This window comes from Bacillus rossius, chromosome 2 (genome assembly GCF_032445375.1).
Source record: "Bacillus rossius redtenbacheri isolate Brsri chromosome 2, Brsri_v3, whole genome shotgun sequence".
In the NCBI taxonomy this organism is placed as follows: domain Eukaryota; kingdom Metazoa; phylum Arthropoda; class Insecta; order Phasmatodea; family Bacillidae; genus Bacillus; species Bacillus rossius.
Genome location: NC_086331.1, coordinates 62,942,255 through 63,086,433, shown reverse-complemented (window position 1 = coordinate 63,086,433; position 144,179 = coordinate 62,942,255). Strand labels below are relative to the sequence as shown.

Here is a 144,179-nt window from a genome sequence, read left to right as displayed (position 1 = left end):
GTTAACACGAACTCTCCGCAGGCAAAAAAAAAAAAGTTGGTCACGACGCCATGAAGTCTGTTTCAGCTTCTGTAAACAACAGATTTGCCGTGGGATACAAGGGGGTAAGAGATGCGCGCGCAGGTCTGACTACGATATCGGCTGTTGTACAAACATAAACTATTGCAAGTTCAATTGCTGCTCTATGGAGTAAAGGACCAAATGGTTTTACGTTCGCGCGTATGCCGCCGTGCTGTACCGTTGTCACCTGGCCAAAGACCGGGCCATGAACTTCAGTCTAGCCAGTGGCAGGGAATCCGCTCAAACAAAAGCTGCCCATTCAGCTGCCGGTAACTGTACCTGCTTGATCACTCATAATGCATCGTGTTCAAGTATTTGAGACAAAACTAGAAGTATTACGGCGCGCAGATTGTCATGAAGGCCACACTTATGTTGGTCGCACTTTAGTTTTAAGCAAGTCAACTAACTGTGCGCACAATCGTACGAAATAAGGACTCTTGTCAAAAGTTTATATAAGTCTGATGATATTGGTTGTACTAGCGGGAATATATTAGACATTAGATACCGGAACAGTAATTAACAGATGATTCACATGGAAAAGGTTGTTAAATGAATGTTGCAAAGAAAAAAATAATCATTGGCCTGACAAGATTGGTGTGAACCAGGTGGTGATAATTGAATAAGCACTTTAATTGTTGAAAAAGAAAATGTAATTATCCGGACAGTAATATCGGTTTCACTGCCAGTGAAGGATTGTTTGGAAAGGTACGAGTTAGTGAGGTTTGGTAGGTTTGGTATGTTCTGGGACAGGGACTGGGGGCGCGGGATTCAGGGAATTCGAGCCAAACGATTGCTCTGACATCACGGCGATCATCTTGGATGACCGTGACATTGACCTTTGACCTAGACCTTGAACATTGACCTTCAAAATTTGCCAAAATTTTCCAAAATTTACCCAAAAATCCTCAAAATTCGCCAAAATTTCAATTTTTTATTGGAAAAAATTTCCGCCAAAAAAATCTCAAAAATTTTGAAAATTACAAATTTCTCTTTTTAAGGGAATAATTCCCGTTTCGAGGGAAAATTTACCGTTTTAAGTCCTTGAAAATCCCAGCGGCTAGAAATGTCCATATTGAGGCTTAGGCATCCATGTCTACAGCCTCCGATAAGCCTCTGACGTCATAGATTATGTCATCTTGGATTATGACGTCACCGTTGCAATTTCCGTTACGGACGCCATCTTGAAATTTTTTATTTATTAACCGATTTTAAGGAAAAATATTTTAAAATTTATAAAAAAATTCAATTAATAAAATTTTAACAAAAAATATTTGAAAAACATACCTTTACGTCATGAAGCTCGGAGTCCTCGGTTCGAACCCGGTGAGGGCAAAAAAATGGCTACCGATCCTTCCCTAATGGTGGCTGCTGGCAGACTGACCTCCCACCACTTATGTCAAGGTATATATCATCAGCTAATATGACGTCATGTCCGCCACCTTGTCTTCATTCGCTGGAGGCTGCCATATTGTTTTCGTCTACTAGAGTGTGCTGGCACCATGTTAGTATTATTTTATGTTCACCATACCTTTTACCTCGACTGTAAGCATTGAACTTTGACCTTGACCTTGAAATTTGACCATGGCCTTAAAATTTGACCTTGACCTTGAAAGCCTTTACAAAGCCCTAACCAAGCGGATCCTGGACATGGCTTTTAACTGCCAGGACAAGATATCAAGGGTAACGAGGAGGGGCTGAATTTAAATATTCAGCACGGATCGTGAACACACAAGAAACCTGAGATTCAAAAAAATAAATTATATCAGGATACATTTCATTAATGCACTTCTCAATAACAAATACTTATAGACGTGCAAACAGCCCTAGAGAAAAACAACTCTCTATAAGCTTCAATAAGAATTATAAAAATTGCACGCGTTTGTATGCGAGCGGGACAACAGAATAGGGGCGCAGAAATCCCTAATAACAAGTTCATATTACACTTTCCTACACATTACGGATTAACAAAGATGCTTCACTTAATTATTACCGTACGTTTGCGTACAAGAACAAAGGATTTAATTTAAATAGAGCAACACTGAAATAATAAAACAGTTAAACTAACTGTGAAAGGGTAACATATCCCGTTAAGTTAATGTAGTAATCCCCATAAATATACATTGAATTGCAAGCAGTGCGACAGGAAATCACGCCCTATCACGCTCAATTGAATGGGACTAGGCCCATAACTATGCTGAAAAATAAACGGTAAACGTGAATATTGATACCATACTTAAAAGATAATGAAGGAACGGTTATAAATAAATAATAAGCGTACAATGGCTTATTAATTCCAAAAGAGAATAATACTAATACTAGAACAATTGCAAACGAGTTGACCTCACGTGGCAGAATAGCAAAAATAATGAATTTCCAAAAAGAAACGTTTACATCTCACGCACTAAACATTATATCCAGACGGAATTTTTGAGGTGGTGGCCGAAAGAGAATTTAGAAAAGACAAAATAAATTTAAAGTTCGTAAACTACATTAGGAGTAGGGCCACCGCCTAACTCCCAGAAATAACTTGAACTTACATTATATCTCCTCGGAGATCGCTCCCTCGGCCTATCAACGAAGTGCCCTAAATGAATAACAAAATTTAATAAGACCTTCAAATAGCTGAGCAACCTCTTATAAAGGCTCTGCGTGGACCACCGCGCATGCGCCAACCGTGGGAGGGGAGGCTAGAGCAAAGCACATCACAACAGCGGGTAAGGAAAAAGGAGGGTGGGAGAGGCCGATGACGCTCCGGCGCGCTGTTTGAAAGTAGCGGGACCTGACTGCTGCAACTCCCCTGCCCTAAAACCGTTTGCCGTGAACTGCCGCCACATCTTGGAAAGCAAAGTTCTGTTAAACCTTTCGACAACGGAGGCTTTGACGTTACTAAATGTAGAGTAGTGTTTGATGCCATACTTCTTCATCAAAGCCTTGAATGTTGCATTGTAGAATTCTTTTCCGAGGTCCGTTTGCAGGTGTGACGGTACACGTCCATCCCGCAAAATATTGTTCATGGCCTTGGCTACTTCAGTTGCAGTCTTTGATTTTACAGGTCTAGCCCAAGCGAACTTGCTATAAACATCGATGACTGTCAACATGTACTTGAAACCTTTATTCAAACGGGAATACGGTATCATCTCAACAAGGTCCGCCTGGAATAAATCATCAATTCTGTGAACAATGACTTTGCGACGAAGGTATTTCCGTCTAGCAGGAGCATGAAGTTCGCGAGCGATTCCGGTTCGACTCATTGTATGTAGCCGGCTTCCCTCAGTTCAAGTAGGGAGACTATTTCGTTTATGTGCGAATAGTTTCCTACACTAAGCGAAGCATGTAGAATTCTAAGACGATCAACTAATTCATTGGGGTCGTCCCAATATACATAGTCAAATATGTGATCACTTTCTAGCTTTTTTAAACCTTCTCCATGTATTGTTAGTTCACTGAAGAGATTAGCGAGATTGTCGATTTTTTCATGATCTTCGTCTTTATATACACCACTATCTGGATCGTTATCGTGAAAATGTGCATTGGTTAGCTCTAGCAGCTTTTTGTACTCTTGTAAGTCTTTGTGAGAATATCCTTTAGGCTCCCTGCGAAACAGCATTTCGTACAGACCTGGAGTCCCGCGCGTTTTGAACTCTTCTACGCGCACGATATTTCCTGGTAGAAAGTCTATTTCTTTAGCACCGAGGAACCACTTATTATGTTTTCTGTACACTCCGTAAGTCGTGTCATTATTACGACTTGTAAACGATATCAGGTATGGCCGGACCATTAACTTGATGTCCCTTTTTCGGTATTTTTTTCTTGTGCATGGACTCTGTACTTGTTAAGTCCTCTTCTTCTCGATCTGGTTCTTACTTTCTCTTCTTTACAGTCGGCATTTCATCTTCAACTTCTGTCTTCACAATGATGGCTGGTTCTTCCTTGTTTTTAAGTTCGTCGAGGCGACTAGTGATTGGTTTAAATATCTCCTCATTTTCCATCTCACGTGCAAGTCTGGTTCGTCTAGCAAGTAGATATTTTTCACGAACAGACTGTATGGCTCGATTAAGGTCACTGGCCAGGTCCGACATTGTACTGGCTGAAAACATATTGCATGACCTCATTTTATACTTTTTTATTCGTTCGCAGAAACTTCTTTCCAGTGTTTGGTTAAATCTGAATTTGTTGACAAGTGAGATAGTGATGCTTTCAGATTACTTTGAAAAGTCCTCAAATCGTCACGTCTTTGTGCGTTCGATACTTCGATCATGTCGCGAATGCGAGAATCCGAGGCTTCCACACGCTGGTCGATGGCAACTAGATACTCGAGTAATTCGTTTTTCACACTTTCTACTTTTTGAGCCAGTAGCGAAATGTATTTGCGGATATCGCCGTCATGAGACTTGAGAGCAGTACGTAAGTCTCGACTGCTACGACCGAATTTTGAAATGCTATGACTCATGTTTGACGATAAACTGATCGAAACCTCGTCTGTACCTGCCCTTATATAGAGGCCAATCCTTGACTAGAACTAGGAATCCGTGTTCTTCTTTCCAACACATGGAGCACATGTCTTTGAATTCCTGGAATGTAATGTCGGTGTTTACGTGATCGTCATAAGCGTGACGTAAATTAAGTTTGTCCATGCGAAAAAGAACTATGACATTTGCGTTGTCTCGTAGGAGATGTTTTGGAATACGACTGTACGTCTGACACAGGTAAACGCAGTCCACCTTGGAGTGTCTGCCCATGGAAAAGTACTCTTGTATTATGCCTTGTTTCTCGCACATTACATCGTCGAAAACAAACACGGAATTGGCTTTTGTTTCGCTTGGAGGTACCACATCCGCATTATCATTAAATGGAAAATACTCCAGACCATCAACCGAGCGTATAACAGTAGCTAGGCGCTGGTACTTTGGCTGTTGCAACGATTTGGAATAGAGGTAAACATTTTCGAACCTAAGTCCGTTTGGTTCCTCCAGTAAACTCAGCAGAACGCACGTTTTACGCAGTTGGACGGACCCGCCATTATGCAACGTACGGCAGAAGGCAAAAGTAAGCCATGTCGTGATTCACGCGCACTAATTACATCGTCTTGCGTAATGTGCACGGGCAAACACACTTCTTGCTTGACGAATTGCATTGTACTGGCGAAATTGTATAAAATCAAAAACATTTATACTTTCTGGTCAGTTGTGCGCAATGACACGAAGAGGTAAGAACAAAAAACACATCGGTGCAGGACTCGTGAACTCGCTGATAAACAATCTGCCATTCGAGCTACACATTCCCGGCTACAGATTCTGCAGCCCCGGCACTAAACTAGCGAAAAGGTTAGCTCGCGGTGACGTGGGCATTAATTCTCTCGACGAAAAGTGCAAACAACACGATATCGCATATTCATTAAGCAAGGATCTGGAATCTAGGCACAGAGCAGATCAGATATTGGCACAGGAAGCCGAAGATATAAGTAAATCGTCGAACGCGGGACTAGGAGAGAAAATCGCAGCGTGGGGCGTTTCCAAAATCATGAAGGCATATGCCAAATTAGGACTGGGTGCTCGTCGAGCCAGCTCCATCAAGTCAAAGACTAACTCACGCAAGACCAAACGCAAGACTGGCGCAGGCGTGCGAAAAGCCAAGCAAAAATTATAGACTCTCGACAAGAATATTATAGGAAGATTTCTTCCATTGCTTTTGCCTGCATTGGGTGCTCTCGGCGGTCTCATCGGTGCAACGAGTGGTATAGTGCGGGCAGTCAACACTTCGAAGAATGAGCGCAAGCAGTTAAAAGAAGCACAGCGACACAACGCCAACATGGAAGCCATTGCCATGGGTAAAAAAACGGCGCAGGACTGTACTTACGACCTCACAAGGCAGGCCGAGGCATGAGAAAGAAACGAATGAAAAAATCCTAAGTTCTTTGCCGAAACGTCCGCTCACCAATATAGATTTGATCAGGTACGCTCGAAAACTGAAAATACCAAATTACCGCGGCGTGTTTATGCGAGACACTTTACCCAGCAAGCCAAAGACACGTGAGTACGCCATAATTAATTTAGATACATCGTCAGGTCGTGGCACACACTGGGTGGCCTATGTAAAGACTGGAAAAATGGCCGAGTACTACGATAGTTTCGGTAATTTGAGACCTCCGTCAGGACTTACGTGGTACCTGGGTCGAACCACTACATTGTTCTACAATTACGAAACCGAACAGAAGCCTAATCAAAAAAACTGCGGACACTTGTGTCTTCGCTTTTTAACAAACAAAAATTAGCTGACAGATAAAAATTGCTACTTAAAGGATGTGCAGTGACGATAATTTATTAGTCATGTCGATAACACCTTGACAGGTCACGCATCTGAGCTGCGGGCGGTTCATTTTCCGCCTCTGTATTTAAACGGAAAATGGTGTATCGGACTCGTAGATTTTCAAACGTATAATGCCATACCGAATATCGACGAAGAAAATTGCAAGATCTGCTTCCTGAAAAGCGACGGGACCGCTCATGAATTACAGTTACCTGTTGGCTCTTACGAAATTGACGACATTGCAAATTACATTAGGGATATGTTACCACAAGATGTAGACTTTCAACTGCGTGGAAATCCAAACACTCAAAAAAGCATTCTAACATGCAGTGAAAATGTCGACTTTACAAAACCTGGGACCATAGGTACGATGCTCGGATTCGAATCAAAGGTGTATGATACAGGAAGAACGTACGAATCTACGCGTGCAGTAAACATTTTGCCTGTGAATGTCATAAGAATAAACTGTAATTTGGCAAGTGGAACGTACCTCAACGGAAGACTAAGCAACATGCTGCACGAGTTTTCGCCGATGGTCCCGCCAGGATATAAACTGGTCGAAGTACCGCAAAGTATCATTTACGTTCCAGTCGTCGTGAAGTGTGCACACTAAGTCGTCGTCAGAATCGTTGACCAGCGAGGACGATTGGTGAATTTTCAAGACGAAGAAATTACATTACTTCTGCACTTGAAGCGATGGGCATAAAGTTCGTAACACCGAACAGTTATAAAAGAAATCGTATTTACGTGAATAAGAACAGTTCTCTACCAGACATCGGTGCATTAACACCTGACAGCATAAAGTATCTTCTTAGTATTGGACAAGCGCCGAATAAATATGGAAGACGAAATCCTCAACTTGGAAGATCCGGTCATTTTTGATGACAGCATTACGAAAATGGAATTGCACGAGTACCAGCCTTTCCTGCTCGGACGTACGCACTACCATCGGAAGTACGCATTGCTGTACAGCACCAAGATATCTGTACTTTACCTTCGCAGTCATTTCTGCGTATAATAGGCACGCTGACAAAAACGGATGGTACGCACCCGACAACGACATCAATATCCTGCAATGGTATTCTTCATCTAATCGAGCGCATTACATATGTACTCAATGGTGTCGAGGTAGACCAGACGAGAGATGTAGGCATAACATCTGCTATGAAAAATTACCTTTCGCTCACGCCAAATGAACTGTCTTCTGCAAAGATGGCCGGTTGGGCTCTCGAGGATGAATATTAGCTTCCGGTTTATGCCGAAGGGAAGTTCAAAATTTGTGTTCCTCTGTCCATGCGTCTTGGATTCGCTGAGGACTACAAGCATATATTCATTAATTCGAAACAAGAGCTCGTACTGCTTCTAGCCAACACGCACATTAATGCAATTGTCACCGCCGCAGAAAACCCTCAATATGTCTCGCTAACACTACAGTCTATCGAGGGGATGCTGCCCCACATCAAAGTGAGCACCGTTGAACGAGTCAAGATGTTGAAGAACATAGAAAATGGCAAGATTTTCGATGTGCCATTCCGATCCTGGAGCCTGGAAACTTATCCTGGCTTACCTCATAGTCAGCGTATCAATTGGATAGTAAAGTCCAGCTTCGCTACGGAAAAACCAAGATACATCATCGTTGGGCTTCAGACCGGAAGACAGCTCAATGCAGGAGTATGTCGCTCCGTATTCGATAACTGTCACATACGTAATGTAAAAATATTTTTAAACAGCGAAAGTTATCCGTGCGTTGACATGAACATGGACTTTGAAAGTGGAAGATTTCTTCTCGCATATCAAATGTACGCCAAGTTTAAGCAAGCTTACTATGGGCGGAGACAGTCACCGATACTGAGTCCCGACAGTTTCAAGAACAAGGCTCCGTTAATGGTGTTTGACGTTTTCAAACAGGATGATCGAATAAATTCAAACATCATCGACTGTAGGATCGATATAACGGCTAGCAGAAATATTCCACCAAACACCTATGCTTTTTGTCTGATACTTCACGATCGGCTTGCTTCGTACAATTGTCGAGACAAACTTGTGAAAGTTCTAATATAAATAGTGTTTCGTTTTCTATGATCATTTATTTACGACCGAGCATTGCTAGCGACAAGATGTACTGCAACCTGCAAGGTTTCCAGAGTCAAAATGGATTCGTGCTCAAGGAAATTAGCGTCACCTCCGGAGACAAGACTCGAACACCCACTTTCCGACCTCCGTATCCGTGGAAACTACTAGACGAAAAAAGTAAACGGTCGAATGAATGGCTATGTAAATATTATCACGGACTAGAGTGGGACGAAGGAAAAATTCCGTACCACCAAGTGAAAAGCACTATTGAAGATTTACTAGTTCAAAACGAAATAATCTACGTTGCCGGACCTGAACAGAATAAATGGCTGAGCAAGTTGTGTGATGCGTCATTTGTAATTCTAGACCTACAGACCGACTACGGCTGTCCTTCCCTGCGCAAGCATGTGCAGCCACGTGACAAGTTTGAACGTGTCTGTGCCTGTACAAACTCGCAGTTAATGCAGAAATGGCACACACAGTGTTAGTAGGAGCCTGCATATATATATATATATATATATATATATATATATATATATATATATGGCGTACATACGTACGTGCCTTCAGTTGTCGTTCGACCTGCAAGAAGATGTTTACGTTTCATCCTGCTAATGTGTACGTGAGCGCAAGACCTAGCTTCAGCAGTGTCGAGTACAGCTACTGGGATTCAGGGTATCTACGTACGTATACAGAAACCTGTGATGGAGGCGCTCAGCATTGGCGGTTTTCTCACTTTCCTGTGTCCTACGAACCGACTCAGCAACTGGTAGATTGTTGCGAACCTGGAAACTATGCCGTCTATCACATGAGACCACACACAATCCTTCCTGATAGCATCGCTGAGGTAGTCGCCTCGTCTGCGCGTGCAACATCAAACATGGACGTGTTGCAACCTGTTGCGACCTGTGATGCTTCTACGCAGACGTCCAAACGGTGTGCGTCTCGTCGTCGCAGTTCAGGCAGTGAATCTGTCCCAACTAGCACTGAGCCAAAGCCCAGGCGTAGACGTGGTCACAGACGTAATCGACCATGTCTTGTCGGAGTTGTCGACGTCGCAGAAGATGACCAGCTGGAAACCTGTGTTCCTGATCCTGTGACCTGCGAACCAGTTGGAACCGGAGTCGACGAGTCAGTTGGAACCGGAGTCGACGAACCTGTTAGAACCGGAATCGACGAGGCAGTTCGTGCGGCATTAAAGACTTTACTTGTGAAAATGCTTGATTATTTATCCTAATGTGTATTTGTGTAATTTTTTGTAAATAAATGTGTAAAAAAACTTGAACTGGTGTGTTTTTATTTCTATAATTTTAGGGTACCTAATAAAAAAAATTCATTTTAATTACAGATAATATTTTGACTCATGTAGTATACCAGTAGACCGCGGGTATATAAGCGAGGTTCAGACGACTGAACCCTCAGTTCACCTCTGGCCGCGGTGCAGTACGGACTTGCTCTCTTCAGTAAGTTTCGTGGGATTTCGTTACTGTTTCAACGTCGACCGGGACAAACTGTTTTCCGTCAGCAGCGGGGACCTCGATGACAGCATCGATGATAGAGTCGGAGATCCCGATACCGGCTGCAGAGGAGACCACGACAGCGGAAAGCTCAATGGCTGCGGTGTCTACAGCTGTGGAGATCCCGATACCGACTGCAGAGGAGACATCGATATGTGCTGTTCCACCATCAGCTGAAGTTTCATCATCTGCATTGAATACTTTAATTAATGAAGAACGTTCATTGCGTCAGTGCAAATACTGTGACGCATCATTTACTTTCACTTCAAATGCGCGCAGACACGAAAGAAGCGGTTGTCCGAATAATGCTCAAAGAATACTGTTTCAGTGTATACAATGTAATAAACTAATTTCACGTCTCGATAACCTAAATCGACATTATAAAAAATGCTCCAAGAAAGTTAAGTTCAAGTATAATGAACATGGTTATTGTTTTGGCTCATGTGTTGTACCAGCTAATGAGAATATATAAGTGAGACCCTGTCGATGAGAACTTCAGTCCGCCTCTGACCGCGTTGACGTGCGGATCGGATAGTCAGGATTGTATAATAGACCAGTATCTAGCTATTCTTGAGAACTCGATGACATCATTACCACTACCAACACCAACCTGGATCGAAGGTCTACCATCAACAGTGCAGAGCCCGATGTCAATGTCGACTACAGCTACACCTACTCTCTCAGCACAGCAGGAGATTTCGACGCGTGCAACATCTTCCGCAGAGCAGACCTCAAAGGCTTCAGAAGTTAACATTTCAGCAGTGTTACAATGGTTGTCAACAGTTCCAGTGACATTGGTGAAGGAAGGAGCTTCCAACGATGTTCCATCACCCAACTGTACGTATTGTGAGAAGATCAAAAACTTGAAATTACGGGATTATGTAATACACAATTGTAATAATAACTCTGATCGCATTAAATATCAGTGCAACAGGTGTTTAAGCAAGTTTATACACTATGGAAGATTAAAACGACACCTCAGGAATTGTGATAGACTGGCTGTACATTCATCAGAATCGAGCTGTATATTTTGTAACAAAACATTAGCATATATTCAAAGTGCAAAACAACATTAAATATATCACTGTCCTTTTAATGCAGTCGATAATTCGTCTTTGTGTGAAAAATGTAGTGTACCGATATGTCGACCTGATAAACTGAAAAGACATTTACAGTCCATACAATAAGAAGACTGTTTGAATCGAGGAATCCAAAATACTTAAGTAATTTGTCTGTGTATTTTTTTTGTACTTGTAGTAGTGTTGAATTTATGTAATAAAATTATTTGTTTTTTGAAAGAACTTGCGGTGTTTTTATTTTCTCAAACCTGTCACTTTTGTGGTATTTTTTAAATTAAAGTTGTTTTGTATCACCCTGGGATCAAACCAAGTATCGATTCTATAGGCAGATTAATTATTGATTTTTTTATAAATTTATGGGTTAATGAATACAAATATCCAAGATGACAGTTGTAATGGCTTATAGAATGATGGTAGTAGTTGATTTTAAGCCTCTTTTAGGATTTTGATCATGATTTATTGAAATTATTGTTTTTTATAAAATTGAATGTTTTGCATCATCCTGAGATCGAACCAAGGACCTTAGTCGATCTAATCAATCAGTATATTATATACAAATTTATTTAATGAATTTTTAACATGGTTTATTGAAATTATTATTTTTTTTCATACAATTAAACGTTATTTCATCGATCAGGTATCGAACCTAGAACAGGAATCGATCGAATCAATCAGTATATTTATTGCCAATTTATTTAATGAATTTAGAACTTTTTCCCGCATCTCTAGCATTAAAATTACGGATTTTCATGATGACGTCAAAATTTCAAGATGGCGGGTGTCACAGTAATAATAAATGATTACTGCACTCTAGCAGGTAAGAATTAAACTAACATGGCGTCAGTGCACTCTAGCCGACGATACAATGATGATGGCTTCCAGCAACGAAGACAAGATGGCGGACGTGACGCCAAACTACCTGACGATATGTATATATATATATACTTTGACATAAGTGGTGGGGTCAGTCTGCCTGCAGCCACCACGGGGGAAGGATCGGTCGCCATTTTTAATTTTTTTTTGCCCTCACCGGGTTTGAACCGAGGACTCCGAGCACCGCGTCGAAAAAGTATGCTTTTTAAATAGATTTTATTAAAATTTTATTATTTAATTTTTTAATTAATTTTTAATTTTTTTCATTAAAATCGGACAATAAATAAAGATTTTAAAGATGGCGACCGTAACGGAAATTGCAACGGCGACGTAATAAATCAAAATGGCGGAAAACAAAATGCCGGAATATTCGAGAAAACAAAATGACGTCATCCAAAATGGCGGAACTAAGATGGCGGATCCAAAATGGCCGCCGGGGTCAAGGTCAAAGTCAGGGTATTACTTGTCCCGTTATGCTGTGTCCCGTTACGCTCATCCAAGATGGCGACCGGAACGTGACATTTTTTCGTGCGTGCAGCTCCACAGGCTCCACACCCTGAACCCTGTGCCCGGAGCCCCATTTACATACTACTCACCGGGTTTCCGGAGTCCCCATGGTGCATGAAACAAAGAAAATACACACGTTAATACACAATCCCTAGCAGAGTAGCACAGTTGAAAGCCTTTACAAAGCCCTAACTAAGAGGATCCTGGACATGGCTTTCAACTGCCAGGACAAAATATCAAGGGGTAATGGGGAGGGGCTGAATTAAATATTCAGCACGGATAGTGTATTTTATGTGCATTTAAAGGTGAGCACACAAGAAACCTGTGATTCAAAATAATAAATGATATCAGGATACATTTAATTAATGCACTTCTCAATAACAAATACGTATAGACGTGCAAACAGCCCTAGAGAAAAACAACTCTCTATAAGCTTCAATAAGAATTACAAAACTTGCACGCGTGTGTATGCGCGCGGGACAACAGAATAGGGGCGCAGAAATCCCTAATAACAAGTTCATATTACACTTTCCTACACATTACGGATTAACAAAGATGCTTTACTTAATTATTACCGTACGTTTGCGTACAAGAACAAATGAGTTAATTTAAATAGAGCAACACTGAAATAATAAAACAGTTAAACTAACTGTGAAAGGGTAACATATCCCGTTAAGTTAATGTAGTAATCCCCATAAATATACATTGAAATGCAAGCAGTACGACAGGAAATCACGCCCTATCACGCTCAATTGAATGGGACTAGGCCCATAACTATGCTGACAAATAAACGGTAAACGTGAATATTGATACCATACTTAATAGATAACGAAGGAACGGTTACAAATAATTAATAAGCGTACAATGGCTTATTAATTCCAAAAGAGAATAATACTAATACTAGAACAATTGCAAACGAGTTGACCTCACGTGGCAGAATAGCAAAAATAATGAATTTCCAAAAAGAAACATTTACATCCCACGCACTAAACATTATATCCAGACGTAATTTTTGAGGTGGTGGCCGAAAGAGAATTTAGAAAAGACAAAATAAATTTAAAGTTCGTAAACTACATTAGGAGTAGGGCCACCGCCTAACTCCCAGAAATAACTTGAACTTACATTATATCTCCCCGGAGATCGCTCCCTCGGCCTATCAACAAAGTGCCGTAAATGAAAAACAAAATTTAATAAGACATTCAAAGAGCTGAGCAACCTTTTATAAAGGCTCTGCGGGGACCACCGCGCATGCGCCAACCGCGGGAGGGGAGGCTAGAGCAAAGCACATTACAACATAGGGGAAGGGAAAAGGAGGGTGGGAGAGCCCGTTGACGCCTCAGCGCGCTGTTAGAAAGTAGCGGCACTCGACCTCTGCAAACTTGAAATTTTACCTTGAACTTAAACTTTGACCTTGACCTTGAAATTTGACTTTGACCTTGACGCCCATCATGGATCCGACATTTTATGTTCAGTACATGCTACCAGGAGCTACCACCTGCTATAGGACATTGCCACCATCTTTTTTTCGTCTGCTGGAGGACACCATCTTGTGTGTGTACTCGTCTTATAGAGTACATTATCATCATGCTAGTTTTATTCTAACCCGCTAGAGTTCAGTAATCATTTATTATTACTGAGGTGAGTAGTGTGTAAAAGGGGTTCCGGAAACAGGCGCTGGCGCGTGGCGCTTGAGCCGGTCCGCTATCTTGGATTGTGACGTCACGGTTGCCATCTTGGATGACCTTGAACTTTGACCTTGACCTTGACCTTTGACCTTCAAAATTTGTCCAAAATTCCTCAAAATTCACCAAAATTTCCCTTATTTTTGGGAAAAAATCCCGCCAAAAAATCTCAAAATTTTTTATAAATTAAATTTTTTTTCTTTTCGAGCGAGAAATTCCTGTTTCAAGAGAAAATTACTCGTTTTCTTTCACAAAAATTCAAAAAATGACGAATTAGAAAAACCTCAAAAGTCTTTTGCCTTAGAAAGAACTCAAAATCCTAATAGCGGCTTAAAAGTTTTAAGTGCTAGCCGCTCTAAGCCGCTGACGTCATCTATGATTATGACGTCACCGTTGCAATTTAAGTTACGGCTACCATCTTGAAAATCTTTATTTGTTATCCGATTTTAAAGAAAAGAATTTTAAATTTATAAAAATTCAATTAATAAAATTTTAAAAAAATTTAAAAACATAACTTTGACGACATGTAACTCGGAGTCCTCGGTTCGAACCCAGCGAGGGCAAAAAAAAATGGCGACCGATCCTTCTTCCAAGGAAGCCACCGACAGACTGACCCCCACCACTTTTTTCATAATATATTATATATCGTCACCTAGTATGACGTCATGTCTGCCATGTTTAAAATCCGTTATTTAAATGATAGAGATACGGGAAAAATGCCATAATTCATTAAATAAATTTGTAATCAATATACTGATTCATTAGCTCGATTCCCGTCCTTGGTTCAAAACCGGTAAGAGCAAAAAAATAAAAATAAACAACAGATCATTCCTCCACAGAATCTACCTAGACTGACCTCACACCACCAATACCAAGGTACATATATCGTCAACTGGTATGACGTCATTTCCGCCACCGTGTCTTCATCTGCTGGAGGCCGCCATCTTGTTTTCGTCTGCTAGAGTGTGCTAGCACCATGTTAGTATAATTTTCTGTTCACCATACCTTTGTCCTCAACTGTTGGCATTGAACTTTGACCTTGAACTTGAACTTTAACCTTGACCTTGAAATTTGACCTTAACCTTGAACTTTGACCTTGACCTTTAAATTTGACCTTGCCCTTGAAAATTTGACCTTGACCTTTAAATTTGACCTTGCTCTTGAAATTAGACCTTGACCTTGAAATTTTACTTTGACTTTGACGACCATCTTGGATCCGACATTTTGTGATCAGTACATGCTACCAGGAGCTACCACCTGCTAGAGGTTATTGCCATCATCTTGTTTTCGTCTGCTGGAGGACTCCATCTTGTGTGTGTACTCGTCTTATAGAGTACATTACCATCATACTTGTTTAAGTTTTTCCCGCTAGAGTGCAGTCATCATTTATTATTATTAAGGTGCCCGCCATCTTGGAATTTGGGTGCCATCTTAGGAATTTTGTAATTATTTAGCTAGAAATTCGGGGAAAAATCCAAAATTCATCAAAAAATTCACTCATTAAAGTAATGATTGATTATATCGATTCCCGTTCTTGGTTAGATCCTTGTACGAAGCAATAAAAATTAATTTTATGTAAAAAATAATAATTTCAATAAATCATGTTCAAAATCCTAAAACAGGTTTAAAATCAACTACTACCATCATCCTATAAGCCATTACGACTGCCATATTGGATATTTGTATATATTGACTTATAAATTCGGGAAAAATTCCAAAATTCACCGAAAAAATAACTAATTAATTTACATATTGAATCGTTGGATTCCTGTCGACGGTTTACTTCTTGTCCCGTGACAAGTGTAACTAAATATTAAATATATTTTATATTTTGATTTCCATTACCTTTCGCGGAGTTTATCAATCATTCACTCTACGAAAAACAACTCAAGACAATATACGACTATGTTCGACGAATTAAATACGTTGCCGATAAGCCTAACATGAAAGTCTAGATGTTGATAGTTAGAATAACCTCTAAACCGTTCATATACAAAGCCATCCATACATATAGACCAAACGTCGGACCACGAGGCCGGCTCATACACAATGTCAGACGTATAGACCAGTTATTTCCGAACCTCACGACTTTCTTCATCGTCAGCTAATTAAATTCAATTAAACCATCGTAACATGTTTTTACGCTTACAAGAGGACCAAGAATCCCACCAAAAGGCAGCATATTTTGGAAGCACCATCAACAAAAAGGCAGCACATTTGGAAGCACACAAAAAAAAGGCAGCACATTTGGAAGAACAATCAAAAAAAGAAACACATTTTGGAAGCACCATCAAAAAAAAGGCAGCACATTTGGAAGCACAATCAAAAAAGGAAGCACATTTTGGAAGCACCGTCAACAAAAAGGCAGCACATTTTGGAAGCACCATCATCAAAAAGGCAAAACATTTGAAAGCTCAATCAACAAAAAGGAAGCACATTTTGGACGCACCGTCAATCAAAAGGAAGCACATTTGGAAGCACCATCAACAAAAAGGAAGCACATTTTAGAAGCACAATCAAAAAGGAAGCACATTTTGGAAGCACAATCATAAAGGCAGCACATTTAGAAGTACCATCAACAAAAAGGCAGCACAGTTTGGAAGCACAAACAAAAAGGCAGCACATTTGGAAGCACAATCAAAAAGGCAGCACATTTTAGAAGCACCATCATCAAAAAGGCAGCACATTTTGGAAGCATCATCAACAAAAAGGCAGCACATTTTGGAAGCAACATCAACAAAAAGGCAGCACATTTTGGAAGCACCATCATCAAAAAGGCAGCACATTTGAAAGCTCAATCAACAAAAAAGGAACACATTTTGGACGCACCGTCAATCAAAAGGAAGCACATTCTACAAAACGAAAGCTCATTTAACGAAAAGGAGGTACATTCTCACGTACATTCAACTCGGTAGGATGCGATCGTCAATGTTAAGTTAGGATAAAATGTCTCCATCAGTCTATGAATCCATCAGTTTTTAGTTCCATAAGTCATTGGCTGCAATAGTCATTGGCTCCATCAGTCATTGACTCCAACAATCTTTTGGCTCCAAAAGTCATTGGCTCCAACTGTCTATTGCTTCAACAGCCCCAATGATATTTGGCTACAATGCTACGAGTCTACAAGGCTCTAGCTGGTTACGAGTTATACATGGTTGCGAGACTACATGGCTAAAAGGCTGTTTGGCTACAAAACTACATGTCTATGAAGCTACAAGAATACAAGTCTACTCGGCTCCAGAGTTTCAATTATACGAGTCTACAAGACTCCTCCAACTGCCTTCGACTCCTCCAACTGCCTTCGACTCCTCCAACTGCCTTCGAGTCTACAAAGATCCAACTACTCCAGCAGCATTATGTTATAACTTTACAAGGCTACTTGGTTACGTAGCTACAAGTAAACAAGGCTCCAATTGCCGCATCTGTCTTCGACGGAATTTTCTCTTTTGCTCCAACTGCTCCAACAGCATTATGTTATAAGATTACAAGGCTACTTGGTGAAGTAGCTACAGGTCTACGAGACTCCAAGGCATCATGACTACGTGACTACGAGTCATGTGGTTACGAGACTATGCGATTGCAAGTCTACATGGTTACATGATAGCGAGGCTACAAGATTACGAAGCTTCCAGAACACAAGGTTACGTGATTACGAGTCTACAGGACTACAAATCTTCCCGAACACAAGGTTACGTGATTTCAAAGCTACTTGGTTACGTAGCTACAAGTCTACGAGGTTTCAAGGCATCATGACTACGAAGCTTCCAGAACACACGGTTACGAGACTGTGAGGCTACAGGACTACGAAGCTTCCAGGACATGAGGCTACGTGGCTACGAGTCTACATGACTCTAACTGACTACAATAGCACCATTCAGTGGTCAGAGCTAATTTATCTCATACAAAATAACCTGTTTAAAGTAGTGTCGATTATTGTCAACAGATGACACCACATGATGCTTACAGGTAAATATTATTTAGTTTTTTTTTATGTGGGTTGCAGGATGCTCACTAATGATCGCAAAAGAAGGATGGCTTCGCTAAGCACCAAGGAGAAGGAAGTTCGTCTTGCTTAATAGTGATTCTCAGATGTCTCAGAGTTTATTATTATATATGACTGAGTAATGGTATTTTCGTTTGAATTCCACCTGATTAAAATGTTTCAAGTGATGATTTAATAGCAGAAATTAAATTAATTAAATTTAACTCTGAATAAAATGACATGACTCATTAAGTAAAAAATCCTTCATGCTTAGATCGGTTTCTCAGAAGCAACCAGGAGCACACGGAGAAAACCATCTAAATATTGACAAGAATAATCGGGAATACATGGAGAAAACCATCAAAATATTGACAAGAATAAGCGGGAGTACATGGAAAAAACCATCAAAGTATTGAAAGAATAATCGGGAGTACATGGAGAAAACCATCAAAATGTTGACAAGAATAATCGGGAGCACACGGAGAAATCCGTCACGCATCTTCTTTGATATCATAAAATTACAGAAAAAATTTAAAAATATTAAAAAAAACTAAAAAAATTGATAAAAAATTACGAAAACAGCTTCTGTCAGCTTGCGAATTTCTCGTTTGTAGAAAAAGGATAGAGTTCTAGCACAAGCCAGAAATGTTTTATTTTTTTTTGTTTTATTTTTTATTGCCGAATTCAAGTAGATATTTCCTACTTTGTAAAAATGGTGGACTCCTAAAAAGAAAGCATGAAGACGACGAAGAAGCTTCGACATCAACGATATCGAATTCTTACGGTGATGGCGACAGTGACTCTGAGGCTGATAACAAAGGCAAAGACTGTGTTGAAGCACCTAAAGCTGACAAGATCGAAGACTATGACGATGTCCTGAGACCGAAACGATGGAAACGTCGTAATGAAATAAATTATCCTGATTAAGCTATTGGTGAACACTTGCTCGATCACGAAAGTTACCTTGAGGTTGGTGTTAAAACGGAAGACACCACAGATCATAATATTTATTATAAACATGCAGGGAAGATGAACGTAGCAGAAAAGATTGATTATATGTCATGTGAAGATCCTAACATATTAGTTGATCGTCTGAGACTGTTGGTGGCATCTGTTCGTAGAGGAAACTACTCGCATATCGACGAAGTATCGTCCATACTTAAAGAACTGCGGAAAGCTGGCTACATACAATAATCATTTGTTTAACTGTCATGTGTGTACTATTAAAAATAAATTAATTATTTAGATTTAAAAAAAATGTTTTGTTTCTTGTAAACTGAATTCAAACTAAGGCTGAGATCTCGTAATACTGCTACCTCTTCGTTTATTGTGCTTCCAATTGTGTTTCCTCTTCATCAAATGTGCTTCCGATTGTGCTTCCGATTGCGCGTCCTTTTCTAAATTTGTGCTTCCGATTGTGCGTCCTTTTCTACGAATGTGCTTCCTTTTTCGTTGAATGTGCATCCGATTGTACATCGATTGCGCGTCCTTTTCTATATTTGTGCTTCCGATTGTGCGTCCTTTTCTATGATTGTGTCTTCCGATTGTGGTCCTTTTCTATGAATGTGCTTCCTTTTTCGTAGAATGTGCGTCCGATTGTGCTTCCTTTTGTTGAATGTGCTTCCAAATGTGCTTCCTTTTGTTGATTGTGCTTCCGATTGTGCGTCCTTTTATATGATTGTGCTTCCTTTTTCGTTGAATGTGCTTCCAAATGTGCTTCCTTTTTGTTGATTGTGCTTCCAAATTTGCTTCCTTTTCGATGATTGTGCTTCCAAATGTGCTTTCTTTTTGTGATTGTGCTTCCGATTATGCTTCCTTTTGTTGATTGTACTTCCGATTATGCTTCCTTCTTTATGATTGTGCTTCCGATTGTGCTTCCTTTTTGTTGATTGTGATTCCGATTGTGCTACCATTTTTATGATCGTGCTTCCGAGTGTGCTTCCTTTTTGGAGGATTGTGCTTCCAAATGTGCTTCCTTTTTGTTGATTGTGCTTCCGATTGTGCGTCATTTTCAATGAATGTACTTCCTTTTTCGTTGAATGTGCGTCCGATTGTGCTTTCTTTTTGTTGAATGTGCTCCCTCTATATCGAATGTGCTTCCGATTGTGCGTCCTTTTTGTAAAATATTTTTCAAGGTCTCTTGGTCCTTTAGTATGTATAGAACATTTCACGATGGTCTAATTGACTGTAATTAGCTAACGACGAAGAAGGTCTTGAGGTCCGGAAATGACTAGCATACACATCTGACATTGTTAATGACCCGGTCTCGTGGTTCGGAGATGCTTGACCTGTATGTATGGCTTTTTACATGAATGGTTTAGAGGTTATTCAGAGTATCAAAAAACTAGACTTACATGTTAGGTAATGCAACAACATATTTAATTCGTCGGACAGGTATATTGTCTTAAGTTGTTTTTCGTAGAGTGAATGATTAATAAATTCCACGAAAGGTAATGGAAAACAGAATATTAAATATATTTAATATTTAGTTACACCTGTCACTGGTTAAGAATAGAACCGAGGACAGGAATCCATCGATTCAATATGTAAATTACTGAGTGATTTTTTCTGTGACTTTTGGAATTTTTCCTGAATTTATAGGTCAATAAATACAAACTTCAAAAGTTACCGGTCATAATGGCTTTCTGGAGGCTGGTAGTAGAGGATTTTAACCCTCTTTTATTATTTTGAAAATGATTTTTTGAAATTATTATTTTTTACATAAAATTAAACATTATTGCAACGATCGAGTATCGAACCAAGGACAGGAATACATCGATTCAATATGTGAATTACTGAGTGATTTTTGGAATTTTTCCCGAATTTATAGGTTAATTAGGACAAATTTCCAATATGGCGGTCATAATGGCTTACTGAAAGCTGGTAGTAGAGGATTTTAAGCCTATTTTAGGATTTTGAACAGGGTTTATTGAAATTATTAATTTTTACATGAAAATAAATATTATTGCATCGATCAAGTATCGAACCAAGAACAGGAACTGATCGAATCAATTTTGTAAATTGATTTTAATTTTTTTGGTGAATTTTGGAAGTTTTCCCGAATTTCTAGCTAAATAATTACACAATTCCAAGATGGCACCCAAATGACAAGATGGTGGGTGTCACAATAATAATAATAATAATAATAATAATAATAATAAATGAGTAATGCACTCTAGTGGGTTAGAATTAAACTAACACAATGTCAGCGCACTCTAGCAGACGAAAACAAGATGGTGGCTTCCAGCGGACAAAGACAAGATGGCGGACATGACATCATACCAGCTGATGATATATTCCTTGGTATTGGTGGTGGGAGTTTAGTCTGCCTGCGGCTACCGTGGAGGAAGGATCTGTAGATGATTTTTTTATATTTTTGGTCTTACCAGGTTCAAATCGAGGACTGCAAGGTGTAAGTGCATTTTTAAAATACGATTTTATTAAAATTTGATTAATACATTTTTATTATAATGTTTGAAATTTTTTCCAAATTTCTAGCATAAAAATTGCAGTTTTTCAAAATGGTGACCGTAATAAAAAGTGCAAAATTCTAGAATCCAATATGGCGGACGTATAATAAAGTGAAGCGATGATGTCATAGTCATCCAAGATGGCGGGCATTACAAAACATGCCAAATTTCTAGAATTAAAGATGGTGGTCGTAACGATATGTGCAACGCTGTTTTTAAAGATGTTTATAAAAAATAGTTAATTCAATTTTTTTTTAATTTTTAAATTTTTTTCATTAAAATCGGAAAATAAATTAAGATTTCTAAGATGGCGGACATGACTTCAAACTCGCTGACGATATTTATACCTTGACATAAGTGGTGGGAGGTCAGTCTGCCGATAGCTTCTGTGGAGGAAGGACCTGTCGCCATTTTTTTTATTTTTGACCTCGCCGGGTTTGAACCGAGGACTCCGAGCTCCATGGCGTAAGTGTACATTTTTTTTTAATAATTTCTTATTACATTTTTATTATTAAATTCAACTATTTATTTTTTTTATAAATTTTAAATTTTGTCCCGATTTTCTAACTAAAAATTACGGATTTTCAAGATGGCGACCGTAACGGAAATTGCAACGGTGACGTCATAATACATGATGACGTCAGAGGCTTATCAGAGGCTGTAGACATGGATGCTTAAGGGGCCTCCCTAGTAAATATTTTTAGCGCGTTGGGCCACTGGCCACGTGCTACAGCCCGTGGTTGGGCGGGGCGATATACCTGAGCCTTTCGCCTGCGCCGTGATGGAGTGGGGAGAGGGCGTTTCAGCGAGGGGGGCGGAATAATGGGAGGGTTGTCATTGTGTGGAGTCCATTTACTACTTATACCTGCGTTATCTGCGAACAAGATCGTGGCAAGAAAGGTGACTGCTTTTCCCTTTCGCTACATTCAACCAAAAGATAATGTTCTCATATTGCCTTGCTTGCTTCCTGACAGTGTTTATTAACTTGAAACATTAAATTCCTGTTGCGATCCAGTCCATATCCATGAAATGCAAACAATCGTCAATTCTTTTTAAAACATGTATTTTTATTTTTTAATTAACGTTCTACATAATTAAGAGATTTACATACATTACAAAAAATGCTGTCACCAACAATCGATGTGTTAGCTTGTGTTTTCAGAAGAAAAAAATGCAAAAATTATATCATTAAAAAAATTGCCAACATTATACTTTCGAACTGACATTTGTGTGATGAATGGTTTTGCACGAACATTTATGCTTTCATTCATAAAAGTCTTCCGCACCGCGACGAGAAACACGTCCTTCTAATAGATTGAGTAATAAAACTGGGAATAAAATGATGAAAATAATATTAAATATTTTTACTCTTAGACACAAATCAACTTTATAAGTCGCAATAACGACAAAGAAATTTTTAACTTACTTCCTGAAGAAAAAGTGTATGTCAAACTCACTTTAAAATTCTGTAAAGAAAAAAATGTCAGGAACAAACAAGTGTTCCCACCAACGACACATCGTCAACTTTGTATTCTAGGGTGCACGTCGTATTTAGTTACACTAAATATTACTGCATATTATTATTTTTTGGCACTTATTACATGTTTAGCATTTTATTTTATTTTTTGTATATTTTTTAATGACTTTAACGTTGCATAATATGATGAATAAGTATACACGAATGAACTGGAATCCCGTTCCGAGTTACATACAGACTGTTCACTACGAGCAGTGTAAATTTCTTAGCTGTTGCAACAGCGGCCAACAGGTGGATTCAGACTGCAGGCTTAGTCAGTCACGCTGAATCCACCTGAGTTCAGATTTTATCGAAGACAAGTCCGGGTGGTATGGAAGAACTCAGTGTGCACTGACTGTTGTGCTCAATGTGTCAGTGAAATGTATAGCTGGAATCACGGGCGAAAATCTGAAAGATTCCCATGAGGCCCGCGGGATAACGTGAAGATTTTGCAAATGCAAGTGGGCCCCCTCAGACGGACTTTTTTTTATTTCCGGGAGGTTCGGGCCACCCTGAGATTCTCCCCTGCTCCCGGAATCTACGCATGCAGCTGGAATTAATTTTTAGCCAAGTACGTCATTTGATGCTTATTTAGGCTGTAAAAGAAGATACGAAATATGGCTGCTTTGATAATTGACGATAACTCCTTTTTATTGTGGAATAGTACCCATCTACAAAGAAATCCCTAAATATATCACCACTACTGTTGGGGATTTTCTATACAAACTATCAAAATAATTTTGGTTTCGTCACTGTCACTAGCTGTTATTGTATCATACGAAAACATGTATGTTTTGTGTATTAATTTACGGTATTCATCTCTGTCAAAAAAAATCTTTTTCGACAATAGAGTGTAAGCAAGGTAGAATACAATGGCTAATTTTAAAATAAAAATGGAATAAAGTATTTTTTGCTTGCAGTAGTTCAAATTTTTGAATTAATTTAGTTGTTTGTTTAAAAAAACCTTCTAAAATCAAAGAAACTACCTACTTCCTGAATAGATAAATAGTGCTTTAAGATCACACGCTTTCATAAATATTTAAATGCCAACATTTCAAATGTAGATTTCACATAATGATAAAATCTTATCTATTTTCATGGTCACGCCTAATGGAAATAATACACAACAATTTGTCATATCTGTTTTTTATGCTTTTAATAACTACTCTACACATGAGCAAATTTCAATATACATAAAACTGGGGAACTCTGCATTACATTTTTAATCTGTGTACGACACTAACAGAAATTGAAGCATAAAATAACATTTTTATTTTTTAATTAATAAGTATTTCATCAACGTGAGCTTTGCTTTCATCTCAATGAAGCCACTCTACATAGAGGAAGTGCACATGTATTCAGTCTTAACAACAGACCCTCCGGATCACAGAGTAAACGAATGAATGGAATTCATAACATTACGCAGGGTTTTAAGACATATTTTCCCTTCTACTCAATCGCAACATCTCACTTAGCGCGTATAATGGTTTCAGTAAACATAACATAAAAAAATATTCGTCCCATATAGTTTCTATTTTAACTATTTTAGACAACTTCAACTTGAGATTTGGCCAGCCACAAGTTGACTGCTGCTGTGTCTGTGAGGAGCTTAAAGTGAAGTTGAAGTCCCCGTTTTTGAACGATGCTGCAAAACGTGTTGCGGCTGCTGAGCTAGCTATTCATGTTCGACGAAGCAAAAAATTTTACAATTCCCTGAAGAAAGAAAAAGAGGATGAAAAAAATGGTCACAACAAGAATGTTCTCTCTGTTGCTTGTGATAATATGCAGAACATAGCCATGCCAAAACTTCCTATACAGGAACTTTCTTATTTACGGCAGCTTACTGTAAACGTCTTTTGTATCCACAACATAAAAACAAACAAGGCAGTAATTTTTCTGTACCACGAGGGCCAGGCAACAAAAGGGCCTGAAGAAGTATGCTCTTTTATCCTTCATTACTTGAGTAGCATCCCAGACCAGTACGATGAAATTCACTTGTACTCAGACAATTGTTCGGGCCAGAATAAAAATCATGCATTTTCCAAATTTCTTTTGAGTCTAACAGACTAAGAAATTCAAGAAAATAGAGCATTTCTTCCCAGTCAGAGGTCATAGCTTCCTATATTGTGATAGGGACTTTGCTACTATCAAAAGGTGTTTTTGCAAGCATGATCGAATCTACACAATTCATCAACTCACTGAGTTGATAATAAGTAGCAGTAACACACTTAAATTTACAGTCATAGAAGTTAGTCCAACAAGCCCTGTCATTTACAACTTGAAGAAGTGGTGGCAAGCATTTTACAAGAAAAATCCTGTATCAGTTGAAACTGCAAGTTGTAAAGATCGTGAAAAGAAAGTTTATTTTGCTATAAGCAGTTTTCATCATTTCATCTATGATCAACAGCACCCTGGGACTGTTTCCGCAAGACAGTTCATTAATGGATTGGTTGAATACACATTCATTCTTCGCCATAGTTCCAATACTATTATCCATATCCCCAAGTCAAAGGCTTATTCAGAAGAAAAGATACCACTTAAAGAAGAAAAGGTCAAAGACTTGAAGAAGATTCTGCCATACATTGATGTCAACTACAGACACATGTGTGAAGATATCATAAATTAATATTGTCATGTTTTCACAGGAAAAAAAATGTTTTTGAAGGATACATTTTATGTTATGCCAGTGATTTTGATTTTGTGATCTATAGTGACAATGTGTTTGCATAGATTATCATTTTAGGGAAGAAGCTGATGTTATGTATTATGTATTAACATGTCATTTTTTCTTGAGATATGTAGGCAGAATACCTTTACATTTATTTGTATCTTGTATATTTTACTGACGGAAACAGGGTGCATGGCTATTAATATGTGTACTGACACTCTTATTGAAGAATAAAGACTATGAATTTGAATTCAATATAATGTTGTCCACGTTTTCGAGACAAGTTGCCTGTATAAACATCTACCTATTATATTTGTTATAAGTAAACTTTTTCCGAAACTAAATTTATGTTGATCAGGATACTGTGATTTAATTTGTGTGATGTACTACATGCGCTAATATTGTCAAGAATTTGCTGTAAGTATAAATGTTATTGACTTCTGAAAGAGAAGTAGGAGTGTAGTACCGCCTGTATACAATTCTTAAACGTAACTTGTATTAAATAACGAGATTGGTTGTATTTCTTTGAAATCATTATTTGTTAAAAGGGATGAACTCCCACGTTATTTGTTAAAAGGGCTCATGCCCTAGGTGAAAATGAGGCTATATATAATTCTAAAATTAATAAATATATTTAAATGTTTGGAATATGATGCCCTACACCGAGACAAATTTTTAATACCAATAAAAACAATAACAGTTGAGTTTATTAGCTACCAAAGTGTTTTTTGTCTCTCCTGAAAAATGTATGTTTCTGGACATCCGCCCTTTTAACAAACAGTTATTCATTTGAAGTAGGCAATTTTCAAAAAAAAATTGGAATTTTTTCGGAATTTCTAGCATAAAAATTACGGATTTTCAAGATGGCGACCATAACGATAATTGCAACAGTTACATCTTAATACAAGTTGGTGGTTCCATCTCGAACAGGTGATGATATTATTACTTCAAATTTAAAAAATTACAAGTCCGAATATGCATGCTATTTTTATATATACCTTATTTAATTCTCACTCTGGTAAATGTCCCGATGGCCGTGCGGTTAAAGGCATATGTTTTCCAACCTAGAGATCAAAGCTGTGATGGTTCGAATCACAGCACTTCCAATGTATTTTGCATAAAAAATTAAATTTAATATGCCAATAAGGACCATAATAGCTATGGTAGGTAATGGAACATCGGCCTTAAGTGATGAGACAGAGCGACGCTGGCGCTCTCTAGGAACAAACAGCAGAAACAAAGTCGATGGTATCCAAGATGGCGGCCTCCAGTGGAACAGAAAAAAATCAAGAGCGACCCTGGTGCTCTCTAGAAACAAACAACAGAAACTAAGACTACGGTATCCAAGATGGCGGCCTCAGCGGAACAGAAAAAATCTATATGGTTGCCATGACGAAAATTTCATCATGAGAGAGTGGGGCACTCGATTTAAAGATGGCGGATCCAAAATGGCGGATCCAAAATTGCCGCTGGGATCAAGGTCACAGGTCAAGGTCACTGTCATCCAAGATGGCCGCCGTGATGTCACAATCCAAGATGGTGGTCGGCTACCCTGGCTCCACTCCTTAAATCCTTGGCCCAGAGCCCCTTTTATATACTACTTATACCTATACCAGTGTAGTAAAAATGGACTGATCAATGAAGAAATGTTTTTGGTGTGGTTGGATCATTTTATTTCCTATTCAAAACCAAAAAAAGAGAGTCATGTATTGCTCATAATGGACAAACACACTACCTACACTACTCTTGCTGCTTATAACAAATGCAAAGATCACGTTGTGTTTGTCACAATCCCTCCGCATACTTCACACCGCTTACAACCACTTGATCTAACTTTTTATAGTATTTTAAAGACAAAATTTGGTCGTGTGATTCCTACATGAAAGCCAACCCCTTTGAAAAAATAACACCTTATGACATTGCATTTCTGGTCGACAAAGCCTACATTAGGACTGCCAGCATGGAAAAGGGTATTCTGGTTTTAAAAATACAGGAATTTTCCCTCTAGATACAGAAAAGTTCACAGTAGATGAATTTGCACCGTTACCTAAAGAGTCTGAACTAGTACAGGTCATCGATGAAGAGGCTGCACAGGAACCAAACACTCAAGAGGTGACTAAAGTAGTAGCTGTACAACAAAACAACCCAAGTGTTGAACCCCAGCCGTCTTCTTCTTAGCAGACCATGCCTATAACCAGTTCTTCTTTGCATAGTGCCAGTAAAAATCAAGTAGTAGAGAAGTTAAACCATGTACATTTTTTTTCAAAATTTTCTCCTGTTCCACAACCAAAAAAATAAATAAATCACAGCCAAGAAAGCAACATTCTACCGTTCTTACATGTACACCTAACATAATCGCCTTAGAGTTAGCTGCTCCCGAGAAAAAATAAAAGCAATAAAAAAATGATCTTAAAAAGATAGGAAAATGTGTTGACGTGAAACCAAAAGGACAAAGCAAATTTAGACAAACAAATTCCAAATGCCTTTCTGTATCAAAGTTTATCCTGGGAAGATTAATAAAAAAGGATGCCGTAGAAATATTTACTTCAGTTCGTCTGATGAAGATAATGGAAATGATAATTTGAACTTTTGTGATGACAACAATATGGATGATGTTGAACCCTTCAGCTTTGCTACCTCTACAGCAGTATCGAGAGAGAAGACTGTTGGATCAGCTAATAATATCTGCCTCATCTGTGGCGAGTTTGGACACGACAGAGAGCTATGGTTCAGATGTGTTTCTTGTTCTGGTTGGATCCACGCAGCTTTGAGTGCCTCAGATACAGCTGAGAACTTTGTTTGTGACTTTTGTCAAAGGCAGTGAAATATTTTAGTTTTAGTTCATTGACATCAATGTCAAATATAGTTTGTTTCACTATGTAAAATTATGTACCGTAAGATGGGGTGACTTTGCCCAATCGTTGTAACGGTCAAAGTGTTACATGCATAATTTTATTTAAATGTGCAGTGTTTTTAATGTGGCTAGGTACCTACTGAGGCAATTTTACATTCGTATAACACAATGAAAATACAACATTAGCTAATTTTGAAAATGTCAGAAAAATATTGCGAATACAAAGTTTGAGCCATTTTCACCCAAAATGTGGGGTGGCTTTGGCCCATTCTTGTAATTTCCTAAATAAGTCAAGCAAATAACGATCTGGGCCATATGCACCCCATAGATTATGAAAAAAAAATGTCCAAATATAAAATTATGTATAAAAAATTTTAATTCTGCAATAATTTGGCCATAAAATACCAAAAATTAAAAAATTCTGCAAAAAACATTGGAAATAATATTTAGTTAGTATTTTCATACATGAATAATGGTAACGCTACCTACTTACAGAACTACTTAATACTCCTCACAGTTTCAAAACTATTTATGTACCGTAACAATATTTGTAATCTATTTCATAACAAAAGTTTCGAGTTCAGGGACTCGGAACTACCCTCGTTTGTTAATCTTAATTGGGGGTTCGATTTTCGTTTTAACATTGCTCCACTCATATTTGCATTTGTCTGGTCTTTCAGGCCATTTCCAGGCTTTGCTACTCTTAACCATACAATTTACCTCTATTTCCTCAAATGTTTTTCTTATAACTTCAACCGGATACACTCCACCATTGTACACAACAACAACAAAATCACCACATGCTATACTGTCATTATCAAGTGAAGATTTTTTCAGAGGGACAGAAAATTGTTCTGATACTTCTGCTGATGACAAAGAATCCTCCTCACTATGTCCAGATGAAACACAATAGAATTTGCCTTCATTTGCAGATTCTTCATCACTGGAACCGTCATTACACAATGGTGTCTTTGAGGTTGTTGTCACCTGAACTATCTCCTGTATGGTTTATTAGTTCCGACTAGCTCTGAACGGGTTCCTGGCCATGTGGCGGGAGACAGTGATGACGAAATGAAGAGTTTATGGGTTAACTTTGTTGTGATTTAATTACACCTTCCCCTTAGTACATGGCGCTGTCACAATCCTAGCCCTTTCCGTCTGCGAGTGCATGGGCACGGCTCTAACACACTAGTGGTCGTTTTCTGGTTGATTCCGAACGCACAGATGCTTGCAGTCTGGCCTACACAACATGAGTCACACAGTACATTTCCTGACCAATCGTTGATCTGGTACACGACGATAGTATTCCCGGTGCGGGGCGCCTGGTTTACATGAGCACGAACTTAAAGGTGTTTACTGGCTAGCCTGCACAACACCTATCACACAGTACAATTACTGACCAATCAGTGGTCGACAAAAGTTACGAATAGAGATACACTAAGACCCTGAATATTTGGAGTTTCGCTCCCTCGCACCGATCATGCGGACACGGTGAACTCTTTCACTACTCCGTTACACGGCAGACTTGATATCACCGAAATTCGGGTCGGACTTCAACGACAATGCTAATGAGTTCGAATGGACTGAAAGTTAATGACGTATCCCCAATGGTTGAGGGATGATGGTCTCGTGTTGCGCGGCGCATCCAACCCCGAGAGCCTCGTCTCGAGAACTGCCCTCTCCCCGCCGGAAGTTCGCGCGCGAAAAAAGTGCGGAGCGCGGCAGACGGTCTGGGCTCGAACTGCGGCCTTGTCGCGCAGTGAACAAGAACTAAACAAAATGACTTATCAAACATTACAGGAAGGATGGTTTATAAAATGTATTATAAATATAATATAATTATTGGTTTTATATAATTAATTGGTCCCAGGAGGGGAAGATACACAGATTCCATAACTCCCACAGAATAGCCGCGTGGGCGGCTATTGTACTTCCTGCTCGAGGCCGATCGTCGTGTTGCACCTTGCACTGACACTGCACTTTGTTCGCACTACACTACACGCCTTTGCCACGGGCAGGAGAAGGCGTTGGCACAACATAACGGACTGCGGAAATTAGGGCGACACTTGGGTCGACGTCAAATTCCCCCCCTCCAGCGAGGCCGTTCTGTTCGCCAACGTCTATCAGACTACACACACAGTCGTAACACCTGGGCTGATGTGAGAGTGCCTGTGTAGTGGGATTGGAGGGATTTGTGTTGGTTCTTTTCCCTGTGTGATGCTAAAAACGGGAGTAACCGCATGGCGCTACACTGCGGTGTCATTGCCGGTAATGTGTGGGCGGGTTGCTGCCCGACACGGGTGTTAGCATTGCCCCTGTTAGTCTGTGGGCCTGCCTGGACGAAATCTCGGTAGCGAGCTGGGGCGACTCAGTGACGTCCGGACCGTCAGGGTCCCTGGGTCGGGTTAGCATCTGGTATGCCCGCTTCCGGGCTCAAAACCCGTGGGCCTACATCTATCACTACTGGACGTGCGTAGTACACTTCCGCTTCCCCACTGAGGAGTGATATGGTCACACCTTCGTGGGTCACAGAGAAAGTGTCGTACCGACGCCCGCTGGACCCCTATGAACCTAGCTTCTGTCTCCGCGCCCCTCTTTCCCCCTTCATGGTTGCCTCTGCTCGGGGAGCACCCTGGGGGCTCCTCCGGGGCCGTGACGGTCGGTTTGGAACCACGATGACTTCCCCCTCATCTAGCTGTACGATCTCTGGACCAATTGGGAGTTCGTCCGGGAGTAGGGCCATCAACCTCTCCAGATCCCTCATGGTCACACTGTGTGTTGGTATTGGTGCCCCTGGGGCCCCATTTCCCTGTAGATCGCCTTCCCCACCTCGTGTGTGTTCGCTACACATGTCGGTCAGCTGTACTGGGGTTGTCGGACTACTCCTAACCCGGCTGACGTCTGACACTGAGTCGTCGGCCGACAGGTCTGTCGCACTGGTGGTCTTACCGCCATGGGCGGCAAGGTCTCCTGCTCGGGTTGGCGTTGACGACATCGGCGGATGAAGTGAGGATGGTGGGGTGGGAGAGTCAGGCATCCCTGCGCGACGGGGGGCATGTGACCGAGTTTTCGCCAGCCATACATTATCCCTGTGGACCTTGACTAACTTGCGGTCCTCCTGCCTTACCAGATACATCGACGTGCCTATCTGGGCGACAATCTGGACCACTTGGGGGCCAGACCTGCACAGAACTTGCGGCTGCTGGCGGATAGATGGTGGCACCTCACGTGGACCCACTGACCTGAATGTAGCTGGGGTGGGGGCCTATGTGTTTGTGGCGTATGGTTTGTCAGGTACCTGGCCTGGCTGCGCCGTGCTTCCGCCCGCTGATCTTCGATGGGTACAGTCTCCTGCTCGCCAGCCACCTGCAGCTCTCCCGGCAGGGGCAGGTTTCTCCCCAGGAGGAGCTCAGCGGGTGTACGTCCCGTGACGACATTAGTGCGGCGACATAAGCAGTAAAATAGGGTCGGCAAATGGATGTCCCATTTGGTGTGATCAGCGTCAAGCCGGAGGCGCAACTGTGTTTTAATATCCTGGTTGCGCCTTTCTGTGGGGTTAGCGCGGGGTGGTAGGTAGGGGTGGTGTGGTGCCGCAGTCCCCAGCGGAGGCAAGTGTCCCTCAGTGTCTCCCCGCGGACTGTACTCCGTTGTCGGTGAGCAGCACCTGGGGAAAACCATACCTGGGAAACACCTCCCTGTCCAGGAGGGCGACGAAAGTCCCGGCCTTGACGTTTGCAACTGCGAAGGCCTCTGCCCTCCTGGTGAACACATCTGTCACCACGACCACAAACCTCTGTCCATTGGCCGTGTGGGGGTATGGTCCCATAATGTCCAGAGCCACGGTGTGGAACGGCTGCTCCGGACACCATGGTACCTGCTATTCGACCCCGTCCGGACGGCGAGACTTCCGCTGCTGACAGCGCTGACATGCCCTCACGTGTCTCCGCGTGTCAGCGGCCATGCCCGGCCAATAAAAAATCCTCCGGATACCTCGCAGTGACTGCTCGGCTCCCGGATGGCCCGCCAGCTCGTGGTCGTGAAAGAAGCTGATGACGGCTGGTGGTACATATGTCTTCCAGGGATGTCTGTCACCCGGCTCTCAAGACTGCAAGATTCCCTCCCAGCTGCACAGGTTTGGCACCATGCGATCACCGCAATCGTCCAGCTTGCTTCGGGACATAACATCACATTGCTGGGCGTGGCTGACGTGCACCACCAGGTCGGGTAACGTGTCATGGCATCGGGTTGGTTCAGGATGCTCCCGCGCCCATGCGGCATACAGGACCAGTGTTTGTGTTGTCGCTGATGTGATGGGTTGTGGTGGTGACGGAGGTAAAAGCTCCTCCGAGCTCTAATTGTCCGTGAACGTGTTACTTGGGTCGGGATGATGGGACAACTCGTCGGCCAGCTGGTTCTCGCGCCCCGGAACGTGTTCCACTGTGAATGCAAAGCCCTGGAGCAGCAGTGCCCAGAAAGTGAACTTGGACTTACGTCCCTGCGCTGAGTTCAGCCACTACAGGCACTGACTTTCCGTGCGGAGAGTGAAAGGCCTCCCCTCGAGGTGGTGCCGGTACCTTTTCAGGGCCCACACCACCGCGAGAGACTCATGCTCGTTCATGTGGTATCATCTTTCCACCGGGCCAAACTTGGCACTCGCGTACTCGACGACACGGCGCTGCCCATCCTTCTTCAGCTGATAGAGAAATGCGCCCGTGCCCTCCTGGCTGGCATCTGTTTGGACACACAGGGGCTTGTCTGGTTGCAGGCGCGACAGAGAATGACACTCCCTGAAGCTCCACTTCACCTGAGCTAGCGCTTTGTCCGCGGCCTCTGTCCACCTGAACTTTGATTTGGGGGACAGTAGGTCAGCCATGGGCGCAGTGACGGTAGCAAAATGAGGGACAAAGGATCGCAGCCAGTTCAGCAGACCTAGCAGCCGCTGTAGCTGCTTCCCTGATCGCGGAGCCTGCTTGCCCTCAATGAGCGTCAACTGTTCTGGGAGGGGGCGGCATCCCTCTGAGTTCACCACGTGCCCCAGGAACTGGTTCTCCTGGGCACCCACGTGGCACTTGTGGGTGGCGCAGGTGAGGCCGTATCTGGCAAGCCGTTCGAGGACCAGCGCCAAATGATGGGCATGGTCCTCCCACATCTGAGACCAGATGATCACATCGTCCAGGTAGGCTACAGCGAATTCGCGTATATAGCCATCCAGGACGCGGACCATCATGACCTGAAACGTCGCGGAGGCATCCATCAGCCCGAACGGCATCGCGCAGAACTGGAAGCGCCGCCCGTCAGGGGCAGTGAAAGCTGTCTTGGGACGGTCGGCTGGGCTAACGGGGACCTGCCAGTAACCTGTCTTTAGGTCTAGCGTGGTGAAAATCTTGACGTTCCCCAGCCCGCCAACGCATCGGTGATGTTGATGAGTGGGGGTGGTAATGGGATGGTGAGCTTGTTTATTGGTTTGAAATTTATACAAAACCGAAGGGTCTCATCCTTCTTATTCGCCATCACGATGCGGCAGTTATACAGGGATGTGCTCGGCTCGATAATGCCATTCCGCAGCATCTCCTCTACCTGCCCTAAAATGGCCACCTGCTCATGAGTCCCAAACCCCAGGACCTTCTCGAACGGAGGCCGGTGGGGTTCCATGGGTATGACGTGTTCCATGATGTTGGTTCTCCGCTACATGTCCGTGGCGGCGAACACAGCTGAATGATTGTGCAGTACGCCATCTACCAAGGCCATGTGCTCTGCCGAAACGTGATTGGGCAGGTCCCTCAGGGTCACCACAGATTCTGGTTGGTGGGGTACCGGCTGGTTAAGCCCATATACGATCCAACACCCTCGTGTGCCTACGTGGATGCGTCCCGCCCGGACCTCGATGGTGGCATCGACTTGTCTGAGCCAGGGCACCCCGAGGATCAGGTCATTCCTCAGGCCCTGTACTACTAGGGCTTCGGTGTGGCTGACAAAATCTCTGATGGAGACGCATACCTGGGCACGCTCGGTCGTGGGTGTGCTGGTCTCGCGTGTTGCCAGCTGGACGTCCCTGGACTCCAGCACTAGCTGCTCCGGCCAAATGAGGTCAGCCGCCACGTAAGTATGGCTCGCCGCCGTGTCGACTAGCGCCACCAGACGCTGCCCATCCAGCTCCACCAGGATGTGGAGCAGCTCACTGCTCCCCTGACCCAGCTGTCCCAGATGTGCTGTCTCCTGAGTGGCCGTGGCCATGGCCAAGGTCGCCAGGTCAGCTGGCGGCACGGCGCTTACGGGGGCGCGCACGTGGCGTAGCTCGACCACTGGCAGTGCGGCCAAGGGGGCCGGTGGCAGCATGAAGGCGCCGCACTCCCGGCGGATGGAAGGAGCTTGGGTGTGAGGGGTGGGGCTGCCCTCGGCGCCCGTCGCGGCGTCAGCTGTGTCGGGGTGGTGGTTTCCCGGTCTCGGCAGCAGGGGGTGGTGGCCAGTGGTGTCAACACCCCCTAGCGTCCGTTTCCCGACGTGCCGGATGTCCCCCTCTGTTCTTCCAGCCACGCTGCTCTGGTCGGGAACACGTTGTGCCAGTGGTGCTCGATGGTGGGACAGTACTTGCAGCGTGGTGGTGGCTCCTCGCCGTCGGCATGTCGACTGTCCCGTCTCTCTTCGCGACGATCCTGCGCTCGAGAGCCGGTCTGGGCGGCGCCTACATCCTCAATGGTGCGCTGCCTTCTTGGTGATTCGGGCAGGCCCCGCGTGTCTGCGATGTGTGTCGTGTCTCGGAGGCGACTGAGTGGTGGAGTGGTGGGAAATCGCCGAGCGCTGGCAATCTCCCGCTGCCCCACCCTCCTCAGGATCTCCTCGGTGTCAACCGCTAACCGCACGAACTCCTCCACTGAGGTGGGTCAGCAGCAGCCCATGAATGGCTGTAAGTCGTTTCGAAGTAGCATCGTGACCATCGGTAGTGCAGCTGTCAGCTCCGCGTCTGGGAATATGCGCCGGAACAGTCGCATTTTGTGTGTGATGAACTGTTCTACGGGCTCTCCTTGTTGTGTCTCTCCGTAGAACGTTGAAGTGCACTGTACCACAGCTTGCCCGTGATTGAAACTCTGCATGAACGTCTCACCGAACTCCAACCACGGTAGTGCGAAATGCCCCCACAGGGTCCACCACTGGCGGGCCGCCCCGCGCAGCTGTTCACTCACCTGACCTGCCCACTCATCTCTAGGTAGGCCGGCCCTGGCGAGACGCGCTTCGCATTGGAGTAGGAATGCTCTCGGATACTAGTGCGCGAGTCCGTGGAACTCTGGTAGCACCAGCCGTGGCCTAGCCAGCATCTCCCCCACGCTCCCCCACTTGATTGTCTCAGCTGTTGCAGCTAGGATCCGTGTGTGTTCCGGATGCGTTGCACGCCGTGCGCAGTATACACACAGTTCCGCTGTCAGTTCCACGAGCGTCGCGCCTGCTGTTGTGTCAGCTCTGGGTTGACAGGTCTGTAGTCGAGTTGGTTGCAATGGGTTTGGTAGCCCTGACTCGCACTTCACCATCCGCATGACTTCGCCTGGCTTCTCTTCTGTGTGATTATCCGCTTCCGGTTTGTATGATTTCGGTGGGCAGCGACATGTGTTGCTCCACTGTTGCGCGCCTGTCAAAAGATCCGCATCCCGCAGCAGTGGGCAATATTGAAACGCCCCTGGTATTGGCCGCGGTAACATTGCTCCCGTGTCCTGCTTCGCGGATGCTTCCCCGGCCGCATTATGCAGTAAAGTGCGCTGTTCGGTTGAACTCGGCTTTACTCTGGCTGGCTCGGCTCCTGCGCGGCCGAGCGGTGCGCGAGTTAACGGGTGCGGGTGGAAGGGGCGGGCAGGCGAAGCGCCATTTGTAATTCACACCGTGTCATGCGTTATCTTCCCGTTCACTCTTATTACTTTCCCGACCGTGTCACCTCACATTCCCGGCCGTCGCCCAGTCGACTAACATTACGTGATACCGCCTTATCCCTTACTTCACATCGCCCAGTCGCGGCGTCTGGCACCGCACCTGCCTCTCAGTTGTTCTTGCGTCTCGGCTTAGAAAGTTTTTTGAATATTTAGAATTTGCGAATGCTGCCATACTAGTTGGGCGCCATCTTGTTGTCACCTGAACTAATCTCCTGTACGGTTTATTAGGTCCGACTAGCTCTTAACAGGTTCCTGGCCATGTGGCGGGAGACAGTGATGACGAAATGAAGAGTTTATGGGTTAACTTTGTTGTGATTTAATTACACCTTCCCCTTAGTACATGGTGCTGTCACAATCCTAGCACTTTCCATCTGCGAGTGCATGGGCACGGCTCTAACACACTAGTGGTATTTTCTGGTTGATTCCGAACACACAGATGCTTGCAGTCTGGCCTACACAACATGAGTCACACAGTACATTTCCTGACCAATCGTTGATCTGGTACACGACGATAGTATTCCCGGTGCGGGGCGCTTGGCTTACATGAGCACGAACTTAAAGGTGTTTACAGACTAGCCTGCACAACACGTATCACACAGTACAATTACTGACCAATCAGTGGTCGACACGGGTTACGAATAGAGATACACTAAGACCCTGAATATTTAGAGTTTCGCTCCCTCGCACCGATCACGGACACGGTGAACTCTTTCACTACTCCGTTACACGGCAGACCTGATATCACCAAATTTCGGGGCGGACTTCAACGACAATGCTAACGAGTTCGAATGGACGGAAAGTTAATGACGTATCCCCAATGGTTGAGGGATGATGGTCTCGTGTTGCGCGGCGCGTCCTACCCCGAGAGCCTTGTCTCGAGAACTGCCCTCTCCCCGCTGGAACTTCGCGCGCGAAAAACGTGCGGAGCACGGCAGACGGTCTGGGCTCGAACTGCAGCCTTTTCGCGTGGTGAACAAGAACTAAACAAAATGACTTATCAAACATTACAGGAAGGATGGTTTATAATATGTATTATAAATATAATAAATGGTTTTATGTAATTAATTGGTCCCAGGAGGGGAAGATACACAGATTCCATAACTCCCACAGAATAGCCGCGCGGGCGGCTATTGCACTTCGGGCTCGCGGCCGATCGTCGCGTTGCACCTTGCACTGACACTGCACTTTGTTCGTGCTACCTTACACGCCTCTGCCACGGGCAGGAGAAGGCGTTGGCACAACCTAACGGACTGCGGAAATTAGGGTGACACTTGGGTCAACGTCAAGGTCTTCTTACTAGCACAACTCGATGGTTCAAAGTTTTCTCTCTGTCTGCTGGTAGAACTTGTTCTCTTTGTAATCTTGTTGCAACTTGCACTTGTCTCACAAATTATGAAGTCATTTACAGAAATAATTTGCCATGGAGGAACATTCAATTTCTTCTTACGTCCTTTGCCTTCTTTGGTTGGAACTAAGTCCTTCTTCTTTCGGGTGAGGTGCATTATGAATGACTCACTTATTTGGCCAACATCAATGTGTAAATCTTGAGATGGTAAACGTCTCATAATTTGGTTTTTATCGATAGGCACGATTCCGCACTTCTTAAACCCTGATTTGAGATTTGATGGCGATGTTTTGCTGATTCCACTAACAAGCTTACCTAGAAGAGGAGAAAAATGTTCTTTTTGCAATGTTTCATGTCTTCTTCCTTCATCAGTCTCCTTCCAGTCACTGAGTATCTTCCTCCAAACAGATTTCGTGAGAGAAAACAGAGCAATGTCTAAAGGTTGTGTAATGTGGGTTGTATTTGGTGGGAGACAAACAAAACTTATGTTATTCTGTTCACACATTTTCACAACATATTGGTTTATGTGAGATGACAAGTTATCCCCCAATATAACTTTCTTTCCATTTTGCTTTTTAAGAATTGGCAAGCAATGAAACTCAAACCAGTCCTGGAATATCGCTGCATCAAACCACCCATGTCGGGTACGGTTGAACCGCACTCCATTCGGACCCCCTTCAAACCATGTGTTCCACAAATGTCCTGCCCTAAATACCACATATGGTGGCAACAACCATTGACCAGCAGCATTGACACAAAACATTACACTTGTGGAGCTTTTGCTGAAGTTTGCAATGCGCTCTGGGTATTTCATGCCTCTTCTGCAGATATTTTTCTTGTTACCCAGGTCATCGGTGAGATTTGTCTCATCAAAATTCCACACATTGTATGGTGGCACACCTTTAACAACCTCGCCCAAGTTTTCGATAAACTCACTTAATCCTTCAAAAGTAATTGCTGCTCTCGCCCTCTTTATATTTGCTGCAAACCTGGATGTAAGGATTTTGTGATGCCTAAGAAAACCTTTAACCGAATCGTATCCTGGAATATTGTTCTTAAACTTGGAGACCTTCCTTCCTTGTTCATTTAGATAACCAGCAACAATAAACCATAGTTCTAGCTCATTGATTGGAAATCCTAATTCAGAAAGTTTCAAAATGTGGGTGACGAAACTTTCCTCTTCGTCAGCCAAAAAAATTGTTTCCCCTCCTACACTAGTAGTAGTACCAGTACATGGATACGACTGACCTTTCAGTTTATTTTTAAGAGTGCTCCTCGGTATCCCAAATGTTTTACTGGCCAAACTTTGAGGCATTCCACTTTTGATTGCATCCAAACATCTTGCCAGGTTTTCTGGTGAATAATTGATGTATTGCCTACTTCCTAGTCTCCTTTTGTATGTTCTAGGCATTGCTGAAGTAGTCTCTAACATAAAACAATTTTTTAGTGAGAATAATTTGATATTTTAGTATACTAATTTATTTACATAACTAAAACACATAGGTACCAGTAATTTATTTTCATTACTAAAACACATAACCTCAAAGGTTGGGGTGACATTGCCCCGGGACAAGTCACCCCTAAAAAGTACAATTTTGACAAGTCATAAAAAAATGTTATAAAATAATTCTAGTTGGTAGTTTTTGTAGCTTAGCCATATTGAATTATTACTTAGTTATAGGAGACATAATAGAAAAAACTTACCTTAAATTTTGAAGAAGCTACTATACATTGTAGGCAAAAGTATCAGCACTCCAATATGGCCGCAAAAATCAGCTGTTCATATAACAAATGGCTACCAACATGTAAACATACAAAAATTACAAACGGCAATGGGAAATGTTAGCACATATATATCTGGACAATGTCAGATAGAAACATTGTGAATCCATCTTGAATTTTTTCAAAATAATAAAATTAATCTTTTTAATAATATTGGGCCAAAGTCACCCCAATGGGCCAATGTCACCCCATCTGACGGTACATCATTGCCCCGAAATGTGTACGGAATTGCCCCGAACATCGGGGAAATTCCATACTTTACATGGTTCCACTTAACCTTTACTAAAACCTAAAATTATGAAGAAAATAATTTGAAAATAATATTAATCAACAAAATAATGATATACAAATAATTGGTAACAGTTTCAAGAAAAACAAACGAAAAGTGAGTAAGTGGTATTATTATTCCCTTAAGTGTACGGCATTGCCTCAATTTCCCCTACACTTTAGCTAGAAATAAAAAGTACTATCATAACTTCATAAAAGTTTTCGAGTAATATTACGAAATATTAATGACTAGCTGATGTACTTGTGCTTTGCTATGGAAGTCTGCAGGCAGAACCTCTCGTACAGCTTCTTGTAAATCACGGGCGTGAATAACTTTTCCTAGTGCTGCTCTATGACCTAAAATGATCCTTTGTACCTATGTTAGCTACTTAACTCTGATACGGGGCTGTGGCCTCTGATATTTAATAATCGGGGTTTTCGGTGAATGCTCGGATTTTAAGGGCGCCACCGTGCAACGGGCACGGATCTATGAGAGACTCTTTACCAGGGTCATGACGTCGCCCATGTGAGACGTGATTTTAATTTCCCCCTGAAGCCAACCTAGTACTAATACCTGCCCACTCACAGCGTCGGGCACGCTATCACCTACGCAGTGGGCTCTTAGGCGTCCCACACGCCGTCAAACTCAACATATTCACACATATTTAAAAATAAAAGAATTCATTTAAATTTACATGCCCTTATTTATATGGCCAACTTCGATTACACACGCACACAATTTAAACTGTAACAAACGCCCGGTGCATGAATCGGTTTAAATGCAGTTACCAACCACGTGGTCACACCTCGACTTACATATGAAGCTTGAGAAAAGATCGATTATGGTCACAAGGTAATTATTAAAAGAGTCCCCCGACCGAGAGAAGCTCCGAGGACTAAACGAAAAAAGATTTGAAAAGAATTAAAGATGAACAGAATTACTAAGCAGTGATGAACAAGCGGTGAGGTCCCCGGAGTGCTGAAGCATCTGCTCTCGGTCATTGATGGCGGAAGACTGGGTTGAGCTCATGGCTCTGCTAGCCTAACATGGCATCCTCCCGCCGAAACAATTGCAGTTAATGGTATTTTTGATTCCGTACCACAGGGAACTAAAGAAACATCAAAAAGGTTCTTAAAAATTTACGTGACATTTACTGAATATTAAAAAAGGATAATAAAAATTACAAGTATTAAGGAATATATTTAAATATTGTCTGGCTTCGGTTTCCTTCGGTGTACTTCGTGAATGTCCGGAAACATCCTTATATTTAAATACATCAATTCTAAATCACAGTACATAAAACCCTCCCGGCCGATCTGCCGTCACGTCACACTCTGGAAACAATAAAAACAATTTACGAGGGTTATTTTTTTTAACCTCCGATCGGCTGTAATAAAAAAACGGGAATGAATTGGGAAATTATTTTAATGTCAAAAGAAACTTACATATTTACTCTATTTTTCCACATAATCACCGTGCAGATTGAGGCATTTGTCGTACCGATGCACCAGCTTTCCAATACCCTCGGCATAAAATGATGCCTCCTGCCTATTCAGCCACGTTTTAACAGTGCCCTGCAGTGTGATTACAGTTTCATTTCTCCATGGCATGCCCATTAATCGATACCCTAATCGCTCGTACACGAATCGACACGTCTTGTAGTGTTAACCCCCTTCCACCAACCATGTGGAGCGGCCAACTTATACCTCAGTTGAAGCTTGGTTATGGGAATGTCAACATGGCTGCAACGATAAACTGTACGGCGAAATGCGAGCTGCGTGTAGTCATCCGTTTCTTACAGGCAGAAGGGCACACTGCAGCAGAAATCCATCTCCGAATGAGTGTTGTGTACGGTGAAAACTTTATGAGCGATGGCGTTGTGCGCGAGTGGTGTCGGAAATTCCGCGAAGGCAGTATTGATGTTGATGAAGGTGGCCAAGGAAGGAAGTCGGTAGCAACAGATGAAACAGTTCAGAGAGTTGATGCAGTTGTTCGTGAGAGACGTCGATTCACGATTTCAGAACTGTCTGAACAATTTCCGCTCATTTCAAGGTCAGCCCTATACGCCATTGTTACAGACAATCTCGGATACAGGAAAATCTGTGCCCGATGGGTACCCAAGATGTTGACTGACATCAACAAGGAGCGGCGAATGGTATCAGCCTTGTCATTTTTGCTGCGTTACGCAGACGATGGTGAACACTTTTTGACTCAAATTGCGACAGGTGATGAAACATGGATTCATTTCGATAATGAAGAAACAAAACTTCAATCACAACAGTGGATGCACACATATTCTCCAAACAAGCCGAAAAAGTTCAAACGGACATTCAGCACCAAGAAACAGATGGCTACAGTGTTCTGGGATCACCAAGGTGTGCTACTGGTTGATTTCATGGAGCCAGGGACAACAACCAATGCTGCTGCATACTGCGCGACAGTACGACGGCTAAGACAGTCGATATGCAACACGCGGAGAGGAATGCTGACATCTGGTGTTGTCTTGCTTCATGACAACCCCCGACCGCATAGTACCGCCGTAACACAACAATTCCTTGCAAGATTTCGATGGGAAGTGTTTGATCACCCTCCTTACAGTCCGGATTTGGCACCGAGTGACTATCACCTTTTCCCCACATTGAAAAAGTGGCTTGGAGGACGACGCTTCAACACCAATGATGAACTGCAGGGCACTGTTAAAACGTGGCTGAATAGGCAGGAGGCATCATTTTATGCAGAGGGCATTGGAAAGCTGGTGTATCGGTACGACAAATGCCTTAATCTGCACGGTGATTATGAGGAAAAGTAGAGTAAAGATGTACATTTCTTTTGACATTAAAATAATTTCCCAATTCATTCCCGTTTTTTTATTACAGCTGATCGGAGGTTGAAAAAAAAATAACCCTCGTACAATGATGCATTTAATTATATTTAGGGGTGCGGCGCACTGGCTCTACAGCGCCCTCTTGCCGGGCGACCAACACACACACACACGCGTAAGCGGGAGGTTTGAATGGAGGGTGGTGGTGTTTGGGCTGTGGCATATCGGACTCAAAAGGGGCCGCAGGCCCGGACGATGTCAACTCTTTTAGTATTTAGACATACAGTGATCAATCAGTGTGTTAGCGTGTTTTGGAATTCATAGCCTGACTGTAAAACTATAAATAGTTCTTATTTTCAACATTAGGTATCTCAAACTATACTTTAATGTCAGTTTCCTTCTACATCATTGTATCACAAAAAAAATTGAAAGTCAGAGAAATTTTGGCCCTACCCCAATCAAAACATACAGACCTGAAATTAAAAATATATATATTTTTGTACTGCAACTTTGAAATATGAGATAAACTTATTTACAAAATGTCAACATTTTAAATCTTTTGGATATTCAAATAAGAAAATAATTTTTTCTTAACCTTTCGCTGTAAAAAAGCAAACCGAATGTACTTACACTGCGTGAACATAACTTCGTTTTGTATTCAATAATTTATAGAAAAAATTTGTCGTGTCCTGCATTTGGCCTCGGCCCCCTTGTGCGAGTGCTACATGCATCTCCCTGAAACCAACATGGCCGCCTCCCAAAGAAAGCAGTATCCCACAGGCTTCTCTACGCCAGCCTTGTGGTATAGGCGACGATTGGTACCACAACCCAAACCTAGATGGGTCCAATTATTATTGGCATTTATTACAGTGTGTATATATTTTATAATTGATGTACGATATAAGATGCTTGTCAGTGCTATGTGGTCTGAATAACTAAATAGATTCCTTGATTGTGGGTTACTGGGGGGACAAATGATGACCTGTTTTATAGTGTATCTCTTCTATCAGTAACCATTGTATGGAGGAGTTGTATATAACATAGGTATAAATTTACCTTGCTAGAGATCCTCACCAAGTAAAATTGGCTAATGAACTTGGTAAAATGAGAATATATTGCAGAGAAAAGTATATTATGCTCTCCTTCCTTTCTCTTTCTCTCCTCTTGCTCCCTCTGGAGCGACCTTCGGGAGCTCGCTCTAGATTACCCTCCCCAAGAGCAGCCCTTGGGAGCTCGCTCTAGGATCACCACTTTCTCCCCCTCCCCTTGGAGCGGCCTTCGGGAGCTCGCTCTAGAGCTCCAGCTAACTCCCCTTCCTCGCACTTTACCTGACCCCTCTCCACCTCTTCCCCATGCCCAGCAAAAGGGCAGGCAAGAGGCACCCCAAGGGAGACAAGGAGCAGGGCAAGGAGCAGTTGTTCGGCAGTAGCGATTGAGGACATCAAGCCCCGGGGGTTTTTCACCCCCCACTTCAAGCCCCTTCAGCACCGGACACTGTGCCGGGACACGTCAATTTGGCGCCCAACGTGGGGCCTGTGTCAGTCTAGATAGGCTGAGGACCACGACCTACCACCGCTAGAGCTTCTCATCACAGCCAGAGCAATATCCACTTCCAGGAGTGCAGTAAAAACCTGGTGGCGTACACCCACTACTATGATGGCATCATCACAGGTCACCGCATCAGATGGCAGCACCCAAGAAAGAGCCAACATCAGCTGCGTGTGTTGCGGAGCCGCTCTGCACCAACCCTGCTTAAGGGAGGCCGAATTCGACAACTACTCCCAAGACTTTATCTACATTTGCCGCTCCTGTCAAGAGCAATTACGAGATCAGAAGCCAACACCAGTAGTACCCCGGCGATGCTACGCCCCTGGGTGTCCACAGACCGCTATCCTCTTGACATGCCAGAGCTGTTTTCGGGAGTACCATCTCTCCTGTCTAGGTTGGGAAGGAGTTCCACTAAACCTGGTAGAACTATCATTCAAGTGTGGAGAGTGCAGGAACTCTCAGAGTCCCGGAGTGCCGAAGGGAACAGAGACCAAGGTTACCCTCAGACCTTTTAGGGGACAGACCACGAAGATCCGAATCATCAAATCAGGCAATGGGAAAAGGCACTACAATCACAAGGAATTCCCCACACCAAATGGATTGACCATATAGGGGATTTACTACTGGGGGAAGCAGCCCGGTGGTGGAAGAACCACGAAGGATTATACGACGACTGGGAAGACTTCACCTCCAGCTTCATAGACAATTTCGGCAGTCAGACCCGGATAGCTGAACTCACGTCACAATTGTTTGGTAACAAACAGAGGGAAGGTGTAGATGTGGAGAGCTTCATCACGCAGAAGAAGAGGCTCTTCAAGCGATTGTACCCCAACCGAGATGCCAAGGAGTTCCTCCCAACTGTCAAAAAACTCATGAGGCCCAATCTACGGCCCCTAAGACACCCACTACTACAAGACTGGTCAGAACTATGCCGCCGAGCCGTGGCGGTACGAGACTATCAGGATACTCGAAACACGAGTGCCAACAAGACCAATGTCCCACCTGCCCGGGAGAAGGAGAAGACTGTCGCTCAAAAGGAGAGTCCGAAGTGCTGGTTCTGCCCTGGGAGGCACCTGAATGCAGACTGCCCGGTCCGAGGCCAAGGACCAAAACCCCTGAACCCGAGGAACAACCAGGAAAACCTTTAAGGGAAAGGCATGCAGCCTCCATTACATTTCCCAATAGGAATAAAATGCCTCAGGGCAGTCACAGGGCAACCAGGAAGCTGGACAAGTAACCAGCATCCTCCAAGATCTACCTCAGACTCTTACCCGCCTCTTGGTACAGCTTGCACACGAACAAATCTATTCCCTGTTAGACTCAGCTGCTACAAACAGCTATGTAAAAGCCAGCTTGGTCAGATGCACTGGTGCATCCATAACCCCCATATACAACATTCCCAATTGGCACAGCAAGGTGCCCGACTGACACTACAAGGTCGGACTGCCTTACAATGTCAAATCGGGGACAGGGAGGTGACAATATGCTGTCTAGTAGCCAAGGATCTACATGAGGATCTAATCCTGGGACAAGATTGGCTGATCGAACAACAAGCTATCATGGACTTCGAGGCCCAGAGAATATGCTTTGGGAAAGCACCTCGCCAGTCCCTCTACTGGGTTACCAAGTGGGGTAGCGAAGAGGAGGTCCCCGCATAGACACTGGAAGACCTCCAACAGGGATTCCCCGAACCACTGCAGCAACAACTCCTGCAGACCCTGCAACCTTTTCGGGCAGTGTTTAAGCCCAATGGAAACCTACCGAGAACCTCCAGCGCCTGCCACCAGGTGACCCTGAAGGACGACCGACCCATCTACATTCAACCCCGTGCTCCATCTCACATCAAGCGGAAACTGATCATGGATCAAGTGGCAGAGATGAGGGCAGCTGACATAATAGAACCCAGTCGGTCAGCATACAGTTTCCAAATTGTAATAGTAGAGAAGAAAGACAAGACACCACGCTTCTGCATAAATTTTCAACCTCTGAATCATGCAACCATCAGTGCTGCACCACCCGCCGTGAACATTCATGAGACACTGAAGGACATCGGAACGGGGTGTATCTTCTCAAACTTGGACCTCAAGTCCGGCTATTGGCAAATCCCCATGCACCCAGACTCGAAACCTCTTACCGCGTTCACCACGCCCACCGGAGAGCACTACCAGTTTAAGGTTATGCCCTTTGGGCTAAAGAATGCACCTAGTACCTTTCAGCAAAAGATGACTCAAGATGTGCTACCTGACCTCATCGGCCAGTGCTGCTTCGCATATCTAGATGATATAATAGTGTTCTCAAACTCCTGGGAAGAACATCTCCAACACTTGGCCCAGCTGCTGGAGCAGTGCATCACCTGGAGCGGCCTTCAGGAGCTCGCTCTAGAATCTCTTCCATCCTCCCTCTGGAGCGGCCTTTGGGAGCTCACTCTAGATTCCCCTCCCCTGAAGCGGGACTCGGGAGCTCGCTCTAGGGCTCCAGCTAACTCCCCTTCCTTGCATTTTACCTGACCCCTCCCCTCCTCTTCCCCATGCCCAGCAAAAGGGCAGGCAAGAGGCACCCCAAGGGAGACAAGGAGCAGGGCAAGGAGCAGCTGTTCGACAGTAGCGACTGAGGACATCAAGCCCCGGGGAGTTTTTACCCCCCACCTCAAGCCCCTCCAGCACCGAACACTGTGCCGGGACACGTCAAATTGTCTAATCATCATTTTTAGACTATACTAGTTTTAAGTGAAAGCCAGATATCACTTCCTATTCCGTTTCAAGAAGTTCGGATTGTAATATTTTCAGATGTTCTTTAGTAGAAAAGAAAACGGTAAGGAAGGGGAAGTTAAAAAAAAATTGTTTAAAAAATTAATCTAAAACTGGTGAATTAATTAAGAAATTCATAATGCACTTCATTTTACTCAAGATGTCAAATTGTATATAATGGTGCAAAGAACATTATTTGAACATAATTAGAAGCAAAAATAATCTGGGGAATATGGTTCCGTTCACTGCCCCTCGTAGTGGGTCCACCACTGCCCCTCCTTGTGTCTGTCACCAGAGAACTGTGAATTAAGTTAGAATATCAGAAGGGAAGACTTCGTTTTGCTAATGCTTTTGAGGTCTAATTAAGGGCATAGAGACTGTCATTTAATGATGATTAGAAGCAGAGATAATTAATAAAATGTCAGAAATCCCTAAAACATTAAATAAAAAAACTATATCCAATTTTCAAAATCATTTTGAGATGCTCACAGACAAGAAGATTAGCCAGATCTACAATCTTATTGCATTCTAAAGTCTAATGGTCCGAAAATTAGAATTTGTTGTCCAATATATCCCTGAGTTTTTAGTCGGACAACTTAATTGAATTGCTTATGTAACGTACGCTGGGCTTCAGATAAACACTCAAAAAATGAATGAGTAAAATAATGCCTTGGAAGCATCAGCCCACAAACAAAAAACAACAATTATTATCACGGAGGTGCCCAAGAAGTCGTACAAAGGATTTACTTATAACCTACTAGAACTTCTAGGAGGCTATGTGGATCGAGGATGAGTAATAATGAAATGACAAGACTGCTGGTTTGATTAATATAACTGCCCTTTTACGAAAATTATTTACTTAGCTTTTTCTTTTCTTTTATCTTAATCTTTAAGTACACATATATTAAAATACATTAATTACAAACAGAAGGGCCCCGGGGCAACAAAAACATATAAAAGTAAAACAACCATATCTCTTAAACTTGACCCATGTTTTACGTGAGCTCGCAGGCTCAAAAGAAAGACAATTACATTTTGTTTTTAGTTTGCTTTTGAAATGAATCTAACCAAATCCTAGGTCCTGAAAACTGGCGGTCCTGGCACCGGAGGTTTCTGTAGATTAAAGTCCAGAAGAATTCTATTTACTAAGAAACTGGAATGTCGACCGGTGTGGGGAGAAAACTTGTGACAGCATGAGTCCAACCACGGACTGCTAATTTTGGCAGAGAAGTTCCATTCTAATTCTTGTATCCAATTCTTGAACCCTGCCTGTAACCAAAGTCCCAATGTGCTTAGACTGGTTAACAGGCGGCTAAGGCTGGGCAAGACTACGCCCAGGAAAAGCCAAAAAAGAGGAGGGGGGGAAGATATGACAACCACTTACCCAAAACAGCGGGGTGAAGTCATACTGTTACAGGGAGAAAACGTGATGCAAACAGCGGCCGAGATGCTGCGATAACCAATTGTCAGCAAAAGTATCTTATTGGGCCTGCGAACAAGCGCAGGTGCACTGGGTTGCACAAGATCAAGTCGGAGAGTACAGTAATGGAAACAAAATTAAATGAAATTAAAAATGCAACTTTATTTTTTGGTTTCCTTCTTTAAAAATGAAAAATTAAACTTAAAATTCAAAACTTGTGCCCAAAAATTATGATAAACAGCACACTTAGAAAAATTTTCAAGATAATTACATAAATTTGAGTTCTCTTTGTGAACATAACCACCAAAAATGTTTGCTGTGGCCCACCATTATTCACTGCTGCATCTTGTTTCAATTAAATATACGTAAATGTGATTTTCAGATATTGTATTTTGTATATTACGTATGAATATGAAGTATATAGAGCTAAGCAACTTTCGGAAGATGTCGTCGTCGTCGTTGTCGTCGTGCCTTGGTCTTCGTCTTTCCGTCACCTATCTTCCCTCCCCTTCCTCATTTTTCCCTCTGCCACCACTCCGGATTACCTTGTTTCCTCTCTATTCCTTCCCCTACTGACATACCTTGTTTTTGACACATACTTGCACTCCTCGGATTTTAGGGTATATAAGGGAAGGGCATAAGAGCCTCAGCCTACAACTGGTCATCTTCTATAAGGGCTTATCATGTCGGCGAGTGTTAGAAGCCACACCCTAAGTACTGTATGTAGTTTGGAGTTAGTTTTTTTCTTTATTTTTGTTTTGGCAACCACTATTACTATTACGTTTGGGTTAACTTGTGTGTTTTTTTGCTGCTCGCCATTGTCTTGCTTGCCATGGCTCAACACAAGGTCTCTCTAGGAGGCATTTGTTAAACTTTGAAATTTTAAGAATGATATTCCTTTTTTCATTCGTCTTCCACCTTAATGTATGGCTTACATAGTGGTTGACACATGTTTAAAATAAACGACATAAACACTGCCCAGTTTTTGAATCACCTCCATGAGTGTTTGAGTATACTGTACAATCGATCATGAGCATTGCCCATTGTTGGTCTTTAAATCATAAATGTTTATGCTTGTGCCACATAAATATTTGATCATATTTAACCTTTGCTTGTCATCTTTGAATTTGAATTTAATATGTATTTTTTTCTAATTTGTTCTTTAATATTGCACTGTTTAGACTTATTCCCATGGATACTTGCCTGTATTGTATTTTGAACATGCTTCTGTTTGATAGCAGCTTCTAGTTTGTAGCTGAGGATGTCTTACATAGTTGGTTTTTCTACACTCGTTCATGTCAGTCGTTTGACCCATAAATGTTTATGTTTGGAGTGCCAGAAATAATTTAGTAACTTTAACTTTTTTTTCCTCTGTTAACATATGTTCATATTGTTACATTAAAGTTTGACATCTTTTAACTTATTGTTCTTGCTCTCTGTTTATTGTTTTTGCCACTATGCTATCTTATAAATTTTTTGAACAATTTATGAATAAAACCCAATTTGTTACCTTAGGAATTTCACCTGTTTTTTTTTAAATTTCATTACTTTTCAGCAATTTTATGCTCATTCACTGCTTGCTAGTAATTTAATAGCTTTCACTATCTTTGTTTTGTGCTTTACTTGCTAGCGAGAATTGAACTATATTGGGATATATGACTCTTTAACTCGTCATTGGTCGCGCTATGAGCATTTTGCTCACCCTCAGAAATATTGTTTTACTGTTATTGTTTTTATTGCTGCTTGGGGGTGTCCTTTTTTCTAGCTGAGTTTTGAACCTTCCTTATTAAGTCACTATGTGGCTGACAGGATGTAACTGATACTTGGCCTTGATATAAGATATCGCTTACAGGCATGCACGTTGCATGAGCAGTTTGCTCACAGTGCGACCAGTCGCGTTGCTACACTTGTGACTGTTCGGTTTGCAAAGTGCTGTGGTTAGTCGTGGAATATATTCTCATGAGACTAAATCAAATGTTTCGTGGTATTACTTATTGAAATGAATCGGGGGAAGAAAATTGTGGCTTTGGCTCTTCAACAAATCGCTGAATGATCCATAACAGGTAAGTTGTGTTATAATTATCAATATTTTTTTGAAAATACAAAAAAAAACATATATTACATAAAACATCAATTAACATAAATTATAGTAAATATTAACATTTTGTCACAAAATTGTTGATTTTCGTATAAAATAAGAAATTAATTTGGAATACGGAAGCTGAAAAGCTGAATTTGGATAGAAGTGAGAAAAGATTTTATAATTTTGGAAAAGCACTTAGGAATTCCAGAGGAAGATATGTAATTGTAGTCTTTCCATAGTTTTATGTTTCTATTTTATTTTTCACTAGAATTTTCAGTAATGTAATATATTTTCTGTGCTTTGTATTTACAGTGGTTCCACCATGGTTGCCGGAGAGCCCACCTGAAAACCAAGCAGCCGCCAATGATCAAAATATTGACCAAGATAATGTTGAAAAATCCTACTAAAGTTAGGTGTTAGAAAATGTAAATTTCCATGAAAGCAGTTAATTTTGTTGTAGAAATTCTCTATTGCAATATGTGTGTTCTATTAGTCATAGTCTCAAATGTATAACATAAATTAGTGTGCCCTCAAAAGACTCAGTAGATTTAATAATTTTGGTGCTAGAAAATTTTGAAATTGTGAAAAAAATGTGTGATTTTCTGTTGCTTCCAACACATCTGCATTTATTGTTGATGTATTCGTAGGCCGGAATAAGGAAACTCACTATACAGCCAAGTAGTTTATTGTGATAATTATTGTAAAACTTTTTTTTTTAAATTATGTGATAATAAGATAAAATATCATTTAAACAAGCAGAGTTGTTTCATTTGCAATAAGAAAAATAGTTGGCCTTTTAAAAGTGGTTAAGCACGAATCTAATCGTAAAATTAAGTCTGTGAGCAAAATGCTCATGCGCGACCACTGGTGTAACATTTTACAATGCGACCAATGACGGGTTAAGAATTCAGGGATGCAGTAAATGACCATTACAAAATTTATGCTTAAAATTAAATTTCTTAAAGTAACTTAGGTTTTATATTTCAAAACATGTATATGTTGTGTATGAAAATACAAAGCATAATATTTCGTAATAAATTTTAAATAAATTGCGTAATCTTATACAATAGTACTTTGTCAAGATTAACTTTATGACTACATTTCAAGGAACACAATGGTGTCATAGTGCACGTAACTACTTTAGTTTGTTCATCTTGTAGGAAACTATCAACTTAAATCACTCTTAAAACTTTTCTCTCCTTTCTTGGAATTTACCTCATACAACCCTGCCTTGTAAAAGAGCTGTTTTTTTTATAATTTATAACCAGTGCTTTGTCATCACATGACTTCAATTTACCATAACTCAAATTTACCTAGCCATGTGGACACATTCCAAATTTAAATTACCAATGTTAAAATTTTATTTTAATGAACTTGAGGTGCACATCACATTAATTTAGTGTTATTTTTGTATATTGACTATGACATAAAAAAGGAATTGTATTTGGAGGCTTCATATTTAATACCACATTGTATTTTCATAAAAGCAGTGTAGTATACAGTGCAGTCATGTTGCTGTGTGTTTAAGTCTCTAACGTTAGTGTTATATCTTTGCTTCAGACTGAGTATAAGGTATAAAGTTTATTTGTACAATTGGGAAAACCTAAGATTCACTTCATCTTTATTGTTATCAATCTTAATAGCATGTTTGTATGATTTCATGAAAAATGTACCAAGCCAAAATAATTCTCCCATTTAACCAAAATTAATGGTTGGTCAGGTCCATTCAACCATACTGCAGATATGTTAGAAATGTTGTTGTGGTTGTAAGTGTTGTTCTGTAGAAGCACATTTTTTCAAAGTTGTACAAATGTTATATCAAGATCATTTAGGCATGTGCAGCAAATGAATTGGTCTTAAGCATCCAGTTTGTTTAGAATGCACACGTGGTATGCAGTTAGCATTGGAAGGTGTATGTCCATTTGAATCTTTATCTATGTATGAATCTGTAAAAAAATGTACTACCATACAACAACTACAAGACATTTCTTGTAGAGCAGAAATATAGTAGTATTGATGGCACCACACTTATAGTTCAGTGTTTACTTTGCTCACCACAAATAAAAATGTTATATACAAACATTTTCAAGAGGTTTGTTGTTTGAAAATAGGAACTTCTCCAACACTGCATATCACATGCCTCATCCCTTAAGAAAAGACAATTTCATGAAATTAGGTAGGTACGACATTCAACATAGTTGGTTGAAAAAATGTAATGGATATAAATCACATACGCAAATTAAGCTGTTAAGTCATACAGCATGAATTCGGCTCTATTAGCAAGTAACTCCCAGCCAAGACATCTCCAGAGCTTATATCATGGTGGTACCAGTATTGGGTCTCTGACAAGACAACTCCTTTACCATCTATGTGAGCGACATCATGACCTACAGATTTTCTTGCATGTGGTTCTCCATGGTCATGATTCACATCCTGGCGTTCATGGATGTATATCTGTGAGAAGGGGGGGCGGGGGGCAAAATCATAACTGTGAAATGAGAAATGATAAACGTTATCCTACGGAGCCCCCCCCCCCACCCCCTGGGAATCCTTCAAATTTTTCGCCCATGCTGGTTGGTGTTCATAAAATTGATATGGTAGAAATAAACGTATAAAAAATACAAACCCCCAGCATTGTGCCATTTCACAACATGATGCACAAAGTCTCATACAAACTACAAAATTTACGAATAAAACTAATAAATATTTATATTGCATTTAACAAATAACTATTTATTATTAAGATAAATAAACAAATTCACATTTTAAAAAAAATCATCATAAATAAAACACAAAGTGTTTACATTGAATTGCAGTGCTTTTAACAGAATTAAACTGATACATTTATTTACAAGAAAGACCTGCTTTAAGGTTTTGACTATGGAATGTAGAGAGTATTAACACTATTAAAAAGTACTGCATGAATTAAAAACATATTAAACTTCAGATCATTCTCTTAATAAAATACATAAGTTTATAAAGAAATTTTCTTTTCAACAAGTTAATGAAATAACTTAAATAATAGCTGAATAACAACATCTTAAGTATTTATAGATATTTCACCATAACCAATGTTACAGCTGTTATCAGCAATAACGATATTTTGTGTCATAGGTATAGTTGTAGCTACCTAGTTGGTAGCACTGCTTAAGTTTAGAGAGTTAGAAAATGGAGGAAAAGGTGTGTGGGAGAATGACTGTTATTATGTGAATAAAAGGATATCGTTAACAGCATCACGACGTGTTGTTTTTTTTTTTGTGAAAGACTGACAACAGGTTATGGGCCCAGGATGCTTATAACAGTCATGAGTGATCTTCGCAACAGCGATGTTTAAATTGTGTAGGCCGGCAACGTGTTTCTCTGCAGAGTGGTAATGGCTGTGTGGCAAGCTTCTGTGGAGTAGCGGTACTAGGGTGTGGTACGCATTCAGTCACTTTTGTCGTCAACAATTTATCATCGGTGCTTGTTGACTCCGGAAAAATGGAGCAGCTAGGGATGAATACCATGGGAGCGATAAAGTATGAGGGGCAGAAGAATTGGAACGTGTGGAAGTTCCAGGTGTCGGTGTTGTTGCGGGAAATGAATCTTTTTTCAGTTGTGGATGGAACAGACATTAAACCTGAAACAGATCAAAATGAGTGGCAAAAAAGAGATGCAAAGGCTCAGAGAATTATGTAATGCGTTTGAGTGAGGCTGCAATGATGCACATACTTACTTGCACCACTGCAAGCGAGATGTGGATGGAGCTTCTTAGTGAGTATGAGCTGCAGTCGAGTACAAGAGTACACTTACTGCAACAATGTTTTTTTTTTTTCAGTTTAAGTACGAGCAGGGTTCTGACATGTCTACATATTGGTCAAAAATACAAGAATTGTGTCACTTGCTTAAACAGGCAGGAGAAGAAGTGTCGGAACAGTTCACGATTACAAAAAAATTGGTTGTCTGTAAAGTCGGTTTACGGACGATAGTTTAACGTGACAACGTCATAACAAAACATTGATGAAATAATTAATCTAGAAGAAAAGGAAATATCATATTCGGCCTGAGACTGAGCCGTAATAGGTAGAGACCGGAAAAATTCGCGAATTCATTTGGCGATAAGCTAGAATTCAAATATATATAACTTTTAGATGATTTGGCTACTGGCTTACTGTTCATCTGGACGAATCTCAACCAATTATAAACTTTTAAACAAAGAAGGATCGAATCACAGACAAGCCAGAAGAGGCGACTTACAAGTCAGCAGCCAATGAACTTGCGTTGTTTGCCCGAGTGTACAGGGGAATGTGCAGTCTATCCTGAAGGCCATCGAAACCACGGATTTTTCCGGTCCCTAATAAAAGGTTTTTGCAACCAAACCATTTAGGCATTAAAAATATTATATTCTTTAAGGAAGAATTTTTTTTTAATTTTTCTATCTTTTGTATGATAAAATCTACCTCTGTATACTTTTATGAATAAAATTGAATCATTTTTATTGAATTATCACTATTTTGTATGGATACAAAGAAGGAGTGAAATTAAATGTACAATTTAATTAATAAATTTACTTTTATTTGCATTTATTAATTCAAATATATTTATTACTTTTGAAGTGTCGGGCACGTCATATTTATGTTTACAAGTACAAAAAAAATTTCGCTTCGGGCGGGATTCTAACCGTCATCCTGTGGATTGGCAGACAGCAATACTAACCGCACAGCCACGAGGCCATATTGGAAACTATAGTTTCAGATGTTATAAATTAATAATATTCCACGCACGATAGTTGTTTGAATTTCTTTTAACTAGCATATTCTCTGTTGGACTCGAAATATTTACACGCTCGTGGGCTGCATAACTATAATATGGTGTGTGATTTAGTTGATCAAATAATAACTCATGACAAATAATTACCAATGTCAAACTAAAGCGTGAAAAGTATCATACCAGCAATAAATATTTAGTTACACAGCTAAAACAATACTCATACAACACTGTTTAAATATATTGATTTACACTAGTAATTAAAATAATATGTACTTGTAAGAACGCCATTTCCTTGCGAATATACTCCCGTGGCACGGTGCACAATAACCTCGAACCCTGCTATGTTGTCATCTGCCCTACGCCATGTGTGGCGACATGCGCAGGCATGATCCAACCGGCGCGACCCGCCTATCTCTGCAGCATGGCGGGGTGAAACCTGAGCAGTACGCCACCACGTGCCGGCCGAGTTCTCTGTACCGTACGCAACATACCAGAGAGATGCCACGCATGCGTAAACAGGACACATCCGTAGTGGGACATCTGTAGTGGGACAATTTTTCGTGCGTGCAGCCAGCGTTCATTGATTTATTAGACGTTGTCACGTCAAAATATTAATGTCACTGCCAGAGAGATTTGGTCACTTTGTGACAGCATGGGAATCTGTAGAAACTAGTAAACAAAAACTTGATGACCTGGTGGCACGACTACTAGTGGAAGAAGAGAGGTTAAGATCTAAAATCAAGGATGAGGATGTGGCTATGGTGGCAGGATCATATAAAGGGAACACAGTCAAGAAGACAGGGGGATTTAAGTGTTTCAAGTGTGGATTCCTGGGACATGTGGCAAACCAATGCAGAGAGGACAAAGACTTACGAAAGTGTTTTGAATGTGGCAAGAAAGGACATCTGAAGTTTCAGTGCAAGCAAAGAAAGGTATAGGCCTATACATGAAAATGCCTTTGTAATGTCAGAAAGTGTATTGCGTAGTGTAAGAGATTTGGAGGACCATAAAAGATCCACCTCTTGGATCATGGATAGTGGAGCAAGTGAACATATGACATTCGAACGTGGCCTCCTCATGAACTTTACACCAGTATCGAATAAATGTGTTCTCGTTGGTGATGGACGTAGTCTTCAGGTGCAAGGTATCAGATAAGTAAATGTGAAAGTCTACAATGACAGAATTATGTGAAAAGTACCTTGAACCATGTATTGTGGGTCCCTCAGCTGAAAATGAATCTATTCTCAGTATCAAGTGCAATTGAAAAGGGTCATACTGTTAAAATGGCTGGCGATCATTGCTATGCATATAAAGACAGCCAGATTCGTGCGATGGCAAATAAGGAGGGAAATTTGTATATTCTGGATGTAATCATGGAACAAGACTGCTTAGTGGCGGTACGCTCGTTGATAGAGTGGCATGAAAGCTTATGTCATCAGAACCTGGACTATGTGAAAAGTGTCTTGAATCAAAACAATATTAAGTACTCAGACAAAGTGAGTCATGTGAAGCATGTCTGGAGGGAAAAATTAAGAAATTACCATTTGGTGAAAGCAAACAACACACTGATGCTCCATTGCAATTGGTACATGCTGATGCGTGTGGACCAATGGAGGTAGAGTCTGTGGGAGGGTCTCGATACTTTCTGCTACTGAAAGATGACTACTTAAATTACCGGCAAGTGTACTTTCTCAAGAGTAAATCTGAGGTGTCCCAGAAGCTGAAATACTACATACATTTTTCTGAAAAAGCTACAGGTCTGCCTGTGAAAGTGCTTAGAAAAGATAATGAAGGAGAATTTGTGAATCAGGAAGTGAAAGCGCTGCTTGAGGACCACGGAATACAACACCAGACAACAATACCGTATACACCAGAGCAAAATGGAAGAGCAGAACGGGACATTCGCACCTTAGTGGAAGCTGCTAGGTCCATGCTCAGTGGGAAAGGGCTTAACAAACAGCTATGGGCAGAGGCAGTAAATACAGCTGTGAATGTGTTAAATAGGACCTCAAAGGCTAGAGAAAATAATGACACCATATCAAGTCTGGGAAAGGAAAAATGTTGATTTGACAAAACTAATTCATGTGTTTGGAACAGAGGTATTTGTCCATATACCGAAAGAAAAGAGATTGAAGTGGGACCCAAAAGGAGAGAAAGGTGTTTTTGTTGGTTACAAAGATTCCAAAGGGTATCAAATTTACTTCAAAGACAAGAAGAAAATTGAAATAAAAAGGGATGTGGTGTTTGTAAGACTAAAGGGATGTAAAACAAGGACTGAAACTGAAGTAGAAGAGATTGAAATGATTGGCCTAGACCTGACTCAAGAAGATGAACAAATAAAATCAAATTCCAGTACTGATGAGGAAGAAGTACAAAGTGAAGGAATGTCTTCTCCCTTTAAAGGGTTTGAGGATGCAGTGACTGAAGGAGACCAAAGAAAGGGGAGACCAATTGAAGTGTCAAGCAGAGAAACCTCCAAAAATAAGTCACCTAAAACATCAAGTGGACGGAGTGTAAGAAAGCCAGCGTGGTGCTCAGAGTACGATCTAGGACTCGTAGCAACTGATGCGGTACCGAAGAGTTACAAAAAGGCAATGAATAGGGAAGACTCACAATGTTGGGTGGAGGCAATTAAGGCCGAGCTTCAGCAGTTACATGAAAACAACACTTGGACGGCCTTACCACAGGTGCCAGAAGCAAAAGAAGTAGTTAGTTCAAAATGGGTGTTCACAAAAAAGGGAACTGAAACTGGGGAAACTAAATACAAGGCAAGACTAGTGACAAGAGGTTTCGAGCAAGAATGTGATGTTTATAACTTGTATGCTTCTGCGGCAAAACTTAAAACTTTCAGAGTGTTTATGAGTGTGGCCACCAAACTGAACTTACCAGTACAACAAATGGATGTATGCAGTGCATTCCTTAACAGTGAAATTGATGAGGAACTCTATTTTAAATTACCAGAGGGTGTAAATTCAGAGTATCCTGTTGGTAAACTAAATAAGTATATTTATGGCCTTAAAAATGCTCCCAAATTGTGGAACTCTAAATTTGATAAAGTAATGTCATCACTGGGTTTTGTACGTTCTGACAAAAATGCCTGTGTTTATTCTAAATGTAAAGGCAACACCAAAATGTTTTTGTTGGTGTATGTTGATGATATTTTATATTTTGGAAATTGTAAAAATGAGCTCAGTCATCTTAGAGATGCACTATGTAACACCTTCAAAATGAAAGAGCTGGGTTGTGTAAAAAGGTTTCTAGGTATTGATGTCGAGCAGGATTTAGCTAGTAATCGTACAACCATAAGTCAGAAACAGTATCTGCAGAACTTACTTGTGTTGTATGGTATGTCAGAATGCAAACCTTTGTCCTTGCCCATCGACAGAAACTTCAAGTTTGAGTTATTCAAAAAGGAATAATCAGAAAATGAGGAAATAGAGTCAAAGTGTAGAAAATTAGTTGGATCCTTAATGTATGCTGCAATGGGATCAAGACCTGATTTGCGTGCTGTTGTTACAATCTTAAGTAGATATCAGAACTGTGCAAGCACTTTACTTTACAAACTTCTGCAAAATGTTCTTAGGTATATCAAGGGTACGTTAAATATGTGTTTAAATTACTATGGGAACAGGAATGATGATCTAGTAGGCTATGTGGACAGTGACTGGGGAGGCAGTGATGACTAAGTCTACAACTGGTTGTTGCTTTAAGGTTTTTGGCTGTACTGTTATCTGGTTTTCAAAAAAACAACAATCAGTGGCTCTGTCATCCACTGAAGCAGAATTTGTTGCTCTTAGTCAAGCTGCCAGTGAGGCTTGTTGGTTGAAAGACTTGTTGCATGATTTTAAAATAAAAGTTGGTCCCATCACTCTGTTAGAGGATAATCAGTCTACTATAAATCTGGCACATATGGCCACTGACAACTCTAGAGTCAAACATCTAAAGATTAAGAAGTGTTTTGTAAAAGAGAAACTGTTTGAAAACATCATTAGGTTGGACTATGTTAATACCAGTGACCAACTAGGTGATATTTTTACTAAGCCTCTTGGTGGTGTACTGTTTGACAAATTTAGGAAAAGATTGTTTGTTTCTTAAAAATATTTTGTTGAGGGGAGGTGTTATCGGCAATAAAGATATTTTGTGTCATAGGTGTAGTTGTAGCTACCGAGTTGGTAGCACTGCTTTAGTTTAGAGAGTTAGAAAATGGAGGAAAAGGTGTGTGGGAGAATGACTGTTATTATGTGAATAAAAGGATATGGTTAACAGCATCACAGCATGTAGTTTTTTTTGTGAAAGACTGACAACAACAGCAACCTACAAAAACATATAATTGCTCGTTGTGAACTATTAAGTAACTTATATAATCATGTTAGTACAAAAGCTTTAACAATAGTATAAACACTACAAAAATACAAAACAATATTTAATCACAAATGTCTATCACTGATACATCAACTCAATGATTGAGTATTATTTAAAAAATCAGAAAAAGAGAGACATACTCAAAATTTATTCAAAGTATAGCCAAACAACTTGAAATCAAGTAAGTAAATATTATACAATTTATTTATAGTGTTTTCTGATAATGAATTGAAATATTTATATAACTTATTTGACGTACTAGAAGTCTTGGTTAGTCGTGGAAATTTTGTGTGCACGCCAGCACTCCTCAAAACAAAATCAGAATCTTCATACAAAGTTTCATATTTTCCAATAATATCATAGTTTATGAGACATGGATGGCACAAATTATAAATGGGTATCCAGTGTTCATTAAAACTCATTTTGGGGTCAACTAAATAAGCTGCAAATTCGTTAAATGTTACATCATCTCCTTTTATCAAAGATTCATTGGAAGGATTTATTCTGTAGTTTTTAATAATGAAACGACCAAACCTTGTTTGAAAATACTTCGAGCTATGATAACGCTGTTCTAATTTGTTGTGGTATGCTGAAAGCAACCTCTCAAAAGGATGCCTCACAAATAAAAACTTTGAAAATGTTTTTAAAAATAAATTAATGTCTGCAACAGAATAGTTGCTCAGTTTTGACAAAAGCCCCTTTTCATGAGCAACACTTGCTGGAATAGCCAGAACATCAGTTGTGTTGGCTTGTCCAGTTAAAACCAGAAAAATTCTTTTCCAGTTTGTACAAGCAACCTAGAACAAAAAAAAAAAAAAAACCCTGTATATTGATTATCTAACATGAAATTGTACCTAAATAACTATAACTCGAATGCTTTTTGCTCTCGGAACAAAAACACATATTGATACTCAAGCTGCAAAATTTGGGTTCTATTTGAAATCCAAGATAAGATTAAAACACAAAACTATTTCACCATCTGAGATCACAGCATGAGCTGAGATTGACTCTTATTGCACTTGGAACCAAAATTTTATGATGGTTCCAAGACTTGATTTGTTTCGATGGCAAAGAAAATTTTTTAAACCAAACAAAATTCCTAGGCCAAAGATTTTTAAATGTACGGAAATTACTTTGAACAATTTGGATAATCAAGAGATATATTGCAGTTTATTTTATTTTAGAATACAAAAGTCTTGCTCAGTAAAGCATAAATGCACATGAAAACAAAATACCTTACAAAATGACACACTGTTTATAATGACAGTGTTTATAATTCTTTTGACATCATATTTACTCTCAAATTAAATATTGGAACCAGGATCGATAAATCCAGGCTCAAGAATTGGGAAGTTCTGTTTTGCAACTCATTTCCAGTGGAACCCCAATCAAATCAAAGGATGAGTTGGAAATAATATTGTTCAATCTTCGATAAAGTAAGATAGCAGTGAAAACTTAAATCATGCAAACAAAATTGACACTGATTTCTGGTGTAATTTGCGTGTTGTGAATTTGTTGTTTTGTAAAAGAATGGCCTGCTGGGCGTTCAGTTATATTGTGGTGTTGAAACAATAAAGTTATGGAAACGTCTATTGTCTTATTTCATTACAGTCACAACATATTTGGCGATGAGGATGGGATGTCTTATGTTTGGTAATAAAGTGGTTATACCTGATCAATTGAAGGGTAAAATATTATCATTACTCCATGCAGATCATGTTGGTATCACGAGATGCAAGTTGTTAGCACGGTCTTATTTGTGGTGGTTTGGAATGTGTAACGATATTGAACGGAAAGTGAGAACATGAAAAGTGTGTCAGTCAGTCCAAAATTCTAGTCGTAGAATAACTAAATCATGGCCCAATTCTAAATGTCCTTGGTATAGAATTCACGTGGATTTGTTAGACACTCACAAGGCAAAGTTTTTGATTGTTATTGATGATTACACGAAATGGATAGAATGTTTTGTCATGAGTAATACAAAGTTGGATGATGTTATTTTTAAGTTAAGTGAATGTTTTTCTAGATTTTCTGTACCTAGTGTTATAGTGTCTGATAACGGTCCACCATTTAATGCTGAAGGATTTGATAGTTACTGTCGTAACAGAGGAATTAAGTTAATTAAAATTCCACCATATAATCCTCGCTCTAATGGCTTAACCGAAAGAGAGGTGCAATCTTTTAAAAGGTCCTTGTTAAGATCCGTACTGGCAAATAGTACTGTTTCATTACAGACCAGTGTTAATCAATGTTTGTTTTCACTAAGGTCTACTCCTTCAAGCGTTACTGGTGTGTCTCCGATGAGTCTCACGTAAAATTATGAACCCAAATGTCCTCTTTCTCTGTCGAATCCAGTCAGTTGTCTTAAAAATAAAACGAATTGTTCGCAAACATCCAGGAGGGGAGAAGTAAGGTTCACTCCTCCTCAAGAATGTACTTATAAAATTTATCCAGTTAACGACAAAGTTCTTGTAAACTTGCATTATTTGAAAGGTCAAGTAAAATGGTTACCTGGTGTTGTCATCAAGAGAATCGGTAATGTTGTATATTTGGTTAAGCTTAATTCTGGTGAAGTCAAGAAAGTGCATGTTACACAATTAAGAAAGAGTTACTTATGTGACAATGATAATTTTGAGCGTAATTATTGGTTTCCATTACCCTCAAACACCGTGCCTAATAGCCAATTTGGAGACTAAAATCCAGAAAAGAATTTAGATTCAAATACTGGCGAAACAATTGATGTTGATTTGCACGAAAGACCTGTAAGAAATGTTAAGCCTCCTGTCCGTTTTTCTCATAGTCAGTATGACTAGTGTTTTAATGATTTGAAAGCGGTTTTCAACTTAAGTGGAAGGTGATGTTGTATATGTTACAGTTGGTAAGTGTGTTTTTAGTGTATTGTAAAGTTGGTGTAATTTCCATGTAGCGAATTTGTTGTTTTGTAAAAGAACAGTAAAGTTATGGAAACGTCTATTGTCTTATTTCATTACAGTCACAACAATTTCTTCACTCCTTTTTAGTCAAATAATGATCAAGTACAGACATGTATAAATGCTAGTTAGGAAAATGTCAGACTATTGTCACAGTGCTTACTTAACTTAGCTTACTGCCTCCTTCCCAAAAATAAATATATTGTGGTAGTGAGAAATGCTGTGATGTGGTCACCTGGTGATGTGAAACTTGCTGTACATACACACACTTGCAGCTGCATATTCCTGCTTATTACAAATTTAAACTATAATTCATAAATAGTTGTGAATGTTTTATCTTGAAGCTTTTCTGTGTTTTTTGGCACACACAACCTGTGATTACAATTTTGTACAGAATTCAAATACAGCATCTATATGCAATGATGCTTGCTTGAGTAATTTATTTTGCCAACCATACACATATCTAATATAGTAACTTGTCACAGTGAATTAAAAACAATTTTATGAACATTTCAGTGAATCATTAAATTATTTAAAATTTGCTGCCATAGTCTATGCAGAAAAATTTCTTCACAGATGATTTTTCCATTAGGTTAAGAGCCCCACCTAGCTGGGCACATATATGGTGTGCAGAGCTAAAGAAAAAACCACGTGATTTGAAAACTGCTCAAGATATCAGAGTGCTGTATGTTTACGAATAGCACTTATATAACACTAAGGGTTGATGACTAGTTATGTTTCTGAATTTTGTTTTTAAACTGTATTTTTAGAAGAGTGAAAATGGCAATAATTTTTAGGCATGAAACAACCAGTACTGATTCTTGAAAACACTCAACGGACTTGCATCACACCTTTATCTTTATTTCTCCGCCATATACATAATGTAATATTTACCGCTTAAATCTCATAGTTGCCCTATGCACAATGAGAAGACTACGTGCTAGTTCAGAGCCTTACCCTTAGAAGCAATTCCACGCTAGAAGCACCAGTGAGCATCACACTTATCATCTCGCCTCACTAACACAAATACACACCCGATTAGGAAAATTACATTGGTGACAACCAAATTTTTAAATACTTACTGGTAATTATGCATATCTAAACGCAGAAAATTATTTGACACCAATAGAACACAGAACCGAAACATCATTCATCTGTAAAAACACCACTATTCCTTTGACCACAAGGAAAAGAGAGCAAACAACATGAATGATGATTTATACGTTGATGGATTAAGAAGGGGGTGAGAGCAGATGATACAAATACAAATTCAGCCCTCTTTGTCCCTTCAAAATGCAAAAATTTGGGTCTATAAAATCTAAGAGTTGATTTATTATTTAAAAAAATAATACTATCACCTGCTTTCCCAAATTATTTCATAGTCAATGGTAAACTCATGCAAACAATACAAAGAGAAGCATTTGTTACATGAACCTAACTTCACCAGCCACATAAAAATTAGATTTCCTTTTAATTGTCTGATAGCCCTAAACAACACAAAGTTTATAATAAAAATAAAATATACAAATAGTTTATCTTTTCTGTTTGACCATTTTGGTTGTATAACGGCCTCTTTAAAAACATTCCAATTTGACCAGAAGTAGTAAAGATAAAATAAAAACAAATTTTTTTAAAAGCTATTAACACTGCTGAGGAACCAAATACAAGTCTTAAGCAAACAAAAACAAAATATAAATATTAAAAATTATATAAAAAATTAAATAAATTGTAAGAAAGTAAAAACCTTTATTACCAATATTAAGGTTAAGAGTTTGACCTTAATCACATTCAATTCATCCCACAGCCACAGCATAAAGTCAGAATTTGCATTGAACTCTACTGTTTGCAGTGTGGCTAACTGAACCTCACTATAAGTGTCTTATAAATCCTGCTGAGAAGACAGAGTACACCTATCCCTCACTTAGCACGTCTTCAGATTGCGCAGATTCATTTAGCACAATGTGAATTTTACTGCCCCAGTCTTGAATAGTACGTCTGTAAATTTCAGTTAGCACGAAATCTCGGCAGGCAAAAAAAAACGTCATGACGCTACGTAGTCTGTTTCAACTTCTGTAAACAACAGATGTACCGTGGGATACAATTAGCCAAAAAAGGGGGAAGAGATGCACGTGCAGGTCTATTTATGCTATCGGCTGTTGTACAAACATCAGCTATGGCAAGTTAAATTGCGGCTATGGAGTGTAAAGGACAAAATGTTTTTACGTCCGCGCGTATGCCGCTGTGCCATATTGTTGTCGCCTGTCCACAAACCAGGCCGTGAACTGAGTCTAGCAGGTGGCAGGTAATTCATTCAAACAAAAGCAACATCTGTCCATTCAGCTGCCAGTAACTGTACGCGCTTGATAACTCATAATTAGGGATGGTGATTTTTAGTTTTTGCTAAATAGATGCTAAAATATGCTAAATTATATTTTTTCCGCTATAAAATGCTAAATCTAGACTATTCCGAGATAAATGCGAAATCAAGGCAAAAAACGTAGATTCGTCTTCACTCTACACAATTTATTTACCAATTGTATTTTGTTTCAGTTCAGTATCAAAAGAAACCATCATTGATTGTCCATCATCTTGCAGAGTACAATTTTTTAGGCCACCATATTGCGACATCTCTGCTTCGTTGCGCTAACAATTGTAAGTCCCATTTTCTGGCTGTGTTTCACGTGAAAGCCGCGTTCTTGTGCAGTCTGTGGAATGTTGCGTGTTTACAAATACGTGCATACTCGTGAATGTGTTGTATACTGTTATTTCTCGTGGTAAAAATGGGACGAAACGTCATTTCCATTCGCAATCGCATAAATGAATACAAAAGTGAACAGTTATAGGAAAGTGATACGAATATTTTAATGCACAATTTATGTAATCACCTTCTGGAATGAAAAAAAAAAAAAAGATTTACTTGTAAAGCACATTAAATCTGAGGGACATCAGACTGCAAAAAAAAAAAAAAAAAAAAAAATTGCAGAGAAGTGGGTTGAAGAAAAAAGGTCGGTAAAACGGCAAGCAACTGTTTATTTTTTAAAAATATACTTTTCTTCAGTAATGTAAAATGAGAGAATTGGCTAAATTGTGTTTTTTAAATGCTACAAAATGCTAAATTTCAAATTCAAAATGCTAAATGTCATTATTTTAAATGCTATAAATCACCATCTCTACTCATAATGCATCATGTTCAAGTATTTGAGACAAAACTAGAAATATTACGGCGCGCAGATTATCATGAAGGCCACACTTATGTTGGTCGCACTTTAGTTTTAAGCAAGTCAAATGTGCGCACAATCGTACGAAATAAGGACTCTTACCAAAAGTTTATATAAGTCTGATGCTGTTGGTTGTACTAGCAGGAATATATTTGACATTAGATACCGGAGCAGAAATGAAAAGATGATTCACGTGGAAAAGGTTGTTAAATGAATGTTACAATGAAAACAAATAATCATTGGCCTGACAGGATTGGTGTGAACTAGATGGTGATACGCGAATAAGCAATTTAATTTTTGAAAAATTAAAATGTAATTATCTGGATAGTAATATCGGTTTCACTGTCAGTAAAGGATGGTTTGGAAAGGTACGCGACGTGAGTTGAAGGTCACGCCCGGGTGGGCAAGCCAGCCAGTCGACTGACGATAAAGTACATAACCACGTATCTCCTATTACGTGGTGTTGTATTTGTCATACAATGTACAATGAGAGGCATATAAAGATAAATGGTGTGACATATTTATAGTTGAGTGTTACTCAACGCATTTAAATTATGTAAAGTGTATTTTCCTACACAGTTTTGGAACACATTAAATAAATTAGCCTTGCTATTTATGGAAACTAATGGTTCAGAATACGCGATTTTGAATAACAGCATTTTTAGGAACGAATTAGTCGTGCTAAGTGAGGGATAGGTGTAAGGGAGAAAGTGCACTGACATTGCCACCACAGAGTGCTGGTTTCCTTGCTTCTGTCATAGGCTTTCCACTAATTGGCCACCTTCAAGTTATTCTCATAATAAATTGGTATGATTTGTAGCATAACAACCACAAACCATATACTGCAACCATACAGTGCAGTAATACATTACCGATGTAGAAAACTTAGTGAGTACTGACTTATTAGCGGCATGCAAATAACAGTTGTATTGATGTAGAATAATTTCCATATTTTTCAAATGCAGTGGTAATATATCTTGTTAGGATATTAGCATTCTAATAAATTAATTTCAAACATGGGGTTGAGTAGGTATTCAAACTCATGCCATGTATAAAATTGTAGTGATGGCAAAGGACTCATGCCAGTAAAAAAAAAAAATTATTTATCGAAAGTACAAATCAGCAAGTCGTGTGAAAGGGAAAACGAGATAAATACACGGAAGGGGTTGATAGAAAACACATTAATTCAATATTCAGGTGATGGGTGCACAATAGTGACAGCAATGATGAAGAAATTATAAGAATACATGCATGAGATACATGAAGAAAAAGAAAATGGAGTGAGATAAGTTAAAGGTTTGATGATGACAGATACATGGAGAGTAATGCAGAATGCCAAAGATGCCTAGAAAGTTGGGGATTAAATATGTCATAACAAATTCATAAGTAAATGGAAATGTTAGCAATTGGAAGCAGACTTAAGAATAGAGATATAGCTCAGCTGTAGGACTTTACTAACTAAAAATTATATAATTCCACATTTTTTATTTAAAACAAGATTATGTTAAACTTAAAAAAAAAAAACAATTTATATGTATATGAATTATACATGCAAATAGAAAATTTCAAGTACTTTAAAACATTTTATTGAATCATGCCAACATCATAAACAGCCATACCTTCGGAACATAACAGTAAAGCAATTTGTGCCTTTCATCGACTAGTATATGATCCAGCTCATGTTTATTTTCTTCACTGACTGTGCCTTGTGTCTTGCTATATTTTTTAATATCATCACACATCGCCTGCAGATGTTTCCTCCTGTGCTTGTGAATTAACTTTAGAGGCAGTTCATTGTCAGAAGCGTTTTCTAATAAATGTTGAAACTGCAGAGATTCCAAACTACCTGAAAAACAAATAGAAATAGTGTGGAGACTAATGGAATGAACATTAAAAGAAGTAGTCAGCATCTTGAGATTAAGGTACAAACACTTAACTGAAGCCCTCTCAGGAAGTTCCTCATGGAGCTAATTTTTCTGTAATCTAACTCAGCATTAAAAAATTATATTCAGTGATATTCAAATGACAAAAGTATTGTAAAAAAATTTATGTGCTAAATAGGAAAAATACATCATTATTTGTACTCATTAAAAGCAAATAATTTATTTATACAATATTAATGAAAACATAATCAACCCAACCAATCGCATGAAATAAATCTTGCATTTCCTTATTATTTGGAATAAAATAATTATTCCTGGGGCAAAGTGATCTCAGTGTAGGAAAGTCTGTGGGAACAAAAAGGAAAAAAAAAAAAATTAAAAATACATAAAAATTTGTTTAGTCAATCAAGTTAAGCTTTTTAACTACAAGGAAATGTTGGATGAATTTAAAGCAGAGTGCATTGCATTAGCGATTGTTTATTTAACACTTTTTATGAAAAAAATAATGAATTGAATATTATTTTGACTTAAATCCTGGTATGCTTCAACTGTATATCAGATACAATAAAAAAAAATTCAAAAATTCTAGGGTGATGTAAAATAATTATAAACTAAGTGAATTCAGTAATACCAATGCTAACCTTTAGTTGCTAAGGCAAAAAACTTTATAAGAGAGAATAAATTTCAGAATGCCTAATTGGTTATAAGAATTGTACATAAATTAAGCATCTATCATATTTATTCTATCAGAAAGAGAACCTAATATGAAATTTATATTTGTTTTGTTACCATTGTTCACTTTCAGGTAATGAAGTTAGATAATTTGTTTTGAACTTGACGTCAACCGGGCCTGCGCCCCAGAAGCCTGGTCAGCCTCTGCCACCTTTCCCCTCACCCCGGTCCCACTTCCCGTACTGGCAGCCGCTCCGTCTTCAGTACGTAGTCGGGTGGTTGTGTTTGAATAGCGCGCCACGGACGTCAAGAGGGCGCTGTAGCAGCAGTGCACCACACCTCTTTAACTAGAGATAAACATTGTAATTCTCTTTTTGCTTATTTTTCCCCAAGTGGCATGTGACGGCAGATCGGCCGGGAGTGTTTTGCGTACTTTAAGTAATTAATATTTAGTTAAGGCATAAACAACGAAAATACGTACCAAACATGCACAAGGTGAACCGAAGTCCGCCGAAGCCGGACTGGTTACCATTAATAATAAACTGTTGTAATTTTAGTTAATAGTTTCTATCATGCATTAGGTGTAATCTAATTATCAAGAGTGTTTCATGTTTTACCTGTAGCTTCCTGTGGCACGTAATCGTAAATAGGTATAACGGTAATTGGTTCGGCGCCAACACACCATGTTAGGATAGCAGAGCCCTGAGCTCACCCCAGTCCTTCGCCAGCACCGACCGAGAGCAGACGCATCAGCACCCTGGGGACCTCACCGCTTGCCTGCACTGCTAAGTAATTCTGTTAAATCTTAATCATCTTAAATCTTTCGTTCGTAATTCCTCGGGGCTTCTCTCGGTCGGGGGGACTGTTTAAATAATTGTATGAGTGACCACTATAATACCTTTTTATGCTAATTACCGAATTTTAGAGTGTGACCACGTGGTCAGGTCGCACCACGTGAACCGATTCGTGCCGCAGGCGTTGTGTGATATAATGAAAGGTGTAGGCGAAGTAGCAACTAATAAACCAGGGCATACGATTTTATTTGTATTTGTTTATTTCAACATCCTGAGTGTGACGGCGTGTGGGACGCCGTAAGAGCCTGCGTAGGTGGAGAGCGTACCCGACGCTGAGAGCGGACCAGTGGCGAGTACTAGGATTGGCTTTAGAGGGGTTAAAATCACGCCTCACATGGGCGACGTCACGGCCCTGAAAAAGAGTCTCTCCCGGGTCCGTGGCCCTTGCACGGTGGCGCCTACAAATTAATCTCAGTACATGTATCGACGCGAACCCCCGCTTAGCATAGGACAGTTAGGCCACGGCCATGTCAAACTTTATTTAGCTTTTCAATATTACAATTATTGCTACTATTCCACATAACAGAACCATATTCAAGTTTGGATCTAACCAGTGCTGTATAGAGGAACAGGGTAGAAACCAAATTTGAAGCATTGAATGTAATAAATTTGATGAGACTAAGAATTCTATTGGAGTAAGACAAAAGGGATTTTATATGAAGATGGGAATATAGTTTCAAATCAAGTAAAATGTCTAGATCTTTAACATAATGCAACTTTTAAATTGGTGAATTTTCAAGATTGTAATCACAAACAATTTGATGAAATTTTCTTGAGAAGGCAATAGAAGTAGTTTTTTTCAATATTAAGATGTACCCCGTTTGAGTTACACCATTTCACAACTGCAGAAATTTCACACTGAAGTAGATAGCAATCATGATGGGATGGTATTTTTCTATGTACTTTTAAGTCATCAACATATATATTGAAAAATAATGGTGAATGGAGACAACCTCAGGGAACACCAGGACTTGCAAAATGTAGATCAGAATTTACATTTTGTACTGATAGATAAAAATTTATTTTATTCAAATAACTAGATAATCAAGTTATTTATTTGTCACTTAAGACAAATTTAGCACATTTATTTATTTATTAAATTGTAAAATGCCTATCTACAGTTGAAGAAAACCTTATTTGAGAGGCACAACATAAATAAACACAAAATATAAACAACAATAACACAGGAGAAAGGACCAACAAGGACAGCACAACCAGAGATCAATACTACAATGACAAAATTAAAATTATACATAAAAATAGTTATAAATAAACCATTAATGCCAATAACAGAAAAAAACAATATTATTAAGATTGATTATATACAAGATTATTAATAATGGAAGATAAATACAAAGTTTATAAACAGCTTCTGATTTTGAAGAACTGTAAAGTTAAATGAATAAGTTAGTAAAACATCATGAGAAATTATGAAGATAATGCTTATTAATTATTTTACTTTTTAATTTACTAGGTTTTATAATTTATTAAAATTAGAAATTAATCCAAAGACAAAATGATGCTTTTTGTAAAGTGTGCACAAGGTAGATTTTAAAAGACTGTGAAACTGTGGGACACTAAGTCTAGTGTTATCAAGAATATAGTTGCAGTTAATTTTAGAGCTGTAACAATTATTAACAAAAAGTGAATATAGGTATTCTCTACAGTCAGAAAGAGAAGGTAAGTTAGGCTAGTATAAGTGTTTTGTATCCAAAAGTTTTAAATTTTATATTGAATTGAATTGATTTTATCTCTAACAGATGAATTAATAGAATTCCAAATCACTGAACAATATTCTAATTAATGAACAGTAAAGAGAAAGAATAAAATCAAAAGTAGTAGAATAGAAAGTGATATATTTGATTAGAGCTAGAGTTCTTCTATAACTACTAATTAGATGATTAATATGCTGATAAAATATAATTTTGAATCTAAAATGAAGCTAAGATCTTTTATTGTAAAAGATTTTGGAAGGACAGTATTTTCAAGTTTGTAATGATATATAATAGTGAAATATTTTCAAGTCAAGTCAAGTATTTTTCATATTAAGAGATACTAAATTAAATTTACACCAATTGAAAATTGCATTGATGTCAGTTTGTAGTAATAGACAGTCATGGAAGGAATTAATTTTTTTTTTGGGCAAATTTTGAGGTAATCAGTGAATAATACTCCCTTGGAGGGATTGGGAACATACGAGATATCATTAATAAATATATTAAAAAGTAAGGGTGACAGAGGAAACACCTTGTGGAACACTAGAACTGGCTATATAAGGAAAAGAGTTACAATTGTTAATGGAAACAAAACAGCTTCTATTTTTTAGATAGCTGGAGAACCAGTTTACAAAATTACCACTTAGGCCAAAGTTAGAAAATTTTCCAAGAATAATTTCATGGTTTAAAGAGTCAAAAGGTTTTGCTAAGTCAAAGTAGCAGGCATGCTTTTGCTAAGTCAAAGTAGCAGGCATAAACCTGACCTCTATTATTAACTTCATTGAAAATGTGATTTAGAAAAGTAATAAGATTTGTGGAAGGGTCATTCCTGATCAAAACCCATGTTGAAAAAAGATAATTTATTTTTTTCAGAAAAAATTATAATTTTGAAAATAATTTTATCTAAAATGTTAGAAAGATCACTGAGAAGAGAAGTAAGTCAATAGTTAGTGACATTTAATTTGGAACCACTTTTGTGAATGGTAATAACCTTCGCAATTTTCCATTTGTTAGGCAAAACTTGAGATTTGAGGCTCATATTGAAAAAATGTTTCAAAAGATGTACTAGTAGGTGAGAACAACCTTTTAAAAGTTAGGTAATATAATCCTAAAGCATACGGTTTTCAAAAATGATAACACCTTTGTGGTATATTGTGCGCTGCCAGGTTGGCAACGCACGTCCGGACACACAGTTCCGGGATGGAGGCTGGTGATACACGGCAAAACAAAGACTGAGGCGCAGTTTGTACATTGTAATCCCAAGGTTACTACATTGGCGACGAGGATGGGATTGGTTTCTTTGCGTGCATTACGGCTCGTGTAATGTTCAGAAAGAATGTCGGGGTTTAAAGTTGAAAGTTTTACGCCCGGCGAGGACACGTGGGACTCGTATGTCGAAAGGCTGGAACAGCTTTTCATCGCAAACGGCGTGGGAGACAAGCCAGAGGATCAAGTTAAACGACGTGCAATCCTTATTTCGTCTGTAGGGAAACAAACGTATGAAGTGCTACGCAATCTGTGTGAGCCCAAGAAGCCATCGGAGCGCACCTACAGCGAGCTAGTCACTTTGTTGACGAGCCATTTTTCTCCACGGCCGTCTGTGATTGCCGAGCGTCACAACTTCCACAAGTGTGTCCAACAAGAACAGGACACAGTTTCAGATTTTGTGGTGAATTTAAGGAAATTAACGCGCTCTTGCAATTTTGGTACCTTCTTAGACGCCGCCTTGCGTGACCAGTTTGTGGTAGGGTTAAGGGACAGAAACATTACCCAGCGGCTTTACCTGGAAACCGATGACCTCACCTTCGAAAAGGCAGTAGGCATAGCAGTTCAGCATGAAGCGGCCGTGGGAAATGCAGCCCTTCATGTAAATGTGCCGAAAGTTGAAATTTCACACGGCTCGGCGGAACAGACCGAGGGACCAGTAAATGTACACGTGGTGAAAACACGTTCGCGGGAAGATGGCGTCAAAAACCAGGGCGGGCCTGGGTGTTTGTGCTGTGGAAATGTTACTCATTATGTGCGTGACTGCAAGTTCCGTAAGTACAAGTGTAATAATTGTAAACGTATAGGACATCTTAAACGAATGTGTCCAAACTTCATGTCGACTGATACAAAGGACCGGACCCGTCATAATTATGTTGTGCGTGAAGACCCTGATTGCCAAAGTGTACACACGTCGGACGAGGATTTTGCGTCTGTGTTCCAGTTGTGTGGGTTGGCAGCCCGGTCACGACCTTGGGTTATGGAGGTGTCGGTGGGGGACGTGGTGCTGGATATGGAAATCGACAGTGGCGCGTCCATATCCGCTATTTCAGAAAGGCTGTATAGGATGCAGTTTTCAAAATACCCCTTGTCTCCGACACGGGTTAGTCTCAAGTCTTACACGAACGGTGTAATACACCCATGCGGGACAATTACAGTACTGGTGCAAGTGAAATCGAGCAAGCCCAAGAAGCTAGATTTGTTTGTAGTTCCAAATGGAGGCCCTCCACTTCTTGGCAGGGATTGGTACGATGCTTTAGAGCTGCCAAAACCGAGTCTCAACCATATCAGGGCCACTTCAGATGAGGACAGGTCAGTGCTGAGTGTCATTACCAAACAGTACCCTACCTTGTTCGATGACGGTTTGGGTACGTTCATTGGAAGTAAGGTGTCACTGCATGTACGTGAAGGGACAGCACCAGTCTTTTTACCTGCTAGGCCCCTGGCCTTTGCACTTAAGAGTAAGGTTGATAAAGAGCTAGACAGGCTTCTGGGGTTAGGTGTACTTCATCCAGTGTCATTTAGTGAGTGGGCCACCCCAATCGTTCCCGTTGCAAAACGTGATGGTACGGTCCGTATTTGTGCTGATTTTAAGATCACAGTCAACCCTAACCTTATTGTGGAACATTATCCTTTACCGCGAGTTGATGAGTTGTTTTCCAAGCTGCAAGGGGGGATAGAGTTTTCTCAAATTGATCTTTCCCAGGCATTCCAGCAGTTGCAGGTCGATGAGAAGTCGCAGGAGCTGTGCACTATCAACACGCATAGGGGATTGTTTCGGTTTAGCAGACTCCCTTTTGGAATAGTGTCTTGCCCCGCTATTTTTCAACGCACAATGGAGCAAGTCCTACAGGGGTTAGAAGGTGTTGTGTGTTTTCAAGATGACATTTTGGTAACAGGCGCTACCAAGGAAATTCACTGGCGAAATCTTCATGGACTGTTACAACGTCTGCAGGACTCTGGTTTCAAGGTAAATAAAGCGAAATGTGCATTTTTCCGTTCATCAGTCTCTTTTCTGGGGCATAGGGTAGATAAGGAGGGGTTGCATACGAGTAATGACAAAGTCAAAGCAGTAGTAGATGCACCGCCACCTCGTAGTGTCAGCCAGTTGAGGGCATGGCTAGGTCTGGTTAATTACTATGCCCGTTTTCTGCCTAACCTAGCCACGGTGTTGGCACCTTTACATGAGCTTTTGAAAAAGGGTCATAAGTGGGTTTGGGCACAAAGCTGTGATTCTGCCTTCAAAGAGTTAAAACAGCTGATTGTCTCCTCACATGTTGTCATACACTACAACCCGGATTTGCCAGTTCGTTTGGCATGCGATGCGTCCCCATATGGTGTGGGAGCAGTCCTAAGCCACATCCTACCCAGCGGGGAAGAGAAGCCAGTTGCATTTGCTTCTCGCACCTTGTCGTCTGCAGAGAGAGGGTATTCTCAGCTAGATAGAGAAGCCTTAGCAATTATATTTGGAGTTAAAAAGTTCTTTCAGTACTTGTACGGCCGAAGCTTTACCCTGATTACCGATCATCAACCATTAACACACATTCTAGGTAGCCATTGTGGTATTCCGCAGCTCGCTGCCAATAGGCTGCAGCGTTGGGCAGTGCTTCTTCAGGGTTTCGACTACACAGTTCAGTACGCCAAAGGTGACGCCAATTCGAATGCTGATGGCCTCTCTAGGTTGCCACTTCCAAATGTTGAGCCTTCTTCAACCCAATTTTCATATTTGGATGTTGGAGTGTCAGAGTTTTTGCCAGTGACGCCTCAGGAAATCAGGCGAGAATCTGAAAGGGATGGAGTGTTAGGTAAAGTCATTAGGTGTCTTAGAGATGGTTGGGCCACGCAACTGTCCGACACGCTCAAACCGTTCTATGACAAAAGAAACGAACTTGAACTAGAAGGGGGCTGCGTTTTGTGGGGGCACCGGGTCGTCATTCCCCAAGCCTTGCAGGATCGAGTGTTGCAGGAGTTGCACACCAGTCACTTTGGTATATGCAAAATGAAAGCCTTGGCACGTTCGTATGTATGGTGGCATCGGATAGACAAGGATTTGGATAGGGTAGTTTCTTCTTGTACCCCATGCTTCCAGAACAAGTCCTTGCCAGACAAGTCAATCCTGCTGCCGTGGGCGTGGCCCGACCGACCTTGGCAAAGAATTCATGTGGATATCGCCGGTCCATTCATGGGAAAGCATTTCCTAGTCCTTGTGGATAGCCATTCAAAATGGCCAGAAATCAGTGTTCTTCCCAGTATTACGTCGGATGCAGTGATAACACAGTTGCGTTGGTGGTTCGCTGTATACGGGTTGCCAGAACAGCTAGTTTCAGATAATGGTGTCCAGTTCTTGTCGGAAGAGTTCAGTCGTTTTTGTAAACACAATGCCATAAGGCACACGTTTTCACCTCCGTATCACCCTTCCTCAAACGGTCTGGCGGAAAACATGGTCAGAACCTTTAAAAACAAACTCAAGTCATTGGTTCACTCTAATGTTCCGCTCAACACAGCCTTACCCCGCTTCTTGTTGAGCTACAGAATAACCCCCCATACAGTCACGGGGGAGTCACCTAGCAGTTTAATGTTCGGTAGGGTTGTTCGTAACCGTTTGTCGTTGCTAGCCCCGTCTGTAGCTAACACTGTTGCAACTCGCCAAATGGGTTCGGTGGTCTCACGTTCCACCCTCAGGAACAGAGCTTTTGATGTGAATGACAGTGTTGGATTTACTGTTTATGCACGTGGTAAACAGAGTTGGGAGAAGGGGGTGGTCGTTGGCAAGTTGGGTCCACTCACGTACAGTGTGCAAGGGGCCAGCGGAGTCACCCATCGCCGCCACCTAGATCAGCTTCGCCCCCTTCCGCCGTTGTCGCAGATGGAGGCAAACACGGTCAGCAGCAACAACATGCGGGTCAGTGGTAGAGAAGCACAGCTGCCACCCTGCCACCAAACGTCCTCAACTTCGGAGCCTACAGGCGGCAGGGCAGCACTGACAGAAAAGGAGCCACAGGAAAACGTGATGGAAAGTGCAGCTGGCAGTGTCCAAAATGAAGAAAGGAGTAGGTGTAGTGATGCGGAAAGCGGGTTTAAGGGGTTTGTGCTAGGGGAAGACAGTGTGTTCGTGAGTGGTGATGCCAGTAGTCAACAACGATACCCCAAAAGGAACAGGGTCCCCAAAAAAATGATGAACCTGTGATGTGTGTGAACATACATTTCTAGTAGTACTCTTTGTCCATGTGTCGTTGTTTGTTTGTTCGCTACTATGGGTAGGAGAGGAGTGTGGTATATTGTGCGCTGCCAGGTTGGCAACGCACGTCCGGACACACAGTTCCGGGATGGAGGCTGGTGATACACGGCAAAACAAAGACTGAGGCGCAGTTTGTACATTGTAATCCCAAGGTTACTACAACCTTCCTCTTTTTGGCTTTCTGTTTGCTTTCTCCAGCCTCTTTTTTTTTCAATCTTTCAGCTGCCCGTTCTTCCTTTTGCTTTTGCAAGTCAATTTTTGCCTTCTCTTTCTTGGAGAAATATTCTTGCCAAGCGCTCAAACTAGAAACAGAGGGGATTTTCTCTTTCGGTGTATGTTTTTTTAACTTGATTAATGATTTATAATAATTATATATGATTAATCTAATGTTCCAGCATTCGTCATGGTTCTGTACCAATGGTCATTACCTGTGACGACTACTAGTCCTGATGACTGGTTGGAAGTTAAACATAGTTAACACATCATAATGTAATACACATTTTAGCAATTGCTGATTTTCCATTTTAAAAATAAATAACATGTACCAGTGTTTGTCAGGCATGACGAAAACTGGTTATTTATGGTATTAAGTGATCCAGTGCTTATCACCCTCCTTTGTTTCTAGCTTTGTTTATTATAGTTAGACTTAATGTGCTACATAACATGCTTAACATCTCTGAAAAGCATACAAACACAAACATTGCCCTGAAACAAACATAAATACAATTACTTAAAAAAATTAATTACTTACCTTCTTAAAACAAACCAGAAGCAGTATACTTCACTTCTTAGAGTATGGTATATGACTTGAGTATGGTACATGACTCGAGTATTGTACATGACTTTTTAGATGCGGGAATTCCCCTTCTGTAATCGGGTGTGTTCCGAAAATCTTTGTGTTGACAAACCCAAACGACTCTTGCTCTGAATTTTAATACGATCAACTCGCGAGAATTTGAATTTTTGCACCTAATATGATTTTTTTTTTTCATCATAAGTGAAGACTACTGGTGCAATGATAACTACCGGTACACTTACCTTATATATAGCCTACTGTATTAAAACATGAAAATTACAGTCATTTAATCTGAAAAACTTGGAGAAATTACTGAACTTTGAATAATATGACTTGAAAAATATTGGTTTCAATTAAAATATGCTAATTAGATAAAAATAACTACCTTTTTATTTTAAGCTAGTCTACAGAAATTTACTTTCCAGCCTTTGAATTTGTTTATGTTTAATTATTCAAGAAAAATGAATTATTACAAGTACGTATTCAGTATTTGTAATTTGTTACTTACCACAACTAGTATGTACATATGTATGTATATACATACACAAACACAGTTGTATGTCATTTTGCATTATTAATTTCAGAATGTTGAAATAGTTTTTGTTATTCCCAGTGTTTTAGTGCAGGATATTTCATTTAGGGTATAAGTGCTAATATCTGTGAACCAATTAATACTAAAAACATTAAGCTTAAAAAAGGAAAATCTATTGAAATCTATAAATTGGTAACAAAATGTATAAACTAAGAGAAACATCAACACACATGAACTCAAACACAAATTTACAGAATTTACAGACTTTTATGCAAGAACATTCAGTACGCTGTGACTTTTTGGTTTATATACATAATTTTACATATATTTATTTGTAAAAAAATCTTACCCGATTCAGTTTCCAAATGAGATAAAGTTCCCACATAAAAAACCATACTTGTTGTGCAGAGGACAAGAAGACAGAGCAAAATGAGCTTCAGTTGTAAAATTTGTCTTCCTGCCATATTATCCTGAACATATCAGATATTCGCTTCATTCTAAAGGTAAGATATGGCACTTGTTCATGTCTCTGAAAAACAGTTCATTTTCTTCTGGAAAGAAACAAAACCATACAATGAAATTGTTTGTAAATCTATAAAAATGTTACAACTTAGTAAAATTATTATTTGTATCAGTCTAAAAGAACTACTCTAAAATTAATTATCTCATAAAACTTTAATAGATGAAATTCATGTTAAGAATAATAAAATAATTGTACTTTAATATTTATAAGTGAATGTTTACTATAAGTTACAATGCATATTGTTTTTGCATGAACAACAGAAAATCACAAACATAAACTAATGTATAATCAGTAGGCATGTGCGAAGCTTGGATAGTACAAACAAATTTGAAGTTTTTTTAATATTCGATAACACTTCGAAACGATATTAACTATTCGCATTAAATGAAGCTTCGTATCATTAGTCTTTACGTCGCACGTACAATTTATTTTCTGTTGACTTAGGAAGATCGACCTCTCGCACAAGTGACTTCATAATCGATTAATCTAAAGAGTTACATAACCTATTGCAGCTTATTAATTTCGTCTAACGAAATTATAAATGTATAAAGGCGCAGAGGGATCATCACAATCTAGAGAAATACCGTCAAAAGGAAAAAAAAACGTAGTGCAATATGGAAATTTTTTTCACAGATGTTGGCGATTGTTCCGCACAATTCCATAAATGCAAACAATTGTACAAATGCCCGCGTGGTAGGTTATGTTAAAATGATAATTGTATTGTTTTGATAAATTTGTAGGTCGTACACAGCGATATAAAATATATGCGTGGTAATAACTGTTCTCCGATTGTAATGCAATATCCAGCGGTAAAAAAGACAAAGTAAAACGCAATTATGTTACATTGCGACCACTCTTGAAATGTATTTTTTTCGTTCGTTTTCTTATGCCTTCAAACTAATAACGTTTCATGTTGACTACTTTTAGACAAGATTTTCGTCGTAACGTTCATAATAACGGTTTTGCGGGGACGTTTGAAGCCATGATGAAGTAATTTGCTATAAAAGAGTGTTAATGTTTGTGTAATAGATTGATAGTGTTTAGATAGCGAATTTGGAAATTTTACTATCTTTCTACAATACCGAATTTCCCCCAAAACGCATATCGCAATTATCGCTAGTTTTTTGTTTTTTTGTGTAGTATTTTGATGTGGATGAAAAAATAGCAAATATTAGACTTTAGTGATCTGTGAAATTACTAATTATTTTAATTTTGGTGTTTTTATAATATGGTTAGAGCTAATCCAAAAAATTAAAAAATACAGAAAATGGTGTTTTTGAGTAGACTACTATTTGTCCTAAAAACCACAAATAAGTATTTTTAAAGTTGCTAACCTAATCTAACAATCAATGGATGCCAACTGACATTTTAATTTGTAGCTAAGCTTACCTAACCAATGGTTCAAGCATTTTAATAATAGGGCCTATTTTATATGTAGTTTACACCCTAACCACCCATTCAAATGATATAGAATAAATTAAATGTAGCTAAGCTAGCCTAGCCTAGCCTAGCCTAAACTAACCTAATCAACTGTTAAAACTGCAAACGATTGATTAACAACTTGAAATACTGCAATGCAGTTTACCAGAGTCATCAACTAAAATGAGAGAAACTCAAAAATAAAATTTCTATAATGTTGTTTTTCAGAAGAATAACTATTCTAAGAGTATTGCACTATTTTTAATTGCCATCTGAGGGCAGTTTCGTTATTACAGATGATTTCCATTTAAAACATGAGAACAGTTGAATGCACTGTGTTTAAATATTTAAAATATCACTTTCTATTTTAAAAACACGTCTAGTACATTTTATATGTTATACTGATTGTACAAAATAAATCATTTTCTCAATAAAATGAGTAAGACACAAAAAAAATATTTCTTGAAGGGACTACAACGACACTCCAGAACCATTTGGGGGCCAAACACACTGTGTTGTACAAGGAGCTAATGAAAGATAAAGAAAAAATTCAGAAACTTCTGCAAAGAAAAAACCACAATTTATACAGTCTACTTTATCGAATATGTTCAGAAGTACGTAGATGTCACCAACCGATCCTAAAGCACAAAGTATTACAAAACAAAATGCCAAAATGTTGGCAACAGAACTTTTGCCTTATGAGTTTGTAGAAGGGCGTGGGTTTCAAGATTTAATGGGACACAAACATGTTGCACCTGCATATGCAGTACCATGCAAAACTACTTTCTCTGAACATTACATCGCAGCACTTTATGAGAGAAAAAAAAAACCCTCAAGGAAATGCTTGTAAAAGATTTACATCTGATAGCTGGACTTCATGTTCATCGGACAGTTGCATCAGACTTACCTGCAATTATCTCCGACCCGACTTTACTTCTGTGTCATTTACAATGAGCAAACCTGTTGTAAATGACTCCCATACAAGTGTTCATGTGGCTGCTACCCTACAAAATGTTCTCATTGACTGGGGAATCGACCCAGCAGTGTCGCCTATACCATTATTCTGTATCACTGACGATGCTCATAATTCCAGACAGGCTTCTGCATGATTATTTAGAGATGGTTCAAGATCATGTTTTGCTCATACCCTTCAAATTTCAATTGAAAACAGCAAGAATGATTGCCCAGGTACAACCACACTTCTTAGTAAGGCCAGGAGTATAGTTGGTCATTACCGAAGAAGCACTCCTGCTAGGAAAAGACTACACATACTCCAGGAGCAGTTGAACATGCCTAAACTAGAGGCAATTCAGCATGTTGATACACGTTGGTGCTCAGAGTACCAAATGTTCAAGAGACTGCTGGAAATGAAACCTACTCTTGTTCCCGACCACGTGAACTCTGGTGATACAGACATGCTGATCGCAGTGGAATGGAAACTTGCTGAGAACTTTGTTCAAGTTTTACAACCACTTGCAGAGACGACATAAGAAATGAGTGGTAACACTTACCCAACATTGTCTATGATCATTCCAGTACTTCACTGTCCTCTTTGTAACCTCGAATCGCACATCGCTGCCAAAAAAGATGAAGTGACACTTGCAAGAGCATTGCATAAAAACGTAAGTCGAGGTTTCCAAACTACATGCAAGAGCCCCTACAGCGTGCTGCCATGTTGGTAGATCCCAGATTTAAAGGTGTTCTTCTATCAACAATGGAATCAAAAACCATTCTTACTAAAAGTATAAAAACGGATTCCATTCATGCAGTTAAAGAAGTTAAATCTAACATTTCTAACTCTGCACCAACGTCTTCTTTATGGGCTATCTTGGACAGCATTCCAACGCAAGACAATAAAGATTATGATGAAGGAGAAGAAGAGGTACGACGGTACTTAAAAGAACCCCGCATCAGCAGACATGAGAATCCATTGTAATTGTGGAAAAATGAAGGCACAAAGTACCGATATTTATCCTAAGTAGCGCTAAAGTATCTGGAGATTCCTGCCACACAAGTAAATTCAGAGCGTCTCTTTTCAGCAGCTGGGAATGTTGTTTCAGCACGAAGAGAAAACTTGCTTCCTCAGCATGTAGAGCAATTGGTGTTTTTACATGCCAACTTAAAATAAAAGCTAAACTGCTGAGATGCTATAACTAAAACCTAGTGTTTAAATGTTTTATAAACTAAAAGATTTAAATGGGGTTTTGTGTGTATATTTTTAAATAGTTTTTGTTTTTTGTTCTTGCCCCAAATGAACATGGGAGTTCAATAATTTTTCCCGGTTTAGTAAAAAGTTCATTATACTTAAACATTGGACATTTTTTGAAGGCTAAAAAGAACAGTACTTCAATTTATGTTGTGTTTATAAAAATATAAATAAATTTTACATATAAGAATTTTTTTTTCAAAATTGTTGGTTTCATGTTTTTAAATAAAACAGATTAAAACTGCAGTTTCTTTTATGTGGGACACTTTATTAATGGGTTTGGGAAGTTGAGATAAAAAAAATTCAACTATTCACATTCAATTCGACTTCGCACAAATAGTTACTATTCGCTTCGCAATTCGATTCGCAACGGAAATTTAACATTAGGTGATCTGGTCTCATGAGAGGGGTTACAGATTTTTATTAACTTTGATTTGTTGCTTGAGCCAGAATGTAAATGAAAATGTAATGAACAGTGACAACATATGAAGGGAAAAAATAAGACAAAATCCTATAGGTCATGCTACTAAGTGAACACACTGCAATGCAAACAATGCAAAGACACACACTTATTTTCACAACTAAATTAGAAATGAATAAATGAGACAGTTAAGTATGATAAAGAATGTAAAACTATACTTTCTCAATACAATTTCAAGCAAACAAACATTTCAGTTGCTCAAAATTAAGTAAACTTAATATTTAAATAGACTTTCAAATATCTGGATGTACTAATAGGATATTAATCCAACCCAGTCATCATCTTTACATGAAATTAGGTTCTCCAGATGTTTCCTGTGGTCCTGGTCCTGTGGTGAAATTTAAAAAACAAAATTTTCTGGTTTCTCAGGGATTAAAACTATAAGGAAGCTCAAAAATCTGATATAGTTGCACTATAGCAAGTACCACATTTCCACGGACCTCTGGGTCGCAAAAACCTCAATGTGGGACAATAAAAAAAAGTAAAAATTCCAAAAAGTCTGAATTTGAAGGATTTTTTAGTCTAGTTCAGTAAGGGGATCGGGGAGATTTTATCAAAATCTGATCCTCAAAGATGGAGAGAGTGGTGACAATGGCATCATCTTCAGAAGAGTCTAAAGACAAAGGAGTTTTCAGTTTTTTAGTCATCACAGAAGTTCCACCAAAGTGCGACAAAATCCCTAATTTCTGCACTACTGTAATAGCAGAAACCTAGCTAATTCTATAAACTGGAGCTACACTAGCTAATTCACGGTAGACCAAATCTTCTTCATTGCTGTGTGCTCTTCAGAAGAGTAGCCCAGACCAAATACAGCATGCAGTGGTTCTCCCTGTAGAGGACTACAGCTCAACTCGCCTTTCTCCTATCCCTTACCTAGCTTTAATTCCTGTCTAATGAGAATGCTGCGAAGAGGACAAACTTGATAAACCAGATCTTTTAAAACTACGTTGGTAGAGGAATGCTGATAAAAAATATTCAGGACTCTAAAATGCAGTAACTAAAAAAATTTAAATGATCACCAGAAAGTAGTAAATGAAAACATATAATTAAATCAACATAAAAAGAAAATACTTAATCTGTTGTGAAAATGGGAGAGTTTACAACACTGGATCGACAAGAAACAGTTAATTACACAATATAGATAAAAATATGTAACTATCCTCAGTACTTACAACAGTTTGACTTATAAGTGTATTAAAAAAAATCAGACCCAGTCATCCTTTGTAACTCAATATGCAGACACAATATTTTAATAAGGATAAATGCATTAGTAATTATTTTAATATGTACTAAGTAAACCATAGTATCTCACAACTGTATTCATTTAAAGTACTGAACATCTATTTAAGCAGTTAACAGTTAATTTATAAAAATTAATTTAATTTTTATTTTATTTTAAGGATTTAAGGCCAATAGCCATTTTATTTAGAGAAAAACATGTGAATTCATTCATTGTTTATATTCAATTTGTTAGTAAGTTTAGCATGTTTATTTAATTAAAGCAATTATTGTGTACATAGTCAGTTCTAGAGCACTGATGAGCCTATAGTAACCAATAAAAGCTTATTATGTAACTGCATCAGGCACTGAAAATTAATAATTTATAGTTGTATAACCAAGCAGCTATGACTGGTGCAGAAAATCATGTTTAAGAAAGCGACATCCTGATTGGTTTGTTACTCTGCATGGCCATCTTCTTCCCAGTCTGGTGGCAAAGAACACTTTGTGGCCTTGGAAGAAGACGTATTTCACGTAGCAACAGAGAAAACCAATCATTTGGAAAAAGCCATGTACAGTCAAGTGGCCTAACTTTGGTCCACTTAACAGGATTTTGATTGTCCCAAGATTGTGAAATAAAAAAGTGGGCTAAATCTGTGTAATCATTTAGTCCATATATTGGAAAGGAACCAATTTTTGGAAACGTATCATGTGTTAGATGAATATAAATATTTAAAATGTTGATTTTTCTGGTGGAGCAAAGTTAACCAAGTCAGTGGTGTAACTTTGCACCATATTTTTATTTTGCTTTTATTTAACATGAAAAAGGTGGCTATTGCTGGAGAGTATAACTTTGCTCCACAAAGTAGATATTAATCTACACATATAGCTTACCATTTGTGCCAAATATCAAGTATTTTGTCAAGTTTTACCATAATTTTCGTTCAACAGTGATGATACAAAAAGTGAAAATGTATTTTCTAGATCTGTTTATTAATAGAAATAAATTTTGTAGGGTTAAATGAAGATGTTAAAATAAAACCATCACACATAATGTGTTACAATATCTCTATTTGTCAAAGTCTGCTATTTTATAACATCTGACATGACTTAATTGGTTATTGCATACTGTACAGTACATGCAACATGTTGGAACAGCTTTTCATATTTTTAAAACCACTTTTGACAATAGGAGAGGTTCATTAATTTTAAAATGTCCTCGGCCACTGACAGGTTCAATGTTACAAGGAGGTATCTTACAAATAACATCACAAGCTCTGTAAAAAATTTCATCTGGATGATCTGGCCAGCGCCAGTATCCACCAGATGTAGCCATGCATTTGACTTTGTACAAAAGTTCATTTTCTTCTTCAGCTATACATGTTACTGTACCAGGAAAAGTATGGCCATCATACACTACAATTACATAGTCATTAACCTTATAACCATCTGTGCGATTAATGACTACAGTACTGGTTGTGATTATAGTGTCACTGGTACAATCTTCAATCAATACAGTAGGGCTAGCATATTCACAGGTACTATCTTCCATCAACACAGTAGGGCTAGCATGTTCACAGGTACTATCTTCCATCAACACAGTAGGGCTAGCATGTTCACTGGTACAATCTTCAAGTAACATAGTAGGGCCAGCATGTATTGTTGATGACACACAAACGTCAACTACGTCCCGACTTTCTGAAGTACTAGTACATGGAATGTGCTCGCCTTCCCTAGGCCTATTTGGTTTGATAACCTTACATCGTCCTGGAAACTTCCGAACACCACCTCTAGTTTTTGGTCCTGAGCGCGCACACAGAATTTTTTTGTCATAGAAAGTTTCTACTTCTTCTACTGATACACTCCTGCCAGGTTCAATAGGTAGTTTAAACTTTCTTGATCGTTGAACCTTATCCAGATCAGAAGAACGCACTTCTGATATGAATGATTTGAAACATTCACCTACATTGTCAGTTATCTGCAATGCTTCTTTAGCATATTGCGGCAATTTTTGGATAACCTTATCTTTATCTATGGGATGGATACCAGTTGTTAAAAACCCTTTCACTAGGTTACTTGATGCAGTTGGTTCACCCATATCTAGTGTAAACTTTAGAAGCTGACAAAAAAGTGATTTTGGAAGGGCAACACAACGTTTTCCTTCTCTGGTTTGTCTCCAATCATACAGGATTTTCCTCCAATTAGACTTTAGCGACGAAAAATATGCCACATCTAGAGGTTGGAGTAAATGAGTGGAATTGGGAATAAGCATGACGAAAGATATATTGTTTTCAGTACATAACTTTAAGGTTTTCAAAGTCAAGTGTGCTGACATGTTGTCTCCGATTAACACTTTCTTGCCTGGATGTTTCAAAGCAAAAGGAAGGAAGTGGTTCTCAAACCAATCGTCGAAGACATCCTGATCAATCCACCCATGAAGTGTTACATTTAACCTAGTGCCTGGTGGAGCACCCTTCAGCCAGTCACTCCATTTCTGTTTCCCTTTCAGGATAACATAAGGAGGAAGAAATTCTCCTAAGGCATTTCCACAAAACATTGTGGTAAAACAAGACTTTGTGCTATTCAAAATCAGTTCAGGGTGGCGCGACCCTCGTCGAAAAAGAAGTTTTTTCTTACTAGGCACATCATGGAAACCTGTCTCGTCATAGTTATAAATGTTACAAGGTAGTACACCCTCAATTTCTTTTTCTAAATGCACAAAGAAATGTTTTACCATGTCTTCACTGACTTGAGCCCGGGATCTTGAGATATTACTTGCGAACCTTTGACCTAACTCAGCTTTGTGACGCTTTAGAAACAGTCTACCCCAATCCACGCCTGGTAAATTGTTTTTAAACTGAGGCACTTTAGTGTTTGTTGAATCTAAGTAACCTTTTACGATAAAGCGCACATCACACATTGATAAAGGCATTCCAAATTCACTGCATGTTATAACATGGTTTACAAAACTCTGCTCTTCTATCTCGGTAAACGCCTGAGGCCTGCCTATTGCTTTTTCGTGGCATCGCTTTAACTTGTTGCGAATTGTGTTCCTTGGTATACCATACTCTCTTTCTGCTTGGCGATGACCAATTTTACCTGCTTTGATATCCTCTAATACCTGCTGTAGAACAGCATCAGTATATGATTTATATGGCCTGGTACCAGGTAACTTCTTTTTCCTCAGCTCAGACATTGTACAGTCTTCTGTAAACAAATAATACAGTACAATAAGTAATATTTTGAAATCACCGCATTTACAGTTTCAATCACTTAGGCCTAAATTAGCATTCTTTGTACCGTAAATACAGTATCTTTTTTACAATATTTAAACATTAAAATAGGCTGTGAAAAGATTTTGGTTTGTATCAAAATATTAGGTTTACAATATAATATTTGGTAAATTACACAGTCACATAGGCCTACAAAACATCTCAGAAACACAAATTGTGTGTAACTTTGAGCCGGGGCAAAGTTGCCCTGAAATGTTCTGAATTGAAGGTAAGCATGCATTTGTATTATTAGTAATTTTTTCATTATTTGTTATTCCACTTTATTTACTTACCATTAAAGTGTTAACTGTGAAACAGATGGTGCTTTTTAAGAGGTGTCTCCTTGACCATCACCCTAAAAACACTGACAACTTTAAAACAACAGTCAAAATCAACTAAAAATCACAGTTGAATTCAAACATATCTTAATATAGATGAGAGGACTTGTCTGCACTACTGCCAACTTGACAGGAAAAGTGAAATTTCAGAAATGTTTACAAAAAAAAATTTCTCTCCACAGAATAAAGAGATATTGTTAACTGTCTTTTAAAACAAAAGAAGCTAGTGGAGCAAAGTTACACCCACTGGCACAAAGTTGCCCTACATGACTGTATCCAAATTTTTTTCCTATTTCAACTTTATGACAGAAATGAGTTCTTTGAAAGAGATGCACTTGGCTTGTGAAAGAGCCATTTCTAATTTCCTACTATATGCACTAAAATGATGGGTAAATGTGCTTGTTTATTTGGAAGGACCGTATCTCAGGATATAGGTATGGCTTTTTCCAACTACTTGGGCATATCCAGGTGGGGGGGAGGGGTCATTTGCCCCCCCCCCCCTTTTCCCTTCCGAAGTGGAAAACATAAATAAAACAAGGCACAGAGCCCTGCGGTTAGAGAAAATTTGTAACTAATCATGACAAACTATTGAAAAAAATATATTTTTTAATAAATAATGATTTCCTTTTGATGTTTATAACTGTATGAACACTCCTCTCCCATGAAAGTGGTTGAATTCTTATAATTCCACCCCCCCCCCCCCCCTTTTTTGCTTCCTTTTAAGGCTGGATATTCCCTTGAGAGAAACAATACTGCTACAAAGAGTTATGTCAATGGCCTACTGCTAAAAATGTGCTACATTGGAAGAGGATTTTTAAAAATTAAATTCTGTTTCTCAATATAATATTTTTTTCTGAACTGTTTTATTTTCTCATTATCAATTTCCAAATATTTATGTCAAAGAGACTCACTTTAAACTTTTTAATTGGATCATATGTTCTTGTAATTCGAAAAGACCATTATTTACACCTTATAAATGCTGGTTTTCTCGTATTACAAATATATATTTTTCTATAAAACATTTTATAAAGATTCACATTAATAAGGATGAAGCAAATTTGACAGAAAATATTTTCTCCATAACAGTTTTCTGTTATTAGTTTTTATTGTCTCCTGCAAAATTTAGAAATCAATCTGTACAAATGGTCTTTTCCAATTAACTGATTTATTTAGGATTTATAAACAAAACAGTTCCGGAGCAATGCAACAATTTGTTGTTTATGAACATGCAATGTTATTAATGTTGAACTTTTAATTTGGTAAATTTTTGAAGTTATATTTATTTATGTGCATTCAAAAACTCATGAGTGAATTTTTACTATGTGCGCACACCATGCAACAAAGTTTTTACAAGATGAAAAAAGGCTATAAGTATACCAAAAAAGGCTACATGCAAATTAAAATTATATGTATGCTTTTAAATTATAGCCTTTAATGATTAATATTGGATACTGGTCCATTTTCAATAAAAACATTTATTTATTGTGGATATTAGTGACTTAAATTGTATTTCTTTTCATGTAAATTTATATAAGTGAGGTTATGTTCTCATATATATAATTTATTTTTATAATAAATTATAATTTAAAAAAATAATTCAAATTAATAAATCAGAATAAACATACATAATATTTATTGATTTTCATTATTAATTACTATTTATCTTGATTATTTTACTAAATTAAGTAATTAAATTTATACATGTGTTTATATTAATATTAAATACTTACTGAGTATTTATTTGAAATTTTTAATTTACATTAATTTATTCTATACCAACCATATTTATAAAATCACTCCAGTCCTTTTATTATTTCATTTATATTAATTATTTGCATGCAAAATTAGAGATTGTTTTTTATTACGCCAAGTAAGTATGATGATGTACCTCCTATGACAATAAAGCCCCGTCCCCACCCTGCCCAGTACTAGGCCCCACTGGCAGAACGCACCCCTAGCCCAGTCTGCGTGAGTCAAGTCCACAAACGTGCCAAGGGCATCCTGTATTGTGAACGCTACAAACTCCTTTTCTGACCTTGGGCCGGATGTAATCAATGGAAAGGTTTAATCACGCCACCTAATTTTAAGATTACTGATTAAGGACAACAGAGTAGTTGCACCATGTTTTTGAATTTAGTGTTTATGTAAATATGAAAGCAATATTTATTTGTTAAGGCCTCTGTCAAATTATTCAACGCCAATATTTTATGTAAGAATACTGTAATACGACTAGGGTATAATTTATGTAAAATTAAGTTAACTTTTTTCTCCAAGCGGTTTAGCATGAGATGTCTCTGTCACCTCCTTCGCGCTGTCACCATCTTTCAGCAGTCTCTCACGGACCGCGACCACGAGCGGACACGTTCGTCCCGCCGGGAACATCAACTGTGCTTCACCGAAGGTACTTACAGGTAATTATAGTCATATAGCTCTAGACCTTTTGCTTAACACCCCCAGACTTGCCAACTTTTCTAAATGAGAATTAGTAAAACCTCTCCAAAATATTAAATTTTAGCGTAAACTGCACGCTGCATTTTTTCATTTAAAAAACATATGATCCTACGCATGCATATATTTCTTTTTAAATATTAAAAACACTATTTCTAATATAAACCCATAAGAAATTTACTAAATCCCATCTAAACCAACTGACAAACACTTTAGGCCTAAACAGTGATGTTCACACACATTTCACCCAAGAATGATGAATGTAGCCATGACTATAAAAATCTTTTTACAAACATACAAATAATTGGCACTAAAAGTGTAACTTATTATTGAAAAATGTGCAGTACCATAGGCCTAATTACAATAAGGATTAAGTTATATCCTTATTTTCAACTTCTCATTAAACATTACCATTATATGTACAAATGTGGACAAACTTTTGTTTAGTCATCTTAATTTTAAAAAAATCAAATTTATACCTTACCAGATTTTCTTGTGTAATCAATTTGCTCCTAAATGTCAAAATATATTTTAAAAAGTCACATAAAAAAATTAAATATACACTGTCTCAATACAAAGTAATTAGGACAATGTTAAATTTAAGGGTTCACACTTCAGTGATGCCACAGTTGCTTTCTTGGCTTTGAGAAGAAAGGCTTCTGTGAATTCTTGCTCATAGCAATTCCTAGTGCCCGACATTTAATTATGGAAGTATTTTACAGAACTCTATTAGACATCTGAGACCTAAACCTTGTTCTAGTTTTTCTGACCAAACTGAAGACACGTTCACATTCAGCGTTACTGTGTGGTATTGTTAGTATTGACAACATCACCTTAGCCAACCGTCCAAATTTTGGCTTGCCATCAACACTCGTTATGCTTGACACTTTAACCCACTTTTCCACAATGGTATCTTCTTTTGCAACCATAGAAGAAATATCTTCAAGTTGAAGGAGATTAAACTGGCTCTGTAGATCATCCATAGCTTTCACAACATTTTCATCATCACAAACAGACAGAAGGAAAGGAAACAGTTCTACAAAGTACCGTACTTAACATCAACAAAACTAGCATGTTCTATATGGTCAATAGATGCTACACTAGCTTTTTTCAAGACATCATTTTTCAGGGGAAACTTGTTAATGATATAATCAACAGCACAAACAAAGTATTTTCTGACTGAAGAGAAAAGAAAGTTTTTTTTTTCAGCTTCCTTGAGTGTACTAACAACATTCTGTGTTTCATTACCAATACTTAAATCAACATCTGAACGTTGATTTTCTGCCAAATGATACCTAACATCAAGCAAACTAGACTGTTTTATGACAGTAGGTTTCACAAACTTAGACAATATCTCTTTCAAAAATTCAAACAACTGCTGTCTTAGTGTGTGGATTTGAGGAACAGATGACTACAAAACTGTTTTCAATCTTTCAAAAGTTGTTATCACATGAAGAAGGAACAAACAGAAAGCCTTGTTAACAGAAGAAGATAAAAACCCATACAAAAATTCTTCGCGAGATACATTTGTTGTCACTGTAGGCATATCCACTGCAAATTTCTTGGCACAGTTTTTTGAAGAAGAATTCTTACTGCTGCATGAAGCTGTAGTATCCGCAGCAAGCTTTCTTTTGTCTCCTGCTTTGGAAGTTTCAACAGATTTGTTAGGCAACTTTTCCTCTACCTGCACCTTTTGAGTAGCAAATTTGTCAAAAGACACAGGGTTCTTTGATTTAAGAAAAATTGACTTTTTTTTGCAAACGGAACTTTCTACTTGAACTGGCCTATCAGTTTGTTTGGGAATCTTAAATGAACTAAGAGTTGATGTCTGTGATTTCACAACATTTTGCTGAGCCTCAAAACATCCAAGCAAAGGCTCCCATTGCTCTACCAACCTCTGCAAGCATCTTCCAAGTGACAACCACCAGGTACACACATGCTTCAAGATTTTCTTTGATTCTTGAGAATGCAGGTCCTGAAATTTCTTCAAGCTTTCTTTTCACTTGGCACTACTTTCCAGGTAATAATAAATGTCAACTAAAACGTCCTCAATTCTTAGTGGAAGGCAAATGGTTACTTTCTCTGCAGCTAGATTTAGCAAATGACATAAACATCCCATTACAATAAGATGTTCTTGTTTTTGTTTTAATACTGCTGCCACTCCATTTTTGTTTCCTAACATTATTATTACATTCATAACAGCAGCATTATCGGCAGAGAAACTGATCATGTGTGTCACAGGTACTTTGAGTCGCTCAAGTTCACTCAGCATCAACCCGCCAATATTCCGGCCAGTGGAATCTCCTTGAAGAGCAGGTAATGACAGAACACAAGAAAAAATGTTTTTTACTTGAATATCAAAGAATGTAACTAGTATTGGATACAGCTTTGCATCTGTATCGTTGCTGCCATCTGTTGCCAGAGAAAAAGGTCCACTCTGCAAATGATGCACAATTCCTTCTCTTGTCTGCATGGCCATTTCCTCAACAATGGCTGTAGTTTTCGTCCTGCCACAAACGTACTTCTTCGCCTCTTCAGATTCGGGGAACATTTTGCGAAATAAAGGTCCTGCATGATCAGCTACACTTATGGGAAGGTTATGTTCAACCAGAAACGAGGTAAACAAACATTCAGCTCTTATGGCACTATGAGAAGTTGAACTGCTGACAAAAAAATTATTTATTTTAGCACTGGTTTCTCTGCACTTTAGAGAACTCACGTGTTTCTACGATTTTGCATGTTTTAAAATGTCATTTTTACCGCCATGCGAAATATTTATTTCGCACCGGCAAACACTACACAATGCATATTTGTTACCTTTTTCAGATTTCAAAATAAAAGAAAAATCCTTAGCGTAAACGTCACGAAACGCCTGAAAATAGTGTTTATCGCACTTTTCACTCTTTTCAGTCATGATGTTGACATAAAGCTAACATCCGACGAAAAGAATAATCTCTAGTATCCTGCTTCAGAAACGTATCCGTGCCACAGAAACTAGTTTCTGACAGCTAAACATTAAGAAATGACTTTAAACACCCAACGATAGCCAACCACGAACCACTGCCAAATAAACACACGCTGAGATGTGTCTGGAAGAGTGGAAGAAGGAAAAGGGCGACATAGCATCTTTTTTTTTCACTCCTCTTCTTATTTTCCTTTTGGCGCTCCCCTTACACCCCTTCCTCCACAAGCACGGCCGCAGCGATGAAGCCAGACACCCTTCCTCCTTTTTCCTCCCCTTCTTTTATTTTCCTTTTTTCTCGCTACCCTCCCCCCCCCTTTGGCGGGCCCCTTACAACCCTTCTCCAACAAGCACGGCCGCAGCAAGGAAGCCAGACAACTTCCCTCCTTCTTCCAACCCTCCCCCCTAAAAAAACGTAGCACGGCGACACGGCGTGTGACAAACAACGTCCTCTCTCTCTCTCTCGTTAGACTTTGTGCGCTGGCAAGTGGAAAGTAGGTATACCAGATCGGAGAAGGGAGGGACTGCTGACAAACATCATCCTCCCTCTCTCTGTATCTCTCTCTTTGTCTGGTTTTAGTCACCAGCAGCCCGAAGAGGGTAAAAGACAAGGAAGGAAGTGGACAGCACTTAGTTGAAAAACTACACACCCTGTGTCAAAACAGCGCCAAAACAATAACACGCTCTGCGTTACTTAAGCCTTTTTTGACTGGTCACTTGAGACGTGCATTTATGGCTCTATCTCTGAATCTTCCTGGACACGTTCGTAAAATCGTAAACAAGCCCAGATTTTCATACATTTTACGCCAGAATCGTAAAAGTTTGCAAGTATGCACCCCCCTTCTACCCTGGACCATTTGTGCGGAACCGGAACTACCCCCATCCTTTTCAATAACCTCTCCACATAACGAAGTGGCGGGGCGGGGCCAAACGTGTAAGGACCTGGCCAACTCCAGAGAGAAGTGCTGCAACTTTTTCCATCCTGCACACATCTTCAAACACTTCAACTTTAGCACCAACCAATGTAGAAGCACAGCTAACGGAGCCCCATAGAATACGAGTTATGGTCTAACTGACACTGACTGTCAATACAAACAAATACGTGCGAGATTGCCGCAGGACCAATTTTAGTGCTATGTAAGGGATGTGTTATTCAACTATCAATGGTGTAAAACCGCCTATAACTTCCTTTTTGTGTGCATCAACGTATAACTGTCAGCACCGCATGTAAAGTAGCGTACCAGTTATCATGACTAGTGTTTTGTCCAGAGTCAACCATGTGGCGAGAATTGCATAACACTAGTCTACAAAAAAAATATTTTTTTATGTAACATGAATACTTTTTACTTATTCCTATGTACTTTAACCTGCTGAATCCGAAAATGACACTGAAAACATCTACCATGTCTGGTTTTTTTGTTATAGAGACACTGGCAATAGAGTGGTAAATATAGGAAAAATAACGCCACAGACTTATTATAAAAACAAAAATTTGTAATGTAATTGTACACATTAATTTTTTTCTCTTTCAAACAACTTAAACACATTATTTTACCTATGAGCATCTTTGAAATATATACATATATACAGTTTGTTCATGTTTTTTCATTTTTTTCTTTTATGTGGAGTGGCATCTTCCTTCTTCAAAAACCAACAGTAATCTCCGAGCATTGCAGGATCCCAGCGGTCTTGGTATCTTGTTTCAATAGTTGCTATATCCTGGTAGAATCTCTCACCTTGTTCATCACTTATAGCTCCAAGATTCTCCGGGAAAAAGTTGATATGCGAGTGAATGATGTGAATTTTAAGGGACATTCGGCAACCCATAGCTCTGTATGTTTTCAAAAGGTTAAGAACTAAACTCTTGTAGTTATCTTCTCTGTTGTTGCCAAGAAATCCTTTTACCACCTTCACAAATGCTTTCCAAGCTGCCAATTCTTTTTTGTTTAGCTTTTTTTCAAATTCAGCATCACGTATGACCTTCCTGATGTCAGGTCCAGTGAAAACACCTTCTTTTATTTTCGCTTCACTAAGTTTTGGGAAAAGTTCCGACAAGTACTTAAAATCGGGTCCCTCTCTGTCCATGCCTTTTACAAAGTTCTTCATAAGACCCAACTTAATGTGCAGAGGAGGAAGTAGCACATTTTTAGGGTCAACCAAAGGATCGTTTAACACATTTTGTTCCCCTGGAGTATAAAATTTTCTTGGTGGCCATGATTGTTTAACAAAGTGCTGCTTTTGGTCCCTGCTGTCCCATAAGCACAAAAAACAACAATACTTTGCAAAGCCACCCTGAAGTCCCATTAATATAGCTATCACTTTTAAGTCACCACAAATTTGCCACTTAAAATCTTCATACTTGATTGCCCTTAGAACTGCACCCAAGTTGTCATAAGTCTCCTTCATTGAAACAGAGTAAGCAACTGGAATTGACGGCTTTTTATTTCCATTGTAGAGTAAAACAGCCTTGAGGCTAGACTTAGAGGAGTCAATAAAAAGTCGCCACTCTGTAGAAACATGAGTTAGCCCAAGTTCATTCATTAACCCCACAATGTCGAAACATACACACACAGGCCCCTCAATTTTGAAAAATACAGAGAAGTTAGCATTTCTCTTTCTAAAGGACGTTATGGTTGTGCCTTTTGCTAAAAGATTCCACTCTTGTAATCTTGAACCTAGTAGTTCTGACTGCTGCTTTGATAAGCCTAAGTCACGGGCCAAATCATTTAGTTCATTTTGCTTGATAAGGTGAGGCTCACTAGACGGAGGAACATATGTAGGATCAATGGTATTTTCCAACAACTCTTCAGTTTCCGAATGTAAGTCTTCCTTGTCATTTAGTTCTGGAATTACCAAATATTCCCAGTTCAAAGGTGGAGTTGGAACGGGTAGGCCTTCACCGTGAGGAACAGGTTTAATGGCTGAAGGTACAGTCGGATAGTCAATGTTCTTCTTCTTCTTCTTCTTCTTTGAATAACCTTCAGTATTAGTAAGGCAAAAGTAGCAGTCATTAAAGTGGTTAGTTGGTTCACGCCAAACCATAGGTACAGCAAATGGCATACTGCTTCGGTTACCCTTTATCCACTGAATAAGTGTTACGTGACAGCTCACACAACTACTATGTGGTGCCCATTGTTTATCTTGGTCTCCTATTTTGCATCCAAAATACAAAAAAAAATGCTTTTTTTACATCTTCATTCATATGCCTACCTTGAGAATTTAATACAAACGTCCACAAATATAACAAAACTTATCTGGTGAATTTATACAAAGTCTTCGCTGCTTTGATGCCATTTTCGCACAAAACTTTAAATGAAAACACACATAACCTCACTTCACAGATGCAGCGCTTCACTGACAGTGACAGAAGAAAACAAAGAACATCAAACTGCCCCCCTCCCTCTTCTGCAGTGTTGCCAACTGTCAAGCTTCAAATAGAGAAATAATGTGATATTATGGTAAAATATGATGGTACCATATGTTGTTAAAATAAAAATGGGACGTGTTAGCTATATTTTATTAACTATTTCATTATCAGTAAGGTAAACACATAATAAAAATGCTATTCGGATCTGTGTTGCATACACCTTGTTTACCAGTGTAATGTACCACAAGTGTAATCCCGTAATGAAAGTGCAACAGAACATTAAAACATGTCACCTAACACTTGTTTTATTCCCTAGTTACCCAACCACACTTTTGCCAGATTCTTAACCCTCAAGCCTAATGGAGCATGCTGGGGCAGATGACCCACGAAACACATTGGTTAGCTCTCAAAACTAACCTGGCACCCTTCCAGAAATTAAACACACATCACCTACCCACTACGGCCACCACAGGTTTCAAACAGAGACCGGGTGATGGCAAGTATAACTTCTTATGTATATATGTATATACATACACACATTTATTCAACTCTTGGTGAGCATATTCCAAATAAAAACTAAATAAATAAAATTATGCAGTTGCAGTTGCAGTTGCGGTTTTACATATGGAATAATTTTGGTGTTAAAATTTATTGATATGTATTTTTAAGAATTATTTACAAAAGTCTTTGATGTGAATATGCCGTCACCCGTCGTTTCTTGGTTGAGACGCAGGGTGGACCTAGTTGCAGTTGGTTATGAATTTATTGTTGTTCCGGGAGGGCGCCAGGCTATCTTATGGGCTAGGCCAATTGCTGGGTGGGTCATCTGTCCCAGCGTGTTTCACTAGGTTCGAAGCTCTGAAGTGATACTGAGTTCTAGCTAGTTAGCAGCAGGTGAACTCCCCCTAGGCAGCATAAAGTACTGATAGTCTGGGGTGCGAACTACGAAATTAAGCACAGCAGTTTCAAAAAGACGTGACTAATTGTATGTCGCATTCTGACATTACAGCGGTTCCACTAACACACTACATTACCTTTGACACACATAAAACATATTTTGCACAAACTGTTACACTAACAGATGATTCTCACATAAGTCTCGTGGTGAAGGTTGCGGCTGGAGGCAGCCAATCCCGCAAGTTCGTAATGTGATTCGGACAGGCTCGATGGCAGTGAATCTAAGTTAAATTAAACAAAAAAAAAAGTGTTTATTGTGGCCGGCAGACCTATGTGCAATAGCATTAATTCAAGACGGGGGCTGGAGTCAGCCAGTACCAAACGTAATTATCCCCTCGGCGTGGTCGTGTGGCGGGTTAAATTTAAGGCAGTCGGGGTAGGCTGGCTCTGCAGAAATGACCCGGGGACATGTGGGAAGCTAAAAGAAAAGGTTTTGGTGGTTGAAAATGATAATTACCAGAATTGATGGTCAGTAGCACAACGTTGAGGGCACCCCATGGGATAGTGTGTCCGCCCCGGATCATGAGCTATCAAGAGACTGCCAAACAATGGTGGCAGTGCGAGGGGGGAAGGGGGGGGGAAGCACCCCTAATACCAAAACAACTAATATTACTTTTACGTAAAACTTACTTGCTAGACATTGTACAGATTATTGAAAATAATAGTTTGAAAACAAAGTCCAAGTTGGATGGAGACTGTCTGATCTATTCTCTAATTACTTCAACCGTACTTATTTGTCTGTAGTAAATTTCTTTAACCAGCTCAGCTGCAAGTATGAATTAATTAAGGCTCAGGGCTGTGATGGTTCTTTATCAAGCCTAACCTCATTAGACATGACTTAACTTTATTAGACACTGCAATATTCAGTCATTGTTGCCATAAAGTTAAATTCTCTGTTATCTTTTACCGTTGATGTGTCCGCTCTCTGAGTCACTCTCTTGACTCGTGCAGAGGGGGCTAGGGGTGCATTCCACCAGCAGAGATTGATGCTGGTGGAGTCGCTACCAGGCTTTACCACAGGAGGTATGATATTAGATATTTGCATTTCCAACTGGCTGGCATCTTTTATGTTTTGTACATTCATTATATGCAGTGTCTAGAAGTATTTGAGTAGTTTTTATTTAAAAATGTGATTTTTAAATATTTAAATACAATGTATATGTCTTGTTATGTCAGAATGATGCTTGACTCCTCAATTCTGGTATTGTAACTCCTTTATTTTCTAGAAAAAACTGATATGAATAAAACATAAAGGATATATGCCTTTAAATTCCACGTGTTTAAAATAAAGTGATTTATAGTGCAATAATTGCATCAGTAGTGCCTGTGTAACCTTTTCCCAGCTTTAAAGTGAAGTTGATGAATTTAAATAATGATAGTTAAGTTTTAAGTATTCTTTTTCACACACTAGCAGATTTATATAAATGAAAATCTTATTTGTTGGAACTGCTAGTAACTAAATGAGAGCTTAATGAGAAATAACACCATTCATATGTTTAATGAACTAGATATGTATACATAAACAATGTTTTTATGGTAAGATTGACTGTAACAGAAAACTTTTGTTTGCTTGCTATATAAAGGTAAGTGGGCATATATTTTTTTAATTAATTAAATTCTTTTTACATTATTATGCTTAGAGGACATACACATAATTAAATGGAATAGGGTAACCGTCACATCCTTGCATCTGTACAAGAGCTAAAAGAAAAATAATATTTTTAGTATTTCTGTTGCTATTCAGGAAAAGGGTAGTGTAGTAAAAAAGATAATATGACCTCATACATTTAAATATGCCTTAATAAAAAATTATTTTTTTAATACTGAAAATAGAGTTCTTGGGTTATACAAATCTTCATTATTCCTCAACTGTTTTTTGATATAATCAGACTAACACTTACACCATTCAATCAGGTTTTTTAGTCAGCAAGTTCGGTCGGACGGCTTTTTTGAGTGATCGAGGAAGGCACATTTGTTTAATTTTATTATGTAACTAACCCAACAACCTAGAAATATAAAGACTGCTTATCACCCTGCTTTCAGCAGCATTTACTGCTTTTGACATCAGACTGGGGAACTACAATCTGAGCGAAAGAGACAGAGAGTTATTTTGACAGCTTGGTGGCCAAAACAAGGCTGTACAAGCATTGGTTCTTGTGGGATAAAGCTGTAAGTTACAAGTAAAGCCCCTCAAAAAGTAGGTTTTTCACAATTTTATAGTTTTGAAGGTAATATATAATATATAAGTGTAGTACGATGTTTAATGCACTTGAAAATTAGCTACGCCTTCTTCGACCCAACGTTAGTGACCAACTTATAGATCAGTTATTGAACCGACTTTGTTTATTTTGGGTAGGTAATTTGAGACAGTAGGCCTACATGTGCTATAAATTTTAAATAATTAACTGCAAAAGAATAAGAACTACTTTTATATGTTGTTCGTGGTTCTGTTATTATTGTAGTCGTATACATGCATTGTGTGTTTTAGTTGTCTTTTTTACTGTTATTACTACAATTCAATGCGGTTTTCAAAAGGGATCATCTAAATTGCGTACCAAAATAAAACAAACCTATTGCTAGGTTGGGTTTCAAGAGAAAATCACTTTGGATGAGTACAACCTAGGTAATTTGTTTTGATAATATATTAACATTGCAGCATAAATATATACACAGATAAATAAAGGAATATTTTGTAGCTTAGCACATGCTTGATTTTTAATAACTTATATATTTTAAATAAAAATAAAATTGGCATTACAACTGCTCAAACTTGTGTATTAAGTAAAATTATAAACAAGTGTCATCCTAAAAACTAATCTTTTTTAAAACCATATACTATCTTGAAAAAAGAGGCTCTAGGACATTCATGGGCAAAGTATGGCCCGCGGGCCTAGTGTGGCCCTTCGGGCTAGGTTTTAAAAACCCCTACAATTACACATAGGAAAAAATGTATTTTCTGCGTAGCTAGAATAGAATAACATTTTTTCTTCTCATTGCCTTTTAAGTAAGGTATTATCGCATCTAATATTAACTGAATGCACACAACCTCGCGTAGGCATAGTGCCATAGTAGATGTCTGTATTTCGGTAGCATGGCGATGTGGAGTAAAATGTGTGTAGCAGTGTTTACACTGGTGTTTTCACAGTGCTTGGCCTGTAGAGCACACAGTGTTGCTCGGCTAAGTTCGGAACAAATCGGGAGCTACCATTTTCGTTTCGTCTGTTTTCAAGGTCAGTGTAGTTCGGACAGTCACGTAGTCGGTGTCAAGTCACCTCTGCGGCTGTGTGTCTGGCTTGTGTTTCTATAGTTTTGCTTTGTTGGTAGTGTTTTTTGACATTTTTGATTGTTACAATGGCAAGTAAAAAACGTAAAGTTGATTCAGAATGTCGTGTTTTTAAAGATGAGTGGACTTGGAAATACTTTTTCACGCCTATTAAGGAAAAACCTGTGTACCTCATTTGCAATGAAGCTGTAGCTGTTTTAAGGAACTCAACCTCTCACGACACTTCATTACAAAACATAACGCCACTTATGAAACTATGACCGAAAAAGAACGGAAGCAAAAAGCAGGAGCTCTACGTAAAAAAAACTGTCAGGTCAGCAAAATATTTTTAAAAAACAAAGCTGTACTCAAAAGCTAGCTACACATTCCAGTTACGTTGTAGCATACAATATTGCAAAAAGTAACACAGCATTTTCTGATGGAGAATTTGTAAAAACTTATGCTCCAAGTATGTGACATTTCTTGTCCTGACAAAATAAAGGATTTTGAGACAGTAAGTTTGTCTCGAAAAACAATAATTTCTAGAATTGAAGTTATTGATAAGCAGTTTGTGTCACAACTAGAGTCAAAGATAAGCGAGTTTAAATTCTGTTCTTTTGTGTTGGATGAAAGTACGGACATAACTGACACAGCTCGGTTACTGATATTTATAAGAGTTACTGATGACAATTTTTTTTTTACTGAAGAATTAGCTTGTATGCGTTCATTAAAGGGAACGACTAAATGATCAGACTATTTATCTGAATTTCAAGAAAGTATCATGTCTTTGAAAGTACCTTTGACAAATATTTGTAACATTACTACTGATGGAGCAATGAATATGATAGGGACGGAATCTGGTTTTGTAGACATATTTAACAAATCATTTCCTGGGAATGAAGTTGTGTTTCTTCATTATATCATACATCAAGAAGCTCTGTGTAAATCTGCTCTAGAAATGAAACATGTGCTTAATGTTGTTATTAAGCTTGTTAATAGCATTGATTCACAAGCACTCAATCATAGACAATTTCGAGAGTTTCTTGACTCATTGCAGTCTGAATATTCTGATGTACTTTACTACACTAAAGTAAGGTGGCTAGTGCAGGGAGGGTTTTCGGAGTTTGCTATCTAAAAGATGAAACAATCTCTTTCATGGAAGAAAAAGGAATGGATGAGTGTAAACATTCGAAAGATATTGTATGGCTTTCGGACTTTGGATTTTTTACAGTTCTTCTCAGTCACATCAATAAATTGAACCTTAACTCCAGGGAAGAAATCAATTAATCCGTGATATTTGGGGTCATATCAGAGGTTTCACATTCCAATTGAATCTATTTTCCAAACAAATAGTCAAGAAAGACTTTACTCATTTTCCAAGACTACAAACTATTGCAGTTAGAGATGACAAACTTAAGAGCTATGAGAAAAGCGTGAAATGTCTTCATGAAGAATTTGAATGAAGATTCCAAGACTTCAAAGTTTTCGAACAGGACCTGGAAATTTTTAGCTTGCCATTTAATGTGGAGTGTGAATCAGTCAAACCAGAACTTCAGCTTGAACTGATTTGAGTTTCAATGTAACACTGAATTGAAGCAATTATTTCTCAATGTTTCTAAAATTGAGTTCTACAAGGGCCTACTAAAATCAAGTTTCTCAAACCTGAAATCTCACGCTCAGAAGATAATTGCGATGTTTGCATCTTCGTACATTTATGAACTGGTATTTTCTAATATGAAGCTTCGAAAACATAGCATTAGAAACCGATTGACTGACCACCATTTAGCTTCACAACTGTGAATTAGCTCATCCCAGTTTCTACCATATTATGGACAACTCTTAGAAGCTCAGTCACAGTTTCATCTGTCACATACGCCTTCATACTCTTTCTAAAGAATAATCAATTTTTAATATCTTTTTCTAAGTATTTTTAACATTGAAGCATATAAGTTGAATGTGATATAAAAATCAAAAATAAAGTTTATCACTTATAAAAATGTGTTTTGTTTTATTTTATGTTATGTTTTATTTTATCTGGCCCTCCTGTTAAAAAGTTTACCCATGTCTGCTTTAGGAAAATAAAGTGCATAATAACTCAAGTGAAAACTTGAGAATGTAAGCTACATTAATAATATGTAATATCAGTGCTACACTATTTACATTTTTGTAAAACTGTCATTTCTTAATCCCTTTAAAACCTTTCCCTTTTGTTATTATATACATATCTTATTTCCCAGGATCCTCTAAATTTTAAATTTACTAATTTTCTTCCAGTGCTCTCTCCCCACCCACTTCTCCATACAGCAGGGATAGGAGTGGCCCTTGGCTTTAAAAAAAGGTAAAATGTAGACTAAATCTTTAAAAAAGTAGACTTAGTAGACCATCAAATCTCTATAAAAGATACTTCAAAAATCAAGCCTCAATCATCAAGAACGACAAAAATTAAAAATGTTACGAGAAGATTTCTGTATATACCCCTACCAATTAGCCGGTTAAGACTATAAATAATGTAAATGCACTTTAAAAAAATAGATGTCAGATAATTTATTAATTTAATAAACACTAAAAATATATTTTATTTTAGAATAGTTACAAATTTTTTTTGTGGAGTTTAAGCTTTCATTTTCATTCATCTCACTGAACAATTCATTTTGGCTTTGGATGGGGATTGGCTGCCCTCCCCCCTCCCCGGCCCATCCGAAGAAACACTATTATTAATCTTAATTTCACAAGCACTAAGAAAATGGAACGGGAACATACAAAAAATCAAGTTCATTTAAAAAAAGATTTCAAATACTTACAACAAAATAAAATATATAACTTGAGCACAATTTTGCATTATTACATCATATAGGTACAAATATTCATTTAACATTTAAACATAATGCCTCAAGCAAAAATACAAAAGGAAACTGACTGCTTATTTTGCTTAGCAGCACATATCTTCTCGTAATGTTTAACTCTTTTTAGAATGGGCAGTAAAGAACGTAGTGATGAGATTATTTGTTTTCTTTCCAACAGATTTCTGAAGAGCCTGAATATCTTTGTCTTCTTTGCTTTCTTCCTTCTTCAAAGACATAACACCTTCCAACATTCCTTGAATAACTTGAGCTTCCTTAAGGTCACCTTTTTTCAGAGCCTTTCGAAGACGTTCTGTGGCTTCACTAAGCAAAGAATTTGTTGATTCTCTGGTGTCACTAAGTTTCCTATTCTTTTCTGTTAGTCTACTTTCGATTTCTTCAATTCTTTTTTACTTGACAACACCTAATAAATTGATGAACGCCGGCTGCACGCACGAAAAAGTGTCCCGTTGTGCACATTGTCCCATTACGATGTGTCCCGTTACACTCATTGTACGCTTGCGCCGCATCTATCTCTCTTCAACTCAATTGGAACAACCATCGATTTGACTTTGAGTCACATTAAACTTGAAACACTCCCATTCGTTTCCTACTTTTCCTATCATCGTCCTATCCTTAATAGAATAACACAGATTGGAAGAAGTTAAATAGCAAACGTGTATTAAAGTTATAGTTAAAATAATATCTTTGTTAAAGTAATAAACATAATTGAATTAATGAGTGCAAATAAAAGTAAATTTATCAATTAAATTGTAGATTTCATTTCACTCCTTCTTTGTATCCATACAAAATAGTGATAATTCAATAAAAATGATTCAATTTTATTCATAAAAGTATGCAATCATTTCATCAATGTTTTTTTATGACGTCACGTTAAACTATCGTCCGTAAACCGACTTTACAGACAACCAATTGTTTTTAGGTGGAGAATCTTCTTTCGATATCTGCATTCCCATGAGACAAACAAAGTGCAGCTTTAATTACTTTGGATACAAGAGGAAATTTTGGTGAGCCATCCAACTTCTTCAGTTCCATGTAATAAGCCCAATAATTATCAACACGTGAAGATGCAGCTTCACTCTCAGAAGGTTCATTTTCAAACTGTAGGCATTTCCATTCATCAACAAGCTGATCATCTGGAATATCCATGGATAGTGATTTTGCTACTTTCCTCAAGTATCGACAGCTTCTTTCAGATTTTATTCCCGGTGGATTAAGAAATCCAAGTGCTTGTTTTAGATGCACTGAGTCAGTCATTACTTTTGCCACAAGATATTTAGCACCTGCAATATAATTTGCTTGAACACTTTTCAAAAAATACAGAACTTCTATTTCTGGTAACTGAGAAAGTTTATCTCTTACTTCCCCTGAAAGTACTATCTGTTGTAACGGCACTAAATTAACTGCCTCAAACAACTTGCTATTTGCCCAATCATATGAAGATGACTGTTTCACTTACAGCAGAACTTTTATACACTCTGCCAGCGAGAGTTCCAATAACTTCTAACAACTCTGAATGCAAAACATGAATTAACGGAGCTTCACTCTGGAAACACTTGGTGAATTTTTTAAACAATTTAGCAGAAGACATTATAAAATGAAGTTCAGCTAAGATCCCTGGTTGTTTGAGTAAAGATGTAACTTTCCTCACACTCTCCTTCTGTAAAACATCTTTACTTTTCTTAGATGGAATGTGCTTCAAAAAATATGTTTCTAAACCAGCCCATTGTTCAGTTAATCTTTCACCTGTTAACCATCTAGTAGAAGTGTGTTTCAAAAATCTGTGTGCTGGTAGATTCTGCTGCTGTTGAAATAGCGATACATGCTAATCACTAATGTCAAAGTGCAGCTTTAATTACTTTGGATACAAGAGGAAATTTTGGTGAGCCATCCAACTTCTTCAGTTCCATGTAATAAGCCCAATAATTATCAACACGTGAAGATGCAGCTTCACTCTCAGAAGGTTCATTTTCAAACTGTAGGCATTTCCATTCATCAACAAGCTGCTCATCTGGAATATCCATGGATAGTGATTTTGCTACTTTCCTCAAGTATCGACAGCTTCTTTCAGATTTTATTCCCGGTGGATTAAGAAATCCAAGTGCTTGTTTTAGATGCACTGAGTCAGTCATTACTTTTGCCACAAGATATTTAGCACCTGCAATATAATTTGCTTGAACACTTTTCAAAAAATACAGAACTTCTATTTCTGGTAACTGAGAAAGTTTATCTCTTACTTCCCCTGAAAGTACTATCTGTTGTAACGGCACTAAATTAACTGCCTCAAACAACTTGCTATTTGCCCAATCATATGAAGATGACTGTTTCACTTACAGCAGAACTTTTATACACTCTGCCAGCGAGAGTTCCAATAACTTCTAACAACTCTGAATGCAAAACATGAATTAACGGAGCTTCACTCTGGAAACACTTGGTGAATTTTTTAAACAATTTAGCAGAAGACATTATAAAATGAAGTTCAGCTAAGATCCCTGGTTGTTTGAGTAAAGATGTAACTTTCCTCACACTCTCCTTCTGTAAAACATCTTTACTTTTCTTAGATGGAATGTGCTTCAAAAAATATGTTTCTAAACCAGCCCATTGTTCAGTTAATCTTTCACCTGTTAACCATCTAGTAGAAGTGTGTTTCAAAAATCTGTGTGCTGGTAGATTCTGCTGCTGTTGAAATAGCGATACATGCTAATCACTAATGTCATCACATCTTCACCAAACACATCCATAGCTTTCAAAAAAGCATTATGCACAACATGAATGGGACATGTTTCAATATCTACCAAACCTTTATCAAGTTGTTAAATGTTAGGCCTATAACTATTTTTACTCAAGTTTTGAGGCTGGCATTAACTACTTAAGTTAAAACAAAAGTAATACAGTTAATGCTGTAAAAAATTGAAAATTTTTATTACAGCAAGCATTGACTTGAATAACTCCATGTAGTTTTTTGTAAAATTTTACTTTTCCCTCAGTTACACTTTCCTCTGAATTGCACCATTTTCAGTTTTCCCCTCGAAAAGTGTAATTCAGGGGTTCCACTGTAGTCATAAACTTACAGTAACAGAGAAAAATCGTGCTTAAGGTCAGCTAATGCCTATCTCCATCAACTGTTACCATCACTGGTTAGAAGGGATCTTCTCTAACCAGATTATAATCCCTCCAACACATTATGTCATGTGAGATACACTGCCTGCTAATAATGAATACCACAGCCAGGACCTCAACCAGAGGGTAAACTATATTACAATAAATGCAATTTCTCTGTAATGTAACTTGATATGAACAAATTTATTTAGATTTAGATTGATTTCCATATACAGGTGCACCATCCTTTATCCGAAATTCCAAAATCCGAACAGCTCTAAAATCCGAAATTTAGTTCGAAACTTCAACGTCCGCGCTATTGTTCGCAGTTGTGTGGCAAACTCAAGTCGCGATCGCGTGACTAGTGCGAGCGAGTGACTTGGCAGCACTGCGTCAGCAAGGCAGCATGCAATTTGGCAACGCCGAGGCACTGTGTTTACCGTTTGTCCGGCAAACTAGCGCCAGTTACAGCTTGCTGCTTGGCTACGATAGTAGTAGTTTTATCGCGTTTAGTAGTTAACCGTGTTGTTACGCGAACGTGTTGCCATATTTGAAGACGGCAATGGCAAAAAGGCATTCCGATATGAAGATGGGTGGTAGTGAAAAAAAAACAAAAACACTTAACATTATCAATAACTCAGAAGGTGGAATTATTGCGGAAACTTGATCGCGGCGTGCCTGTACGACAACTAACAGAAGAATACGGTGTTGGAACTACAACTGTGTACGATTTGAAGAAACAAAAAGACAAATTGTTTACGTTTTTTAGTGAAAGTGACGACAGAAAAGCAATGGAGTGTAGGAAAACAATGCATAGGGCACAAAATGAAGATGTTGACCGTGTGTTGATGGAATGGATTCGGCAACGGCGAAGTGAAGGCGTGCCATTGAATGGCCTAATGATAATGACGCAAGCGAAAAAATTTCATGAAGAACTAGAAATTCAAGGCGTGTGTCAGTACTCAGAAGGCTGGCTGCAAAAATTCAAGAAACGTCACGGCATCAAATATTTGAAAATATGTGGCGAAAAAGCTTCAGCAGACCACGAGGCAGCCGAAAATTACATAGATGAATTTGCCAGGATTGTTGCAGATGGAAACCTCAGCCCTGAACAGATCTACAATGCTGATGAAACGGCTTTGTACAGGCGCTATGTACCCAGGAAAACACTGGCGCCGGCTGATGAGAATGCGCCGTCTGGATATAAAGATGCTAAGGATAGATTAACTATTCTTGCTTGTGCTAATGCAGCAGGTACACACAAGGTGAAGTTGGCAGTTATAGGAAAAAGCCAGCATCCTAGGTGCTTAAAAGGTGTGCATAATTTACCAGTGAATTACTACGCGAACAAAAAAGCGTGGGTCACTCGTGAGTTGTTCATCGACTGGTTTAACAACCATTTTGTCCCATCAGCACGAGCTCATTGTGGTAAAGTAGGATAGGATGATAACTGTCCTGTTGTGTTGTTCCTAGACAACTGCTCTGCACATCCACCGGCAGAACTTCTAGTTAAAAACAATGTTTCTTGTGTGTACCTACCGCCCAATGTGACGTCTTTATTACATCCTTGTGATCAAGGAATTTTGCGCTCCATGAAATGCAAGTATAAAAACAACTTCATGACGTGCATGCTAGCTGCTGTAAATAGAGGAGAGGGAATTAAAGAATTCCTGAAGCATTTCAGTATCAAAGACGCGCTGTATGCTATCGCGAATGCGTGGAATCTAATCGAAAAATCAACATTAACAAATGCTTGGAATAGGCTTTGGCCTAAAACGGTTTTTGACTGCGAAGAAGACGATGACGATGACGATGACTTTGTTGGATTTTCAACCTGTACTGATGAGCGATTTATTGTGACAAGCCTCGTTTCCTATGCAAAAAACGTACCAGACAGTAGCATCAGTCAACTTGAGGCAGCAGACATTGAAGAAATGTTAAATGTTGACGAGGATGTACCTGTTGTGCATTCATTGAGCGACTCCGAAATTGCAGGAATGGTTTTAAACCCTGACAAGAATGCAGATGACAGTGACGACGACGTAGAAGAAAAATGTGAAAAGATCTCAACTGACGACATGGTTACACTGTGCGATAAGTTAATTGCAGGACTCGAGCAACGTTCATTTGTAAGTGCGCAAGAAGTAATGTCTGTGTATGCGATTAAAGAAAAATTGCTTAGTCAGAAGCCTAAACCAAAACAAGTAACACTTCAAGAGGCATTTAAAAATGCCATCATTCGTGCTGCTTCATCTCAGAAGGAAAATCCTGCTCCCGGCCGATCACGAGACGTACGAGTTGACGGCGACATCGGCGGCGATGACGACGCACCATAAACATTCTCCAGATGTTTTACAGTATCAGTATAAATTTTTAAAAACAAATTATTTTGGCGATTGTTTCAGGTATTTATTTATGCTGCAGTGTTTATTTATGTTATATACTTTGTTGTTTTTTGTACTATGTTGCTTGAAATCCTTAATACATCTGACATAACCTAACTTGGCTTTACTAGGCCTCCTGTATTAAAATTCCGAAATCCGAAAAATTCCGAAATTCGGAATGCTGCTGGTCCCGACCATTTCGGATAAAGGATTGTGCTCCTGTAGTTATTGGTAGGAAAGGTCAAGCATGTTCTGCATTCTGCAGTAATGTAGTATTTTGCATATTAGTAATGAGCAAATTTATGAATATTTTAAAAATTCTTCAGTTTAAGAACAAAAAAAGAGACAGTGTAGACTGATTTCAGAAAAATAGAGACTGTCTTTCAGCTAGAAAAGAGACTCACTCTGATGCCTGCATATAGAGATTAAAGTAACATATTTAAACTCACCTATTTTTCAAGAAAATTAGCATTTCTAGCAGTTGAAGAAAACACGCTTGATTCTCCACCTTGGAAAACCAATGATAAAATAAGGTTTTATGTACATTTATTTATTTATTTATTTATTTTCTTAGCACCCAATAGACTCGGTTGATGAGCAGTGGCTCTCTGAATATAGGGCTTGTCAACATGGTAACAAAATTTATGATATACATGTAGGTTATGATTACATACACTATTTCTAATATATGTACAATATATACATTACCTAGCATGTCTTTGAAGGCTGAACCAGTAATTCTGGAGAAGAGCAGCTTCTATAAAATAATATTTATTATAACTTAAGTAAATGATTGGCTAGTTCAGCTACATTAAAAATGCATTAAATCTTGTTGAAATAGAAATTCAAGTATTAGTTACTGTGCTTACCTAACCTACATAACCTTTTCACTTAAATTATAATAGACATATTTCTCACAAGTCATTAATCTCTAAAATTACCTAGAAATTTAATAAAGATGTGCAATTTCCTTGTGAAAATAAAATCAACTATAACATGCATTAATTTCTTACAGAATGTGTATTCTTTACATTAAAAACCATATTTTTGAGTACTTCTTGCCCTGAAATACACAATAAAGTACTTTACACCTACTTTTCAAAATTTTCAGTGACCAGTAATCTACTTGAAATAATATCACAATACCACTTGATAGAATCATCACATTGAAACAGAGGAACTCAATACCGGTAATGCAATTTTAGATTTTTATTAAAATGTTTTCAAAACAAAACCTGCTGAAGAAAATAACCTAAATGTTTAAATTATTAGTATATATGGTGAAGCACATTGTTACGTTAAAAAAGACAATGCACTTTTCAATACTGTGATACAAATTAGTCATTTACTCAGCACCATCTCATGTTTATATTTATTCGTACTTTTGATCATTGTTCTAATTTTATTTATTTATTTTTTAAAACCAATGGGGCCATTATTATTTAAGCATACAGCAGTCGGTCCACCTGTTGCTAGCGCTACTGCGATGCACGGCCAGTAGCAGTGTGTTGGATTTTCCCCATCTGCCATGATTTACGCCTTCACGTGCCCAGCGCAAGAGCTGCATCTTTTGTTACATCCAAGCTCCCATTCCCGTCACGCCAGACAAGCACGGTTCCCAGCATCGCCTGGCAATTTCTCCCCCTCTTTGCCTGCCTAAATTTATCTTGCCACGATGTTGGCATGATTTTCCTCTACCCTCCCTAGAGACACCCGCCATTGTCTCCATTTCCCGCCCCCCCCAGACCTTTTCTTCTTACTGACAGGACTCAGAGTAGGGAGAGTGTGATAGTTCTGAAACACTGTAAACAAATGGGTGCCATCTTTGTTCTGGCAGTATGGAACCACGTGGTTGGACCACGTGACGAGGTGGGTGTGGCACCACATGGTCTGCAAGGAACCAAGCCACGAGGCGAGGATTGTTGTCGTCTGCTGGTGACATCACAGGAAGACATTTTGGTTCATATTTTTAGTTATTTTGGTGTTATTTTTAAGAATAAAAATCTTTTATCGTGGCGACCGTGCCCCGAACCCGGGGACCCTGATCGGCAGTCAGCGACCCTAGCCACTAGACCAGAGCGTCTGTTGAGGGAGGAAGAATTAAATAAGGAAAATATTCTTTCAGTTGGGTGACGGTAAATTCAAACATCAGAGACGTGTCAAGTTTAAACATATAGTACTAGTTGCTGGTGGCATATTTAAAAATTATACAGTAATCTGCTGTAGGCAGCCATTTTTATTACTGGCGCCAAGTTTATAACTGGCAGCATATTTAAAAATATATAATCGTCTGCTGTCTGTCGCCATCTTTTTTTCATGATGCAACCAATTTTAAAAAATAAGTTTGCTGCTAGGGACCGCCATATTTTTTTTACAGTATCGCCAACTTTGAAAAATTAGTCACCTTCTAGGGACCACCATATTATTTTTACATCGCCAACTTTGAAAAATTTAATTATTTGCTGTAGGCCGCAATCTTTTTCACTACTGGCGCCAAGTTTAAACTTATAGTAGTAGTAGTTATGTTTAAAATTCTAAAGTCTGCTATCTTTTTTTATAGTATTAGGTGAGGGTGAGATTTCAAATTTAAAAAGAATATACTTTAAATACTCAAGATGTCATCTTGGATTGTCATATGTGCTGACTACCACTATAACAACAAAGCTAAAGACATATTTATTAGAAGTATGCTTTATAATGCTAGCTTACAGCTATAATTTATTTCTGTTATACTTTGTAATATTTCTGTATAGTATTTAAAAAATATATAAGTAAAGTTATTCTTTTGAAGTATTTCACTTATTAAAATATTTATACCTATAGTAATAAAGATCTTCATTTCTTTTATCCCTGTTATAATGTGTAATGTATTTGCTTTTAAGTCTTATTTATTTGTTAAATTATGGTAGCATATAGGCATATGTTGTTCAGTATTAAGTAAGGTACACCGGGGAAAGTGTAAATTTGGGGTATGTGTAACCCATACGCAATAAAATAACTTAATATGTTTACATTACATCACTACCTAGCGTTTTTTGTTTGTAACTATCAATATGTAATAGTTTAATATTGACGTCGTCCGGGCCTGCGGCCCCTTTGAGCCCGATATGACACCGCCCAACCACCGTTTCAGTTCAAACCTCCCGCTCGTGCGTGCGTGTGTGCGTGTGTGTCTAGCCCGGCAAGAGGGCGCTTAGCTGCAGTGCGCCGCACCCCTAATTTGCTACGTTTTAATATTATTTGTAAACCCTTTTTGTTTTCATTCGTCTTTGCCCCAGTGTTGTGCAATTTACTTGTGTTTTCTGTAATTTAAATAGGTTACCTTAAATAACTATAGACGTTGCCTGGGCGGACCCGAACAGGCACGGACTTGGACGAGGATAGGAATGCTTTTATATGAATTATCATTAAATAAGTAAATAGTAACAAACTTTCCATTGTCAGTAATTTTTATATATTTTTAATGTTTATCTGTAATTTACTCAACTTTCGCCGGGGCACGGAGTCGTAGAATACAGTAACGGTAATTGTGTTGGCGCGAAGGGCGCCATGTTGCCACCTGCGAGCGATGAGCTCACCCCAGTCGATCTTCATCACTGACCGAGAGCAGACGCGCCAGCACCCCGGGGACCTCAACCTTTGTTCTGCACTGACCAAGTAATTCTGTCTCGTTAAGTATTTCTGAATCTCTTCCGCTCGTCATCCTCGGGGCAGCTCTCGGCCAGCGGGCTGTTTAATTAATTAATTGTCTCAGTCGAGTTTTTTTCATCACGGTGTAATAAGTATACTTTGCAGCATAGCCACGTGTGTGGACCATGCCCTCACCTAAACCGATTCGTGCCTCAGGCTTTTTAACCGTGTAATGTGTAACGTGTAACGGGCGTGTAGAGAGACGTGTTAGTGAAATTAAATCTGGAAAATAAATATAAAGTGAGTATTTATTTAATCACGTGGTGAGTGAGTCTAGGAGTGTGGCGTGCCCGACGCCTAGAGCGGGCCAGGTCTGGGTAGCTAGGATAGAAAGGGCTGGTAACTCGTCCCCACTTGGGCTACGTCACGCCCTGAGTGAGAGACTCCGCCGGGTCCACGTGCCCTTCCACGTGGTGGCGCCCATAGTTAACATCTCGAAATCACCGGCAATGCGCGATCAGCCCTCAAATGGCGCCCAACGTGGGGCGAGTTACATCTTCCGCGAAAACCAGACCTGTACGAGCGTGTGAGATAGGCGGTTGTTACGCGGAGCGCGCGGAACTAAAGTTCGCGCCGGAACTATTGTTCACGCGGAGCGCATAGCGGGACTCTGGCGCGCCGGCCACGTGATCAGCCAAGCGCACGCTTCCAGGAATCCGCGCACAAACAACGGACTCCGAGCGCAGTAAGTAACACAGTGCTGATGTGTTCGTGAGGACTGTTCGTGTGCAGAGTACCACGTGCGTAGACATGTATCCGTATCCGGACGAGTGTATCGGGTGTTACTTTCCCCGCCCGAGTTGGGACTTGCATGGCAGGACCGCCGCCGGATACGAGTGTGGCTACTGTACGGAGTACCGCATACACGGCGTGACGAAATGTGGAGCTAGGTCGTGTCCCGGAGGTAGTAGCGAGGGATACCGCTGCCAGGAATGTGCCGGCCTGTGGCATCGTGGCTGTATCGGCGAACGTGAATGGACCGTACTGCGCAAGTTTTTTACCTTCACGTGCGCACGGTGCACTGCCTACCTAGCCACCCAGGCGCAGTACGAGGCAGAGACGCTGGAAAATCCTCCACGACACGCCTCGACGCTTCCCGAAACGCCGACGCCGCTCACGCCGACACCGACTCCGATCACGCCGACACCACTCACGCCGAAAAAGACGCCGCTCACGCCGACGCCAACCACGCCGAAAACGACTCCGCTCACGCAGACGCCAACCACGCCGGAAAAGACGCTGCTCGACTCGCCGACGCAGCCCGTGCCAAGGACGCCGCCCGTTGCCGGAACGTCACCGCCGCACCAAGCCGACTCCTCACGCACGACGCCGACCCCAGCACCACGAAGGTACGTCCTGACGTCACCCGCACCGCCACGTGTTACGTTACCGACGCCTACCGCTCTGACAAAGACGCCCGTCGTCCTGACGCCCACGCCCGTCGTCCCGACGCCGACGGCCGCCGTCCCGACGCCCGCCATGCCGACGCTCATCGACTTGACGTCTCCCGACACAAGTCCGATCCCGCCGCCGCCTGCCACACTGCGTTTCGTCGACCCGACGCCACTTATCCCGACGCCGACGCTCGCCGTCCCGACGCCGACAATTCCGCTTCCGCCACCTCCTGTCCTGGAGCCGCCAACCTCGGCACCTCTCGTCGACCTGACGTCTCCCGACGCTGGTCCAAACGCATCATCGCCAGCAAGACCTCGTTTCGCCGACCTGACGCCACTCATCCCGACTATGATGACGCTTGACTCGCCGAAGCCAACCGAGCGACGCCCGACAACGACCGTCCCACCGCAGTCTGCCACGCCGTCCAGCACCCGCCTCGTGTCGGAGACACCTCCCGACGCCGGAATGACCTCGCCACCGCACCGAACCGCCGTCCCGACGCCACCAAGGTCATTTCCGGCGAAACCCGCATCGTCTCCGCCACACGACTCGCCACGGACGCCACCAGACTCGACGCCGACGCTTCGTGTCACCTTGTCGCCACCACCTGGCTTCGACGTCATCCGGCCGTCGTCACCGCTACCAGAGTGCGCAGTCGCAAACAGGACGCTTTGCGACACGATGTCCAGGGCCATGACGCCGAGACGCCTGAGCGCCGCCCCGCCGCCTGGATTTGCTCCTCTGTGCCCGCCTGGCTTCGAGGCACAGACGGATGAACCGGACCGAAAGAGACGGACGCGCGCGACGCCGACGCTGACGCCGCCTACATGCCCACCTGACACGACGCCAGAATCGACCGAGGCGCCACGACGCCCGATTCCGACGCCGATCGCCGCAGTACCGGAACACCGGTCAAGTGCCCTGCCGCACGAGACGCCACCCAAATGTCGCAAGTTGGCAACATTGGGACGCCGCACCGTGAAGAGTCGCCTGAGCTCCCTACATCCGCCTGTCGCGATGCAGGTCGACGCCACGACGCCGGGACGCCCGACCGTCCCACCGCCGAACGTGACCGTCACCCGGACTTCGACACCTGTCACCCGTCTGTCACGACGGGCCGCGAAGCGCCCGCCTGTCGGCGAGGCTGAGCCGGGTCGTGCCGAGCGCCGCCCGCGCTTGCTGCCCGCCTGCCACGAGCCGCCTGACCTTGGCCGCCGCCGCCCCTGCCGGCCGGCGCCCTGGCCACCGCCGCGCTGTCACACGCAGCAGCCGCAGCTGACGCAGATTTGGGGCTCGGGACAACTGGTGGGTCACCACCCACAAGGTTAGTTAGCCAGCGCCCATTCTGTCCGTGTGTATCGTCCCCCATAGTGTAAACATTGCTCAACTGTCATTTTGTAAACATTGCTCGCCGCCATCATGTAAACATTGCTCGCCCTTCCATCGTGTAAACATTGCTTGTCCGTCCGTCATGTCAACATTGCCACCTGCCCGCACAAACATAAACATCAACATTGCCACGTGGGAGTGCGCGACGTAAACACCACAGGCAACGCCCCCCAACCATCTGTCAAACGGCGCTGTCATATCGGCCTACTTTCGGAGGGGGCAATTGACGTCGTCCGGGCCTGCGGCCCCTTTGAGCCCGATATGACACCGCCCAACCACCGTTTCAGTTCAAACCTCCCGCTCGTGCGTGCGTGTGTGCGTGTGTGTCTAGCCCGGCAAGAGGGCGCTTAGCTGCAGTGCGCCGCACCCCTAATTTGCTACGTTTTAATATTATTTGTAAACCCTTTTTGTTTTCATTCGTCTTTGCCCCAGTGTTGTGCAATTTACTTGTGTTTTCTGTAATTTAAATAGGTTACCTTAAATAACTATAGACGTTGCCTGGGCGGACCCGAACAGGCACGGACTTGGACGAGGATAGGAATGCTTTTATATGAATTATCATTAAATAAGTAAATAGTAACAAACTTTCCATTGTCAGTAATTTTTATATATTTTTAATGTTTATCTGTAATTTACTCAACTTTCGCCGGGGCACGGAGTCGTAGAATACAGTAACGGTAATTGTGTTGGCGCGAAGGGCGCCATGTTGCCACCTGCGAGCGATGAGCTCACCCCAGTCGATCTTCATCACTGACCGAGAGCAGACGCGCCAGCACCCCGGGGACCTCAACCTTTGTTCTGCACTGACCAAGTAATTCTGTCTCGTTAAGTATTTCTGAATCTCTTCCGCTCGTCATCCTCGGGGCAGCTCTCGGCCAGCGGGCTGTTTAATTAATTAATTGTCTCAGTCGAGTTTTTTTCATCACGGTGTAATAAGTATACTTTGCAGCATAGCCACGTGTGTGGACCATGCCCTCACCTAAACCGATTCGTGCCTCAGGCTTTTTAACCGTGTAATGTGTAACGTGTAACGGGCGTGTAGAGAGACGTGTTAGTGAAATTAAATCTGGAAAATAAATATAAAGTGAGTATTTATTTAATCACGTGGTGAGTGAGTCTAGGAGTGTGGCGTGCCCGACGCCTAGAGCGGGCCAGGTCTGGGTAGCTAGGATAGAAAGGGCTGGTAACTCGTCCCCACTTGGGCTACGTCACGCCCTGAGTGAGAGACTCCGCCGGGTCCACGTGCCCTTCCACGTGGTGGCGCCCATAGTTAACATCTCGAAATCACCGGCAATGCGCGATCAGCCCTCAATATAAATTGGAGCGCTAGCATCGGTTGTAAAATGGCAAGATGATTTTTATTGCTTATGTGTTGTTTACACTTGTGTAGCGACCTACATTCATCTATGGATATAAATGGTAATAACAAGCAGTAATGAATGTTGACACCAATATTTGAGGTAAGTTAATCTAAAATAATAGTAGTATCTGTAGTTAAATTGTGGAAACTGTATTTTAATAATTTTATTGGAAATGAGTGTAGTCGCATTATCCTAATTTTTTTTTCTCTTCTGGGGTAAGTGGAACCTATGTAGGTTCCACTTACCCCGTAGATTCCACATTAATGAAATAATTAGTAATATTAACTTAGAACATAACATTCTCATCTTAATTAGTCACATTATAAAATGTACCTAATTCTTAACATATTTTATCATGCATGACACCCTACAAAATTTAACTACAACTTGTACTAAAATTTATGTTTCTTACAGGTATGGTTCGTGTTTATATACGAAAGACGGGCCCTCCAGCCTATTCTAAGGAGCAACTCAGAAAAGCAGTGAGCTTGGTAAGGAAAGGTGAATTGACTCTATATAGAGCTTCCAAACTATACCACATCCCCAAAGCAACCTTATATAAGCATGTAAAATGCCAGAGAGGGAATAAAAGTAAATCACTTGGTAGGCCAACATCACTTCCATTTGAAAAAGAGAAGGCGATAGCAGATGGTTTAAAAACCATGGAAAAATGGGGCTTTGGTCTCTCTAGGAAGGTAGTCTTGCAGACTATTGGACAATATGTCAAGGAAAATAACATTTCAACGCCATTCAAAAATGGCATTCCTGGAGATGACTATTTTGCTAGGTTTAAGAAGACATTTAACTTGAGCATCAAAAAGCCACAAAGTGTTGAAGTGGCTCGTAAGAGAAGCATAGACCCGTTTATAATAGCTGCTTATTTCCAGCTTTTGAGAGAAGTTACTGACAATGTTCCCCCTTGTCAAATATACAACCTTGAGTAAAACAAAGGTTGTTGGGGAAAAGGGATGTGCAGCTCATAGAGCCACAAGTGGATTTGGCAGAGATAACATCTCTGTATTGTTAGGAGCAAACGCTGTCGGGGAGAAATTGCCGCCACTTGTCGTGTTCAAAGGCAAATATGTTTGGGACTCTTGGATCCCAGAAAAAGATGAGTTCCCTAACATGACTTATGCTGCCTCAAAGAATGGGTGGATGGACAGTGTCACATTCCTAAATTATTTTACAAATAGTTTTCTCAGAAATGTTCCCCCAGCAAGGCCAATTGTTTTGATCTATGATGGACGCAATTCACATGTTAGTGTCTCACTCGTAGAGAAAGCAAGAGAGGGGGGAATCATCATTTTGAAATTGCCATCACATACAACACATGTTCTCCAGCCTATGGACCTCAGCGTTTTTAAATCGCTGAAAGTACGCTGGGATGAAGAAATAACAAAATGGCAAAGAAAAAATTACGGCTATAAATTACCAAAGTCGGTTTTTTCGTCTACCCTATCTAAAATTTGGAAGAATTTGGATCCAAAAATTATTGCAAAAGGTTTTGAGAAAGCTGGAATATTTCCATTCAATGACAGTGTAATTTCCAAGAAAAGGTTTGAGCCTCAACAGTACAGAAGATGGTGTGAAGCTGAAGGAAGAGAAAATGGTCAGCCACCACTCCCAGTAGTTCCTAGATCTTCGAGGGCCACCATTGTTGGTTCAGCTCCTCTGTCAGATGCTGTAGTTCCTGGATCTTCAAGGGCCAACATTGCTGGTTCAGCTCCTCTGTCAGATGCTGCAGTTCCTGGATCTTCGAGATCCAACATCATTGATTCTGCTCCTCTATTAATCACCACAGTTCCTAGATCTACCACATCCTGTATAAACAATGTAGCTACTCCACAAACAGTATCATCCATTCCTGGATATTCATTGCCAGGCGAAGCTAATGCCTCCCAGACATTAACTCCAGCGAGAGAAGTTTCATTTGAAGAACTGCTGCTAGAACATGTGAAGCAAACACAGAGGTTAAACAATAAACATAAAAAGGTTTGCGAAGGTGCTGTAGTTATAACCTCAGATGAAGCTGTGGCAAAACTTAAAGAATCTTCAGAACAAAAAAATAAAAGAAATTCTGCAACTGTAAAGAAGAAAACTGCTGCAGTTGAAGACAGCAGTGAAGAGGAGCAATTTGAATATGTGAGAAATAACCCAGATTCAGACGAGTCAGATTTAGATGAAGAATGTCAGGAGATGGAAGAAGAACAGAATTTCGTATAGGTGTTGACCAAAGATAAATCAGAAGCAAAGACTGGTGATTGGATTATTGTTAAAATTCATAAATGACAAGTCAATGAAAATGTATGTAGGCCAGCTGACAGAAGTTGCAACATGTATAGAGGCAAAATTTGCGAGAAGAATTGCATCATCCTCAACCTTCCATTGGCCTAATGTAGAGGATAGAAGCATAATTCGAAGGGACAAAATTTTCCAGTATTTACCACCACCTTCATTCAACAAACATGGAAAATTTACATTTGCAATTTACTTTGATTCATACAGAATTGGTTAAGTTTGACTTTTTAATGATGCTGTTTATTTTTGTTGTTTTTTCTGTTCATTGCCTATTTAAAACTGTTCTCATTTATCATGTTTTATTATGAGAAAAGTTGAAATAAAAAGACCTGTTCTATTTGGTTATTCGACACAAGAATTTATTTTTGTGTACACTTACCCCATTTCATTCTAATGTGATTTTAATGCAAAATAAAGCAATGGGTTCCACTTGCCCCGATGCTTGCCCTGGTGTACCTTATATAAATTCATCCTGTGCTAAGCAATAATAATAATAATAAAATTATTTTTTAAGGATGATGTAATTTTTATTAAATAATAAGTATTTACGAGTTCAGAAATTTAAAAAAAAAATACATATAGCTTAATATTTAAGATATCTTGTGTTATGTAGGCGCATATATATATATATATATATATATACTGTCACCTTCATAACCAGAGTCATACTAGAATGTCTCTGCAACTGTAGTTATAATGCTACATCTGCATCCCAAAATGTTTTCTCAATTGGCCATTTCTTGAGAACAAATGGGAGTTGGGTTTTCTCCTTTACAGGGTAGATTGATATTGGGAACTAATTTACTCTTGCAAAGGTGCATCAGAATAAGTGACCCAAAGTTCGTGCCCTCTCCATGTGTGTTTACTTTAACTCTGAACTAAAGTATTTTAGTCACAGAACTAAATGACTTCTTTTCTATCCAATATTTGTCTAATACAGAAATATTTACAATGCATAGAAATATAGCAACAATTGTTCGAACAAATGGCATAGATTTTGCTAAATATAACAGATACTTATTGTCGGGTGTATTAGAAGATATCAAAGTAATATCAAGAAACAAAAAAAATAATTTATGTTTGTTAACAAAAACGACATGGAAAAAATTAAAACCAAAGCAACAAAAATATGAAAATAACTCAGTAGATATTTCAGGTTTTAATTCTTGAATCACTGCATATTTTTAATTTTTCTTGGATTTTACACTTTTTATTTCAGTGTAATTTTAACCTTAATGACATTGTTAATTTTTTCTCAATTGCACTACGTAAATTGTTTTTCAAGAATTCATTGACTAATAAAGCAAGATAGACAGCATGATAAATTTGAGGAAGTATGGTATAAAAAAAAATTGATCTCCAGGCAAGTAAGTAGTATGCATGTATGCACATATGCAAATGCACAGTATACAAGTACACAAGCATGCAATGTGCTATAATGAAAACATGCCATCGAGCGCAGCTGTCATCTGTGTTTTCGGCAAGTAATTCATTAGCCAAAATATGATACACAAATTCGCATTACATTTTTCGTTACTCTCTGAGCTTTAAACATTCAGTTACACTTTGATGGCATCATTGCTTCACCTTACCTTACTAACAGTAAGGAAGGTTCACTTCAAAAACAGTGGAACAAAATCAATAGGCACATGAAAAAAAAAATAGAAAACTGAGCCCAGAGGTTTAAGAGCAGAAAGAAAACAGACCAACTACATACGAAATCACACTGACCCAATGTGAACTGAGAACGCCTTTCTTTGTGTTTGTTCTAAAAACCGACAGGAAGCGGATCGCCAGGAACGGTTTGCAAGCAGTTCATTTGGCATTAAAACCACCATTCTAATCATGAGTACTAGCAGCTCATAAATATACACGACCCTTCCCATAACGCATGGCAATACGGTGTTGTCTATCTCCTGTCTCCCCTTCCCCCTGCCCTGTGAAACCAGCACCAAGAAAGATGACATGCCTATGATAACGAGTCTCCTACCAAACACTACTGGGTCATTCCACGCCAAATCATCCAGGCCATGAACCCACCCGTCTCAGAATTTGATTAAACTTGGTGTACTTTATCTATGTATCATTTTATGCACAGACATAAATTTTTATAACATTTAGTCTAACCATTTCTGAGCTACAGGCACTTAAAGCTGGGCCTGCTTGTAGTAAAATATGTATTTCCTGAAACCACCCAGACTGACAGTTTTTCTCATTTTTTTTCCTCGTAATCACAATTAGGCCTATGCATCGATTTAGCTTAACATTTTGTAGTCTACTAAGAATTTAATGCAGATCCTGTTTATGTATTACAATTAGTGTTTTAATATCACCATCATAGTCAAAATTTACTTCAAATTTAGGAAAAATAATTTTTTGGTATTTTTACAGGCAGTATGAAAATCCTCTACAACTTTTTTCTGTCACAAGATAACCTCACTAAACCATATACCATTTCAAAGAGGAGAAAATTTTCTACAAGATGGTGGGAAAAAACTAGTAGGCTTTTGAGTTTCCATTTCTTTGATGAGGTAAAACCCTCAACTTTTACAATTCTTTGGTACTTTATAACTATAATTTCAAATTCAGTCCTAAAACATTGACACAACTGCTACGTTTAATTTTTACACTTATATTTAACAAAACTAAACAATGAATAAATTATTTTTATAGGCTCACTTGTGTAATTGCCGAGAGAAAATTACAATTAAAATCAATGCATATTCACAATACATGTGTGACGACAGTACTAACAACAAAACAACAAGATCTATTAATCATTCAGGAAGTTTCAAAGGATTTCAATTGAGGTTATTATCTATGTGTGTCTCAATTTAATAGATTATTCATCAGAAAACAATGTAGTTCCTTAAAACAATTATTTAAAATTATTGTAAGGTAATTATTTTTATGGAAGGTAAATGCTGTAGGTTAAATTTACATCATGAAACTGATACACATATTTAATGTAATTATTTTTACTGTTTATTGTAAAATGTCTAACAGAAGAGAATATAATTACAGACAAACAAGCAGGAACAATTTCTTCGCTATTGCTTCATTTGTAACCTTATACATTTGAGATGTGTCAGAGCTGCAGTTTGCTGAAACATGATATTTGAATATAGGCCATATCAGGTCTGAACAAGTCTATGAATAATGACTAAAGCCCTGAAAAAAGGGAGGTTATTTTTTCTCAAAAGGGGTGTTATTTTTCACAAAATTTGCAACAAAAAGCGAGGTTATTTTGTTTTAATGTGCACTTTTATTTCACCTGGGGAAAGCAAACATATAAACAAGTGATTAGAGGGAAGGGACAGTTTGCGCAGTAACAATCTAAATATCCGTGGAGAGGAAGGGAGAAGGCTCGGGAACAGCTACATTACAGCTCCTCACCCCTCCCCCCCCCCCCCCTTACTGATAATTTTCAAGGAAATTCTGAATTGTAATCCCATAGGGTGTCATATGTCACGCTGAAGACATTTCAAAGGCAGTATAAACACCGCAGTCGAAACAGGCATAAGTAGCGCAGTTTCAAGGCATGGCAGCGTGTACTTTTTCAACTAAGCTGTTCCTACCGTCCCTACTGATGACAAAGGAGGAAGAGATATGGAGGTATCTACCTGCACAATTTATTTTCCAGTCTGCAGTCTAGTGATGAGTGTGTCAAGTCAACTAGCCTAGTGCTGTATTGTGTATGACTGCACTTATGTTCTTTATTATAATATGTGTTGTGGAAAGTGCATCAGTAACACTATGGTTTATATAGTGTAAACATTATTTTAAATATTATACATTCTCTAAACTTCATTAGTTTTGTGTGTGATAACAATGGCAGCTGGAACTAATTGTGTGCCGTTAAAGTGTACAGTGGGAGTTTCTTTAACATCTTGCTGTGATAGTACTACATATACAATGAAGAAAGCTTTATTAAATATTTCAGATTTGCCACAAGAGCAACAAGAAATTTTGCAGTGGCGAACAGGTTTAATTTTTCAAGAAACCGATGTAATATGCTGCCCTCATCTGTGTTCATTTCTAACATACTTTGAAAACAATCAGAAAGCCTGCTGTGATCATTTTAACAGACATTCGACTCATATTAGAAACAAGAAAAACTTACAAAAGATTTCCTTAACAAAAGCGAAGAATTTGGAAAAAAGTAAAGGCATCCACTTAATCCCTGACCATTTACTATGTAGTAATTGTAGAAAAGCATTAACTGAAGAAGCTGAGGCAAAAGGAGAGAGCAGGGAAATACCAGAAACAGAACAGGAAGATGAGGACTTACAATTGGCTTCAAGGTTAGTGCGAAAGGATAAACTTAATGAATCCTTAAAAGTACTGGATGTAACACCCATAAAACTTAAATCAGTTCCTTCACATTCAAAATCAGGGTACATTGCAAGAAAGGTAAAGCAAGTAAGCGCTTGCTTACAGGAAAAACTGGAACATGTAATGCAGGCAAAAGAGGGAGACAAGGGTTTAATTTGTGATAAAACATGCCACACAGTTTCAGAACAGATTAGGAAAAATTCTGACGATCTTGAAAAGTTGATTAACTTCATGGAGGAGAAATTAGGAACTAATTTGAGTAATAGGGAAAAAATTCAAATAATGACAATTGCACCAACATCATGGTCACGTAAGGATGTAGCAGAAAAATTCCATGTTTCTGAATACATAGTGAGAAAAGCACATATACTGGCTGAGAAAAAAAAAAAGGAATTTTCGCAATCCCTGAACCAAAGGAAGGAAGAAAAATTACTCTAGAAATCATCACTTCTGTGGAAAATTTCTATCAATATGATGAGTATTCATATATCCTTCCAGGTGCAAAAGACAAAATTAGTATTACAAAGAATGAATACAAACAGAAAAGACTTATCTTATGTAACCTTGATGAATTGTACAACACATTCAAACAAAAAAATCCAGATATGAAGATAGGTTTTTCTAAATTTTGCACACTTCTACCCAAGTGGTGTGTTTTAGCTGGGTCACCAAGCACCCATGTTGTATGTGTGTGTACAATACACCAAAATATGGAGCTTCTTGCTATTGCTATGAAACTTCATCCCAAGGAGGATGTACATGCTATAATGGACATGGTTGTATGTAGCAGAAGTAGGAGGGAATGTATGCTAAGGCAATGTGACAGATGTCCATACAAAAATAATTTAACTAGATATTTGAAAGAAATTTTTGAAGCATATGATGATGACGATGAAGTTTAATATTCTCAGTGGGTTAGTGATGGCCATATGAAACTCCAAAATATTATGATCCCTCTTAACGAGTTCATTGACCTTACAATCAAAAAGTTAGATGCTCTCATTCCTCATTCTTTCATTTCAAAAAGTCAGACTACTTATGTAAAGCACAGAAAAGAAAATCTTGGTTGTGATGAGGCTTTAATTTTCATGGACTTTGCAGAAAATTATAATTTCACATTACAAAATGAGGTCCAGTCATATCATTGGAACCATTTAAGCTGCACTCTCCATCCAGTAGTTATTTACTCAAAAAATGAAGATCAAAACCTTCAAGAAACATCATTGTTTTCTCTCAGATGACCTCAATCATGATGTTTCATTTGTCTACACTGTTCAAGAAAAAGTTGCTCGATTCGTAAAAAGTAGACTACCTTCAGTGAAATTTGTCGAGTACATTACAGACGGTTGCAGTGCCCAGTACAAAAACTTTAAAAGTATGATTAATTTGTGCTGTCATCTTGAAGATTATGGGCTTAAAGGATGTTGGACATTTCATGCTACAAGTCATGGAAAAACAGCATGTGATGGAATAGGGGGTTCTGTGAAGAGGACAGTTACAAGAAGAAATCTGTAAAGTCTACAAAATGACCAAATTAATAATTGTTAAGCATATGTTTAACTTTTGCAGGAGTCAGTTCTCAAGCATTTCTTTCTTTTTCCCTGGTGAAGAAGAAATCAACAGATGCAGAGTATTTCTTGAAAAATGCTTTGCAACTGGGAAAACAATTACTAGAACGAGGAGCTTTCATTATTTCAAACCAGTATGCACATGAAATAATAGCAAAGAAAACAAGTCTGGACTCAGAAATTTACCTCAGATACCAGAGGCGAGGCGTCCATGGAAGCTGTGGAAGCGGCGCTTCCCTTCCATTAACCAGTAAACAACAATAAAAATATTTAATTTTTATATTATCTAGAAAATGTAATAAGTAACAAAAAAAATAATGGGCAGTGTAGATGCATGTCACAATCTAACCGTACGAGCAGTCCACCCATACTAACAACGACCAGCTGCTATCTGCGCGCGCAGCTGGACTGGTGCTTCTATCTAGGAGGGATAAAAGGAACTACGAACTGGGCTTGCGGGAGTTGCCGTTGGCCTGGAAGCGGCCTCGCCTGCAGCTTCCAGTTGTGCAAAAACAGTATAAGAACCACGTGTGAAATATAAAGGATAAAACATTATACGTATGTTTTAACGTTAACTAATGAGTATCGATTATCTTAAAATATGCTTAAACGTTTTGTTTTGTTAAAGTGAATAGTTGTGGTCTATAAATAAACCGTAAACTTTTCTTTCAATACACGAGCTGCGATATGCATGCGTAGTGTGGCGGGCTATAGCGGGCTGGAAGCTGTGGTGAAGAGAGCTTCCACGCCAGAATAATGGCGAGTAGTGAGGTTTCTCAACCTGGATTTTCAGGTAATGCTTTTTTGTTGGACTCAGAGGAATCATGCGTCAATAATTGTAAATGTATTATAGAAAAACTAATAAACAGTCCGTTTAGTGCTTTAACTTTTGAACAAAAAAATGAAATAATCCTCAGTGGCAGACCTATACCTCCGTTAGCTCTGGAGACAAAAGTAAAAGCATTTACTAGGCATTTTCATCCACGCACTTACGAACATATAACCTGGTTATGTGGCTGCAAGAAACTGATGAAACTTTTTTGTTGGCCTTGCTTACTCTTTTCAAAAGAAAATTCAGTGTGGAGTACTTCCGGTTTTTGCGATTTAAATAATCTTCAGAAAGCAGAAAAACGGCACAAATTATCCCACAGCCATATTATGTGTTTGAAAGAACTCAAACAGTTCGGTAAAACACGTATTGAATTCGCGGTAAGCAGTCAGTATCGGCTAGGCATTGAGATGCATAATGAGAAAGTGCGGAAAAACAGACGGATCGTGAGCCATCTGATAAGAGCAACTTGTTTTTTGGCTAAACAAGAACTGGCCTTTCGTGGTCACGATGAGTCTACTTTGTCACTTAACAAGGGTAATTATATAGAATTTCTTAATGAATTGGCTGAATATGACAATGAGCTCAAAGCTCACCTTGAGAACTCAACAGTTTTCACAGGTTTATCGAGTGACATCCAGAATGATATTCTGTTTTCTCTGTCTGACTTACTGATACGTGAAGTAAAAAAAGAAATATCGGAGTCACCTTTTGTGGCACTGATTTTGGATGAGACAACCGACATATCAGTCAAATCTCAATTATCCTCAGTACTACGATATGTTACAAGAAATGGGGATGTTGAGGAAAGATTTTTAAAGTTCGTGGATGTCAGTGATGATAGAACAGCTAATGGACTTTACCAACATGCCATACAAATTTTAGAAGACTTTAAATGTGTCGATAAATTAGTAGCGCAGACATATGATGGAGCTGCAGTGATGGCTGGAGAGCATGGTGGACTACAAACAAAACTTAGAGCAGTCTGTGATCAAGCTATTTTTGTTCACTGTTACGCCCACAAGTTAAATCTTGTTCTTTCGCAGTCTGTAAGTTACATCAAACAGTGCAAGGTATTTTTCATCTCTCTAACAGCGTTTGGCAGTTTTTTTGGAAAATCAACGAAGAGGATGCAGGCTCTAGATGCAGAGGTGAAAAAGAGGTTTCCCGCGCTTGCTCCAACTCGCTGGAATTACAATAGTAAGCTTGTAGAAACTGTGAACGAACACAAGGAAAATATAGCAGATCTTCTAAGAGCTATGATAGAAAATGCTGACAAGTGGGATTCCGAAACATTATGTTCTGCCCGTGGTCTTTTATCACATTTGAATGATTTCGATTTTAATTTCTTTCTTGTCATATTTTCGTACATTTTCCCGCATTCTGATTCAATTTTCCAAATACTTCAAACTAAAATCAGTGACATAAATTTCTGTATGAAGAAGATTGAAAACTTTAAAACCTTTCTAAACGATTTGAGAAATGATTTTGACCGAGTGTGGGGAAATGTTTGCTCAGAGTGTGAAAATACTCTCCCAACAGCAAAACGCGCTCGTGTAGATTTTTCCTCGGGTGAGGATAGAAAAGTTATTTACAGAAGACTTTTTTTTCAAATTGTGGATGCCATTATTGTGCATGTAAATCAAAGATTTTCAGAAGTACCCAAGCTAAAATTCGTAAGCTTGTTGGATAGCAAACTTTTCCTTCAGCATTCACAAAACTTCCCAGAAGAAGCTTTCGTATCTCTGAAGAAAAACTACGGGAAATTCTTTGATTTACCAAGCTTAAGAAGTGAGTTGTACGTTTTATTCACGGACAGTGACATGCACAAATGTACTGTGTCAGATTTCCAATTGTATTTGGTAGCATCCGAACTAAGTGACGTATTTCCAGAAACACTAAAACTGTCAAAGCTTATCTTGACAATGCCAGCTACAAGTGCTTCAGCTGAGAGATCATTCTCAGCTTTGAAGCGAATTAAAGACTACTTGCGGAACAGCCAGCGTCAGGAAAGATTGTCTGCCCTTGCACTACTCAGCATTGAAAAAAAACTTCTGCAGAAACTACGTCGTGGATCATCTTTTAATGATGATGTGATCGATATCTTCGCAACTAAAAACCGCAGAATTGAGCTGAAATATAAAATTTAAGGTAAGAAGTACATTTTTATGAGGTTCTTCTCTTTATTTTAAGTACTTACTTTGCCATGTGTTGTCTGTTTATATATTTTGTACCAGATATCGATGATACTACACTCCCAATTAGTATATAAATAATGTAGAGTAGGTATTTTATTATCAGAATAATGTAAGTCAAAAATTATTATTTTTCAAAAATAATTTATAATTAAAAAAATGTCAGTTTTTCTACCTGTGGAATAGTCAATGTTCAGTAAGAAAACTACATAAATAGCACCCTTTTGTACCTTGAAATCCATATTTTCCCGGGGGAGGGCACCCGGATCCCCTTCCCCCCCCCCCCCCCCCGACATGTTTTGGGGTGAACGGAGTTGTTGCTTCCCCTCATGTAAACCTCACGCCTCGCCACTGTCAGATACAAAATATTCACAGCAGACAATCCAGTGCCCACCAAGGAGTTGCCAAAACTTCAGTGTTATGTTGCTTGTGTTTATGAACAAAAATGGTGGATTGGTGTAGTTCAAGAGATAAATGAAGAGGAAGAAGATTATAACATTCAATTCATGCACCCTCATGGACCTAGTAAAACATTTTTCTGGCCAGAAAAAATTGACAAATGTTATGTGTGCCCTGAACACATCCTGTGTGTGATTGAACCTCCAGAAACCACAACAATGTAAGGACGACTCTACACACTCAATTTTTTCACGCAGAAGAAAATTGATGTTAAGTGGGAATCACTGAAGTCCTCAAAATTGTAAAATAAGAATGAGTTATAATGAATAATTATGTTTTAACTATTTTTAATCTAAAAGAGTTTCAGCAATCACAAAGTTACTAATTATTTTATACACGTGTGTATCTAAAACCAAACATTACAATGATTATACGTAACGATGAAATGGAATTATCGTCATGTAAATTTCAAGTTCTATATAATACCGTAACTTCTAGGCCTTTGAAACTTCCTGATTGATTCACAGGTCTTGTTGTTTTGTTGTTAGTACTGTAATCACACATGTAGTGGTGTGAAGTTGTATGTATTAAGATTTTAATTGTAATTTTCTCTTGGCAATTACACAAATGAGCCTATTAAAATAATTTATTCATTGTTAAGTTTTGTTAAATATAAGTGTAAAAATTAAACATAGCAGTTGTGCCAATATTTTAGGAATGAATTTGAAATTATAGTTACAAAGTACAAAAATTGTAAAGGTTGAGGGTTTTACCTCATCAAAGAAATGGAAACTCAAAAGCCCACTAGTTTTTTTCCACCATTTTGTAGAAAATTGTCTCCTCTTTGCAATGGTATATCGTTTAGTGAGGTTATCTTGTGAAAGAAAAAAGTTGTAGAGGATTTTCATACTGCCTGTAAATTATGAAAAAATTATTTTTTCTTAAATTTGAAGTAAATTTTGACTATGATGGTGATATTAAAACACTAATTGTAATACATCAACAGGATCTGCATTAAATTCTCAGTAGACTACAAAATGTTAAGCTAAATCGGTGCATAATTGTGATTACGAGGGGGAAAAAATGAGAAAAACTGTCAGTCTGGGGGGGTTTCAGGAAATACGTGTTTTACTACAACCAGGCCTAGCTTTAAGTGCCTGTAGCTCAGAAATGGTTAGACTAAATGTTATAAAAATGTATGTGTGTTCATAAAATGATACATAGATAAAGTACACCAAGTTTCATCAAATTCTGAGACTGGCGAGTTACAAATAAATATTTTGCTGGATGATTTGGCGTGGAATGACCCTACTATTAGCAATTTCCAGTGAAACAGAATCACAACTGTGATTTTGAACCAAGCCCTTAAGGCATGTTTGGTGACTGGCAACCAGACAACATCTCAGTGAGTGTCCCAGCATCCTGGAAGCCAAATTCAAAGTTCCCCTCTTTTGCGTAAGTCAGCTATCCATTTCTTTATGCTCTCATTGCCATGTAGATAATATCACAACCCATTACTTTCATTTCTCATGGTCTAAAATGTAAATCAATCAGGCAGTTTAACAACAAATTTTTCTTAAAAACATTGACTGGCACCCTCCACAACACCCATTCCAACTTCCCCATTCCAAGGAACAGTAGCTAGACAGTGCATGACTTATTAAGAGAATTTGGATAACAAATGAAACTTGTACCAACAGCTCATTGTAGCTAAATGCAGCTAAAATTAAATTTTAAAATTCTTAAAATAGTATAATTATAACCTACTGAATATTTAATGTTATTATCCCAAATACAGTTGAGAAGTTACATGCAACTTTTTTATTAAACAAATTTATTTGCCATATTTTGTTCGTGTTTTTCAACAATTTTTGCCACATTGATGCTGTGTGTAGACATAAATTTGTATTTACAAGGTTTAAGGGACAAGAACATCTGATAGCATAACAACAGATGAATTGGAAATTGGGTGAATATCAATGTGGTACTACAACATTCTTGTATTTCTTGATTGTAGGGAATCTGCTTTTTTATGTATATGGTCAATTTCCTGAGGGTCGCTGCCAATGAAAGATCATGCAGAAAATGAAACTTTGTTTCTGAATAGTAAACATTTATGTAATGGTGTGTTTTAAAATTAATACATGTATGGATTTTTAACTATGTGAATTTGTAATATTTTGCAAAAAATAATTTTGATACTAAACAGAATTCATGATCGATTGCATATTCCATCTAAATAATTTTAATGCATGCATGACACATGCTAAAAATTAAAGATTCCAAAAAAAATTTTTTTTTTTTGGAAAATATTTATGTTTTGTAGTAATGTCAGTTGTGTGATATTTCCATGATGGGGAGACTAAGTTTTTACATGTCAAGGTGATCATAACTTAAGTGAACATTTAGTTATGTTAGATCAGTAACATTTAAAAAACTATAAATGCATTAAAAAGGTAATTTTCTGGGGTAATGGCTTCTGGGAAACAGGGTGCAAACAATAACTGAAGTCGACAAGCACTCAAGCACTACTTGAACCCAGGCTAGGCCGTTATGAAGCGCTGCTACCACCCTCTTGCCTGTTCTGAACGGTTTCGTCATGTACTAAAGTAAACTGTGCTACAAGTGTGTGTATGCAACTGCCTTTGAAGCAGCAAGTGTAATAACTTTGTTTTAATAATTTTATATTATTTTCCAAAGCCATTAATTAATGTCTATGTAATTTGTAAAAAAATTTTATTTCCTTGCCACTAATAACATAACACATAATCTGGTCAAGATATTGTAATGTTGCACACAGCCCCAAACTGCACTTTCCCACAACACTGGGTGGAACAGCAGTCACACACAGGAGCTTACAGAAAACATAGCTATGCACCTAGCAGCCCTTAGCATTTATTTCTTTTACATTTAATGCATCTATCAACCATCAGTTAACCACACTTTGCTGTTGTTTTGTGTCAGTCATTATTTTTCATGTGAATAGATTTGTTCGTGGCCTGTAGCACACAGACAATAGTCAAAACCAAAAGTTTTTTAGTGTTAGTTATGTAGATTAGCTTGTTAGTATGCTTGTAACTGTGCAGCATTATGTTACGAAGTGACGATTCCCACATGATTGTTGCTTGGGTAATGTATATACAGTGCATCATCTACTACAAAATACTACTTCCTTCATTTTGAATTTACGTGTATTTGTGTGTCTGGAAAACAGAGAGTCACGGAGTTCTCGATGAGATTGTGCCTCTCCTGTGTCTTCGTGCCCAGTTAATCATGTTCTATCATGTTTTCACGCATGGCCCCTAAAACCAAAATGAACTGGCACCAGGCACAATTTATTTCAAATCATTAGAAAAACACCTCATCCCCTGCAGGCAACACCACCATATTTCCAGTGCCTAATTTCCCCATTTATATTCCATAGGACTGCCAGGATGCAACAAACTAAAGTGATAAGTTTGTTACTTTAGTCAGCAATAATAATAATAGATAATATTTTGGTAAGAATAATTAAAATCTCAAATAAATTATTTTTTTCTTGCTTGACATATTTAACTAAAAAAGTCATTATTTGCATTATTTTCCTGAAGCAGTGACTAGGAAATTACCAAAAAATTTGTGTGCTTAAGTAAATTAAAAATGATTAAATATTTGTGAGTAAATGTCACTGCATATTGAAAATAAGTAGGATAAATTAACAAAATTAATTAAAAATGATTAAATATTTGTGAGTAAATGTCACTGCATATTGAAAATAAGTAGGATAAATTAACAAAATTAATTTTATTACTATTCAGGCTTAATTAAAGTATTATTTTTCTGATAAAAGGGGAATTAAAATATTACAAGTGGTTATTTACTTTTAAGGGTTGTTGTCTTATGGCTTCTTGATATGAAAGTGAATGAAAACTTGACGTCGTACCTCCGTGCCTCTGGGTTAAAACCCGGATCACAGCCCTGTCCGCAGCGTGCCACGGCTATGAGGAATGACGTCACTTCCGCTCCGTGCGTGCGAGAGCAGTGCCCCGACGTCCTGATCTCCAGTCCCGTGCCAGCCACCTTCGAGGCTAGGCGCGGTCGCGAGACGCTACATAAACTCGCCGCTATTATCGCTTTTGTTCTATAGTGTGTTACAATCTCTTTTATAGTTTTTTTTCTACCGTGTGCGTGAGTGTTGTTTTGTATCTGGCGTGTCCACGGGCCAAAACACGTGGACTAACACAACTAGCCTGCACCGCACTTTTATCCAGCGCGGGAGACGTCCCTCGGCAGCTACACGGGCCGGACAGTCCACACCTGCCTCCCCGCAGGAGGCTGCTCTACGCGAGAGAGCTGGCGCTGGGCAATACAAGAAAACGGTCGAGAGATGTCTGCCATGTCTCCACGCATCCTACGGAGACGGGTACGCAACATTTGGCGCCCGTACGTGTGGCAAACTTCAAGTCTACAGAAGAGCGCGTGCAGTGTGGGAAAAGAGTGTACAGTGAGTGATCAGACAGCGTGAAAATCCACCTGGGACAATGGATGGATTCACTTATCCACCTAGACAGTACTTCTGATCTCATCAAAGCGAGGACGCAACCATTCCTTTCCCACGTTTCCAACACTTATCAGTTTCAAGGTTCAGCTGATAACGCATCACCGTCTCCCGTCCCACAACCAGATCATATATCCTGTCGATTCACCTACCGTGACAACGCACCGCGGTACCCCCTCCTTGTCCTCCCTTTCGCCGTTCTGCCATCGGTGAGTGCGCCGGCGGTGTTCGGGCGGGCGCGGTGATAGCCTGCGCGGGCAGGCTGCGCAGACGGAGCGGCCACGTGGCCCCGTGTTTGTAAACAATGCTGCCGCATGGGTTGACAGTTACGTGCGCGACGTGTCATCTGCCGAAAGGCATGGACCTTGTGACAGGAGAGTGGCAGTGTCAGAACACGTGCACGTGCACGTGCGCGCCAGTGAGGCGCAGTGAGGTGAAGACAGAAACTGCTGAGGGTGTGTTGTTGTGGGACAGGGATACATCATCAGAGCAGATGCATAGGGTAGCCTCGAACACAGTGAGTGCCGTGTACCGGTAAAAAGGGGGATGTGACGAGTGTAGAGGCTGCTCGGGCAATCGCGTCGAGTCGATGTTACCGAACCAGAATACACCGTCACCAAACCTATTGACTGGGACATGCCTACGAACTCGGCAGCGCCGCCAGTCGCGTACGCTGTGTGGGTTGCCACAACGGCCGGGCGTATAGTGCTGCCGGAGTTTAGCGGGCTCATGCACGAAGACCCACAGCAGTTTGTGCGATGGTGTGAGAGGCGTATGTTACAGTGCAGTGTGCCAGTAGCTGACATGTAAAAACCACTTGTTTATTTCAATGGTCTCTTCAGCACACAACATTGCATTGTTTCTAGGCTACATGCCAAAACCATTTGTGATAATTCTAAAAGGAGAGTTTAGAAAAAATTATGAACATAACTTTTTTTTACACTTTTTTACATGATTTTGAATTATTCATTAAAAAGGCATTATAACATTACAAGTAATTTAACTAGTGATGAGGTTATGTTAGGTTGGGTAACATTAAACACTCATAGAAACATGTGAATGGTTGGTTAGGTTAGGTAAGGTACATAAAAATTAGTAATTTGTAATCAACCATTCAAATTATATAACAGTATTTTTAATGTAGCTAACCTAACCAAACATCCACACACATTTTATAGTTTTTTAATGTAGCTAACTAACCAACCATCAATACACATTTTATAGCATTGTTACGATTTCTGATAATGTGTGGGGAACTGCTGGGTTCGGAAGGGATAGCCCAATTATGTATTTTTTTTTCACAGTTTCATTAATTACCAATATTTAAATCCGTAATAAATAATCATACTTAAAAATGCCTAATCACCAATTACTCGCACTACAAAATGTTTATCCCCAAGTCACTCAGTGTCTATCAAGTTACACAGTCCGTACTCCTCATGGAATTCTCGCTGCACTCCTCACATAAATCACACGGCACTACCCGCGGAACTCTGTCGCAAAAACCTGTCATCGAACTCACAGCGGAACTCCATCGCGGGACTATGTTGCCAAACTCTCGCCGCACTGGCGGCACTCACGGTACTTACTGTCGCGGGCTCACGCTGTACCCGTCGCTGAACTCTCGCCGCACTCACAGCGGAACTCTCTCGGCAAACTCCATTGCCGAACACTCACCACACCCGCGGCACTCTCGCCACCAATACTGTCGCGGGACTCACGCAGCCCCAAGAACTCACGTGCCCAAAAACCATCGCGGAAGCCAGCGTCCCAGCTTAAGAAATCTCTGATGCCGCATGTTGTTCAGCCAGCTGCCCAAGCCGGGCCGATCGTTGCCTTGGATGGGCCCGATTCTCTTGAGAGTATTGCTCATTACCCTCCAACGGTTTGCTTGATTCTTCCCTTTTGCTCCCTATTCCTTCTCTCGCAGCTACTGGTTCACACAGCATTTCTTCCTGGCTCTTCTTAGTTCCTTATTCCCTCTTGGTTCTTCTGAATCTTGTCTGGACTGCAGTTAGTTTCTCCTTGTACTAACTTCATGACTCAGTGTGGTCTCATTGTCTCTTCTCTGTCTTTCTTCACCTCTTCTCTGCATTTCGTCATCTCTTCTTGACTCATGTTCATCATTTCTCAGCTTTTCTTCAGCTCTTTTTGGCATTTTCCCCTCAATCTTTGGTTATCTTCATTTCTTCTTGTTCAATATTCATCCCTTTTGTTCTTTTCTTTAGCTCTTCCTTGATCTTCATTTCCTGGCTGTTATTCTCCTCTTGGCTGTTCTCTTGAATATTGTTACGATTTACTGCGGTTTCATAAAGGATAGCCCAATTAAAGATTTTTATCACTCACAGTTTTATTTATTGCCACTATTTACATCACTAGCTAATAATCTAAAAATGCCAATTAATCAATTGCACTCAAAAAAAAATTTGCCTACTCCAGTCACTTGCTTCTCACAATCCACACGCCTCACTGGGCCACGCCTCTGGCGCAACTCTCGCCGCAGCACCCCTTGTAGTCCTCCGTCGCAGGACTCCGTCGCTGCACTCCGCCGCTGCTGTCGCACTTCCCCTTCGCCCAGATCCCACTCGATGCCTCGCTCGGAACTTCGCGGCACTATCAACCAGAAACTTAGCCGCGGGAAAACTCCAGACTCCACTCACTCACTCACTGCCCTGGAACCTTCGTCCAAGGACTTCGCCACTCTGCCGCAACCGCGGCACTATCGCCCTGGAAGCTCCGCCGCGGGAAGGCTGCCACCTGAACTCTCTGAACTCCATTGACTCTCCGCCCTGATGTCCTCGGGCATATATATAGGCCTCAGCGCAATTCCAGAACTCACGAGAGCGGCCGGGGCCAGTCGCGTGATACCGCACCGACATGACGGTAGAAATCTCTCGAAACACATGTCGGCAGCTCACGTAACTCCCAGCTGTCCGGTGTCAGTTACGTGTCAAAGGCAGGGCGCTGCGCGGGGAGTGGTGAGAAGGAGGGGGGAAAGCGACAATCCTTGTTATCTTCCAGGCGCGCGCGGCGCATATCATATTGCGGCAGTCGCCAGCACGCTCTGCACCTGCACGTGTCCCGGCCAATGTCACGTTATAACAATATTCTTCTATTCTTTGCTGCTATTCTCCTCTTGGCTTATCTTCACTAGCCTATATCAATTTTGAGCATTATAGCATTCTCCAACTCCTCTTGTTTTTGTTTCATTCTTCATTTCATTATTCCCCTCTATTTGGTTGCATTTAATCTTCATATGGTCAAACTAGCTTCTTCTTGGTGGTCCATTATTTCACTATTAATTTCATTCTGAATGGCCTTCTGGTTACACTAAATCTCTTCCTGAACAACCTTTATCTCCTCTAGGATAATATTTGTCTCACTCTTCTTTTCTTCTTGGTACTTCTTACTCTCCTTTATTTCACTCTTCAATTATTTCGTGAAGTTATCCATTTCTTAAGATCCTCAACACTAACCTCTTCAGCAGCCATCTCTCTCTACCACTTTCGCTAGTAAAATTAATTAAATAATTATTTATTTATTTATATTACAGCTAATAATTAAAGGAAACATAGCCTATCCTTCTAATTAAACGAACAATAACTATCTTACATTCAAAACTAACACTAACTACAGTATACTCAAACAAACTTTATACCATCTGAAATTCACTTAAGTTCTTAACACTAAATCTATTCTGTAAAAACTTAATTTTATTTTTTTAAATTTTTATTTTAATTATGTAACTAAATCCTAAATCTATTAATTAGGGCTATCCCACTTCTCACACAAAAATGTTATGATTTATGATGATGTGTGAACAACTGCTGGGTTCACAATTATTATTTTTTTCACAGTTTTATCAATTACCCATATTTACATCACTAATAAATAATGTTACTTCAAAATGCCTAATCACCAATTACTCGCACTTAAAAATCTTTATCATCAAGTCACTCAGTGTCCATCAAGTTACACAGTCCGCACTCCTCGCGGAACTAACGCGGTACACCTCGCGGAACTCTGTCGCCAAAAACCTGTCACAGAACTCACCGCTGAACTCCGTCACGGGACTCTGTCGCCAAATTCTTGCCGCACCGGCGGCACTCACAGTCGCAAGCTCACGCGGCACCCGTCACTGAACTCTTGCCGCACTCCATCGCTGAACTCACCGCCAAACTCTCGCAGAATTCCGTCACCGAACTCTTGCTGCACCCGCGGCACTCTCGCCACCAAAACTGTCGCAGGACTGTCGCCGCCCCAAGAACTCACATGCCCAAAAACAGTCACGGAGGCCGGCGTCCCAGCTTACGTACTCTCCAGCGCCCTTCTAGAACTTACGAGTGCAGCTTGTGCCAGTCGCGTCATCCGCATTGACCTGACGCTCGAAGCGTTGAGTATAGCGTCGCTCCTCATGTGACTTCTTGCAGCGGCCGCGAAAATTCCCAAGGCTGCTCAGCGATAGATAACAGCTCCGAGGCAGAACAATGGGTGGGGAGCAGAGGGGGGATGGGGTATGCGCATGTGGCATGTCATACGTCAGTGGCGGCCACGTGATATCCGCAGGGCTACCAGCACGCTCCGAACCTGGCATTGCAGTCTGGTCTCTCACGTTCATAACAGTATTTTTAATGTAGCTAACCTAACCTAACAAACTGTCCACACCCACTTTATAATATTTTTGAAGTGAAAACTTCTATAGGAAGGTTTGGATAGGGAGTAAATTCATGTAAGTCGTCATCCACACGGTCACGTGACGTGAATGTATAGATAGATATATATATACTTAGTGGTACGCGCGCAGCCAGTATGCGTCTTCAGACCCTGTACATCAGTGCTGTGCATATATGAATAGAATGTGTGTATACAGTGTTCAATTTGTGTTTTTGTTCAATTTTTATTTTAAATCTTAAGTATAAAATTACTGAGCAGTAAAAAAAAAGTATAAAATAAATTAATATTCTCATATAGATATATAGTTTGAATAACGAAGAAAACGGAGTCTTTGTAGCAATATAACCTAAAAATTAAGATCATTATTTATTTTTTTAATACCTACAATTACTATGCAATGCATATTTTATAGTAAATTAGGAGTTATTTTACTAACGTGATAAAACAAATTAAGTAAAAATCATGAGAATAAGAATACGAGATTCGCTCTCTATATAATTAAGTGCATAGAATGCAGATATTAGTTATATAGATAACAAAAATGTATATTCGTTATTATTTTAATTAAGTTGTATTTATATTTAATACTGGGCTTGCACAGCTCATGTGTCTTGATGATAAATAAACCATATGAAAATATATATAATTGTTGCTCAGAGTGCCGATAGATGTCAAAACCCGATAAATGTAAACAGTTTTAATTTACAAGTTTTAATTTAAGATCAAACAATTAATTTGGATATCCAAAAATAAAAACTGTTTGTTATAGTTTCAAGTTTTCACTTCTGTCGGCAGTCCTCATGACTGCTTTTTAATTTTTAATGTATCTAACTTAACATAACCAGCAATCCAATCAATTATAAAAGAATTTTTTTATGTAGCTTGCTAAACCTAAACAATTTTACACTATTTATGTAATGTAGCTAACCTAACCACAGTATTTTAACTTAGGTTGAAGGTAGGTAACTAACCAAACCTACCCAATCTCCCACACTAATAAAAAATATCTTAAATAAAGCTTAATGTCACCCAACCACTTGTTGAAATGGTAACTACTGGTTAACTACTTGGAAGTATCACAACACCCTCTTAAGCCCGCTGCACACGGTACAATATTCCTTACAATATTGTAAGCTAGGAGTCATACTGGCTCTACTACTAGTTTCTTCACTCAAAGCCCACCACACACGGTACAATATTTTCTACTAGTTTGCTTACTAGAATGCTTACTGGTTTCTGTACTGTGTAGGCTACAAGCTGAAACACTAGGTGCGCTACAAGTTTCTGCTGCACACGATTCTAGCTGCCTTACTAGTTTTGTTAAGAGAATATTCTCCACAACAAATTTTTATTATGATAATTCACATTTTTTACTGCATACAAACAAGGCTCTTCTTTGTCTGCATTTATTAAAACGAGGAGTTGGTCACTATTCCATTTCTTTTCATCCATGTTTATCACGACATGCGCGCTTAAAAGTGTAAACAACCCCTGGTGCTGTTTTTGCGAGTTCTGATTGGCCACTCCTTAAATATTGGAACACACCAAGTAACGAAAATAGGACGCAGTCTATTACGCAAAACCAGTAGCCCAGCTCGTACAGCTACTAGTATCCAGTTTGAATTCGAGTGAAGAAACTAGTAGTAGAGCCAGTACGACTCCTAGCTTACAATATTGTAAGGAATATTGTACCGTGTGCGGCGGGCTTAATTCAAACTGGATACTAGTAGCTGTACTAGCTGGGCTACTGGTTTTGCGTAATAGACTGCGTCCTATTTTCGTTGCTTGCTGTGTTCCAATATTTAAGGAGTGGCCAATCAGAACTCACGAAAACAGCACGAGGGGTTGTTTACACTTTTAAGTGCGCATGTCGTGATAAAAATGGACGGAAATAAGTGGAATAGTGACCTATCCTCGTTTTAATAAATGCATACAAAGAAGAGCCTTGTTTGTATGCATTAAAAAATGTGAATTATCATAATAAAAATTTGTTGTGGAGAATATTCTCTTAACAAAACTAGTAAGGCAGCTAGAATCGTGTGCAGCAGAAACTTGTAGTGCACCTAGTGTTTCAGCTTGTAGCCCACACAGTACAGAAACCAGTAAGCATTCTAGTAAGCAAACTAGTAGAAAATATTGTACTGTGTGCGGTGGGCTTTAGCGAATGATTTAAAAACATGTCAAGAAGTGGGAAAAAACATTTTGGTATTTAATTTTTTTTTTTTTGTAAACAGACACACTTTCAGAACTACCCCACTTTGTTTTAAGTGCACTTAGTTCCCGGAAGCCGCGAATTCAACATTTACTTTTGTTTTCCCTGAGGAACAATTTAAGTAATTAAAAATCGTTATTTTAGAAAATCATTAAATTTGTGTGCAATAAATGATTTTAAAGCCCAGATTTATTCTACTAAAAGTCACTATTTTATAATAAAACACTTATAAAAATTTGTATAAATTACCTCAGGCAACCACCTATAGAAGACATATGAACGTAGGAACGCAGAGAAACCAAGTACTTTACTAGAAGCCGAAAGAAAATGATTCACAGAATCCCAAATTAATAAACAAAACTTAATACTATTATTTACATGAAAAATTAATATTTCAAACCAAAACAATTTTTTTCGCTAATAAAACCGCACGTCCTTCTAGTGAACTACAAAAATAAACAAACGTTTTATTATTATTATTATTAATTTTGTTATGGTCTCCAGCGGAAGGGAAGCCAACGACCAAGGATTGAAGAATACAGAATTATTGAGATTTGCACTAAAATATTACTTGATAAGTATTCGTATAAACCTAAAGCGATATGTCGGGATTGGGATCGAGCGATACCATTTTCTAGGAAAGCTCCGAGTAAAGAAAGGATGATTAGAAATTATATGGCTACATTACGATGGCGGAGAAAGTTGGAAATAGCGTGGTAAATAGCAAAAAGAGCACCTATTAATGTATCCGGGAATTTTATTGGTAATGGTACTTAAAAACTCTGTTAACTCCCGTAACAAACTTGTTCTATTTGAAAATTGTGGGCATTCTAAAAAAAATTGATTAATGTTAGCTGATTGCTCTCCACAGCCACATAGTGGATTTTGTATAATGTGTACGTAGTTTAGCAATATGGGTAGGAGAAGAATTATGATCGGAATAAATGCGAAAAGAGGTATAATAGGTGCGTCGACCAAAAGAGTTGGCCTTCCTGAAGTGTTGAGGGTAATGTCAGGTGTAATAAAGTAAATAAAGAAGGATGTGCCACCCCGTAACTGATTCGATCCATTTCCCATTTTTGTAAAATAAACCATTTGAGCCATTTGTAAAGACACGTGATAGAAATATCGTGAGTTAATTCGCCTTCCCACGATACTATCTTAGCGAGTTTGACAGCAGTTTCATCTCCAGAAATACTGATGTGACTTGGGATCCAAATAAATTTAAATTTAGGCCTATGCTCCAAGTTATACTGTTGTAGACAAACATTTCAAATCTTCCACATCAAAGGTTCCGATAGAGGAGAAAAGGATGAGAGGGATTGAATGAAATTGTGCGAGTCTGTAAGTATGACCACATTCCCCAGCTCCTGTTGAACTTTGTAGGTATCGGACGGCATGGTAAATTGCGAAAGTTTCTGCCTGGTATATGGTGCTGTAAGAACGCAATTTATTTAGTCCCATTTGGTTTGTGGAAGGAAGAGAAAGGCCGAACCCACTTGTTCTCAGTCTATCGAGGCATCTGTGAAAATTTGGTGGAAACCGGGCAATGTATGTACAGTTTCGAGGAGTTCAATTTTTGTTATATTTGGGTTATGGGATTTAGCTCCAGTCGAGATATAGGCTACTCCGGGATCTTAAAGTACACTTCATACAGTAAATAATACCGATTTAGATTAGATCTAAATCTAACAAAGGGAAGATTGTGGTGATATAGAACATTCGCAAAATGGCTAGGTCCGCTTCCCAAGTTGTATGTGATTAGGCTCGTAATAACTGTGTGCGCTCTATGCACCTGTTTTGTAGATAAAGAATGTGGTCACTGCCTATACATTTATTATCAAAGATGACTCCAAGGTATTTGTAAAAGAGAATGACGTGTCCCGGCAACTGCGTCCAGTGCTGGAGTGACTTTGGGGGGGGGGGGGGGGTGAAAAGCCCGCTGGTATGCTGGCAGCTGCTCCTTGTCTGCGATGCCTGCTCCAGGAGGAGGGTCCTAGAGTGTAATCCTAGAAAGACAGTTCCATTGGAAGAGAGCAGCTCCAGCGAAGGATTCCAGAGAGTAATCCCAAAGACTGCTCCAGAGGAAGGAGAGAGAGGAAGAATGAGAGGGAAGAAGAGGAGAGCAGAACATATTACACCCAAATTATAGATTCCTGCAGTATTTGCCCAGGAATCTCTGGGGTAAGGATCTTTGATTAGTACCCGCCGTTTCTTCATATGCTCGGCCGGGAGCGTGTGACAGCGATACCAGGAACTATTATGTTCCCATAACTCGCTATGTGGGAAGTCAATTCAAGATTGTGACCCCGTCACTTTATTCGAATCATTAGAAACGACGGTGGGGCGCGAAGTGTGCGATTTTAAGATTAATAGTGGCTCACGGTCCTGCAAGTAGTTAAGTAGCTGTCGCTGTGGTGCTTGGCTTTAATTTATTTAGTGTAGATGTCAGGCGGGGGGAAGGTCACCCTTTCCCCCTCAGTTAGGTTGCTAACTGATGTATGAAAGTGTTGTGATGTCTGTATTTAGAGGCTTGTAAAGTGTAGTGTCAAAAGTGGCCTAGTTAATCTCGTCGTGTGAGTGTAGTGTTAAGCTCTAAGGCCGCGCGCGGCAGCACAGTGACCCCCCAACAGGTATGTGCCCGGCCAGTCACCGAGGAGGCATATAATCGTGAATAGTGTAGAGTTCTGCTGTGGGAAAGAGGTTTGTTAAGCAGGCAACCGCGCGGGATTCTGTCAGTCCGCTCCCGCAGACAGCCAGTGCCCCGCGCGATTGCGCAGCCCCCGAAGCTGACTGTTGCTCCAGTCCCTCACCGATTCACTCGTTCAGGTTTCTCTCTCCATCAGCCGACGTGCCGGTACCTTTCATGCATGGCGCGAGGTTCCGAGGGTCACTACTCCTCTTTCCCTCCTGCCGACGATGTGCAGCTTTAGAAGTGTGTGTAACGCCCCGACTCGTCGATTACTGCTGCATCGCCGTCAGTGCTAACACTCCAGGCCCAGCGCGACGTCCAACTTGAAGTTCCGCCGTCACTCGATCCTCGGCGAGTCACCAAAGTAACCGCCCCTCCCGCAGGATGGTCCACGAGTTGGTATTTATGTATTTCCAACAAATCCAGCTGCTCATCACAGCTGGTCCCTTGTATTCGATTGCAGTTGGTCGCTGCCTCGCTGCCTCTCGGCACTCGCCGCACACTCTCTGCACTGTCAGAGGCAATAAACCTCCAGGCAGAGCAGTCAGCTTGCTCCCCAGTGATGTGATTAATACAGTACAAGCCAAGCTTATATACAAGTCGGTTACATTATCAATACAGTCAATATTTACAGATTTATCCTTTGCAGCATATTATATAAGATGTCACTGACTTTCCTGATCATATGCTAATTATTGAGTTTCGGGATGCTCCCAACACGAGCGGAAGCCCATTCCTTCCCTGAGTAATGCCACAATGAATCCCACTTATTTACATTCTGCAGCAGGTGCCATCTATTGGCGCCGGGTGCATCACCATCTTGCAGGATAACTAGCTTAGGCATAGAGATTAGGTAAAATAATACCCTGCGGTGTCGGGGCAGCCATGTTTGTTTCAGGGATGAGCATGTAGCACTCGCACAAGGGGGGCGAGGCCAATTGCACGACACGACAAGAACTAGTGTAATAGTTGTATTTTGATGTACTGGTAGAGGGATGTCAGCTGGGATGTGTTTGTGGTAGAAATACAAGGTGTTACTTGTGGAAATTGATATGTCAAAACCACTGTTAACCACCCAACCATGTAAATGTAATAAAGCAGATGGCATTAAGTGGGCAGTCTTTGTGTACCTCTTGCTGTATTGCAGGACACGACAAGAACTAGTGGAATTGTTGTATTTTGATGTACTGGGAGAGGGATGCAGCTGGGATGTGTTTGTGGTAGAAATACAAGGTGTTACTTGTGGAAGTTTATATGTCAAAACCGCTGTTAACCACCCAACCTTGTAAATGTAATAAAGCAGATGGCATTAAGTGGGCAGTCTTTGTGTACCTCTTTCTCGTACTCCCATAGAACGCTGTTGTCTGCATATGATATAGACTGAGCGATATTACCAATATGAAAGATGAAGACTAGAGTATAAATAATAAAGAGAATTGGACTTAAGGAACTGTCCTGATTAAGGCCTCTATGAAGGAGCCACAAGAGTACATCTCCTCCAGTTATCCGTAGAATATGATGACGGTCCCTGTTAATAGGGCATATTATTTGGATTTGCCATCACCGGGCCTCTGTAGAAGGCCCGGAAGTACCTGACGGGCGCTACAGGCTCACGGTGCTGCTGTTGTCTGGAGGGTGGCCCAGGCTAGTCGAACACTAGGCCGTTGGTGATGGGTCGCATGTACGCTACCCCGTGTGCCCCGCCAGGTACGCTGCTGGGAATCTAGCCTGAAACTCCCTACTTGGCTGTGAGGCTGCTCGGCCGTGTGGAGGACGGAATTGTGCAGAATAATCGTAGAGGACACAGTTTATATTAAATTGGCTTTTAATCAACGAACTTCTCCGGTGGTACGCATGGGTACGCTGTACTCCCTACACATACACTACGCAGTGGAAGAACCGCTACAAAATCTAGGATAGTGCGCTATGCGGTATCTGAGCCATTGTACTATTACACTAACACATGCTGATTACAAAACAAAACACGACACTAACATAACACTGTGAATTTGCCGCAGCAGTCTCGCGGGAATGTGATTACTAGTTCGCTAGGGTGGCCAGCACCGAAAGTTAATTG

At 39.5% G+C, this 144,179-nt stretch overlaps 2 protein-coding genes across 6 annotated transcripts; both read right to left on the bottom strand.

The window, feature by feature from the left end:
• Window positions 1-53,223: 53,223 nt before the first annotated feature.
• LOC134529329 (carbohydrate sulfotransferase 11) lies at window positions 53,224-139,904 on the bottom strand. Of its 5 annotated transcripts, XM_063363280.1 has the most exons (5): window positions 139,660-139,901; window positions 109,237-109,285; window positions 78,081-78,282; window positions 67,396-67,622; window positions 53,224-60,425 (listed from the first exon to the last, which is right to left on the bottom strand). In XM_063363280.1, the coding sequence occupies exons 3-5, from the start codon at window positions 78,193-78,195 to the stop codon at window positions 59,769-59,771; spliced, it is 999 nt and encodes a 332-aa protein (XP_063219350.1). In that variant the 5' UTR covers window positions 78,196-78,282; window positions 109,237-109,285; window positions 139,660-139,901; the 3' UTR covers window positions 53,224-59,768. The 5 variants fall into 5 exon arrangements, with proteins under 5 accessions (XP_063219350.1, XP_063219349.1, XP_063219351.1 ...); XM_063363279.1 differs by lacking the exon at window positions 109,237-109,285; XM_063363281.1 differs by lacking the exon at window positions 109,237-109,285 and having other exon boundaries at window positions 78,081-78,279.
• On the bottom strand, window positions 84,495-87,455 carry LOC134529328 (uncharacterized). Its single transcript, XM_063363278.1, has 2 exons — window positions 87,144-87,455; window positions 84,495-86,785 (listed from the first exon to the last, which is right to left on the bottom strand). The coding sequence occupies exon 2, from the start codon at window positions 86,772-86,774 to the stop codon at window positions 84,741-84,743; it is 2,034 nt and encodes a 677-aa protein (XP_063219348.1). The 5' UTR covers window positions 86,775-86,785; window positions 87,144-87,455; the 3' UTR covers window positions 84,495-84,740.
• Window positions 139,905-144,179: the final 4,275 nt, after the last annotated feature.

What these genes read in the sequence shown, in the direction of transcription:
- LOC134529328 (XM_063363278.1), bottom strand. Translation starts at nt 86,774, where the DNA reads ATGTCTGAGCTGAGGAAAAAGAAGTTACCTGGTACCAGGCCATATAAA.
- LOC134529329 (XM_063363280.1), bottom strand. Translation starts at nt 78,195, where the DNA reads ATGGCAGGAAGACAAATTTTACAACTGAAGCTCATTTTGCTCTGTCTT. An exon ending in TCATTTGGAAACTGAATCGG is followed by an intron (nt 67,623 to 78,080) that starts GTAAGATTTTTT and finishes TTTGTTTTTCAG; the next exon opens with GTAGTTTGGAATCTCTGCAG. An exon ending in TTTACTGTTATGTTCCGAAG is followed by an intron (nt 60,426 to 67,395) that starts GTATGGCTGTTT and finishes TTTTTGTTCTAG; the next exon opens with GTTGCTTGTACAAACTGGAA.